At 40.3% G+C, this 144,179-nt stretch overlaps 1 protein-coding gene and 1 pseudogene across 1 annotated transcript; both read right to left on the bottom strand.

Annotated features, from left to right (window-relative positions):
• Nucleotides 1-45,166: 45,166 nt before the first annotated feature.
• Nucleotides 45,167-45,574, bottom strand: LOC132651005 (large ribosomal subunit protein eL27-like; annotated as a pseudogene).
• A 34,044-nt stretch (nucleotides 45,575-79,618) lies between these two features.
• On the bottom strand, nucleotides 79,619-126,378 carry LOC132650952 (zinc finger protein ZFP2-like). The gene is given in 4 exon segments (XM_060376274.1): nucleotides 79,619-79,719; nucleotides 110,304-110,403; nucleotides 110,405-111,304; nucleotides 126,373-126,378. Coding segments are annotated over 4 exon segments (1,107 nt in total).
• Nucleotides 126,379-144,179: the final 17,801 nt, after the last annotated feature.

Raw genomic sequence — 144,179 nt, 5'->3', positions numbered from 1 at the left:
AATCTCATAATTCCACGTACCTCAATGTCAGGTATCTGATTTGTGTTTGCAAGGTACTCCCCTAAGATAGAAGAAAATAAAATAATGTTGTAACAGAAAATACCATTGAAATCATATAGACATTACAGCTACTGAGTTAAACTGCCAATCTGTTTAGTCTCATTCTATCTACTCAGATATTGTAAGAGGTATACACATTGAATAGGTGATCAGTATGTTTCAAAACCTTCTAATGAGCAGATATTTCATAGTACAACCAGTGTTACACATATTCATGTAGTAACACTGTAAAGTTTAGTGAAAGGAGCAGCTTCTGAGAGTCAATAATAAAATTGTGGAGAAACCTTAATCCCTATATGACATGTCTATGATGAACAAAAAAAAAAAAAAAAACGTGTTAATTCAATGTGGAAATCTTTTATTATTCTTGTAATTTAAATTGGTATATCATATGTCACAATGTTTATAAGACACATGAGCATAGAGATATTGAAAGAAGCAGTGTAACTATGTTTCTCCAAGAATAATTAATTTTGTAAAAGTCCCCACTTTGAGTAGATTTTCTGAATGTGATAAAAGGTAACAGTTAATTGGTTTTGCAACTTCACTGAGAATTCATTAGCAAAATCATACTGCTGAAAATACCTATGAATGCTAGAAATTTGGAACTTCTTCTGCTTGTCCTGGCTCACTTTGTAAATGAAGTGTCATTCATACCGTACAAAAATTTGTGAATGGGATTGCTTTGGTAAAACTCTGAATTCTTACAATACTCTTCATATACATGAGAAAACCTCTTATAGAAAAATGATGCTATTAAAGTGAACCACATAATAAATGCTCTTACCATCACAGAGATCTTCAAAAATACCCATAATGAAGGGGAATGCCATGAATGTAAATAAAATGATAAAAGTTTAAGATTTGATTATTCTTTTTATCATTAGACCAAATTATAAAATTGATTCACATAGATAAATATATTTATTAGTGTAATCAAATGACTGTGGTCAATATTTCACATGTGCCAATTATCTTTGCAGGCATGAAAGCAATTGTACTGGAGAGAAACCTTTTAAACGCACTCTATGTGGTAAATCCTTCCACCATACCACTGTTCTCATAAGCCATGAAAGAACACACACTGGAGAGAAGCCTTACAAATGTAATCAATGGGGTAAAGCCTTTACAAAAAACAGTCAGCTCATAAGGCATAAAAGAACACATACTGGAGAGAAACCTTATGAGTGTAACCAGTGTGGTAAAGCTTTTGCAAAAAACAGTCATCTCATAAGCCATGAAAGAACACACACTGGAGAGAAGCCTTACAAATGTAACCAGTGTGGCAAAGCCTTTGCAGAAAACAGTACTCTCTTAAGCCATAAAAGAACACACACTGGAGAGAAATCTTATAAATGTAACCAGTGTTGTAAAGCCTTTGCACAAAACAGTCATCTCATAAGCCATAAAAGAACACACAATGTAGAGAAACCTTATGAATGTAATGAGTGTGGTAAAGCCTTTGCACGCCACAATAATCTCATAAGCCATAAAAGAACACATACTGGAAAGCAACCTTATGAATATACCCAATATGATAAAGCCTTTGCACAGCTGTCTCCGGAAACATGAAAAACGCACAGTGGAGAGAAGCCTGGTGAGGATAATTAGTGTGATAAAACCTTTGCATATTACAGTCATCTCCTAAGACAACAACACATTTTGGAGGGAAACCATATGAATTAACTGTGTGGCAAAGCCTTTGCACATAACATCTCCTAATACATACAAGAAAACATACTGGAAAGAAGCTATCTGACTTTAACCAATGTGAAAAAAACTTTTGCACTTCAGAATCATCCTCACAATCATGAAAGAAATCCTAATGGACAGTGGTTTTAACATGGTGAAACCATTCCATATTTGTATAATCTTCATCATCATGAAAGGATTCATACTGGAGAGAGCTTTTGAATGTGTTAAAATGGTGAAGCCTTGCACAAATCTAGAGTCATCATCATCATAAAAGTATCCTTACTGGAGAGGAATTCTTTGACTATAACCAATATGGAAAGGCCTTTGTGTTCTTTGGTCTACTGAGATCCAACAGAACTGAAAAACTAGCTCAATGGAAATGACTTCCCTTTTGTGAAGGGGAAGGGGAAAGGGAATAGGGGCAATAGGAATGGAGGGTAGTAATGGGGGAGAGAAGGGAGTGGGACTACAATTGGAATTTAAAGCAAATAAAATTATTTTTAAAAAGAATACAATGAATGGTGAATATCAATTACATGCAAAAGTACTATAAAATGTGTTTAGGGAAGACTTATTGATAAATCTGATTCTCAATATTTACTGTTTTCCATTGCCTCACTTTAGACAAGAAAAGTTCAGTCCAGTGGATGAATATGTAGGGAATGGTGAACTAACACCAGCCAGGAAGTTCTCTGAGAGTAATATAATAGTGGTAACCTGTAGAAGTTTCTTTGTGTATACATATATATTGTTCCAGGGGTTCTATTGAAAACCATCACAACCCAGACTGAATTTTGAGATGTGAAGGAGGAGGCTTTCTCTTCCATGTATGACCCTGGTGCTGGCCTAGTTGTGTAACAATGTAAGGGTGAGTTTTCTGTGCCTGACTTCAACTGGGGAGTGTCTTTAGACATAGATGCTACTAGCCAAATTTGATAGATGGCTTTTGACACTGATCCCTGCTAACTCTCTCCTCCTTTTAAATATAGGATGATTAGGATCTATGCTCTTGTTCATATGATAGGAATGTGCTATCTAATGCAAATCAAGCATTCTTGAAGTACCTAGTTTTGAACGATTATATACACCTATCCATGGAGCATCCCAATCATTTCCCAAGGGGTATATAGCCTCTGTTTTCTGGAATTCAATTTGAACTTATTTCCTGAGGTGGTTCCTCTAGACAGAAGGAGAACCAAATTCTTTGAAATGCGTGTGATCAAATGTTTCAGACTTCATAGCATTTCATATTTCACATGTTTCTGGATGTGAGATGGTCAATTAAACATTGTCTTGTGTGTGGGACTCTGTAAAATGAGTTATACTTAGTGTTAATTTCACAGTAAGGTTGCAGGCAAGCTTCAGGGTATGGAGTCTTCTGACGTGAGCAGAGTGGCCTATGGAGAAGTAATAAGAGCACAAATATTATTTCCTTGTTTTAATAGCTGAGTAGTATTGTGATAAGACATGGGTGGATGGCAGAGGAGGGAAACTCACCTTTTGAGTGGGATAGAGGGAAGAGAAAGGATGTGACCAGTAGGAGTTGAGGGAGGGGCCTTCAGTCAGGATATATAATGAATAAACTGTGAAAAATTAAAAATAATTAATAAAAGAAAAACGAATTAGAAAAACAAAACCAGAGAGCAAAAATTTGAGTTCAGTCTGGGTAACTGCCCTTGCTCAAAAAAAAAAAAAAGATATAAAGAAAGAAAAGATTAAGCATCTTACCATGGTCTTCCTTCTTGATTACCTTCCCTAGGTCTACAGATTTTAATATGAGCATCCTATATTATATGTCTAATATCCACTTATATGTGAGTATGTACCATGTGTGTCTTTTTGCTTCTGAGATACCTTACTCAGGATGATTATTTCTAGATCTCACCATTTGCCAGCAAATTTCATGATTTCTTTGTTTTTAATTGCTGAGTAGTATTCCATTGTGTAAATGTACCACAATTTTTTATCCATTCCTCAACTGAGGGATATCTGGCTTGTTTCCAGCTTCTGGCTATTACAAGTAAAGCTGCTGTGAACATGGTTGAGCAAATATCCTAGTTGTATACTTGAGCATTTTTTGGATATATGCCTAGGCGTGGTATAGCTGGATCTTGAGGTATCACTATTCCTAATTGTCTGAGAAATAACAGGAGCCTATCACAGAGGTCCTCTGAAAGACTCTACCCAGCAGGGTATCAAAACATATGCTGAGATTCAGAGCTAAACTGCAGAGTGCAGGGAATGTTATGATAGAAGGGGAAGATAGAAATATCTGGATGGAACAGAAGCTCCACAAGGAGAACAACAGAATCAAAAGGTCTGGGCACAGGATTCTTTTTGAGACTGATATGATAAACAAGGACCATGCATGGAGATAAATTAGAACCCTTACACAGAAATAGTCCAATGCGTCTCTGTATCCAAGAGGGTTCCCAATAATAGTACTAGGGACCATCTCTGACATGAACTCATGGGCTAGTTCTTGGATCAGCTCCACCTGAGTGGGGAACTATCCTTCCAGTCCACAGAGAAAGACAAAGAAGCCAGTCCTGATGAGACCTGATTGACTATAGTCAGATGGAAGGGGAGGAAGTCCTCCCCTATTACTGGACTGGGGGAGAGACATAGGAGAAGAGGGAGGGAGGGTGAGATTGAAAGGGGGTGGTGGAGGGGCTACAGCTGGGATACAGAGTGAATAAACTGTAATTATTAAAATAAAAAAGAAAAGAAAAATTAAAAAAAATGTTTAATAAAAGAAAGGAGAATCAAAGATGGTGGTACCAAGAGGACAGTTTCTGCAGAGCAGTAGAGCAGTGACTACACAGCAAGCAACAGACCAAACTCTGAGCCCTAAAACAACAGCAATTGTGTTTCCAAGTTAAGAACAAACCCCATGGAGTGGGAAGTAATCGCTTCTTTTCTCAGGCTACCCAGATAAACCATGGAAGATTTCCTGGGTCCCTGCAGGCAATAGGTCACCAGCCCAGAGCCACATGACTGTGCTCTGGCTCTGGTCACCATCTCAGACTGTACTGTGGGCCCCACAACACCAGAGATTGGGATTTCCAGGCTATAGAAAACCCCATGGAGTAGGAAGCAATCAGGACTGACCTCAGGTCACCCAGAAAATCCCTGAAAAAGGTCTGGGCTCTAGAAGGTGCTCAGGCCAGAGAGCTGCTTGTATGCCCAAATCACTGTCCCACACAGAACTGTGGGTACCAAAGCACCAGGGACCAGGTTTCCTGTTGGGAGGAAACCCCATGGTGAAAGAAACATCAAGTCCAACCTCAGGGCATCCAGTGGAATTCCACCACACTCCCCCAACAACTTCTAATGAAAAGTTTTTGGGTTCCTTCAGATGCCCAGTCAGCAGCATAGAGCCACTTACCTGCTCCTGTTTGTTCTACTCAACATCCTAGACTGAACTGTGGACCCGAAAACAGGACAGACTGGGTCACCCTGTTGGGAGGTAACCATAGGGTGGGGGAAACATCAGTTCCAAACTCAGGACAGCAGTTCAGGAAAAGTTTCTGGGTTCCCACTGGCTCCAGGATCTAGCATCCTGCTGTATGCATGACTGCTGCACTTACCTGCTGCTGATTACCGCTTGGGTACTGAGGCACAGAGCTCCAACCTCAGATCTACAGAAACCTGGGATCCACAGATCAACACTAGACAAAACAGTCCCAGCATGATTCTTAAATTTCTAGCAGGGTGGCAGTTCTACCCTAGCCTCGCCCTAACAACAGAGGAAACACTCTGTCTGTACACCCTCAGGGACACAGAGCTAAAGTCAGTTTCACTGTTATCTGCAGTCTGTGGCCTGGAACACAAAATGTGGACCTGAAACCATTCAAGAAAAAGACTGGCAGGCATGAAGGTGCAGGCTTGTAATTGGAGGACAAGAAGCTGAGGGAGGATGATGAGTTCCAGACCAACCTGGGCTTCATGTTTCCAACTGCTTGTCCCATCAAAACCCAGAGAACTGGACTGAAGATATAGATCAGTAGTTAAGACACATGCTGCTCTTGCAGAGGACTGCATTAGGCTCCCAGAATCTGTATCAGGTGGATCACAATGATGTCTAGCTCTTGAGCATCTCCTACCCTCTTCTGGCCCTTGCCAGGCATGTATACCCACATGCACACAGATAAATAAAATAAAGCTACTTAAAAACTGAGAATGACAGACAGAGAGATGGACAGGTGGACACAGCATGAGCTTGCCCTGCACTGGAGACTACTACTGTGCCTAAGAACCCTCACTGTGCCTGCCAAGCTGCTGTGCCCATCGACCTGCTGCAGTTCCTGCTAACCCTACTGCCAAGTCCATCAAATCTTCTGCCACTTTCTCTGTTCATCACTGCACAGTAGTTCACTGTTTTTTTTTTGTTTTTTTTTTTTTTCTTTCTTGAGATGGGATCTCATATACCCTGGCTGCCCATAATCCTGGTCTGTAGCTGAGGGGGACCACAAGCCTGAATAGTCTTTTGAGCTTTTGCCATTCTGATGGGTGTAAGGTGAAATCTCAGGGTCATTTTGATTTGCATCTCTCTGATAACTAAGGGCATTGAGCATTTTTAAGTGTTTCTCTGAGATATTCCTCTACCGAAAATTCTATGTGTAGCTCTGTCCCCATTTTTGATTGGATTACTTTTGATTTAAAACATAGTTTTTGAACAATTTTTGAACCATGTTTCTTTGGAAGAAATAACAGATTTTCACAACAATATGTGTGTGTAATAGATATATGACAAAGATGATAGATAGACAGATAATAGATGTGAGATAGATGGTTATATAACTGTAATAATATGTGTGCAACAATAGGAGGGAGACTTGTATAAAACATCATGATAGGCTAGGGTCAAATAGAAGGGGAGTAAGATCTTGCCTATCAGTGGGCTAGGGGAGGGGCTTAGGCACAGAAGAGGGAAGGAGGATGTGAGCAGATGGAGATGAGGGAGGAGGCACAGCCACAGTACAATTTGAATAAATTGTAATAAATGATAATAATAAACAGTAATGTAAAAAAAATCACCTTGAAATTTATATTCATCTCCAAAGATTATGAATACCTAATTCTTTTAAACTGTTAAAGGTCCATAGTGAAAATAAAAGAACAATAAGGCAAGAATTCTAGAAAAACCAGAGTGTGTAATCTTGACTGCTTAGAAGGACAGAAAGGCCCCAGGTGAGGCTTATTATTAACTACTATCAAGCATTATTAACTACTCATACAATGTCTTTGAGTCCTTTAAAAAATAAAGATTTGAAGTTGGGCATCTTGGTGCAAGCCTACAATTCCAGCATCTCAGGGAGGCAGAGGCAGGTGGATCTTTTTGATTTCCAGGCCAGCCTGGTCTACAAAATGAGTCCAGGATAGCCAAGCTATAAAGATCAAAGAAGGAAGAAGGAAGGAAGGGAAGGAAGAAAGGAAAGTAAAAAGTCAGACCACACTAGTACATGGAGCTGGTCTTTTTAAGTTTTAATAAAACGCATTCAAAGTTTTCCAAACATATGTTCATACCTATCACAATGAGATTTCTCACATGGGGGGGAGTGTTTAATCAGCTAACCTCAATTCTTATCATTACTTCTACCAATATTCTGCAATTTGGTTAGTAAAAACAACAATCAAATAAGGAAAGTTAGAGTTAAAAATGATTCTTTATGCCAAGCAGTGATGGCACACACCTTTAATCCCAGCAGTGTTCAGGAGGCAGAGACAGGCAGATCTCTGAGTTTGAGAACATTCTTGATTTACAGAGGAAGTTCCAGGACAGTCAGGGCTACATGGAGAAACCCTATCTTGGGAAAACAAACAAACAAACAACAACAACCAATACCTGAAAAAAAATGTATAAATTCTCAAAAGAGTACATCATTCATTAGAGTAAACTTGCAGTTCATGATTTGCTATTCAATGATGGAGTTAAATACTCACAAGAAAAAATGGGAGGCCACAGGAAGGAGGGAGACTTTACAGTCTTCTCCTTATCTGTACAATGCATATAAGTAGATCATCTGTACATTCAATCACAAAGTTTTCAATAACTGCTTCTCTCAATGGTGCCCTCAATTGGTTACACATAACACTGAAAAACATTCCTTCACTATCTATGTCCCTGGATCCTGATAACCCATCCTGTCACCTTGTACCTGTTTTGCCAGCATGTAACTGAAAACTCAGATTTATATTGCTTTAAACATATAATGTTGTTATTTATCATGTTAAGAACAAAGAAAAACAAACCACAAAGCAGCTATCTAGACTTGCTATGGCAACCCTACTGTCTGTCATTAGTTATCCTACCCAAGATGGCTGCTACATCTCCAGTCCATTTCTTGCTTGCTTGCTTGGATTGGGTTTCTCTGTGTAGGTTTCCCTGCTGTCCTGGAACTAGATCTATAGACCAGGATGGCTGTTAATGCAGAGATCCAAATGCTTCTGCCTTGCCTCCCAAATTCTGGGATTAAAGATGAGCCACCACCTCCCAGCCAATCTCCAGTCTCAGCTAAAGAAAGGCTAGGAGGGAATACACACCATTATCCCCTTAGAACACTTTTGAAACATTATATTCATCATTCTATTTATATTCAACTAATGTAGACATAGTCACATGATTATATCTGTTAAAAATTTTAAAAGCACTGGAGTTGACTCAGTGATTAAGAGTACTGACTGCTTATCAAGTGGTGCAAGCCTTTAATCCAAGTGCTTTTGAGGCAAATGCAGGTGGATCTCTGTGAGTCTGAGGACGAGTTCTAGAACAGCCTGGACTACACACCCAGAGTCCATGTCTTGATGACTCCTTCTCTCCCCCACAAAAAAGTAGAAAAAAAGAAATGTAAAAAATTCGTTTTAATTTGAAAACAATCTCTTCTATACAGCCATGTAACTAGACAAAAATTATGGCTCATATCACCTACAAGAAATATAATATCTATTAGGGAGAGCTGAATATCTCTTCCAAGTTCACAAAATGCATTTGCTGCTCCTCTTCTTTCACCCCTAAGCAATGGTGTACCCCAAAGCCTGGGCCTTCGTCATTTAATCATATCTTTGCTATGCTTGTAGACAGGAGACCAGCATAACTGTCATCTGAGAGGCTTCATCCAGGAAATAATGGAAACAGTTGCACAGACCCACAGTCAAACAAACATTAGGCAGAACTCTGGGAATCTTGTGGAAGAGTTACAGGAAGGATTGGAGAGGTAGGAGACCATAAGAAAACCTACATAGTCAGCTCACCTGGGACTATGGGGCCTCATACAAACTGAACCACCAACAAATGAACATGCCTGGCCTAGCCCTGGGCCTCTTACACATATGAAACTGATGGGTTTCTTGTCCTCAAGTCAGTCCCCTAGCAACTAGAGCAGGAGCTGTCTCTGACTTGGACTCTGTTGCCTCCCTTTGGATCCCATATTCTTATCCAGGGCTGCCTTGTCTTGCTGCAGTGAAAGAGAAGGTACTTAATCCTGATATAACTTGATGTGCCTGGGTGGGTTGGTTGGGGGAAGTACAGGGAAAGTGTTTGGGAGTTTGGGACTAGCAAAAGATGAGGGAGTAGGGTTGTGAGTGGACTGTAAAATGAACAAATAAATAAATTAATGAAGAAAAAATGTTACTGACCTATAGTCATCAAAGTGACAAGATCATGAAAAAGTTGAGGGAACTGTTCCATACTGAAAGAGACTAAAGAGATAAAAAAAAATGAAACACTTAAATATACCAGCTTCTTTTGACATTTTTGTGAGTAATAACATAGTCAATAAAACCCACATTAAATGGAATATTATGTCAACGTGAATTTCCTATTTTGATAACTGCATTGCCATTATGTAGGACAACATTCTTGTTTGCATAAAATTGACACTAAACCATTCAGAGTGACAGGGCATAAGGTCAACAGCTTCCTCTCAAAATGTCCAAAACAGCACTTAACTGTGTACCATACTTGGAACTTTTTTCAAGTTTGTTATTGTTTTAAAATTGTTGTGGAGGAAGCTGGGCATGGTCTTTAACCCCAGCAATTGGAAGGAAGAGGAAGGCGGATCTCTGTAGGTTCAAGACCAGCCTCTACTACATAGGGAATCCCAGAACAGCCAGCCAGGGTTCTGTAGAGAGAATTCTCAAAAAAACCCTAAATAAAATTATTTTAGGGGGAAGAACAATGTAACTGAAAACTGAACAAGATTAAAAACAAAACTGAATCTCCACGCTAGCAGTCTGGGTAAGATTATGTCTGTAAGAAACTGACAAGTGAAATGACATGACATTTTGGAGCAGCAAGAATATTCTCTAAATAAAGCCCAATGTCGTCTTTGTGTGTGTGTGTTCATGATGCTGGTGAAGCATGCATACTAGGGAACACATAGGAAGGTTAGAAGACAACTCTGTGCAATCACTTCTTGCCTTCCACCTTTTCATAAATTCAGGGATTGAACTCAGGTCTCCAGGCTTGCCCAACAAGAGCTTTTATCTGCTGAGCCATCTCATCGACCTGCAAGCGGTTTTTTAAGTGACCTCAATTAGGCAGTAGTGAGAAAAAACTGGGAAGAATCCCTTCTCTGAAACAAATTCTTAGGAATGAATAAATAATAAACATTGGTACTCTAGTGCTACCAACGACTAACAATCGGCAAACACAACCTAAGCACCTCCAGAGACAAGGGGATGCAGGGCTGGTAGCTAAAATTCCTTGCAAGTGTAAAACTGGAATTACCCTATTTAAAGAGCTTTCCCAGCTCTACAGTAAACTTGTTATTATGTCCTGGTTATCTATACATAACAACACAAAGAGATAAAAATAAGAAAATAAGCCTGCGTGAACCGTGTATACTCCTGGTTGTGCAAGTCCATTAAAGTATAAACAGCAGTGTATCTGCCAAACTGTTCCTTATGAAGAATTCTCGGACAAATAAACGGAACAATCAAAACTCATGAAAGCCCAGTGAGAGAGAGCACTGGCTTTCTTTACCCAAGAGTCTGGCTGTCTTTACTTAGGAAGAATCATTTCATTCTGGAATGCTGGCATATACATCCTGAAAAAAATAATGTTCCTAGAAATGTGCACGGATCCTGTAGCCTTTCCAAGTACCCTGCTTTCTTTCAGCCCAGATGTGTAAGCTCCCCACCCCACGAGCTCCAGAGCAGGGGGAGGCAGCACCGGACTCTCTGCTCTTACTTTCCAGGAGGACTGGTCCCAGCATCACTCTTCCTCAGGATGCAGGGCACAAGTGTATCCCTAGGAACTCCACACAGTGTGGTCCTGCCCTCCCAACTCAGGCGGCCCGAGGGCGTGGCTCCGGGTAGCAACAGCCTCCACAGAAGCTCATGGAGGAACTCGGGCAGGCTCTCCCGACCCGGCCAGCCCACCAGCCTCCAACTGCACAACCCTGGCCTCCTCCACAACCGCCGTCCTGCGGGTCCCTCACATATGCCGACAGCCAGCCAGACTCAACCGCTCCGAGATGGCCGACACCCGTGGACCCGCCGCTCCTCCACCGCGGGACACAACCGTCTCTCCTCCTCGCCTCCCAGCCAGGACGCCAGGCCCAGCACCATCTAGCCCAATGGATGGCTGCTAGGGGCGGAGGCTGAGCCCAGAGGCGGAGGAGGGGGAGGAGCCCAGGGCAGGGACAGAGCCCGAGGGGGCGGAGGCGGAGCCCGGGGCGGGGAAGGGGGAGGAGCCCGGAAGATGAGGGAGGCAGAGCCCGCAGTAGCAGAGGCGGAGCCTAGTGGAGGCGGCGGCGGAGCTCGGAGCGGAGACGGGGAGGGGCCTGGAAGCGGAGAAAGGCAGAGCCCTGGGAGGTGAAGGCGGAGCCCGGGGGAGGAGGGACGCGGAGCCCGGGGCGGAGGCGGAGCCTAGGAGGCACCCGCTCCACACCCTTACCTGGCTTCTCCTGGTCTCAGCCTACCATGATGAAGTAGTCCACTAGCTGAGCCATGACCGCCGCCATCGTGCCAGGGAAGCGGGTTCCGGTCCACCAGCCCTCGCCGCCACCGCCCACCAGGCCCAGGAGAGCCCAGCGTTTTCCCTTTAGCGTCTGTAGCCATAGCAACGGCGTTTACGCCAAGCTTGACAATGGAGGCGCGCACTGCGCCTGCGCTGCGCCTCGCGCAAGCCCCTCCCCCGCCCCATTTGAGAGGGCTCGGCCTTCGGGTTTCCCCGAGGCCGCTTGGACCCTGGGCTCAGGAAGTGGGCGGCTGCTCCGAGGGGGAGCTCTTAGAGTCCGCTCTCTGCCTCAACGCCCCCCTCCCCTATTCTTTATTTTCCTCTATCAGGGGTCTTTCCTTCCGCCTTCTCTCTCCCTTTTGCAGTGGGAGGAGAAGGGCTTGGAGGATCGTGAGGTCACTGGAAAGCTTGCTCTTTGCTGCCTGCTTGCCACTGGCCGCGCAGCAAAGATTCTCCCGCCCTCTGCTGGAAGCTTGTAATTTGCACCACCGAGGCTTTCTGGCTGCACGTTTTCTGTTTATGTTGTGCAGATTGGGATTTTAGAAACATGCCACCGAGCTGGCCGGGGGGGAAAAAGACTTGCGCAATCTTCAGAGACACCTATGGTTTCTGGGATTCCTGGGCTGGGAGCGTTCACCTTGGGCTTTCCTCTGAGTGCCCAAGAGAGTTGAGTTCCACCTAAGAACAGGGCATCCCAGGGATCCTCCTGAAATGGTCCTGTCGCTCCCCAGGGAGCCCTGCCCACCTGAATTTCACTGCTTTTTTGTTTCAAAGCTCTGGTAGCTGAAACAGGTATTAACTTCCAAGTTGCTCTATTGCAAAAGTGCAATCAGATAAATTCATGGGGCTCTTTGTCCAGTCTAGAGATTATCCTAGTCGATTGAGTTTATTTTTTATTTCTTTTTTATTTTTTTTAATTTTCATTAGTTACAATTTATTCACTTTGTATCCCCCCTGTAGCTCCCTCCCTCCTCCTCTCCCAATCCCACTCACCCTCTCCCTTCTCCACCCATGCCCCTCTGCCAGTCCACTGATTAGGGGTGGTTTTCCTCCCCTTCATTCTGATCCTAGTCTATCAGGTCTCATAAGGACTGGCTGCACTGTCTTCCTCTGTGGCCTGGTAAGGCTGCTCCCTAAAGGGGAGGTGAACAAAGAACAGGCCAGTCAGTTCATGTCAGAGACATGCAAAATCCATACACATAAAATAAACAATCTTTTTATACTTGGAATAAATTTATATATCATAAAAGTAGATATACACTCCATTGGCATTTAATATATCTCACCATTGGACAATGAATACAGCTGTCTTGTTTCAAACCATTTTCATCACCCACCCAAAATCCATTAAATATACACTACCATTTCTCTCTCTAGGCCCTGGCAATAACCACTCACTTTCTGATTCTATGGGTTTGCCTGTTTCCTATAACTTGAATTAATCTTGTCTGGAATATTGTTTCCTAGGTTTTGGGGTTTTGCTTTTGGGTTGGTTGGTTGGTTGATATTTTGAGCGAGGGTTTCTCTGTGTAGCCTTGGATGTCCTGGAACTCTCTTTGTAGACAAGGCTGGCCTTGAACTCACAAAGATCTGCCTACCTCAACCTCCTGAGTGCTGGGATTAAATGTGTGAGCCATCACACCACCACCTGGCTTTTTTCCTAGTTTTATCCATGCTCTATCATTAGTGCTGCCTGTACTATATCAGAGCATCAGTACTGCATTCTCCCTTACTGTTGAATAACCCTCTTCTCTATGTACAAATCAGGCCTTGCTTATCCACTGGTGATTTAGAGCATAGAGCATTGTTTCTGTCTAGCGCCATGACCATGTATAGAAAATATGTGAGTGGGGCTAAAGAGATATCTCAGTGGTTAAGAGTACTGGTTGCTCATTCAGAGGTCCTGAGTTCAATTCCCAGCACCAACATGGTAGCTCATAACCATCTGTACTGGGATTTGATGCCCTTTTCTGGCATGCAAGTGTACATACAGATAAAGCACTCACATACATAAAATGAATAAATCTTAAAAGAAAAAAAAAAGTGCCTGAGTACCAGTTTGCAATTCTCTTGGTATATCCTTGAGAGTAGCACTAATGGACAGTAGTAAATTACATATGGTAATGATTTTACCTACCAACACTGAACAAGAATTCTAACTTTATTTCTATCTTTATATCTTTGTCAACAGTTGTTTCCTTGGTTGTTTTTTTAAAATATTATAGATATCTTAAGAGGTATAGATTACTTTTTGTTTGTTTGTTTGGGGTTTTGTTGTTTTGCTTTACTTTTTTAGCTTGTTTTAAAAAAAGGGGGGTTTTCTCTGTGTAGCCCTGGCTGTCCTAAAACTCACTCTGTAGACCAGGCTGGCCTCATACTCAGAGATCTATCTGCCTTGTACTCCTGATTGAGTGCTGGGATTAAGAGTGTGCCACCACTGCCTGGCCCAATAAGTGTGAATTATTAATTTATGCTGTTGCTCTTAAGATAGGGTCTCACTAGAGACCCAACTAACCTGTGACCTAGTTTACTCTTGTACTCTGGATCCTCCAGCCTAATTTTCACCCCCAATACTGAGGTTAACAGCATGGAATTAACCACCAGGCCTAGCTGAGTAGATGTCTTACTGTCCTCCTGATTTATATTTCTTTAATGACTCATGGTGTTCAGCATATTTTCCTCTGTATGTCTGCCATTTCTAAATCTTCCTTGGAGAAATATCTATTCTAGTCCTCTGCCTAACTACACCTTTACCACACCCTGCTGAGGTGTCTAACCCTTGGCTTCCCCCATGCTAGGCAAGCTCTGTTGTACTGAGCCATACCCCTAGCCCAGCCCTGTTTGTTTTTGTTGTGTTTGTTATTCTAAAAACTAGACTTCTGTCAAATAAAACTCTGTAGACTTTCTTTCTGTAGACTGTCATGTTATCTTCTTGATATTACCCTTTGGTTCAAAAAAGTACTTTACTTTGATGAAGTGCAAAGTTTTATTGGTTTTCTATGATTTTTGTGTCATATTCAAAAATTAATTATTGAATTTAACATCATGAAAGTTCACTTCTATGTAACCTTTACACACTTATAGCTCTTATATTTTGGCCTTTGATCCATTTTGGGTTGACTTTGTAATGATAGGGTTCTCATTTTATCTTTTTTAAAAGATCTATGTTTATTTTGTGTGTGTATAACTCTTTGTGTGTATGTATGTATGTGTGTGCATGTGATGACCAAAAGAGAGTGTCAGAGACCCCAGATCTAGAGGGAGAGACAACTGTGAGCATCCAGCATGGATGCTAGGAACTGAACTTAGTTCTTTGGATGAGAATCAAGTTCTCTTAACCACTAAGCCATCTCCCCAGCCCCCATTTACTCTTTAAATGCATATTGTTTAAATTCTCTTTGAAAATATTGACATTAACCTGAGGTAATCATTGTTCATCCTACTAATACTAAACTACATTCCCAACATGCAAGTTTATTTTAATTTCTTTCTTTTTCTTTATCGAAGTTGTTTTCCAAATCTAGAATTGAGCACTACCTTCTTGACTATGTTTATTCTATTAAGGTCTTAGATAGACTAGTGGACATTTAAATGGCTGTTTTGTAAATGAAGTTTTCCCATGACATAAGGTAAAGGCCTAAAAGTACTGTGTGTTTCTATCTATGCATGAACACATTAACATCCACTGAAGATATACTTTGGTTTCTCACCTAACAACTGCCAGGCTGCTGAAACTAATAAGCCTGGACAGGACAGCCTGATTGATGAGGCTGGCTAAAGGCCATTCCACCCCCTAAGATAACTACCATCATCTTTCACTAACAAGGGAGAGAAAAATAAAAGTCCAGATTTGTTTTGCTGAGGGCTGGGAGCCTCAAGTGATAAAGCTATGCAAGAGAGAAGACAGCCTTTCTTGCCTTACAAGACAAGATGAAGCTGATTCCTAGTGTGGGGGGGATTTCTCAGCCTGATACTCCCCGTGTAGACTGTGGTGGGGTAAGTGGTTTCACTGTACAGTCATTGCCAGTGCTTGCTGTGGTTAGCCACTACAGTTTAGGCAGGCAGTCTGAGAGTTGGATTTGATCACATTTCCTGCAGCCACAACCAGGGCTCCTTCAGATTTCTTCTCCCAACCCATAACTTAGGAGACTGAGAGATGTGGAAATTTCCCTGATGACTGCCATATCTCAAAACACACAGTTGCCTAAGCAAAAATCTCAATGACTGCTACCCTCGATACTGGCCTTTCACTCAAGCCCACATTCGACTTTCAGTCCTGTTGCTCCTACTTCCCACATGTCGATTTCACACTCACATCATTGTCATTTCCCATCTTGATAGTTTATAATACCTTCCTTACCCTTTTCCCTCTTCATTGGTTCCATTTGTGCAAAAAAAATGGCTTTTTATATGTAAAACTTATTTTTTAAAATCAGGTTTTACTTATCTCAGGCTAGCCTCAAAAATTCCAAGCACATTAAGATGATGTTGAACTTCTGATGCCCCTGACTGCACCTCCTTATTGGGATTACAGGTGTGTACAAAACACGAGGTTTCATGGATGCAAGGCAAGCACTTTACCAACTGATCTATGTTCCAAGTCCTTATATAGAAAACCTAAAGACAAAAAGCAAGATATTGACCCAGTCTTAAAATTAAGTCTGTAAGCCTGGAGCAGTGGCACACACCTGTGAGCCCGCACTCAGAGAAGCAGAGGCAGGTGGGTTGCACTGAGTTCAGGGCCAGCCTGGTCTACACAGAAAAGCCCTATTTTGAGAAAAAAAAAAAGTTACTATACCAAGCACACATTTTCAGTTTGAACTATGTTTGGAGTGCAGGAAAGAGAAATCCAGAGATGGCTGACAGACTGTATCTTAGGCCATTGTGTCTTGACATTTTATTTCGAAGTATCTGGGACTGTAGTGGTCACAGTGGTACTGAGAGGCTTTGCAGGCTGTTCTTATATAGATTGAATATTTGGTACACAGGCCTTGGCTACATAATTTGCAGAGTCCAGTGCAAAACAAAAGTGAAGGATCCCTTGTTCAAAAGTTAAAGATTTCAAAAGCTTTAGCAGAGCATTAGAACAAAGGTGGGCTCCTCTGAGTGCAGATCCCTAGTACCTGAACAAGTTATGTTTCCACAAAGCTGACTCTGTTGGTGCAGTCTGTGTGCATGCTGGAGTAGAGAGGGGGGTGGTTGCTGGGAATTGAGGTCAGGACCTTTAGAAAAGTAGCTAGTGTTTTTAACCTCCGAGCCATCTCTTCGGCCCATTTTTTTTCTTTTTTTGATTTTGATTTTTATGTCTATGAGTTCTCTACATGCATATACACCTGCATGCCAGAAGAGGGCATCAGATCCCTGTATAGGTGGTTGTGAACCACAATGTGGTTGCCAGGAATTGAACTCAGGTCCTCTGGAAGGACATCCAGTTCTATTAGCCTCCAAGTCATCTCTCCAGCCCCAATATTCTGCTTTGGTTGTTTGGTATTTTGGAGATAACAACGAAACCTAGAACTATCTTGTGCATGCTTAGCACATGATTTACCACTGAGCTACATACCCCAGCCTCAAAACAATCTCTAGTTGTTCTAGTCTTGTCATTATTGTTGAGATGATCTCACTACATAGCCCAAGTTCACCATCCTTCTGCCCCAACCTCCTAAGAGCCAGGATTACAGAAGTGTACCATTACACCCAACACTCAAAACTATTATTTCTAAAGAGTGTGTGTGTGTGTGTGTGTGTGTGTGTGTGTGTGTGCATATTTTCAGCTTTTAGGAACTTTATTTTCGTTCCACCTTTTCTGTTTGCACAGGTTTCTGCAGAGGAGCTCAGGACCACTCAGGGGTGGCTCCAACCCAATCAGTGGCCTATGCTGTGGGAGCTGTTCACCAGTCCTCAGTGTCTGGCTGGACACTCCAGTCTTCAGTAGGGAACTTCTGGATGAGTACAGAGGGCACCTGCATACCCTCAGACCAGTCTGCCACCTCGGGATGAGCGACAGTGAACTCAGGAGCTGGCACAGTCCATTCACCCTGGAATTCCTCCTTGTTCATGGCCTTCTCAGCAGCAGCCTGCTATTCTTTCTCAGTCTCCTCTGGGTATATGTAGAAGTAAAGATCAAGCATAACCTCCCATGACTGCTCACAGGAGATAGTGCCATGCATGAGGAGTACTTCCTCGGCCAGCATCCACCACTGAGTGAACTCCCTTGTTACGTGGATGGCAATGTTCACATAGTGCAGAGAATCTGTCCTGCACTGAGCAATGGTAGGCAGGTTGACCTAAGCAGCCTCTGGGAAGGGCTGGTTTCAGCCCTGAGATCAGTTACCACTAGAAGCCATGGATCCCTGAAGCTGCTTGCATCTGGTTAGTGAAGATCCCAGGTGTGAAGGTGGCAGCAATTGGAGTGGCTACAGTGGCAGCGGCAAACTTCAGCACAGCTTGCTCACCAGTGTTCCTGGAGGTGATGACACTGACATCAGCAATGTTCTCAATGGCAACAATAGCCTGAGCTGCAAGCAACAGGTCCTCTTCAGATTTATGATGTAGATACCATCACTTTTCCTTTTGTAGATGCATTGCTCCATCTGAAAGTCAAGGTTCCTGCCACCTAACTGGGTTCCTGTGGCAAGGAATTTGAGGACATCCTCCTACTTCATCTGAAGGACATCAAGGGCTCAGGACATTGTGTAAGTTTCCCCTTTAAGTTATTCTGGGAATCAAGAACATACCATATGGACCCATCCCCAGGCAGTGCATAAAAGTGTGTGTATGTTTAAATTTTTGAAATCTTACTATTAATTTTATAACACAAAAAGATCTTTGAGATAAGTGTACACCAAATCATTTCTATCCTATTTTCAAACCACTTGTCTTAGTTACTTTTCTATCACTATGCTAAGATATCATGACCAAAGCAGCTTGTAGAAGAAACAGTTGTTTGGGTACTTAGAGTTTCAGATTTTAAGTCCATGAATATCATGGAAGAGACCATGGTGGCAGACAGTAATGGCAGGTAGAGCACCAGAGAGAACAGTGGTTAAGAGCTTACATCCTGATCTATAAGTATGAGGCAAAGAGCTAACTGGGAATGGTGTGGCATTTTAAAACCTCAAAGCCGACCCACAGTGACACACCTCTTCAACCAGATAAAACTTACTAATTTTTCCAAAAATGTTCCACCAACGGGGGACCAGATTTTCAAACATATGAGATAGTAGGGGTCATTTTCATTCAAAGAACTATACTCCTCAATAGCTTCCTATATAGCCAGAAATTAAGATAAAAATTTGAATGTCCCAAAGCATCTCAGGCACTCAGATTCTTGTGCTGTTTTGTTGTTGCTGCTACTGTTTTGTTTTTGAGACCGAGTTTCATATTCTCGAGGTTGACCTTCATTCCTGACCTCCCTGATGCTCCATTTACAGGCATGTGTCACAACACTTGATTTATGATCTTTTTGTTTGTTATTGTTTTGTTTTGTTGTTGTTTTGCTTTGCTTTTCAAGACAGGATTTCCCTGTGTAGCTTTGCCTGGACTGAACTAGCTCTGTTGACCAGGATGGCCTCAAACTCACTGAGATCCAGTATGTGCCACCATGCCTGCTGATCTCTCTCTCTCTCTCTCTCTTTTTGAGGGGCTGTATTTTTATCTTTTGTGTAGATGAGTGCTAAGAGTATTTTGCTTGTATGTGTATAAGTGTACTACCTGTGTACCTTATATCTCAGGAGGCCATATGGCATCAAATTTCCTGTAACAGAAGCTACAGAAGATTGTGAACAACCATGGACATAGTAGGAACTCTGCAAAAACAAAAAAGCAGAGAATGTTTTGATTCATTTTAAGATGTATTATGTATATAATATTGTGTTTTCATATACACCTGCATGCCAGAGGAAGGCAACAGATTTCATTATAGATGTTTGTGAGCCATCATGTGGTTGTTGGGAATTGATCTCATGACAAAAAGCAGACAGTCCTCTTAACGTCTGAGCCATCTCTCCAGCCCCACAGAAAGTATTTTCTATCACTAAGCCATCTCTTCGGCCCCTCTGGCTTCCTTTTAATCTTTGATATTTCTTGTTGGGAACCACTGTTTTACCAGCTGCTTTGATATTTAAGTCTCAACAGAAAGACTGCTTTTTCCAGGCCTTCTCTGGAGTTAGTGAAGAATTTCCAAGTCTAGCTTCTTTTATTTGAGACAGCAGGTAGGATACCTTGTCAAAATCACACCTCTTGATTCACCTCCTTGTGAATTTAACTCATTGTACTAAAGGGCTTTTACTCTGGTTTAAAAGGAGTCTGAAATAAAGCAAGGCATCTAGATTCCACTAGAGCCTCTCAGAAAGGTCCCATGTGTTGTCTGCTGGTTTATTAATTTCATTCCTCACTCCCGACTCAAGAACCGTTTAACTCTGCTGGCAGGCTCCAGCAATTACTATTATTATTGTTGTTGTTGTTTTTGTTACTTTCTTCCCATTAATATTAAAAAAAAATCACCTTTCTTCATTTCCCCTATGGAACTAAAATGTTCTCATCTCCGGGTCTTTAGGCAAAGAAGATGTATGTTCTTTATCCCTTCTGGGGTGTTAGGTCCCTCTTGCTTTTCTTTAGGTTTCATAGTGGATTTTATGGTGATGTATACATTTCTATGCATGGTCTATGGGTTTGTTTATGGTGGATTACCCCACAAGATTGTAAGCTTATAGAGAAAGAATGGTATTTGCATGAATCTTTTTCTGTGTGTTCAGGACTAAGCACAATATTGGGTACCTAATTCACAAACAGTAACTATCTGCGGAAGAACAAATAACCTTTTAAATAGTAAATGCCTTGAACAAAGTCTTCATAATCTGATAGTAATACAGAATTCCCACCTAGAGGATGGGAGCATGTAGCATTTTATTTGTTAATGCCAGCCATTGTGCTATCTGTAATAAACTTCTCTTGAAGTCTTTTTACCTTGTTCTGTTACTGTTGTTACTGCTGTTATCTTGTTCTGTTACTGCTGTTACTGCCTCCTCTATGCCTGTTGCCTTCATTGCCTTTTCTGTGTTCTCTTTAATTTATCCCATAACAAGTTACTTCCTTTAAGCTTTAGTGAGGTTTAGCATCTGGCTTTATTATATCCAAACACTATCTGTATCTGCCTGTTTTGTACAAAAGCTAGGACAACAACTCAGAGGTAGAACACACTTGCTTCACATATAGGAGGTAAGGAAGGAGGAGGAAGGGGAGGAGAAAAAAAAGGAACAGGAAAAGCAAAGCATTGCTTTTCTTTATGCAGATGCACTGCCTTAAATACAGGGGTTAACAGTCTCCCTGTCTCTGCCTTCCAAACAAGATAGAAATTCCAGATACAGCAACAGTGATACTTATTTGGTGTTAGTTTTTAACCTGGTCCCTCTCCTGATAGTTACTCTGTACCTGCTTTATATGTAGTTGGTTTTATGTACATGTTCATTTTCTGGGAATAATCTATATTTTCATTAGGTTTTATGAGCACTCATATCCTCAGAAAGTGTCCAGGCTTTGCATCCTACCATACTTATCCCAACGAGACCATATCTGCAAAGGTGATTATATCCTCTCTGTACATCATTTGATGTTATGACTTCAGGATGCATCTTGAACCTTGTTTTCAAGAGAATGTTGTCAGCAAGCCTTAAGCTTAACAGGAATTGGTGCCTCATGAAAAAAAATTCATTATAAAATGTCCTGTCTGAAAAGAGCACCAGAGATCATTGTTCTATGTACTCAGCTACTTTCAGTTTAGTCATTAACATTATTATTATTATTTACTGTTTTGCATTACTTTGTTAGAGACCCAAATATTATGACTCTGGTGTAAGGGACTATGTACACACTGTTAACTAAGAAAATTAAACCACACATTCAAAACAAGTAAAATCTCCAAATATTGATAAGAATTAAGTTTAGATTTAGGGCCCAAAAATAATTCAGTTGAAATGTGAAAAAAAGACATTGAAACACCATTATTTAGCAAGCATTTAGAGTTTATATATATATATATATGTACATATATACATATATTTATATTATACATATATTTACATGTATATATATATGTGTGTGTATAGAGAGAATATATATGTACATATATATTCTCTATATATACTCTCTATATACACACACACACATATATATACATATAAATATAATGAAAGGATGTACTCATAAACACAACTTAAGAATTCTTGGCACATGGTATATACTCATTCATATAGACATATAATATAGGATAAATCTAGTAAAATCTGTACATCTAAAAAACTAATCAAGAGGGAGGACCCTGACTAAAATGCTAATCCCTATCCCGAAAGGCAAAGAGGATGGACTTCAGAAGAAGAAGAAAACAGGAAACAAGTTAGGAACCTGCCACAGAGGGCCTCTAAAGGCTCTGCCCTGCAGACTATCAAAGCAGACGCTAAGACTTAAGGCCAACTGTTGAGCAGAGTGCATGGAATCTTATGAAAGAAGTGGGAAATAGTAAGATCTGGAGAGGACAGGAACTCCACAAGGAGAGCAACAGAACCAGAAAATTTGAACAGTGTTCTTCCCAGAGACTCATACTCCAACCAAGTACCATGTATGTAGATAACCTAGAACCCTTCACAGATGTAGCCCATGGTAGTTTAGTGTCCAAGTGGGTTCCATAGTAATGGGAAGAGTGACTGACTCTGACATAATCTGATTGGCCTGCTCTTTCATCACCTCCCCCTGAGGGGGAACCAGCCTTACCAGGCCACAGAAGATAACAATGCAGCCACTCCAAATGAGATCTGATAGACTAAGATCAGAAGGAAGGAGAGGAGGACCTCCCCTATCAGTGGACTTGGAGAGGGGCATGCTTGAAGAAGGGGGAGGGAGGGTGGTATCAGGAGGGGAGGAGGGAGGGGATTATGGGGGAATACTAAGTGAATAAAGTGTAATTAATATTAAAAAATTAAAAAAATAAAAAAGGGCCAAGTGGACAGCCTGCTTGAGAGAAAAGCTGAGCAGGCCTATGTGCCTCTATCTGGGCAGCTGTAAATACAAAAATTAGAAATGACAGTTCCTGTGTCCAAGACTCTTATTTCAGGAAAAGTGTCACATATTTCTCTCAAGTGGACATTTATAAAGTCACGTGTCCTTGACATGTGAGTTTCACATTATCACGGATTACATTACAAATTGAATAAAGTATAATTAATAAAAGTTAAAAAACATCTAACAAAAAAAAATAATAAAAAAACAGAATTCTTGGGCACACACACAAAAGGTGGAACTTCATTAAGCACAATTTTTTTCCTTTTTGTTTTCTTGCCAGGAAAAGTTTGAACATGTTCCTCCCATCTCCTCCTTTTTGTTTCCCTCCCCTCCCCCCCCCTTTTCTCCCCTCCCCTCCCCTTCCCTGCCTTCCTTGTTCAATGTGAATTTACAAACATTGCAATTGAATGGATGCAATTCTGCGAAAGCATTGCCAAAAGGACCCCTGCAGCCTCACTTCTAAACCTTGAACCCCAAATGCATTCTAGCTATTGTTTCCTTGCACTGGTGATTAAGTAAAGCAACTCATTTTCTGGGTGGGGAGTAGATACCCAGACATGGTTAATTCCTCATCTACCCCTCCTCTTTCCCCATGCTTATATCCTTTAGCACTTTGGGGAGCACATTGACAGAAGTTCCCCATTCATGCAAACCACAATCATACATGTGCTTTCTAAGATTTTCTAACAAAATTTTTCTAGGTGCCAGCCTGAGACCTCACCTAAAAAGAATCAGCTTGGTTCTCAGGTGACAATCTCTTAAGTGCAGCCAAGCTAATAAGGCAAGTGCCAAAGCACTCAGATGGGTATTCTTGGCACATTTGCCAGGACACTGGCACAGACCCAGAAGCTCAGTGGAGCCAAGCCTTCCCCATTTGGGTTCGGTTCACTTCCTTATTGAAGCCACCTAACGTTCAAAAAAAAAATAAGTTTGAGGGATTGGAGGTGTAGCTCAGTTGATAAGAGATGGAGCAGAAGGATCAGAAATTCAAGGTCATCTTATAGCTGTTTAGTTTCAGGCCAGACTAGGATACAGGGTTCCCTAACTAAATAATAATAATATTAATAACTACAATACGTTTCATCTAAGAGCATATTTGGCGATCATTGTTTAAAGCCAGAGCTAACCTCAAGTCACTGACTTTCCTCAGAGAGGCAGCAAGGAGGCAACGAGGTCCAGCCTGGCAGGATTTTCTGCACACAGAACCCTCAAGATTGGTAGAGGATAGAGAGAGGAGTTCAGCTTATGAGACATACCCTGGCTGTGAGCCAACATCCGGCTGTCCTTGATTTGGGTAGACTGGGCCAGGGAAATTAAAGTAAGACCTGATGTGGCTCAAGCCCAGCTGGAAGTTCATGACAGGTAGGTCACATCCTCAGAGAGACTGACAGTGGGTGTATTGACAGTTGATCCAGGGATGAAGTGAAAGGAAGGGCGAAGAAAGGGACAGAAGCCAGAAAAACTATAGTGAAGATGGTGCAGACAAACCACCACCTTATTGGGGCTGCTGCATTGACTGTCATGGAACCCAGAAGGCCCTAATGAGGGCCAGTTCATCAAGCTACAGCCCTTTCTATATCCATATCTCAAGCCTCTACCAGAAGCAGAACCTGGAATCTGTCCTCTGTTCCAGGTGGAACTCAGATCTCCTCTTCTAGGAAGATTCCTTGAATAAGTAACCTCAGTGCAGCCATTTCCCCCCCGAGGTTCAATGTCCATGGTTTATTCTGGAGAGTGATAACTGGGCTGAGCCAGCAGTGCTCAACCCAGGCCTTGATTTGAGCAAGGTCCATGGGACACAGTGCCCTGCTGGCTTTGTGTGTGGTCTCAGATCTGGTAGGAATGCTGGAGATCTGCCAGCCAGGATATGAATCAGACAGAGCTTATCTGTGTCCAGATCACTAGGACTTGAGGCTAGCAACTGGGTAGATCATATCTTTAACTTCAGGGACCTTCTAGGAAACTTGACTAGAGCTATGCCAGACAAGGCTATGCCTTGTTTCCCTATTTGGCCCTAGAAGGGAAGAAAGTGAACTCAAGGATCCATGAGGATCACAAATCAGAGGCAAAAGTGTTTGAGCTGATTCATCATGAATTAGCACATACCTCTGGGTGGGGGCAAGAATTTTCTTCCTCTCCCTTGATGAGAATGATGATCCCAGCCAGAAAAATTTGAGACTTCTCACCCACACCGCTCGCTGTCTTTCAAGTTTGGGCTTCCCAACTTTAGTATGACTGGGCAGTATACTTCCAATCTTCAAACTTCACTTTGATACATGAGAAGCCCAGTTCAGAAGCATGTATAAGATCAAAAGAGACAACAAGTAGCACACCTGCAATACTAGTGTTCTCCCTGTCAGTCAGTCCTTACGTTTGCAATGGGTGAAAAAAGGTAGTCAGGCCAATTCTCAGGTCACAACCTTATAAGGCTAAAAGTATTATGAGGAAACCAGAACTATCTCTCTTCCTAATTTTGGCTATTCCTGTATTTCCAAATAGGAATGTGAGTTCTCAATCTTCAGATAACTACCCTCTCCAAACCCTAATTTTCAATTCAGCTGTTTCCAGCTTTGCCCTTATTATGAAATCTTGCTGGCCAGGACCTAACCCTTCCAGGTGTACTCTGCATGAAGAGGTAGGGAGGAAGGCTCAGCCAGGTGTTAAGCTGGCAGGGGGCAAGGCCCATTTGAGGCCACAGCTCCCCAAGTCTAAGGTCTAGGTTAGCCACGTGTCTTGCCTGTCCCCATGTTCTTGCAGCTCTATCCTGAAAGCTCAGACCAGCACCCTGGGGTGTAGTCTTTCAAGGAAAAGGATTCCTCTAACCCAAGTTGTTCTGGCTTTCTTTTCCTTCTCACTGCCTGAACCCTAAGCCAGGAAATAAGGCAGCGGAAGTCCTGCAGCAGTCTAATCTCTCAAAACCGATCTCCGAGATGCCTGGCCACAAGGGACCTCTACCCTTACCCCTATACCCACAAGCAAGCTTCTGGACAGGTCTGATCTTAGAAGCCAGCACGCTGGAGTAAAGAGAAGGCTCCAGGGCAGAGCAAGCCCCGCCAGCCTCTGAGTGTATAAAATTCTGGAGCTGGCTTTTGCTGTTCAGTGGTTTCTTGGTGACACTAGGCAGGAGAGCTCCAGTGTTAACGCTCCTGGCTTCTCATCGCAGTAAGTCTTGGACTTGGAGGTTTTGCCAGGGTCAGCCAGACATCTCAAGCTTTCTTCTATTGCTTGACAACTCACTCCTTCAGCAGATAGGGACCGCTGGTCTCCAGCATGTTGGGTAGTGGGGTGTGGTTTTGCCAAATCCCCAAAGCTTGGAGACCTGGACAAGTGGATCCCCACAGGGATCCACTGTAGAGCATACCTCATGTCCCAGGTCTAACTCATGTACCCTGCTGTATCTCACCTGAAATCGTTGGGCCAGGGTCCTAGGACTTGAGTTGGAGACCTCTGGAAGCCTGGCACTCCGGCTTCCTTTGCTTTGCTTGTCACCAACCTGACCAGCCCAAAAGCCTCTGGGTGCCTCTCTGCTCCAAGAAGAGAAAATTAGCAGAACCAGGCAGAGTGCCGCCAAGATGCTCCCCCTCCTGTCACTGCCCTTCCTTCTGCTCCAGGGCTGTGCAGCTGGCCCGTTTGAAAACCCTCAGCTTCTTGCTCCTTTCCAGGGTATCTGAGCATCTGCACAGAATGAAGCTGGTTTCCATCATCCTGATGTTTCTGGGTTCACTCGCCTTTCTAGGCGTGGATGCTGCACAGCCATAGGATGTGTCCTTGCAGTGAGTTTGGGGCAGTGCTTTCTTCAGTCCTAATACATGGCGGTCATGGAACAATGAGGGATGGTCTGGAGGGGTTAGAAGGAAGTGGAGATGGGAGCTGGCCGGGACATCCCTTGAACTCAAGCAAACGCATCTGCTTGTGTTTCCTAGGTGGGATAAGCGGGCGCTAAGCAATGGAGAGATGGAACTGCAGGCATCCAGCACCAATTCCTCGGGACTCGCTGGTGAGGAGAAAGTTTCTACCTCAACTCTTGTTCTGGTCCAGGTCAAGGAGAGCACATCTAAATCCCCACAAGCAGGTAACTATGTCCTCTTCAGAGGATGTGCTCCCTCTACTACTCTGGCCCCAAGAGGATTGTCCAGGCAGAACTGCAGCTCTAGTGAGGGAGCAGGTCACAGATCCCTCGGGTTCTGTATGACCTTGGTCCCAGGTGGTTAGGACCAAAGCCCTGGTTGGTTAAGTTTCAAGAGTCTTTTCTCCACAGCACTTCCAGCATAGCCCATATTGCATTCAAACGCTACTGCCCAATAATGAACCCAGCTCCCCTAGCTCTCCATGCTGCTTAGGGACCTGCATACTGCAGAAATTGGCCCAACGGATCTGCCAGTTAACAGACAAAAGTAAGGACGCTGTTGCCACCCAAAACAAGATCAGCCCTCAAGGCTATGGCCGCCGGCGCCGGCGTTCCCTGCCAGAGGTCCTCCAGGCCCAGACTGTGGTGTCCTCCCAAGAGCAGACACAGGCAACAACAGCCTCCGGGGACGGGTGGCAGCAATGAATAGTACAGCGAGTGTCCCACTGGTGTCTGCTTCACACTGGTGCGTATTGAGACAAACCTGCAGAGATCTGCCTGGCTGCCACTAGGGGAGGCAGAGGAACCCAAGATCAAGCCAGGCTCACTTCATAAGCTGAGTACAGACTGTTACTCTTCCGGGCAGGGGTCTGAGCCACTGCCTTGCCTGCTCATAAAGTGGTTTCTCAAAGGGTTTAATAAGCCTCATTACTACTTGAACTTTCCAAAACCCAGTGAGGAAAAGTGCAATGCTTGTTGTACAGCCAGAGGTAACTATCATATTTAAGTTTGTAGCTGCCAAGAGGTGGGCTTTTTTGTAACTTCAAATACATAGAGATATTTTTTGTTTGTTATATATTGTATTAAAGGCATTTTAAAGGAAATTATATTGTTACCATCCCCTATTTTAAGATGTGAATGTCTCAGCCAGGTATAATGTTGTTTGGTTCTGTGTGTGCGTGTGTTTGTATATTTGTAAGGTGGAGAGCGCCTGATTACTGTTAGTGGAAGAAGAAAAGACATTATACTCTTATAATCTATTTACTTAAAATATATGATCTGGGAAAAATCAAACCAATAAACTTTCTCAATGCTGATTCATTCTCTGTTCATGCATCTAGGGAAGAGTGGTCTTGGTTTGGGTTGGCCTGGGAGTGCTGAGGTCTTACTTCTTGTTTTGGGAAGACAGAACTGCAGTGTGGGTGCAAGCCAACATCTCTGTTCATGAGAGGTCAAACCCTCCTTGTGCTGATTTCCAAGGTCCCAGAATGCCACTGTGCACTCAGGTGGTTAGGACCCAAGTGCAGGCCTGGTGAGTCCAATGGAGCTCTGGCTCTTGCGTTTCCCTTTCAGGATATATAGTTGGACGTTACAGGCTCAGTTCCCACAGGAGCTTAGTTGGACGTTACAGGCTCAGTTCGCACAGGAGCTCCAGCCATGCCTGTGTAGTAAGTGCCATGGTGAAAAAGATTATCTAAAAGTTCCCACCCCAAGTCTTCCCTTTTCTCTAACATAATAAGTCAGAAGGAAAGCTGTGGTTTTGGGAAAATCCACAGACATTGCCATCATCAAAGACTTGAAGATGCAGAGGTTATTTTTGTAAAAAAATATTTGTTGTGTATGTGTCCATGTGTGCATGCGTATATGTACACTGGCTCACATGCGGAGGCTGAAGGACAACTTTTGGCCTCCTATCTTTATGTGTGTTCTAGGGCTCAAATTCGGGCCACCACACTTTGCAAGCTCTTTTCCTTGGTGAGCCAACTCCGCAGGCCTAGGTGTCATTTCTGTCGCATGAACTGTACTCCTGTGTTTCTCTGTATGGATGACACAGGTCTTGGAGAATGGCAGAGCACTTTAGTCAATCTATTCTAATGGCGACTTTAGTTAGGCAGTTCTAAATATGGTATTGTCACTTAGTGTGAAACTAGCTGACAATTTCCCTCTCTTTCTCATAAGGAGTTCCCGATGACATTTTCTTCCTCTTGATAGGGACAACAATGCATCTTTCTCATCTTGTCTTGAGACTCATCATGGTTTCTGTTATGATTTAATTGATGGGGATTTTGAGTCCTTCTCCATTCATCTCAGGACATCAGTTATACCACGGACCTAGAAAGTAGCAGGTCTTTTAAGTGTATCAAAGAGACATAGATGTTCCTGAGCACAAAAAACAAGTTCCACGAGAAATAGAGACTTATGCTTGAGTTATGTTTCTGTCATGAGCTCTGTTGTCCATCTGGGTGCACAAAACGAGTGTCCTGGGTGGGAGTTCACCAGCTTGTGTGGCAGCCAGACCAGGTTGGGTAGGGTGAGCCCCAGTAGTTAGGCCAGATTGGGTCTGCTAGGTTGCACAAAATACTCCCAATTTTATGGGGTTCCTCATTGAACCTAAGCTAAGGCATAACCTAAATGTAAGTAGAGTTTATGTTACAGCTGCAGGTATTAAAAAGCTACTTAGGTAAAGCCGACAAAATGTTCACACATCTCTAGAAAACCCTCTGCTTGGATCCCAAGTCCTCACTGGGCCCTAGCATCCATAAGTGGGTCCCTAGAGCCCCCTGCTGTTAGTCACACGTGGTCCCCGAGAGTGGTGGAAGTAGTATCAGCAGTTTAGTAAGTTCTCCTATGTGGGAGTCAATACATAGCCTTAAAGAAAGCGGAAAGAAAGAGAAAAAAAAGCCTTTTGCAGATGCTATCCAGGCTCCCCCCATCTGCACGCCGGCTTGCTGTGCCAGGACAAAGACTCAGCACCCTCACGCTGTGCAGGGAGCAGGTGCTGGCCAGAGGCAGGGGGACAGACAGACGGACGTGCAGCTGGAACCGTGTGCCTCAGAGGGCGTGAGACCTTCATTTTTCATAATCATTATTAGTATTTTAGTCTATACATTTTAGACACTTTAATACATCATAGACATATACATTATAGACACATAGACAAATACATCTAATACACAGGCACATATTTTTAAGAATGGAATCCTTGAGTGGGTGTGAAGAGCTGAATTAAACACATTTGTCAATTTAAGGCAAATTGTCATTACCAATCTGTGTAATACTTCTGTTTTATAATATATATATTATAAATAATATATTATGTATTGTTATATATAATATATTCATTTTTATAATATTTTTGTTTTTCAAGACAGTGTTTGTGTAGCCTTGGCTGTCCTGGACTTGCTTTGTAGAGCAGGCTGGCCTCGAATTCACAACTATCTGCCTGCTTCTGCTTTCTGAATGCTGGGATTACAAGTGTGCACCCTGTCTGGCTCATGCCCTTTCTTGAATCCTTGATAGCTCTCTCTTATTTTTGGACACTAACTTGTTATGTAGTCAATGCTGGCCTTGAACTCCTGATCTTCCTGTCTCTACCTCCTGAGTACTGGATTACAGGTAGGTATTCCTACACATGCTTCTCAACAGCCCTCCTTAAAATGTTCTCTACACATAGAAAGTGGAAGTGGGATTGTAAAATGTATCATTTTGTGCCTACAGGTTTTTTAAAATTAAATTTTATTTATTTATTTTTTTATAATTTTATTTTTTTTCTTATCAGTTACATTTTATTAACTCTGTATCCCAGCTGTGTCCCGCTCCCTCATTCCCTCCCAATCCCACCCACCCTCCCTCATCTCCACCATGCCCCTTTCCAAGTCCACTGACAGGGGGGACCTCCTCCCCATTCATCCGATCCTGTTTTATCAGGTATCTTCAGGACTGGCTGCGAAGCCCTCCTCTGTGTCCTAAAAGGACTGCTCCTCCCTTGGGGGGTGGGGAGGTCAAAGAGCCAGTCATTGAGTTCCTGTTAGAAATAGTCCTTGTTCCCCTCACTATGGGAAACCAATTGGTTACTGAGCTACCACAAGCTACATCTGAGCAGAGGTTCTAGGTTATATCCATACATGGTCCTTGGTTGAATGTCAGTCTCAGAAAAGACCCTGTGCCCAGATATATTTGGTCCTTGTGGAGCTCCTATCCTTTCCCCATCATACTAACTTCCTTCTTTTTTTTTGTTGGGAAAGAAAGAATTTATTTCATCTTAGAGCTTATAGTCATTATCCAGGAAAGTCAGCACATAAATTCAAGGCAAGAATCCAGAGGCAGGAACTAATAAAGAGGCGATGGAAAAATGCTGCTTACAAAATTGCTCATCCTTCTTTCTCATAGCAGCCAGGACAACCTACCCAGAGGCAGCACTGCCTACAATGGGCTGGTCTCTCTCACATCAGTCAACTAATAAGAAAATGGACCAAAGGCTTGCCCACAGTCCAGTCCGATGGGAGCATTTTCTAAATTGAGGGTCCATCCCCTCAAATGACTCTAGCTTCTGTCTAGATGACATAAAACTAGTCAACAAAGTTGGAAACCTTCAAAATTTTCACTACTATTTATAAATGGATAATAATTAATAAACATAAGCAACATTTTGTTTCTTGAGATGAGAGGTGCTTATACTAATATTACGGTCTTAACTATTTCTTTATTATTATTATTAATTACACTTTATTTATTTTGTATCCCTCCATAAGCTCCTCCCTCCTCCCCTCCTGATCCCACCCTTCCTCCCCTTTCTGCATGCATGCTCCTCCCCAAGTCCACTGATAGGGAGGTCCTCCTCTCCTTCCTTCTGATCTTAGTCTATCAGATCACATCAGGAATGGCTACATTGTCTTCTTCCGTGGCCTGGTAAGGCTGCTCCCCCCTCAGGGAGAGCAGGCCAATCAGTTTATGTCAGATGCAGTCCCTCTTCCCATCACTATGTAACCCACTTGGACACTAAACTGCCATGGGCTACATCTGTGCAGGGGTTCTAGGTTATCTTCATAAATAGTCCTTGGTTGGAGTATGAGTCTCTGGGAAGTTCCCTGTGTTCAAATTTTCTTGTTCTGTTGCTCTCCTTGTGGAGTTCCTGTCCTCTCCAGCTCTTACTATTTCCCACTTCTTACATAAAATTCCATTCACTCTGCCCATCAGTTGGCCATCAGGCTCAGAATCTGCTTTGAGAGTCTGCAGGGCAGAGGCTTTCAGAGGCCCTCTGTGGCAGGTTCCAAGGTTTTTTCCTGTTTTCTTCTTCTGGCTTTCAGAGGCCCTCTGTGGCAGGTTCCTAGGTTGTTTCCTGTTTTCTTCTTCTTCTGATGTCCATCCTCTTTGCCTTTAAGGATGGGGATTGAGTGTTTTAGTTAGGGTCCTCTCTTTTGCTTAGTTTGTTTAGATGTTCTGATTTTAGTGGGTTTATCCTATGTTGTGTGCTTATATGAGTGAGTATATACCATGCGTGTCTTTTTGCTTCTGGGACAACTCACTCAGGATGATCCTTTCCAGGTCCCACCATTTATCTGCAAATTTCATGATTTCCTTATTTTTCATTGTTGAGTAATACTCCATTGTATAGATGTACCACCATTTCTGCATCCATTCTTCAGTTGAGGAGTTGAGGGGCATCTGGGCTGTTTCCAGCTTCTGGCTATTACAAATAAAGCTGCTACAAACATGGTTGAGCAAATGTCCTTTTTGTGTACTTGAGCCTCTTTTTGATATATGCCTAGGAGCGGTATGGCTGAATCTTGAGGAAGCGCTATTCCTAGTTGTCTGAGAAAGTGCCAGATTGATTTCCAGAGTGGTTGTACAAGTTTACATTCCCACCAGCAGTGGAGAAGGGTTCCCCTTTCTCCACAACCTCTCCAGCATGTGTTGTCACTTGAGTTTTTGATCTTGGCCATTTTGATGGGTGTAAGGTGAAATCTCAGGGTTGTGTTGATTTGCATTTCCGTAATGGCTAATGATTTTGAGCATTTCTTTAAATGCTTCTCTGCCATTCGATATTCCTCTACAGAGAGTTCTCTGTTTAGCTCTGTTCCCCATTTTTTAAGTGGATTACTTGGTTTGTTGCTTTTCAGCTTCTTTAGTTCTTTATATATACTGGATATGAGTCCTCTGTCAGATAAAGGGTTAGTGAAGATTCTTTCCCAATCTGTAGACAGTCGCTTTGCTTTGATGACAGTGTCCTTTACTTTACAGAAGCAAATATTAGTTACAGTTTATTAACTTTGTATCCCAGCTGTAGCCTGCTCCCTCATTCCCTCCCAATCCCACCCTCCCTCCTTCCTCTCCTCCCTGCCCCTTTCCAAGTCTACCATTAGGGGAGGTCCTCCTCCACTTCCATCTGACCCTAGCTGCAAAGTCATCCTCTGTGGCCTAGCAAGGCTACTCCTCCCTTGGAGGAGGGGAGGGGAGGTCAAAGAGCCAGCCATTGAGCTCATGTCAGAAATAGTCCCTGTTCTCCTTACTATGGTACCCACTTGGATACTGAGCTACCATGAGCTACATCCGAGCAAATGTTTTAGGTTATTAAACACTTGGTTGGAGATACAGTCTCATAAAAGACCTCTGTGTCCAGATATATTTGGTCCTTGTGGAGCTCCTGTCCTCTTCAGATGCCTACATGTTTTAACATATAAACCTACTGTTACATTTTTGTTGTTTCCCAGTTTTCTCATATAAGAAATTCTACTACATTTTATTTTTCATATCTTTAAAAAAATGAATTTTAGTCAGGCATGGTGGTGCATGCCTTTAACCCCAGGACTCAGGGAGGCAGAGGCAGGCAGATATTTGTGAGTTTGAGGCCAGCCTATTCTACAAAGTGACCCAAAATAGCCAAGGCTGCACAGAGAAACCTGTCTCAAAAATTTTTTATGAGAATTTTTTTATGGAGGTCTGGGGAAGTCCAACAATTCATTTCAACTCACACATCAATTAGGGTAAGAACCATATTCTCTTGATTTATTCCCCTTGTATGTTTTTTGAAGAGATGATTTTTTTTATATTAATCACAGGTCATTCACTTTGTGTCCCAGCAGTAGCCCCCTCCATCTTTCCCTCCCAATTCTACCTTCCCTCCCTCATTTCCTCCCTGCCCCCTTCCAAGTCCACTGATAGGGAAGATCCTCTTCCCCTTCAGTCTGATCCTAGCTTATCAGGTATCTTCAGGCCTGGCTGCAATATGCTCCTCTGTATCCTAGAAAGGCTGCTCCTCCCTCAGAGGGGGGAGGTCAAAGAGCCAGTCATTGAGTTCCTGTCAGAAATAATCCTTGTTCCCCTTATTAGGGTACCCACTTGGATACGGAGCTATTTTGAGCTACATCTGAGCAGGTGTTCTAGGTTATATCCATACCCAGCCCTTGATTGGAGAAACAGTCTTATAGAAGATCCCTTTGCCCAGACATATTTGGTCCTTGTGGAGCTCCTGTTCTCTCAGGTCATACTAACTCCTCTTTCTTTCATATGATTCCTTGCACTCTGCCAAAGGTTTGGTTATGAGTCTTAGTATCTGCTTTGATACACTGCTAGGTAGAGTCTTTCAGAGGCTCTCTGAAGTAGCCTCCTGTCCTACTATATATATACTTACACACACACACATATATATATATATATATATACTCACATACATACATATATATATGAGTATATATGCATCTATCGTGTGTGTCTTTCTGTCTTTCTGCTCCTGGGATACCTCACTCAGAATGATCTTTTCTAGATTCCACTATTTGCCTACAAATTTCATGATTTCCTTGTTTTTAATTGCTGAGTACTATTCCATTGTGTAAAAGTACCACGTATCCATTCCTCCATTGAGGGACATCTGGGTTTTTTTCCAGGTTCTGGCTATTACAAATAAAGCTACTACAAGAATGGTCGAGCAAATGTCCTTGCTGTGTACTTGAAAATCTTTTTGATATATGCCTAGGAGTGGTATAGCTGGATCTTGAGGAAGCAGTATTCTTAATTGTCTAAGAAAATGCCAGATTGATTTCCAAAGTGGTTGTACAAATTTACATTCCCACCAGCAATGGAGGAATGTTCCCCTTTCTCTACAACCTCTCCAGCGTGTGTTGTCACTTTAGTTTTTGATCTTAGCCATTCTGATGCTTGTAAGGTGAAACCTCAGGGTCATTTTTATTTCCATCTCTCTGATAGCTAATGATATTGAGCATCTCTTTAAGTGTTTCTCTGCCATTCTGTATTCCTCTACAGAGAATTCTCTGGTTAGCTTCGTACCCCATCTTTTAATAGGATTGCTTGATTTATTACATTTTAAATTATTTAGTTCTTTATATATTCTGAATATAAACCTTCTGTCAGATATAGGGTTGGTGAAGATCCTTTCCCAGTCTGTAGGCAGTCATTTTTTTTTCCTTTTGACAGCAGTGTCCTTTGCTTTACAGAAGCTTTACAGTTTCATTAGATCCCATTTATTGATTGTTCCTCTTAGAACCTGTGCTGTTGGTGTTCTGTTCAGGAAGTTGTTTCCTGTGCCAATGAATTCTAGGGTCTTCCTCACTTTTTCCTTTAACAGGTTTAGTGTATCTGGTTTTATGTTGAGGTCTTTGATCCACTTGGGCTTTAGTTTTGTGCAAGGTGATCAATATGGATCTATTTTCATTTTTCTGCATGTATACACCCTGTTGGACCAGCACCATTTGTTGAAGATACTGTTTTTTCCATTGAATGGTTTTGGCTTCTTTGTAAAAAATCTAGTATTCATAGGTGTGTTGGTTTATTTCTAGGTCTTCTATTTGGTTCCATTGACCCACCTTTCTACTTCTATGCCAATACCATGCAGTTTTTACTATTATTGCTCTGTAATACAGCTTGGGATCAGGGATGGAGATACCTCCAGATGATCTGTTGTCGTACAGGATCATTTTGGAAATTCTGGGTTTTTTTTTCTCCATATAAAGTTGATAATTTTTCTTTCACAATAGCCACTAATAACATAAAGTACCTTGGGGTGACTCTAACCAAGCAGGTGAAAGACCTGTTTGAAAAAAAATACACTTCTTCAAGTCTCTGAAGAAAGAAATTGAAAAAGACATTAGAAGATGGAATGATCTCATGTGCTCATGGATCAGCAGGATTAACATAGTGAAAATGGCCATTCTGCCAAAAGCAATCTACAGATTCAATGCAATTCCTATCAAAATACCAACACAACTATTTACAGACCTTCCCTTGTATTTTTATCACAAGCTAGTCTAAGACATATGCACCAAAGTGCAAAAGTGGCTTTTTTGTAATTTAGTATTTTATTTTTTAATTATCATTTTTTATTAATTACAGTTTATTCACTTTGTAGCTCCCTGTACTTTCCTCTCTCCTCCCTTCCCAATCCTGCCCTCATTTCCCCTTCTCCACCCATCTCCCTCACCAAGTCCACTGATGAGGGAGGTCCTCCTCCCCTTCCTTCTGATCCTAGTCTACCAGGTCTCATCATGAGTGGCTGCATTGTCTTCCTCTGTGACCCAGTAAGGCTGTCTAACAATTTCTTAACATAGAGTCAACCCCCTTCCCTTTTGTTTTTTTGACACCAGACTTCTTGAAGAAAATAATGTACTCATGAGTATGAGTCAGAACTTTTAATACACAGACAGATTTGGAGTCTCTTCTTCAAAGCTGTGAGGCCTGAGCAGAGACAGCCTGGCCTACAGGGTGTGGGTGTGGCAGGTGACATATCAGAGCAGTGTTTCAGTATATCTGACATAGAAAGAATCTTGCAATTTCATTCCTCCTGCTTTTTCATGCTACACTTTTTCCGCTTGACCTTTCCACTAGTAAGCCAGCAGCATTGTCTTGAGGAGAATTAAGATATGTGCAACCAGGATGCAAACAGAAAGAATCAGTCTGAATGAAACCACTAAATGTTCAGTTTTCTGGCTTTTTAAACAGCCTCTTGAAGCTCACATCAAAAGCAATAGTTTGAAAGTCAAAGCTTTTTGCTCGCAGAGAGCCAGCTTTTGTTGAGAGGAAAAAGGGCTCTTAAGAATCAAAAGGGGAATCCAGAAGCTCCAGGGCTCCAGCTTCACCCATGTGGAAAAGTGAACTGAGCCCCTCACCCAGTCCTCTTCATCCTTAGGAGGTGGTGGTGGGTAGAGGGGTGGGAGATGGGACAGTGGGTAGAGAGGGGCATCCAGTTTAGATGTGATAGGTCAGTCTAGCTTCCTACACGGCGTGAAAAGGTGGAGAAGAATCACATGTTTGTAATCACTACTGCCATCTAAATGGGCCTAACTTTTCTTAGCCAGCATCCTGTCACCTGTATTCCTTTGACTGCAGGGAATTGACTGACATCCACAGCATCTTGCAGGTTCTGCTTAGCATAGGTGATCTCAGAGTTACTGCTGAGCGTCACCCTTCACCTCCCACCCAGATTACTCCACTCCACCAAAGACACTCACCAGCTACCCCTGTTATGCTCAGTTCCTGAGACCCCCCCGAAGACTACCAAGAATCAACTCGACTGCAAATACATGAGGATCTTTTATTCAAGCTCGAGCCCAGGAGGCAACAACCTACCTGGTTGAAGAGGAGGATTTTGGCCTTGTGGTCTTGTAATGCCAGTATCATGGGACCGTCAGAGACCACCAGGAGATGACTTGATGCAATAGCAAGAAAGCTTTATTATGAGAGCATCGAACTCAGGACGCAAGCCTCACTGATGCAGCAGTAGAGAAGTGGGACCCTGAGCTCTGAGTGAGCAGGTTTTTAAAGGGAATGTCTGTGAGCATGGGGTTTCCATGACAACAAGCAGGGGGGCATGTCTTGACATTACAGGATTAGGTAAAAGTTAGAGGGGAGAGGTGACCTTCTCTGAGGCACATAATCACATTTGCTATTCTTCTAAACTATATCTGAAACATTGGGGAGAATTTTCCCAGCTGATTTCCAACTGATTCTCATTGATTATTGCCAGGTAGATTGTCTCTACTTTCTATGAAGTATTTATTCTGTGATATTTCCTGTAGGCTGTTGCTAGAAGAGTTAAATTTGTTTTCTGCCAATGTGTACATTCGGTGATATTTCCTGGCACCTGAGGTCAGCTCCCAGTCAAGATGGCTCTTTATTTCAAAATGGAGTCATACTCAGGCTAACTTAAACTCTTCAGTCTAGGAGAACAAGGTTTTGTAAAGGGAAAAATGCAAGCAGGGTATTACATGCCTTGGTGTTACATGATTGGGTAAGGGAATTTGACTTTTGAAATTATTGGTTTACTGTAGGTGTCAAGACCACAAATGATTCTGGCCTGGCCATCTGGGCTGGTTTCCTAGCAACTGTACCTCTATTGGGCAGGAAAACTATGTAGTAAAGCTAGTTCTTTTCCCTAGGTGGCTGCACATGCCTCCATTTGGCTGGACTTCATTCAGGTTTGTGCTTTAAACTTTAAACCAATATCCAGAAGGTTTGGTCTCTCACTCCCCCCTTCCCTTTATCATTTGAAGGCCCAGTGTTGGGTCTTCCAGATATGACACCTACCACTCCTCCTTATCCCACCTCCACCAGGACTTCTGCAGATGTTCAGAGAGGTGATCTAGCTCAGTCATTCACCAAATGTGCTCCTGAGTAGGAGCTGTGATGCAACACACAGGAATGCGATGGCTCATCCCAGGTTTTATCAGGCACCATCTGATAGGAGAAAATATCCAGGGTTAGTTCCTTAATACGCTATGTCATTTTAAAAGCATTAGATTTGACATTAAAAAAAAAAAAAACTGCATATGAAAAAGAAAACATTTAACAGGCTCATTAATCACTGCAAATAAAAAGATTAAGGACAACATGATAACAACAGAAAGAAACTCTTGAATGTGATTACATCTTCCTGAAGATGGCAAAGAGGAAAATGGCACTTTCTAGAACCATCAGATAGTTCATTTCTATCCTCTATGACTTCCATAAGATGACTAAGAACCCCTATCAGGCCAGTCTGGCTCAGCATACTGTGAACTCCTTACCAGTACCTCCACATCTAATCCAAGCTCAGAGTCTTATCTTTTTATCAGAGTGTCATCTTCACTTCCCTGAAAATGTCTCTTCCATAATCTGCCTCAGTTTCCTCAAAGAAGACAAAGATAAAACACCTGAAGATGTCACAAGCAAACTCCACCTGAAGCCCACTGGCTAGTTCTACTAGGAAGAGCATTTTTACTTCAGGGGTGGGGTGGGCTGGAATGCTACCCTTTGACACACCCTTCAGAGAAAAGTTCTGTGTGAGAACCAACCTTCAGTTATGGCTCTTATAATATCACTGGTCCATGAGGAAGAGATACCCAAACTCTTAAGGCTTGGACCTTGTTCAGGGAACTCACTGGGCCAGACCCTGTAGGTGCTTCCTACGTCCTCTTGAGTCACAGTGACATCCTGGGTTGAATTTACCCATGTCATATCAAGGTATTCTTGTTCAGAAGAAAGCTGTAAATTATAAGTCTTCATTTCTGGATAGAGACTGGACAGGAGTAATTCCCAAGCTAGAGATTGTGATGGGGGCCCTGATAATGGATTCAAGTGGAAAAGACCCAAGGGGCACTTTTGCAGTAACTCAAAACATTGAAGCAAATAATTGAATGTGAACTTCATGTTAGCAAAGAAATGAAAATTCATTTTGATGACCACGAGGCAGAAAGAGGCCAGGACTTTGTGGGGAAGAATTTCTGGTAATTTTACTCTCCAGGCTTAGGTGAGTGACTGCTGCTTTCCTACTCAAATGAAAATTTGGAATTTGAAGGGACAGCTGTATTAACCAATTAATACAACCTCAAAAAAGTATCATGGAGTAGGGGCTTGTACAGAGTCTTATAAATGGGACACAAAATGGTGTGGAGTCAGGTTGTGATGAAAGCGCTCCCAGATATTGTATGTCCTACAATGGTAGCTTTATTTTACATTTTCTTTAAGACATAATATCCTTTTTCCTGGCTCACACTGTAGATTTGTTCACTCAGGAATGTTTACAACTTGCCTTCTACAGGGACTGCATCATATACAAGCTCCTAGACTCCATTTCAGTGGAGAAAGCAGTGTAGCACAGCTTGGGAAGCTGGTAGCCCCTGTTCATACAATTTTCCACTTTTGTGTAGAATGGAGAAGATCCATGAGGGCAGAAGCTGCTGTTGCTGCCTTCTTCTAGCATGGAGCTTAAACACAGTGTTAGTAGCAGCATCTGTCTTGTGACCAAGAGCAGGAAAGCTTAAAGCTTAGGGTGGTGAGGAAGAAGGAAAGAAGGGATCCTGACTCCCCAATGAGGCCTGTTAGCAACTATGCTTTTCTGCTTCACTCACTTTTTTGTTAAAAAAAAAAGTATTTGGCTGGGGAGATGGCTCCGTTGACAAAGTACTGGCTATCAAAAGCATGAAGACCTGAGTTTTGATCCTCATCACTCATGAGAAAAGCTAGATGTACAGTGTGTACCTATAGTCCTAGCACTGTTGAGACAGACAGGAGCTTGCTGACCAGCCAGTGTAGCTGAAGCAGAGAACTCTGAGTACAATGAAAGACCCTGCTTAGAAAAACAAAGTGAATAATGAATGAATAATACACCTGATGTTGACCTATGGCCTCCAAATGCATGTGCACACGCATGGATGCATACTCACATATAGGTATGCACACGCTGAGAACTCTGCACACATGTGCATGTGCACACACACGCAGAGACTCACACACAGAGAGACTCACACAGTCTTTACCCTTTTAAACTAGTAAACAGGCTATCACTCTGATTATATTCTCATTATAATCACGAATAGAATTTTCAAGTCAGTACCTGCTGTTTATCTCACTCTGGAATTTCTGATGAAGGGACCTAACTAAGCCTCTGTAAGTTTTAAAACTCCTCTGCCAGTTCTAATGTGCAACCCATACCAGAAACCTATTGTTTAAGCCAGCGATTATCGCTTTGAGTGTTTCCTTGCCTTTCTTAGCTGAGGGCAACCATGACTGATACATCTCACAACCCTATTAAATAGTTGAAGACTACTTTTATTTTCATCTAGATTGGTCTCTACTTCTAGGAGCACTGTAAGGATCGATGGAATAATACACATGTGCATACCTTTAAGCACTCAAGGAGGTAACGGCAGGAGGATCTCTGTGAGTTCAAGAATAGCCTGGTCTACAAAAGAGAGTCCAGGACAGCCAAGACTGTACATAGAAGTCCTGTCTCAAAAGAACAAAATAGAAATATATTCTATTTTTCTATTCTAAAACTCCTTTTAGGAGTTCACATAAGGTCAGAGAATTGTCATTGACACCTGGCTTGGAAAACTGGAACAAGGCTAACCTCTATCTCTGTAAACCTCAAGAACACCTGGGAAATGCCAACATTTAAGCAAACAGACTCCATCACCTGGGTGTATCTTGCATTCTAAAATAGCACAATAACATTAATTCACAGAAAGAGTTTAATCTTCTACTTCAAATGCTTTAAAACTATATACCAGATAGTTGCCTATGATTTTAATTAGTTATTAATTAATTAATAATTAAAGAAAGTTTTCATTATGTAGCCCAAGCTGCAGTGGAATTCACTGTGTATATCAGGCTGTCCTTGAACTTACACTATTCTCTTCTCTCAGCCTCCCACTCACTTGGCATTATATTTGTAAGCCACCATGCCTGGTGACCAATTTTAACCATGGCATACCAAGCCATCCACTTCCCTCCGTGGCCTTTACTACAACCGCTTTAGTCACAGAAGCATCATAAAATGTGACATTGTGACACTGATTTTGTCCTTGAAACTTCAGTGACTTTGCATCCTCAGGACAGTCACCTAACCTCATCCCTGGCCCTTTCTCTTTTTATCTTCTAAGGTCCATACTTTCTGTGCTGACTGTCACATCAGGACCTTGGCACTTACTATTTCTCTAACCACGTTTATTTTCCTTCACCTCCACCTTTTTGCCCTGTTTCACTTCACTCTATCTTCCTGCCTCCTACTGAACCTTCTTAATCTCAATTCAAATATTATTTCCTCTCAGAAAACTTTCCGGTTTTATTTTTTGAAAGGATATCCTTATGTAGATCAGGCTGGCTTTGAACCCATAGAGATCTGTCTGTTTGCCTCCTGAATGCTCAGATTATAGGTGTTCTCCACCACAACTAGAAAGAAGGCTTGTAACTACCATATCATCCATATATTCTTTTTGTTGTTGTTTTCTAAGACAGGATTTCTCTGTGTATCTGTCCTGGCTGTCTTGAAATTCACTTTGTAGACCATGCTACAAACTGGACTCAAACTCACAGACATCAGCCTGCTGTCTCCTGAGTGCAGGGATTAAACATGAGCCCCTAGGCCCTGCCCTATCCATACATTCTTCTAGAACTTGATTTTTTTCTCTTCTTGCCTTTCATCAGACTGTATTATAATTAAATCTATTTATCTGTATCCTGTTCTAGAGGGAAACAGACACAGCTTGATAAGGACTGGGTCTATATAGGCAATACCTATTAATTTATCATAATGCTCCTTTACATTTGGATACAGCATCTTTTTTGATAACTAATTCTCATACAGTTTCTTGAGAGACTGCTGTGTCTATGAAGCAATTATAATATAGAACTATGGTAAGATAATAATAAACTATAGTAGATGCTGGATTCAAATCCTCACTCACAATTTATTATTCAGAGCCACTTTTGGGTAGGGACAAAAATATTATGCAGAACTGTCTTGAGACAAGCCCTAGAGTCTCTTCTCAGCTAACCTGTCAAACAATACTAGTAAGAGACCACAGATGCAAGTGAAGGGAAAAGGCATTAGTACCCTTTTCTTATGCAAATTACTTATCCCTTCAGGATTTCCATGAGTCTGATTCATGTAAAGCATTTTCATTTAATAATGGACCACTGTCGAAAATGACCAACTTTATGCCTCAGAGGGCTGGATGGCACCCAATTCATAATGGGGAACTTAGCTGCCCTGATAACTTGGTGACATGTGGTCAAACATCTACAGTCATTCTGCAAAACACTTCCATCACACACATGAAAAGATAAACCCATAAAGATGTCCATACACTGTACAGTGAACACCTAGGATTTCTGGAAATTTGGTTTCTTGTTTGGAGGGAAGGTTGTTGGCTGGTTGGTTTGGGTTGGGTTGAATTTTGATTTTCTTTTTGAGACAGGTTCTTATGGGGGTATACTAAACTTACTATGTAGCTAAGGCTGGCTTTGAAATCCTGAACTTTCTGCCTCCATCTCCAGGCTCTGGGCTTACAACTCCATGTCAGTCATGTTCCCCTCCTCCTGGGAGCAGTTGTCTGGTACAGTGACAGGCTGACCTGACAGAAATTTGGTTACAGTGAGGGTTGGATGAAGCACCTAGGAGCATCATCCTCTAGAATGTAACATGTGTAAATTAGATTCATATGTGTTGTTGCCTTTCTCATCAACAGTTTTTATGACTCTAAGAATCAAGAAGAGCTGCAGGGTTAGAGTCTCACAACAGAGTAATGCAGCCATGACCATTCAGGCCTTTACAGCCATTGAAGCAGGACAGTCTCCCCAAGCATGGTTGGCTACCATAAAAAGCTAAAATGTTATGCTCAGGATGCGAGGCTAAGCATTGCACTCAGAATCAGCTGCTTTGGACCCAGAGAAGAGCATGTCTGATTGCATGCGGGTTGATGCCCCAGGTCCTGCCTCTGAGAAAAAGGTATCGGACGGGTCTGATGCTCTTTGGGTGGATGACACCTAAATGAACATTAGTACAAAGTCCCAATTTATTTCTAATATCAGAGATAAGACCTCTACTCTTGCCTGATGCGTCTAAAACAAAAAGGGGGAACTGTAGAGAGCTGCAGAATGCTGTGCCTTAAAGATGGAGCTGGTTTCCGCCTTCCACCTTCCCGATGAGGAGTGCTCTCTGTCATGAACAATTCCACATTTGGCTAAGGCTGAGGATCTGGCTTGCTTCCATGTATATGGACCTATCTGCATTGCCCACGTGGCACGCTGGGGTTGGCTACCCAGAGGCTATTTAAGCTGTGGGCTGGCTTTCCCCAGGGTCAGATGATTGTTCAAGGTTCCTGAATAAACTGCATTGAAAAAAGAATCAAGAAGAACAATGTTTATTTTTAACAATTCACTAGGAATTTGTTTTTCTACTTGCTGCTACCCCTTTAGCTTTTGCTGGCCTACAAGTCTTATTGATAAGGCAGGAATTTGGAAATGGCACATTGGCATGTATTTGAAGGCCATTTGGGACTTCTGAGATCAACAGGAATGAAGAGCTCTCTTAAGTTTTTGAAACAGGATGTCCTAGTTAGGGTTACCATTGCTCTGACAAAACAGCAAGACCAAAGCCACTTCAGGAGGAAATGGTTTATTTGGCTTACATACTGGAATAATTTATTTATCCTTGTGTATGTGTATGAGTGCCAGCAGGTAAGAGGAAGTTAGAGAACACCTCTTTAGACTCACTTCTCTCCTTGCTCTTTGGAACTGGGTGTGTGATTCAGGTTATCATGATTATGCCAGTAAAGTGCCTTCATCTGCTGAGGCATCTCACTGGTTCTATTTGCTTATTTTTGAGATAAGGTCTCATAGAGGACATGCTGGCTGAGAATGGCCCCTTGAGGCCTAATTGGGATATTTCAGCTACTTCTCCTGGGCTGGATTTTACTCCCAAGCTCCATGTGTCTTTGTCTATGTGGGATATGCTGAACCTGGACCCAATTTCTCACAAGCAAAAATGAATGAGAACAATGTTATTTTTCTACATTCATCATACCTGGAAATTTGCCAATTATCTGTTACACAATGAATTTAAGCCCAAGGCTCATGAGGGTTATACTTGAGGGATAACTAGATATTCTTTCTGTTTCTTTGTTTGTTAATACTGGCTGGGTGTTTTGCATATTCTTGGTTGTCCTGGACTTACTTTGTAGACCAGACTGGCCTTGCACTCACAGAGATATCCCTGCCCTGCTTCCCTTAGTGCTGGAATTTACAGGTGTGTGCCAACATGCCCTGCTATTGTGGACATTCCTGATATTGGTTGAGTATTAAGAGAAGTACCAATTTATCCCAGTGGGATAGGACAGAACTAAGGCTGGAAGTCCACCAAAAAGACCCTGGCAGGTATTTTTTAGGCCACATGATCTTCCCTCCTTTAGTACTGGTCTTGTTTAGAAACCAAACTGTGTGCCTGTCCACCATTTCTCCTAACAATGTCTTCTGGGAACAAGAAGCCACCATCTCAGTGATCCTCATTCACCCTTTCTTGTTTACCTGTGTTGCTGTGTCTTAGTCAGGGATTCTATTGTGGTGATGAACCATCATGACAAAGAGCAACTTGGAAAGGACAGTGTTTACTTCAACTGACATTTTGTAGTCCACTAGCCAGAAATTCATGAGAATTCAAGGCAGGACCTAAAGCTGAGAGCATGGAGGAATGCTGCTTACTGTCTTGATTCTTGTGACTTGCTGGGATAACTCTCCTCCTCCTTCTTAAATTTTTAATGATGGAAACAAAAATATACCTAAAAGTGAAGCTTCTGGAGAAACCATTTGCTCTTCTCCTGTCTTATATTGTTCTTTGAACTTGATCTTGGCCTCCCACCTGGCCTTGCATTTCAGAGCTGTGTAGCTAAAGACATCCTTTTTGACAACAGTCTTGTCCAAGGGTATGTCCACAGATTACCTTGTGGGCATAAGGTGATTGTAGTTATAAATTTTCACAAAGGACTTGACCTTTCATCTTTTAGCAGTTTTCATCTGGTCCTGGGCAGTTGTCACTTTTTGAGGATAGTGGTCAATTCCAGCCATCAGGGCATGACAGGGTAAGGGCTTTCTGAGGTGCCATCACCAATATTCTTCACAGTGATGGGTTTGCATCTGGAGTGGCATCCAGCTAGGACGAGCAACACTTTCCCAAGTTTCATGAACTTGCCCACTTTAACAGCAAGCAGCCAGCACCCAGCAGAGAGGAAAGAAGGATTTTTTTTTCTGGAGCCAGCCTTGTAACAGTATCCAGGATTACCAGCACAGCCAAAGAGTGACACTCCCCATAGCAACTTGAAGAGACCCCATATGGACTACCAATTAAGAAAACATACCACAGGACTTTCCCACAGGCCAGACTGATGGGAAAATATTCTCAGATGAAGTTCTTCTTTCGAAATGACACAAGTTTATGTCAAGTTGATGTAAATTAGCCAGCACACCTTTCAGTATGGAGAGGATTACAAGGAGGCTGTTTACTAAGCCATCAAGATACCTCAGTCAGTAAAAGCACTTGTTGCTAGGCCTGATATATTGAGTTTAATCCCTGGAACCAACATGGTGCATGGAGGGTATCCATTCCATCAAGCTGTCCTCTGACCTCTGTGAAGGAGAGTCTCTGGAAAGAAGTTGGGTCTGCAAAGACTCATTGCTTAGAGATGCAGTGATGTGCAGAGATGGAAAAGTTGCAGCCCAGTGCCAAATTGTACCTTATCTTGGAAGTCGTTTTTGCCTTCCATTAGCTATTTCCTTGCCCACCTATGTGTTGGACGAAACGTCCTGTAGTTAACAGATAAAAACCATCAGTTATCTGAGCAGACCACTAGCATCCACCAACCCTGAAGCTGATGATGTCATCAGATAGCATCTGAGACCTGGGGAAGTGACTCCAGCATCTTGCTGTCACTGTCTCTTTGATGAACCCGACAGTGTATTTTAAATTGGCTCTGGTTTTAGGGTTTTCTTTATTCTGCAGCTATAAAACATAAACATAAAACTACGTTAGTGTGAGAACATGAAACCTGAGCTGACTTATCTGCATGTTTCTTGGGCAGTCACTCAGTTTGGCTCCAGAATAAACTGAGTTTTATTTTCTTTGAGACCTGAGCTGTGCTTTTTGTGTCCATGTATACACCACTACATCCTTGTATCTTTATATTACCTCTCCTGCCTACACAATAGGAAAATGAAATGTAGTTTCTACAAAAAGATTTATTTAAATTTTTTCTATTATTTATTTTATGTGTATAGGTATTGTTCCTGTGTATCTGGGCACTTTGTGCATGTTTGGTGTCTGTAGAGGCCAGTAAAAAATAATAATAAGATTCCCTGTAACTGGAGTAATCAGCATTTGTGAGGTGCCATATGGGTGTTAGGAATTGAACCCTAGCACCCTGGAGGGACAGCCAGCATTCTTAACACCCAGGCAGTCTGTCTAGCCCAAGACCCACTTAGAAATGTCTATATGTGTATGTATCTGTATATATGAGTTTAAGAAGAGGTCAAAGAGGCTGTGGGATGCCCTGAAGCTGGAGCTACAGGTTATTAGCCCTCTTTGGTGGGTGCTGGGAAGTGATACATGCTTTTAACAGCTTAGTACCTCTTTACTCCAATAAAATGTAATTTTCTTTTTTTAATTTTTATTAAGTTTATTCACTTTGTATCCCAGCTGTAGTCCTCATCCCCACATCCTCCCCACATCAACCCTCCCTCCTTCTTCTTCTCCCATGCCCCTCCCCCCAGTCCAATGATAGGGGAGATCCTACACCCCTTACATCTGATGCTAGTCTATAAGGTCCCCTCAGGACTGGGTTCTTTGTCTTCCTTTGTGGATTGGTGAGGCTGCTCCCTCCCCTCAGGTGGAGGTGATCAAAGAGCCAGCCCATGAGTTCATGTCAGAGATTGTCCCTGTTCCTATTATTGAGAAACCTTCTTGGACACTGAGCTGCCATGGGCTACTTCTATGCAGGGGTTCCATGTTACCTCCATGCATGGTCCTTTTTTGGAGTATCAGTCTCAGAAAAAAAAAACAGTGCCCTGCTCTTTTGCTTTTGTTGCTCTCCTTGTGGAGCTCCTGAAAATGTAATTTTCAAAAGCAGGTGACTCATGGATTTGTAAATTAACATAGTGAAAATGATCAAAAGCCATTTACAAATTTGATGCAACCCCAAACAACCCCCCCTCCATTTCTTTCTTCATGGAAACATTAAAACAAAAGCAAAACCAAACAAATGAATAAACAACAAACAAAACAAAAACTATCTTAAAATTCACGTGGAATCACAAAAGACCCTGGATAGCCAGAAGAACCATGAACCATGCTGGAGGAATTTCCATCCCAGATATCAAGATACCTTAAGAACTATATTACTGAAACAGAATGCTACGGACACAGAAACAGACATGGAGACTAAGGGAATAAGACAGAAACCCAAACATGAGTGAGCTTAGCTGCAGCCATGTAATATTTGACAAAGATACCAAGAAACAAACAAACAGCAAACAATCACTGGAAAAAGGCAGCATCTTCAACAGATAGTTCTGGGAGAATGGGATGTCCACAGGTAAAAGAATGAAATTGGAACCAAATCTATTACCTTGCACAAGAAATGACTACAAATGGGCCAAGGACATAAATTTGAAACCCAGAACACTGAAACGTCTAGAAAAAGAACACAGGCAGTACTCTGCATGGTGTAAGTGCAAAAAAAAATATTTTCTCAATAGGACACCATTTGCTCAAAAATTAAGGCCAACAATTAGTTTTATAAGTGGGACCTAGAAAAACTCAAAGTCCTCTGCACAGCTAAAGAAATGATGGAGTGAGAAGAAGCTCACAGAATGGGGGTCTTGCCAGTTATACATTTGACAGTTTTAATAGTAAGAATATATGAAAAACTCAAAAGAAACAAAAACAAAAAACAGAGAAAAAGAAAAAAAAAAAAAACAAAATCAAAGTATTCATTTAAAAAAAATGGGTCTGGGACCTAAACAGAGAATTCTCAAAAGTAGGAAAAAGTGGCTAAGAAATATTTCAAAAATATATAGTGTGCCTAGTAATTATGGAAATGTGAATCAAAACAACTTGAGGATTCATTTACCTTATTCAGAATGTCTAAAAGCAACAAAACAATAAACAAGAATGCTTGAGAGGATGCAGGGAAAAATAAAGCCTTATTTGTTGCTGGAGAAATTACAAACTGCTCCAGCCACCCTGCAATTCAGTGTGGAGACACTCAACAATCTAAAAATAAACCTACAGTATGTGTCAGTTATACCACTCCTTGACACATGCCCAGAGGACTCACATCCTACTCCACAGCTCCCCACATAGCCATGTTCACTCACAATAGCTAGGAAATGGAAACACCTCCACAGCCCAGGTAGCCTTACCACGAGACCATCCTGCCTCAGCCTCCCAAGTTCTGGGATTACAGATATGTGTTACTATGCCTGGCATTTTCTCCTGAGTATTTTCTATATGCAGCCAGTTGTCTCTTTGAATATGGAGCATGTGGGTATGCAGCCAGACTCTCTTTACCACGTACAGCATGGTGTTTTGAATATACATGTGTAAACACACACTCACACTTCTGGAATTATTCAACTGAACTCATTAAAATAAACATTTCTTCACATATTTGTGTGTCTGTTTAATTATTAATTCCTTCACATTTATTTACTTACTGTGCATGTGCACAGGCAGGTGTAGAATCCCAAGCCAAACCAACTTGAGACAAGCAAGGAGTTCACTGACAGAAGTGTTTCCTCGAATTCAAGAACAAGTTTGCATCAGCCCTTAGGTACTGGCCCAGCTCTGTATCTCCTGTCCCCATGCCCTACTGTTTACCACCATCATTCCCAGATAGTTAGCTGAAAAATTGCTGGGTTGTTTTTCTTGTCAAGGTTGATTTGCTTCTTTTCTTAAAATTTATTTTATTTTATTTGTTGTGTGTGTGTGTGTGTGTGTGTGTGTGTGTTTGTTTGTTTGTGTGTGTGGGGGGGTATGTGCCCATGAGTGACAAATATGTCGTAATAGATGCCTTCTATCTGTATGTGGGTTTCTGAGTCTTGAACTCAGTGTGTCAGGCTTGCACAGGGCATCTGCTGAGGGATTTCCTCATCCTTGGTTCAGGCTTTCCACTTAATAATAATGACAGCAAATGTAAGCTAATTAACAAGAATAGGTTATTCATTTTGTACTGCCACCCTATACTGTAGGGTTTGGCACAGGATATGGGGACTTCATGGCTTGTGTATGCATACATGTTTATGTGTTATATTTGTAGTCTGTAAGGTAAGTTGAACTTTACATTTTTATTTATATGCACTGATTGTACAAAATAATTGGTTTCACTGTGACATTTTCATACTTACATATACTGCACTTTGATCATAGTTTCTTCCTGGAATTTTAATTTAAAAATTGTTTAGAAATTAAATATAATTCTTTCTTTTTCCTCTTTCCTTTCTCTCTCTCTCCAACCCCTCCCTTGTACCCATTCCCTTGCTCTTTCTCAAATTCCTTGCCTCTATTTCTTTCATTGTTGTTACCTATTTGTATATATATTCCTAAATTTATAAATACAGCATGCTTGTTATACATAAGGTGTGTATATGATTTCAGGACTGACCACTTGTCATTGGATTACCAAATTGGAAGCTCTTCCTGAGGAAGACTATTTCCCTGCTCTCAGAATTCCTTAGTTGCCTGTAGTTCTTCTAGCATTGGGGCCCCTGACTTTCTGATAGTCATCTGCCTGCCTCTTAGCACAAGGTGACACACAGAGGACATACTGGAAAAAGCTTACAAGATGGACAAATCCCAAGTCCTCTTTTTCCTGATTCTTTACACTCCTTGGCACAGGCCCTTGCTCACCACAGGTGTCTCCTAAGAGCTTATGTCCCAATGTTTCTTTCTCATCCTGGAAATGGAAGTTTACTTTGAAAATGGCTCTCTTGTTTGCCCGGCTGAACTGGAGCAACCCACTGCATGTTTGGCCAGTCTGTACACTGAGTGTTTTTGAGATCCGTAACCTTTCCTTTCAGATGATGTACTGCCTGGCATAACTGCAAGAGTCAGCACATCCAGAGTAGCAAGTATCCTCGGTTTCAGCTTTTCCTACTCTTCGGTTGGTGTAATTCAAACTATGACATCCACAGAGCCTCACTTTCTCAAAGTTTGATTTCTTAAAGATTGATAAAACTGGCAAGAAAGAGGGGGAGGGGCTTTAGATAGGCAAAAGGAGTCATCACCATAGACCTTTTAGGTATTTTACAAAGAGAATACTGTGATCAGTTTGTGCTTAATGAGTGCAGTGTACTAGATTGTGTACCAGAATGGAATACTACCAACCTGAAAACATATCTACAAAACAGATGAGGGATTTCACTTCATGTGGAGAGCCGAGACTCAGACGCCACTAGGTTGCGCTGACATCTCGCCCTCAAAACTGTAAACCTCCAGGGCGCATGCGTAGTTTGCGTAAACACGCTAAAGATTGCATAAGCACGCTAAGAATTCCGTAGGCACGCCGGTAAGAGTGAGCAGCCAATCAGGGTATTGACACGTCACAAGCCCGCTAAGCATGATGGGCCCAAGTCATCAGGCGGGGTAATAGTGAGCAGCCAGTCAGGGTATTCACACGTCACTCAGGTGCGACCCGGGCTTAAATAAACAGCGCCACTTCGGGGCCCGCCCTCTCCTCCGCTCTCCTCTTCCCTCTCCTCTTCCCTCTCCTCCTTCCCCGTTTCCCCGCCCGGGGCCCCCACCCGGGGCCGTGGCCTGCGGGAAGCCGCCCGCGCCCACGAGGTGGCCGGGCGGCCCCTCTCCTTTCCTTTCATCGCGTGACTAATAAAGGTTTTGTTGCGGAAGAATTCCTGTGGTCGCGTGCATTTCTGCCGGCGAAACGCTCACGCGGCTCCCAACAACTTCATTCATTCTAGGTGGTCAGCTTTATTCTGGTTCCACAGCCAGACAATGATATCACAAGAAAAGTATAGACCAGCATTCCTCATGAGCTCATAAAATACCAGTAGATTTCCAAAGTGGTTGTACAAGTTTACATTCCCATCAGCAGTGCAGGAGGGTTCCCATTTCTCCACATCCTCTCCAGCATGTATTGCCCAGCATGTACTGTTTTTGATCTTAGATATTCTGATTTGTGTAAGGTGAAATATCAGGGTTGTTTTGATTTGCATTTCCCTGATGACTAAGGATGTTGAACATTTCTTTAATTGTTTCACTGCCATTCTACAACCCTCTACAGAGAATTCTCTGTTTAGCACTGTATCCCATTTTTAATTGGATTACTTGATTTGTTGGTTTTTAACTTCTTTACTTCTTTGTATATTCTGGATATTGGCCCTCTATCAGATATAGGGTTGGTGAAGATGCCTTCCCAGTCTGTAGGCTGTCCTTTTCTTCTGGCAACAGTGTCCTTTGCTTTACAGAAGATTTTCAGTTTCATGAGGTCCCATTTATCATTTGTTGCTGTTAGATCCTGTGTTGTTGGTGTTCTCTTCAGGAAGTTGTCTCCTGTGCTAATGAGTTCTAGGTTTTTCTCCAGTTTTTCTTCTACCCTATTTATTGTGTCTGATTTTATGGGCACAAGGGTCTTTTCTGAGTCTGATACTCCAACCGTGGACCATTCATGGATGTAACCTAGTTAACCTAGAACCCCTGATCAGATATAGCTCATGACAGCTCAGTATCCAAGTGGGATGCCTATAAAGGGGGACAGGGACAGTTTCTGAGATGAAGTTAGTGGCTGGTTCTTTGATTACCTACCCCTCAGTGGGGAGCAGCCTTGCCAGGCCACAGAGGAGGACAATACAGCCACTCCTGATGAGACTTGATAAGCTAGGGTCAGATGGAAGGAAAGGAGAGCATCCCCTATCACTGGACTTAGAGAGGGGTATGGTAGGAGATGAGGGACGGGAGGTGGGGGTAGAAGGGAATGAGGGAGGGGGCCACAGCTGTGATACAAAATGAATAAAATGTAATTAACATAAAAATTTAATTAAAAATACTAGTAAATTATGAACAATACTATATGAAAAATAACACCAATTATGACTAAATGGGACTAATTCCAGGAATGAGAGGTTGATTTATAATTCAAAACAGGGACAAAATATATCAGGGCAGCGGGCCCTCTATGAAACTGTTTCTCCAACCAAGGAACATGTAAAGATATAACCTAGAACCCCTGCTCAGATCTAGCCCATGGTAGCTCAGTAACCAAGTGGGTTTCCCTAGTAAGGGAACAGGAACTATTTCTGACATGAATTCAACAACTGGCTCCTTAACCCCACACCAAGGGAGGAACTGTCTTGCTAAGCCACAGGGGATGACATGGCAGCCAGTCCTGAAGATACCTGATAAGCTAGGGTCAGATGGAAGGGGAGGAGGACCTCCCCTATCAGTGGACTTGGAAGGGGGCAGAGAGGAGATGAAGGAGAGAGCATGGGATTGGGAGGGAATGAAGGAGGGGGCTATGACTGGGATACAAAGTAAGTAACATGTGATTAATATAAAAAATAAAAATTAGTTCTCTGTCAGATAAAGGGTTGGTGATGATTCTTTCCCAATCTGCACGCAGTCGTTTTGTTTTGATGACTGTGTCCTTTGCTTTACAGAACTTTTTAATTTCATGAGGTCCCATTTATTGATTGTTGCTCTTAGAGCCTGTGCTGTTGGTGTTCTGTTCAGGAAGTTTTCTCCTGTACCAATGAGTTCTACGGTATTCTCCACTTTTTTTTTTTTTCAATGCAGTTTATTCAGGAACCTTGAACAATCATCTGACCCTGGGGAAAGCCAGCCCACAGCTTAAATAGCCTCTGGGTAGCCAATCCCAGCGTGCCATGTGGGCAATGCAGATAGGTCCACATACATGGAAGCAAGCCAGATCCTTGGCCTTAGCCAAATGTGGAGTTGTTCGTGACAGAGAGCACTCACCATCGGGAAGGTGGAAGGTGGAAACCAGCTCCATCTTTAAGGCTCGGCATTACGCAGCTCTCTGCAGTTCCCCATTTTTGGTTTAGATGCATCAGGCAAGAGTAGAGGTCTGATCTCTGATATTAGAAATAAATTGGGACTTTGTACCGATGTTCGTTTAGGTGTCATCTACCCAAAGAGCATCAGACCCGTCTGATACCTTTTTCTCAGAGGCGGGACCTGGGGCATCAACCTGCATGCAATCAGACATGCTCTTCTCTGGGTCGAAAGTGGCTGACCCTGAGTGCAGTGCTTAGCCTCACATCCTGAGCGTAACATTTTAGCTTTTTATGGTAGCCAACCATGCTTGGGGAGACTGTCTTGCTTCAATGGCTGTAAAGGCCTGAATGATCATGGCTGCATTACAGTGTTGTGAAAATCTAATCTTGCATATATACCACAGGAAAACCAAGGAGACCAACACCAGAAGGCCTGCTAACACTCCCATGCCCGCCCATTCCTTCAGATGATTCATGGCTGCAGCAATCCATGATGAAAATCCTGTGGCTAGTCCTGCGTCCACTCTGGTAGAATTTACCGTGACAATGGCCACTCTCAGCTGCTCCATCGTAGTATCGAATTCTCCAGTCCAATTACCTAAAATATAGCTCGACAATTGTTTAGACAGATTTGCAGCACAAGAAAAATTATCATGTTGTATGCTAGTGACTCAAAGTCCAGCATACTTTCATTGACAGCCAAGTTGAGCGATTTGCCATAGGGTATCAATTTGCTCCTGCACGAGGTCAATCCTCTGAGTGAACACCATCAAGCCTCCTTTTAGCTGAGCATTAATTTCTTTTTGTACATCTAAGGCATGAGCTACATTGGCTAAAAGATTATTCGGGGTCTGAGCAGTCTGCACAGTATGACTCATGGCTGATGCCGCGGTGGTAGCTCCAACAGCCACCAATGAGTTGGCAGTAACAGTGGCGGCTGTAGTTCCAAGATCCCTTTTCTGTCTGAAGAGAGTCATAGCGTGAGGGGCATCAACGGGCACAGGCACCCAGTGAGGCATGCGAGTGACCAGGGCATATCTAAATTCACTAGCATTCCAGCATTGGGCAAAAAAGCAAGTATCATCACCACAATTACTTGGCTCTACCTGGGTAACAATGAATAAAAATGGGGGATATACACAAACAGGTGTGGACTTATAGCAAATATTATGAGAAGCCTTAACCCCTTCGCTGGAACATCCTGCATCAGTTCTAGAACTAGCAGTGGTGGTGTCTGAGGTCTGAGTAGGTTCAGAAGACCATTGCCCCCAGGGGAGAGACGTGCTCCATGTAAATTGACTAACTCCATGTTTTCCTCCACTTTTGAAAGTCATTTAAGGTTCTTAAATTATCTTTTCTTTTTTTTTTCTTTTTCCTTTTTTTTTTAATTTTCATCAATTGCACTTTATTCATTCTGCATCCCCCCCATTAGCTCCTCCCTCCTCCCCTCCCAATCCTACTCTCCCTCCTCCCTCTGCATGCATGGACTCCCCAAGTCCACTGATAGGGAGGTTCTCCTCTCCTTTCTGAACATAGTCTATCAGTTCACATCAAAAGTGACTGCATTGTCCTCTACTATGGCCTGGTCATTTTCATGGAGTCCTTGAACTGTTCTGATTGTATATTTTGAGAGATAGATCAGTTTCTTCAATTGTATCTTCAATGCCTGAGATTCTCTCCTCCATTTCTTATATTTTGTGGGTGATGCTTATCTCTGTGGTACTTGATCTCTTCTCTATGTAGTCCATTTCCAGAGTATTCTCTGTGTTTACTTATTGATTCAAATTCCCGCTTTCAAAATTTGAATAATTTTAATAATTTTCCTCAGCTGTTAAATTGTGGTTTCTTGTATGATGTCCTCTCTTTGTTTTCCTTGTATTTCCCTGTATTTCTTTGAGACATTTGTTCTTTTCCACTTTATATACCTCTAATAACTGCATAAACAGAGATTTAATGTCCTTTTCCTGTGTTTCAGCTCCATTAGAATATCCATTGCTCTCAGGGCTGGGTTCTGGTGGAGCGAGGATGTCTTGGTTTTTGTTCACTGTGTCTCTATGCCATCTGGTTGTCTATAACCTTACCTGTTTTTCCTAGAAACTGCAGCAAAGATTGGATCCTCCTGTCTTTGCACTTTAGAGTAGGATTCATGAAAATGTCAAATGTGCAGTTCAGATGCTAGCATCTTGAAGGGCAGGGCACAGGGCAGTGTATGGTCAAATAAACATGTAGGGGCTGGTGAATTGAAGGACAGTGGTGTGCATGCACCAGAATCCTGAATTTTGGAGTGCAGTTACTGGTGGTCATCATTAGCAACGTGCAGGTGCCTCAGGTGGCATCCATGGGAGTACTCAAAATAAAGCTGGGCTGCCACATACAGACCTGCCCAAAAATGTGCTCCTCATACTCAGGTTCCTCTGCGCTCTGCATTCTTGGATCTGGAATCTCTGTAAGTCTATTGTTCACCTGGTGTCCACAGGGTGACCAGAAGAACAGTGGCTTGGTGGCTGGGATGCTCTCCCAGTAATCCTGAAGCTGTCCCACAGGGAGCAGGAGGGATCTGAAGTCTGGCTGCTAGAGAGGAGAGTCACTGGTACTGGGATCTAAACTCACTGGAGTATGTGAAGGGCCAGGTGGCCCAAAGTTTGCTGCTCCTGGATCCCTGAGATGGCCCCAGGGGACCTGGATCAGGTTGACTTCATTTCCTGGATGACATGTCCAGAACAGGAAGAAGCAAAGTTGATGGACTGATCTAGCCACCTTCAATACACTGGTCTCAGAGTCTCTGAATCTCTGCCCCTTCAGATTTGGGGCACACTGATCTCCACCATCTTGGAATCTCCTTTTCTTGATCTTTCATCCTTCTTTTCTTTTTTGATGGGAGACTTTTGTGATCTTTTGACTTTCCTCATGGGTCTGTTTATGTCTATTTAAGTTGTTGAATTATTGTTGAATTCATCTTTGAACAATGGTTGCTTGGGAAAATATAAAACTTATCCATCTCATGTACATTTTTAAGCTTACTGGAATACAGTATGTTTTAAAAATGTTTCCTTAGAATATTCTGAATTTCGTTGGTTTCTTTAATAATGTTTTTCTGTAAATTCTGATTCTGTTAATTTGAGTATTCTGTTTTTTCCTTCATTTACTTGAGATATGGGTCTCTCAATTTTGTTTCTTCAGAAAGAGCCAGCTCTTCCTTTTGTTAATTCTATGTATTGTTTTATTTGTTTCTGTTTTATTCATTTCTACTACAATGTTATTAGTTCTTTTTAATATATTATTAATTGTGTACTATTCCAGCATCTGCTAACACCTCTCCTCCCAGCCTCTCCCTTTCACCTCACCTCCCAACCCAATGTGCCCCTCCTCTCTTTCTTGTCAAAAATAAAAAAGAAGTCTCCCTTGGATATCAACCAGCCTTGGTATATAAAGTTGCAAGAAGATTATGTACAACTTCTGTTATTGAGGCTACACAAGGCAGTCCAATTAGGAGAAAAGGATCCAATGGCAGACAAAAGAGTCAGAGAAAGCTTTGGTCTTATTGTTTGGTGTCCCCACAAATACCAAGCTGCACAGCTGTTACATGTGTGAAGAGAGCCCAGATCTGTGACATGCATGATCTACTGTTGTCAGTGCATTCTCTGTGAGCTTACACCAGGAGCCTTTCTGTCGGGGAATCCTGAGCATGGAAAGGAAAGGTCTTTGCCTATAGGGTGCTCCAGAGAGGAGATGAGAGGTCAGTGATGAGAGGGAGTTAGTCAGCTGAGGTGGTCAGTGGACTCTAGCAGCTGACTTCTAAAATACAGACCTTTCTTTGGTTCTGACTTGTTGACAAGGCTTTCTTTCTTTATACAAGTTTCAGAGTACAAACAGATTATTGATTATAAAGTGGTACAGAATGGGTGTTTGATATTTTTTTCATTAGATATCCAGGGTTAAAAGCTCAGTTACAATTTTAAAAGTACACACAGAACATACTTGATTATCATTATTAGCCCTATAACTCTACTTTAAGGAATCTAAAGAAGGTCTCCTTCAAAGAAAACACATTTCCTATATGAAATCGTGTTTTAAGGCTGGCATTGTTTGCAGTATGAGTGCAGTCCAGAAAAACAGAAAATACTTTAACTGCTCTTTTTTATGCATAGCAAATACAAATAAATAGCTCCCTTTGCTATATGTATCATCATCTATGCTACAAAGTAGAAAAAGTTTATTTAAGTCAATCTATCTTATTTACTAAATTTTATTTCATTGGGAGTGAACCCTCTGTGACCTTCTAGCTTTAAACTACATTTTCAGAGAGCTCTAAACTGACAATATAAGGATCTTAAATTTATACCTGAATCATCAGGCCTCTCAGGGCTCTCCCTCTCATATTGCCTTTGTTTACCTTGCACCAATATACTGTTTAGGGGCACATGCCCCAAGAAAATTCCTGAAATAATGGCCTCATCTCTCTCATTTGCTTAACTCTGCCTAATCATCTCCAGGGCATAAAGAATATTTGCAAACAGTGGACAGATAAAGATAAGTTTAGTATTTACATAAGACTCAGGACTCATCAGGCCTAGCTGCATTGTCTTCCTCTATGGCCTGGTAAGGTTGATCAGGAGATGTAATCAAGAGCCAACCACTGAGTTTATGTCAGCAACAGTCCCTGTTCCCCTTACAATGCAGCCAGTCCTGATTAGACCTGATAGGCTAGGGTCAGCGGGAAGGGGAGGAGAACCTCCCTATCAGCAGACTTGGAGAGGGGCATGGGAGGAGATGAGGTTGGGAAGGTGTGCAGGGAATGAGCAATGTTGCTACAGCTGTGATGCAAAGTAAATAAACTATGATTAATAAAAATTCCTATTTAAAAAATAAACACAGACATATTTCTGTAGAAGAAAAAATAGAAATTGAATCGTAGTGCAGAAAGTCCCCAATAATGCAACACACAGACAAAACAAACAAACAAACAAACAAACAAAAAACCAAACAGAAGTTAGAGATAGAAAAACAATGATGGCAATAGTCTGCTCAGCTTTGCTGGAATACCACCAAGCAACTGTGCTGGCTCCATGACTCTTAACAATTTTAGTGAATACGGCTGTGTCATTATCTATTTCTGATTTAATAGTTTATGGATATATGGTATCTATGACATATAGTCATTTTAGTCTTCAGAATATTACTGGAAGAACAAGAGTGAGAATTAGAACAATTCCCAGGATTATTCTGGAATTAATAATGAAAGACAAAGAGTCCTGTCCTGAGTCAAAGGATGTAAAAGACTATAGAATTTTATTTGCAATTTCCACAGCTGAGATAGGTAATGATTGATCTGAGCTTATCATTGCAATTTGTTGATACAAGTGTTGCATATAACCTCCAAATCAGAACTGTTCCATGGAGATGGGACCTATCTTACTCCCATGTTACCTTAGAAAAATTATAGGAGTGGGATAACAAATATCCACTGAAACAGTGAGTAACAAGAAAAATGAGGTGAACTCATGATGATGGAAACATGAAAGTGCATTTTATACACTGATATCATCAAAATAAAATATACACATACTTAGAAACTCAAAGTATACAAAAAACAATTGCAGGCTTACTTGACAGTATTACTTTATCTCAATATGAGTAAAATAGATTTTACTGCCCTAGGGAAACTGGTTAAGCTGTTGAGCAGAAAGCTTATTTTTAATTAAACAAAATATACAGTAGAAATGGGAATTATAAAGAGTTCATGTCCTTGGCAATAACAGGAAGCAGAATATACCAGGGCACACACATCATTGGAAAAGCAGTCTAATGAATTAAATGTGCAATGAATAGATACCTATATAAGGTGAAATATTGATCCAATTTCTCCACACAGATCAGCACGAGTGCATCCCTTGCCCAAGTCAAGAGTACCCAAACCCCGAGAGAAACCACTGCCTGCCCAAGGCAGTGACCTTCCTTTCCATTGAGGATCCTCTGGGCATGGCTCTGGCCTGCATAGCTATGTGCTTCTCTATCATCACAATTGCAGTTCTGGGGATCTTTCTCAAACACCGAGAATCAGCCACTGTTAAGGCCAATAACCGGACTCTCAGCTACATCCTGCTCATCTCCATTCTTCTCTGCTTCTTCTGCTCCTTTTTCTTTATTGGTCACCCAAACACAACCTCTTGCATACTGCAACAAATAACATTTGCACTTGTGTTCACCTTGGCTGTTTCCACTGTTTTGGCAAAAACTATAACTGTAATTCTGGCCTTTAGGGTCATGAAGCCAGGAAGAACAATGAGAAGGTTGTTTGTCTCAGGTGTCTATAATGCTGTCATTCCCATCTGTGTTCTGATCCAACTCATTCTCTCTGGAGTCTGGCTAGGAACCTCTCCTCCCTATATTGACAAAGATGTACACTCTGAATATGCTCATGTCATCATTTTATGCAATAAGGGCTCAGTTACTGCTTTCTACTATGTACTGACCTACTTAGGGACCCTGGCCCTAGGGAGCTTCACTGTGGCTTTTCTGGTGAGAAACCTGCCTGACACATTCAATGAGGCCAAGTTCCTGACATTCAGCATGCTGGTGTTCTGCAGTGTCTGGGTCACCTTCATCCCTGTCTACCAGAGCACCAAGGGAAAAGCCATGGTGGCTGTGGAAGTCTTCTCCATCTTGGCCTCCAGTGCAGGACTTCTGGGATGCATCTTTTTCCCTAAGTGCTACATTATTCTCTTAAGACCTGATCAGAACTCTTTGAGATGTATTAAAAACAAAAAAATAGCAAATAAAAATTGATCATTTTGATGTATTAGTTTTCTAATAAAACCCATTAGTATACTAAAATTAAATTATGTATATACTTTTAAGTAACCTTTTTCTGAAATGTATATTTAAACAAAAACAAGAGCTCCTCACTTTGTCTCACAATCACAGACATTCTATTTCAGAATAAAAGCTGCTGCTGAAAACACATTTTAGTAAGTTATGCATGTTACTTATTAATTTATGGACAATATATATTCAAAATGTAATTACATGATAGTAATTGAGATAAATAGTACATGAAGTAAGTACTTGTTTTCTTTGTTATTTTGGGGAGTATGACAGGGCTTTGGGTGGTATTTGAGATTCTTCTATAGAACAGGGATGAAAATCAATGTTGAGTCATTTTACATATGTCTAGGAAAAGAGAGCAGGGCTAGGTAGTAGATATTTTTTCCTTTTATAAAATTCCTTACTCTGATTTTTTGAATGGCTCAACCTGTATAAAATACACCCCCCCATTCCAGAGATTGATTTTCTAGTTTCCGTCTGATACAGATGACCTGGCCAAGTCTCAGACTACAGGGGGACTTGAACCCCCTGGAAACGAACTCACAAAGACAGACCATTTAACACAACGATACACAAGACTCACAGAACAAGAAGCCGGCCATCTTACCTCCCGATGCTGGGTCGGTGGTCCCTGGGCAGGGGTCTCAGATCCCGGATGAGCCCCCAAATGAAAGACCCCCGAAGGTTGTCTTCTGTCAGGGAGACCCTGTACCCAAAGATCAACGAGTCCAGTTGTTCGGATGCAACCAGCAAGAGGCTTTATTGAGTACACGGGTACCCGGGGCAACAAAGTCTCTTGGAAGACTTGCACGCCTCTCGGTTGGGGTGACGGGTTTTTATAGGGCTCGGGAGCAGGAAGCAAACTAGAAGGAGCCGACGGGCTCGGACTTCTTTTCCGTGCCTCCTGGGAGACGTCTCAGGAGTGCCTGGTAGGGGAATCATTTGCTTCCCCGTCTGAAAGGTAACCCTTCTTGGGTTCCCTCCTGTCTGGAAACACGAGCCGAATGGGACTCTTTGGGGCGACGCCCCTGAGAGAAGTCTACTTGCTTCATCTGGGAGATGGAGGAACCGGACCTCCGACACGGTCTCCATCTGAATTTTTGTTTTTGCTTTGGCGCCGATCTCGTACCACGCGGTTTGTGTTGTCTTCTGTCTGCCTGATTTTTGTCATAAGTGTAGTGAGTGTTATTTGTCTGTCTACCTTTTGTTTTCTGTTCTGAAAGGTCTCCCGAAACTTGTTTAAAATGTGTGCCTATGCGCTTTATTAGATCCATAAGCGCATATTGTATAGGTTGCCACGCGGTCTAAAGTGTCTCAGTGTCTCGCCGCCATCTTGACTTCACCATGTGATTTTATAATGTAACCACCATCTTGGTATTGATAAAAGAAAAAAAAAAAGAAAAACCTTGGTCAAATAATTCTCATTTCCTTCTAGGTTAAAAGGATAGCTTATTTTAAATTGGTATTGGTTTTAAAAATTAAACTGCTTGCACTGGTAAATTCTGGTTTTAAAATCTGGTTTTAATCTTAAAGATTATGTTTATGCCTTGTGACTTCTACAAAAGGGGTACTTTGTTTTAATATTGCAAAAACGGGTTTTAAAAAATTGTTTAAAGTTTATCAGACATTTGGGTATGACTATGACTGAGAAAATTGCAGTTTTTGAAATGTATCTTATGGAGAGCTGTTTGTTTGATAAGCTGCTTTGTTTATAAAAAAACATGTTTACACCCTCTTCTTTATCTTGAGACAAAGAAAAGGGGAAGTTTCACCAAGTTCCTTAAAGCTTGTTCTAAGTTCCTTAGAGTTTGGTTGTTACCTTTATGTTATCAGATGCAGGAAAGTTATTTTAAAAGAAAAAAAATTTGGCAGTTTCAGAACTCCTCTTTATAGTAATGTAACTTGCTTTTGCTTTGCCTATAAAAAGCAAATCGTACGTAGACTCTGGGCTTCAGCAGGATCATGTCAGAATGGAAAGGATTTTAGTGAGAGTTTTTATGTCGTCTGAAAAGCAAGAAAGAGAGCAAAAAAGTAAGCATGTCTGGTTAAGCCAGAAAAGAAAAGCTGGAAATCTAAATGTATATAGCATGTTGCAGAAGGTTAGTGGATGTGTTATAAAAAGCCAGAGTTAATATGATTTAAAGAAAAACTGTATTTTAAAATGTTATACTTCATTTAAAAGGCTGGTGATTCCTCATTACAAAATGTTTTTTATGCTCTTTTAAGGAAAAAATTCTAGCTGATAGGTTTGGTATGGCTAAAATAATTACAGTTTAAAATTGTTCTGTTATGCAGTTGGTTCTAAAGCTTGTTCGATTACTGGGAACTTTTGGTTGTGGGGGATTATGGAGGCTCCGAAGTGTTTGCTGTATCATCAGCACCTAATGGCCATTGTGGGGGATTATGGAGGCTCCGAAGTGTTTGCTGTATCATCAGCACCTAATGGCCATGTTTGGTATTGTCAGTCACAGCCTGTGCTAATGCTAGCACATGGCCAGCCGCCTTGATGGTTCAGCAATAGAGAGCTCGTAAAGCTGTAGTTTGGCTGCCATATTTGTTTAAGACTTCCAGCTGAGTTCAGTTACACGTGGTCAGCCACCATGATGGTTCAGCAATAGAGAGCTGGTGAAGCTGTAGTTTGGCTGCCATGTTTGTTTAAGGATTCCAGCTCAGTTCGGTTACACATGGCCAGCCGCCATGCTGGTCCGGAGATATGTTTAGTCATTAGTGCTAAATGCAAAGCTTTTGAATGTTCAATTTTAATGCAAGTGGTAGGAGCAGCAAGATTAGCTAGCCTCTCTATAAACTGTATCCGATTAAAAGGTTTGCTTTGATTTTAGTTCAGAAAGAACAGATTTAAAGTCATGCTAAATACTGCAGTTGAGCCTTACCTAGTCTCTTGTCTATTTGTCTTAAAATATATACTTCTAGGACATGCATCTCGAAAATATGCTAGAATCAGAGATCATAGCATTCTGTTTTATAGGACACAGTTTAGAGCAGATGATAAAAACAGAGTAACTCGGATATGCTGGCCCTCAAGCTTGTCAGAAATCTGAATTAGGCATTTTAACATGTGTAAGCTTATTGTGACAGGAAGTCCCGCAATCCTAGCAGTAGGTCCCCCAAGGTCTCCGAGAAGATTTGGGCACAACGACAGATGAATGCTACTCTGGATTGTGGTATGCTAACCACTGGGCAATACTGCCTCAACTGGCCCACTGCTAAGGCCCAGCCAAAACTGTGGACACCTGGAGTCAATGTTTCACATTGCTAGGGCGAGGTGAGGCCATTCTCTCGTTTCTTTCTCCACAGAAACAGTCTCTCATCTTATGTGCCTGGCAGAACTGCGTCTGTTCAGGATGCTGAAACACAGGAGCCAGGGACACTGCCTAGGTAATGGGCTAACTAGTCATCCCCGTCATTTTGATTGGCACATGGATTGGTATTTATTTAGCTTATAATTTATCCTTCTCAGGTCTCTGAACACCTTGACGGCTATGCTAAGCTTACGGTAGCTTTGCAGCTAGAGAAAAGACAATTAGATCGACTGTTAGCTCATTGATCAGCTCATTAGCTAGAACCACAGAGTACTAGATATCTTATTTAGAAAAAAAGACAGGTTTGCTTTGCTCACAGGACTCATGTCTTAAGATAAATAAGTGGAGCTTATATAGGGTCTGAAAATATAGGAGTTTAGGTTGTAAAAATCTAGAGTGTTATTATTTAGTTTAAAAAAATGTTTCAGGGTTGATAAATTCAAAAGATTGGAGAGTCTAAGTAGTTTTTTTAAGATATAATTATAAATTATAAAGAGATAAAAATATTTTAAAGCAGATTAAAAATGGGAAATATTTTAAATTTCTCCCCCCTTTGCTACTGTTGTGCTTATGTTATAAAATTTTAAAAGTTCAGAGTGTTGGCATTGATCAATAGAGTTCTGATAAGTTGATGGAGCAATAACTGCTTATTATTCAGTCACCATGTTAAGATTTTAATTTCCTTTGTTGGCTTCTGAAGATAGACTAAAGGTGCTTCTCGTTATTTTAAAAACATCTGTTTAATGTGTGTATCTGACCCAAAAGTCATAGCTTTTAGTATGGTATTCTTAATATCTGCCATTTCTGGGGTAGATTTTGACACAGAAATATCCTAAACCTATTCCTTCTAGTTGCTTTGTTAAGGAAAGTTAGCATCCAGGCTTTAGCACTAAAAGCCAGTAATGTATTTCTGCCTAACTTTCCAGTGTAAACATAAAAGTAAAAGTGAAAACTAAAAGTATATGCTGAGTGTATAAAAATAGCCAAGCTTCATTCGTGACTAATTACAAACAGCTATGCCCACAGAAAAAAAGAAATGTGTTACTGTGGACACACTTAGGTGGTGTATAAAGGTTATAAAACAAACAGCTAACTGATACTCATTCAGTGGGATGCAGTTTTACCTGTTCCTCTCAAAATGTTTGATTTGCTGATATGTTACTTTTCTGAGTATTTAAAATTATGTATATTTCCTTTTGTGTACTAAAATTTCATATGAGTTTCAGGGATGTGACCTCGATCTGGCATAGCTCAAAAGGATCGCAGATGAGATTTTCCCTGATCTTTCCCATTTAATAGACAAATTTTAACTCCTGTCTCCAATCTGAATTTGTCTCAGCAGATCTTCACCTGTTTAACTCTGTCCGGGATCAGCTGTGGACTGCAAGCTGAGATCTGGACTTCCTGGAAACTGACATGATTGCTCCCTGCCTCTTCGGGTGGATCAACGAACCAGATGCTTGGGACTTCCCCATTGCCCAGGCTTTGACTGGCATTTCAGCCTTCCTAGCCCCTGATGCCTACGGTCCAACGGTCAGCTCGAAGAAGCTCCAGAAGACGGATCTACGCCCAAATCCCCCCTAGCAGGCTGAAATGCTAAGTCAAAAGGGGCTCCCTGGCAATAATGCTGGGGGGACTAATGGTTGGGGGCATAGCCGCAGGGATTGGGACTGGGGCCACCGCCCTATCAGCGACCCATCAGTTCCTACAACTTCAACAAGCTATGCATGCCGATCTACAGGCGTTAGAAGAATCAGTAAGTGCCTTGGAGAAATCCTTGACCTCACTGTCTGAGGTAGTTCTACAGAACCGTAGAGGGCTAGATATCCTCTTTTTGCAAGAGGGAGGACTATGTGCGGCTCTAAAAGAGGAGTGCTGTTTCTATGCCGATCACACCGGACTAGTCAGAGACAATATGGCCAAACTTAGAGAGAGACTTAATCAGAGAGAAAAGCTCTTCAATGAAAGACAAAGTTGGTATGAAAGCTGGTTCAATAAGGCCCCCTGGTTCACCACTCTTGTTTCCTCTCTTATGGGCCCCTTAATTATAATTCTTTTAATTCTACTTTTCGGGCCTTGCATTCTAAATAGGTTAGTTCAGTTTATGAAGGACCGGCTCTCCGTCATACAGACGTTAGTGCTAACCCAGCAGTATCATCAACTCAAGCAGCTGGAGACGGAGATTGACTCTCCCTAGACCCGCAGAATGAAGGATTCCATTCTAAGCTACAAGAAAAATGGGGGAATGAAAGAATAAAGTCCTAGCATAATGCTGACCCTGCTCACAATCTGCCTTCCCGCCTTCCCGGTTCCGGGTACGTGACCCTGCTCACAATCTGCCTTCCCGCCTTCCCTGTTCTGGGTACGTGACTTAACTACGGCTTTGTTCAAACCACCCAATCAGACCCCTGTAACTATGCTTCTCGCTTCTGTAACCGCGCTTCCTGCTCCCGAGCCCTATAAAAACCCGTCACCCCAACCGAGAGGCGTGCAAGTCCTCCGATAGGCTTGGTCGCCCCGGGTACCCGTGTATCAAAATAAACCTCTTGCAGTTTGCATCCGAAGGCTGGTCTCGCTGTTCCTTGGGAATCGGGGTCTCCCCGTCTAGATAGGCTCTTGGCAGTCTTTCAATATTAGGATCATTGTTAACCATTATATTAAATATATGCCTGGTTGCCAGTACCTAAATAAATGATTTAATGCTGTTTCTTTCTGGCCTATATATTTGGTTTGGCCAAAATAGTCCATTTTTGCTGAGGGCTGCAGGCTAAGTTTAGTTCTCTGTTTAAATGCTAAATAAAACTTTTGTCCTTTAATTTTTTGCTGTTAAGTTTTAATACAATATAATAGGATTAATAAGATTTACTAGCCCCTTTATAAATTATGTTTAATTAAAAGTTTTGCTTTGATTTTAATTTAAAAAGAGCAGATTTAAAGTCACGCTAACAGTATAGTTGAGTACAAGATTGAGTTTTACAGAGTCTCTTTGTTTAGGTTGTGTGTGTGTGTGTGTGTGTGTGTGTGTGTGTGTGTATGTTTAAGGTTAAATCTAAAATGGATAACAATAAATTTGACCTATATAGATCCACCTAAAATTTGGCTCTAAATCATACATTTAGAAAATATGCCAAAATTAAAAATTATAATATCCTGTTTTATACAATACAGTTTAAAACAAATAGTAAAGCTAAACAAAGAGTAACTCAAATATACTAGCCCTAAGACTTGTCAGAGATCTAATAAATATGACATTTTGACATATGTAAGCTTTTTATAATAAAATCCAACCTATTGAGGCACAAAAAAAACCAAATTAATTCAGTTTTTAAAGGTACAACTTATAGTTTTTCCATTTAAAACAAAAGTCAGCCCAATTGTTAATGTTTTAACGGTATTTACTAATGGTCCATTATCTGGTGTTGCTGCCTATACTTATAAAAAATTATTTCTTTTCAAATGTCTAGCACATCTATGCAAATAGCAGAGTTATCTACAGTGTTGGCAATATTTCATAGTTTTAGTAGGCAGTCTTTAAACATTTTTACAGATAATACATACGTAGCTCAATACTTACGTAGGTTAGAGACTGCAGGTCAAATTCAGACATCTTCTCCTGCTAAAATTTTATTTTTACAAATTTAAAATTAAATACTAAAAAAACTTTCTCTTTTTTATAGGACATTTGAGGGCTTATTCTAATTTGCCAGGACCCCTGTCTAAAAAAAATACATTGACAGACAAAGCCACCAAAGTTTATTGCTCACAGTTAAAAAGAGCCCAAAATGCCCATAATATACATCATCTTAATAGTCAAACCTTGAGACTTAAATATGGGTTGACTAAAAAACAGGCCTGTAATATAGTTAAGGCTTACAGTACTTGTCCTCAATTTCATCCTGTTCCCCGTTTGGGAGTCAATCCTAAAGAATTGTTTCCAAATCAAAATTGGCAAATAGATATTACTTATGTTCCTAAATTAAAAAAATTAAAATATGTACATGTTTCCATTTATACCTATTCTGTATTTATTTTTGCTACTTCTCAACCAGGAGAAGCCACAAAAAAAATGTCATTACTCATTGTCTATAGGCTTTTAATGTTCTGGGTGTTCCAAAACAGTTTAAAACTGACAATAAAAGAGCATATACTAGAAAATATTTTAAAAGATTTTGTCAACAGTTTCAAGTTTCTCATATAACTAAAATACCTTATAATCTTCAAGGACAAAAAAAAACGTGCCCACTGTACAATTAAGATTTACTTACAAAAAAATAAAGCAATTATATTTTCTAAAATTAAAAAAAAAACTAAAAAATAAACAAAAAATTTACTTACAAAACAAACAAAAAAGGGGGAGCTACTCCCCTAGACACCTAAGAATCATCTTAATCATGTTCTTTTCATTCTAAATTTTTAAATTTTGAATAAGCATGATAAATCTGCAGCAGATAGATTTTGGCATACAAAAACTAAAAAAACAAAACAAAACAAAACAAAAAAAACAAACAGAAACAAAAACAAAAAACAACCAAAAAATCTTTTGCATGGCATGGACCAGACCCTGTACTCATTTAGGGATGAGGAGCTGTCTGTTTTTTCACAGGAAAATGATGCAGCTCGATGGCTACTGGAATGCCTGGTTCGACAATTGAATGAGGAGTTTTCTCCTGACAATGATAATGATGTCAATAAAGACCCCTCCAGCCAGGATGACTGCTTATTGGACATACATTCCTGATCCACCTTTATCACATCCAGTTTTCTGGGATGATCCAGAAGTCATTGTTTATGTCAACAACACCTGGCTGCTGGGTTTTCCTGCTTTTGAAGAAATGCAAGTAAAACAGACTCTTAACTTTTCAGGAATGGAAAGAGGTCATCCTCTTTGCTTTACCAGAGAGAGTATTCATCAGGACTGCTTACCAGTCTCCCCTGTCCAGGTCATAGGTTGGAATGCCTATCACTCTAAACTTGGGGTGGCAGTTCAAGCCTCCCTTTGCAACCAGGCAAAGTGAAACATTGGAGGAATATTATTGTCCCTTCCTATGGGAGTTAAGAATGACAGTCTTACCTCTCCAATAAGTTACCCACCTGTGAGAAAGGGGATCAACACACTTGTCCTCAACCAATGGTTTGTTGGACAAGATGCATTGGAGAAATGCCCACCATCTACTCCTGGGACAATGACACTGCATTTATAGTTGTGGACTATAGTTGTCATCAATTGTATTAAAAACTTGGCTTCTGGTAAAGGCAGTCAAAGTTCTTTCATTTTATAAAAAGCTGTTAATGCTGGACTTTGGAGGACTTCAAATAAACATTGGCAAACCTATGTATAGAAATTGGGGGCTACCTTGGAATATATAGGCATTCTCTCTGGGAATACAGGTAGCTTTGCTGAATTAATCAAATATGCTTCTGTTTTGACATGTGTTAATTCTCATTATTTACTGCTAATTAAAAACATTGTAGTGAGACTTTTAAAGAACAATGATACCTATTTGATTGAATATGTATATTGCAATATATTACTAATTGTGTTGGTGCTGATAATAATGTTCTTTCAGTATTAGTTGTTAAGCAACCTGTTTTGTTATGATTCCTGTTAGGATTTCTAATTCTTGATATGATGAAACAAAATTTAATTGGACTCAGGTTCAGAATCACCTTGCTGGTATTTGGTCTAGCAAAAACTTCTTATTGGACATGTTAACAATGAGAAATAAGATCCATGACATAGAATCTGCCAAGAAACCTAGGTTGGAATTGGCCAATACAGCCTGGGATATATTTACTAACCCCAGGAGGAACTTTCCATCCTGTGACTCTGTTCTTAAATGGGGACTGACACTTGCAGGCATGGCGGGTATGGGTTTCTTGGCCTGTGCCTGCTTTCCTTCTGTGTTACAGTTCTTTCTTCAACAACTTCAACCCATGCAAGTACAGTTGCATGAATTTAAATTAAATATCTCTAACAACCCTGTTTGACATGGAGTTAAGCCAATGATGAGTAAGTATGAAATTGTGTTTTTCCCAACCTAAGACAGAGGCTCGTGAAAATCACATCCGAGACCTTGATGGTAAGAGAAAAATGCGTGTTTTGCCAACCTAAGGCAGTCTCTCCAAAAAAACAAAGAAGGGGGAACTGAAGGAGTGTAGTAATTGGAATTCTGCCTCCTGGCCTTGGCATATGCGGGTCTTATCCATATTTCCATTTCTCAGAAACTGTCCTTGGCAGTCTCTGCAGGCGGGGTGCTCTGAGCCTGAGAAGTAGATAGCAAGCTCCATGCAACCTTGAGAACCAGACAGCAAATTTTGTGACCTTGAGTGAATTCCTGCATGCCTTGCCAGGCACAGATGTGCTGCTACTGTGAAAAAAAATTGCTTGTACCCTTTGCTTTATAAGTGTTGTTTGCATGTTCAGTAAACTGAGACTTGATCAAGAATCTGTCTCATCTCCATTCTTCACGTCTCTGTCTGCCAATTTCCACTCCCTCTTTCAGGTGGACCCTGTTCGACTAACCAGTGGGACGGGTCACTTATGAATATGTTAAAATGGTGAGGCCTTGCATAAAACTAGAGTCATCATTGTAATAAAAGGATTCATACTGGAAAGGAATTCTATGAATATAAGCAACGTGGTAAGGCCTTTGTGTTCTTTCGTCCACTGAGATCCAACAGAACTGAAAAACTAGCTCAATAGAAATACCTCCCTTTTCTGAAGGGGAAGGGGAATGGGGCAATAAGAATGGATGGTAGTACTGGGGGAGAGAAAGGAAAGGACTATAATTGGAATGTAAAGTAAATAAATAAACAAACTTATTTTTAAAAAGAATACAATGAATTGTAAATCTAAATTACATGCAAATAAACACTTTTTAGGAAAGACATATTGATTCTGATTCTCATCATTTACTATTTTCAATTGCCTCGCTTTACACAAGAAAATTTTCATCCAGTGGATGAATATGTGGGGAATGGTGAACTAACACCAACCAGGAAGTTCTCTGAGAGTAACACAACAGTGGTAGCCCGTAGAGGTTTCTTTGTGTACACATACCTATTGTTCCAGGGATACTATTGAAAAACATCACAACCAAGACTAAATTTTGAGATATGAGGGTGGAGGCTTTCTCTTCCACGTAAGACCCTGATGCTAGCCTAGTTGTGTAACCACGATAAAGGTACATTTTCTCTGCCTGACTTCATCTGGAGAGTATCTTTGGACATAGAAGCCACCAACCACATTTGATAGATGGCCTTTGACACAGATCCCAGCTAACTCTCCCCTCCCTTAAAACATAGCATAACTAGGTACTGTGTTCTTGTTCATATGATAGGAATGTGCTGTTTAATGCAAATCAAGCATGCTTAAAGTGCCTAGTTTTAAACAATTATGTAAACGTATCCTTGGAGCACCCCAGTCACTTCCCAAGTGGTATATAGCCTCTATTTTCTGGAATTAAAGTTGAACTTACTTTCTGAGGTGGTTCCCAGAGTGTCTGACCACTGTTTTGCTTTCGGGCCTTCCAAGCTTTATACCTCATCTTCTCCCCCTCCTGTCTCCCTGGGCTAGTGAGAAACAGCTCTCCAGGCATAAAGAGAACCACATCCTCTGAAATGATTGTGATAAAATGTTTCAAACTTCATCGCATTTCATATTTCACATGTTTCTGCATGTGAGATGGTCAATCAACCGGTGTCATGGGGGTGGGACTCTTTAAAATGAGTTATACCGTGTGTTTGTTAGGATTGGAGGCAAGTTTCATAGTATGAAATCTTCTGAGGTGAGCACAGTGGCCTATAGAGAATAAATAAAAAAAGAACTTTTATTTTGTTGTTTTTAATAGCTGAGTAGTATTCAGATAAGGTACGGGTGGATGGTTGAGGAGGGGAACTCCCCTTTTGAGTGGACTAGGGGAAGAGGAGAGGGGTAAGAGAAAGGGAGGTTGGGTCCAGTAGGAGTTGAGGGAGTGGCCTTCAATCAGGATATATAATGAATAAATTGTGAAAAATAAAAATAATAAAATATAAAATAATTAGGAAAACAAAGCAAGAAAGCAAATATTTTAGTCTAGTCTGGGTAAACACCCTCCCTCAAAGGAAAGAAAGAAGATATAAAGAAAGAAAAAGAAAATCTTTGTCTTTGTCACCTTTCTTCCTGTGGGCTCATTTGATAATCATTACCCAATGGAGACAATGCTGCTCTCTCTGAAGTTTGTATTTCCATAGATGTAGGCTCAAATCTGAAACTAATGTCAGAGGTTTGGATTTAACATATCAAAACAAACCTAGCTGCCAATTTTCTCCCAGCAATCCCTCAGTCCTTCCATGTTATATGGTCCTCCAAGCTTGCATAGGACCTGAGCTAACCTCACTCCCCTCTCCCCCATATATAGGCAAACTATTTTGGCTACCTGGTACTGTCGAGAGCCATGCAAGAGCAACAGCAAAACAGCTGTATCACTCACTGATATTTGGCTCCCCTATCAGCATAGCCATGATGAGTTTGTCTTGGAGAAGCATAGCCACAAGCATTGCTTATACTGAGGACTTTGTGCTGTTATGGCATATAGCTCTCTTGATGCCTTTATGATGCCCATATTACTCATAACATGAGTTGTTTGAAAACTCTAAGGAGGCTTCTAGCCCCTCACTAGGCAATACCGCTGTCATTTAAAATTAACAATGCTTGATCTCTTTTCGCATGGTTGCTAATTAATGAATTAACCACTGCTCTTGAAAGGAACCATAGATGTAGGTTCTTAGCAATGACCATTACCCTTAGAAAGAATTTGGAAAAACAGGTTGTTTAACAAGGTCAGGGAAAGATGTTTTTGCTAATGGCTGTGATGTAAAAAAATCTTAGAGACTAATTTAAAGTTAATAAAAGTACACTCTTAATAGTAAAGTCAGGGATGCTTTAAGGTAAGTATCAAAAATAAGGTCTGCTTATTTTTGATAAGCAGAAACAATAGCCCAAGGTAGCATTGGTTGACTGGACACCCTCAAGCTGGACCTGAAACTGAGACAGCAGTTGCTTCCCCTATACTTGTTTTTGTTCTCAGCTTCTTGATATGATTTAATAAAAAATATTAATGAGTAGATGCACACCCCTTTAAGATATGACCTATATCTTAATAGTATATGAGGGGTCAAGGAAACCTGAGTTATTATTTGGAGGGGCAGGACCAGAATTTCCACCCCCGAGTTGATTTTTGTAGGGAGGTGAAGTCTAAGGGTCAAGATGTGGGGTTGTTTTGGTCCTCTGGCAGGTCAACGGTAGACTCTTCTTCCGTGGCGAGGCGATGGTAATGGACTCCCACTGGCTTGATTGCAGAATCCACCTGACTCTTAACAAAGCTTGTCAATCGATTAAAGGCCCAGGGGCCAAAAGAGAGAAGCAAAAGGATACCTACAAAAGGTCCTAGCAGACTGGGAAGCAGAGTGGTTAGCCATGGGGATGTGGAAAACCAATTTTGATACCAGGACTCTTGTTTTCCTCTGTTCCATTTTTGTTCCTCCAAACTGGAGTAAAACTTATCAATACTGCTTTGCACTAAACCTGTTTTGTCAGTGTAAAAGCAGCATTCTTCCTTGAGCGCAGCACAGAGTCCACCTTCCTGGAGAAAAACCAAATCTAGACCACGACTGTTTTGTAAAACTACCTCAGATAAAGACACCATAGAATCTTTTAGGTCCTGTAAGCCTTTCTGCAAATCTTGTAGGTCTTTGTCCACTGCTAGGGAGAGTTGATTAATTGTTGCTGGGAGGTATTTAGGGAGACTATGCCTGTACCAGCTCCAACGCTAGAATTACAGTTAGAGTAATGGAAGTTAAGGGCTCACGTTTAACTTGAGATGGACGTACCCCTTTTTCCCAAAACCGAAGGAACTCATCCTTAGAATGTATAGTCAGCCTTGGGAAAAGCAGTAATCTCTATGGACTAAAAAGGTGGAGCTTACAAGATTAGGAGTAAGACCAGTGGAGCAGGCAAAATAAGTGCCATTAGGTGCAGCAATATATGTAAAGCTTGAATTTACAAGAGTAATATTGCAAATTTCTTGTAAAGCCACCGGGGGAAGCATAGAAGGTCCCAATAGGCACGTTCCAATTCCAGACACCTGTGTGACTGTAGGGCTGACTCTCCTCTGGGTGCTGCCACCGTAAAGCATTAGAATTATTAGTTGTAATTACTTCTAAGGGTAAGACTATGCCCTCATAGAAGCGTGGCCGTGGTGAGTAACACACCCAGCATTCCTGAAAATCAGTGGCGTTAATGTGTTAATTTGATGTATGGCCTCTTCGTTGAAGGGCAGAAGCAGAAGGAATGTAATTGCCTTTGGCAGGGTTACTAAGTGACTAGAAATCACAGGATGGCCCACCAAGATGTGTTAATAATGGTAATTTGGAAAGTTCCTCAGAAGAGTTACTTAGGAAGCCCTGAGAGAGAGGAGGATTTAGCCTCCGACCTTCTCTCAGGCTTGCTCCTCAGAGAAGACACAGGTTGAAGCTAATTGCTCTTCCATCTTTGGCTGTAGCCACATCCCCACTAGCAGGAGATTCTGAACATGAATTAAAGATCAGATATTCCTCAGGTGTCTGGCCAGGACTGAACAGACCTGAAAGTCAGCTACCTAATCTCTCATCCAATTATGAGTAGCCAGGATGGCACTCCTGAACTTCCCTGTGCTTCATCCCCTAACAACCTGAGGCTTATGTCTCTGGGCGCACACTCTTAAAATTTTGAAAGCATATTTCCAACATAGCCAGGGCCATTATCTGTTTTAAGTTGTGTTGGAAGTTTTAATATCGCAATTGCTGACAGCGTATGAGCAATAACATTTTTTCCAGCTTTACCAGTTTGGAGTGTGGAAAATATAAACCCACTATAAGTGCCAACAAACACATGAACATATTTTAAATTACCAAATTTAGGAATATGTGTAACATCCACGTGCCAAATAACATTAGGTACAAGGCCACAGGGATTGACCCCAAGATGGGAAGTAGGCAAAAGGACAACACAAGAAGGACATTGTTTAAACAAGTCTGCTTTATAATTACCTTAGTTAAAGGTCCTGGAAGGTTAAAATGAACTTGTAAATGTCCAATGTAAAAGGAAAAGTTTTCTTTTTGTATCAAATTTTGAATTTGTAAAAATAATTTTAGCAGAAGAAGATGTCTAAATTTAATTTGCAGTCTCTAACCTAGGCAAAGACTAAGCTACATAGGCACTATCTGTAAAAATGTTTAAAGACTGTTTATTAAAACTTTAAAACACAGCCAATACTGCAGGTAACTCTGTTATTTGCACAGATGTGCTAGGCCCTTGAAAAGATGCATCAACAGGTTGGACTTTGTCAAAATAAGCTTACATATGTTAAAATGCCATATTTATTGGTTTTCTGACAAGCCTGAAGGCCAGCATATTTGAGTTACTCTTTGTTTATCTTTATCATCTGCTCTAAATTGCATCCTATAAAACAGGATGCCATAATTTCCAATTTTGATATATTTTTGATGCATGTTTTATAGCCAAATTTTAAGTAAATCTATATAGTCAGATTTTATGATTACCCATTTTAGATTTAACCTTTTTAAAAACAGAACAACAACTTAAACAATGAGACTAGGTAAAGCTCAATCTTATACTTAACTATAATCTTTAGCATAACTTTAAATCCGCTCTTTTTAAACTAAAATTAAAGCAAAACTTTTAATCAGGCATAGTTTATAAAGGGGCTAGCAAATCTTATTAATCCTACCATATTGTATTAAGACTTAATAGCAAAAAATTAAAGGACAAAAGTTTTATTTAGCATTAAACAGATAATTAAACTCAGCTTGTAGCCCTCAGCAAAAATAGAGTATTTTGGCCATACCAAATCTATAGGCCAGAAAGAAACCACATTAATTTATTTATTTAGGCGCTGGCAGCCAGGCATATATTTTATATAATGGTTAACAATGATCTGAAAATAACCCTGCGTAACCCTGGACTAACATGGAACTGCAGTTCTTTTTTCCTTTTAAAAAACCACAAGCAAACATTTTGCATTGAAGAGTCTCCAACCTTTTTAAATGAATAACAACATATTTTACAGTTCTTTCTCAAATCATATTAACTCTCTGGCTTTTTATAACACATTTACTAACCTTCTGCAACATCCTATATACCTTCAGGTTCCTAGCTTCCTTTTTCTGGCTTAACCAGACATTCTTACTTTCTTGCTCTCTCTCTCTTGCTTTTTAGACAACACAAAACTCTCATCAAAATCCTCTCCATCCTAACATGATCCTGCTGGAGCCCAACATCTACAATTTGTTTTTTAAAGGTAAATCAAAAACAAGTTACATTATTACAAAAAGTTCTGAAACTGCCAAATATTTTTTTTAATTACTTTCCTGTAACAGATAACGTAAAGGTAACATAAATAAACTCCAAGGAACTTAGAACAAGTTTTAAGAAATTAGGTGAAAACATGTTTTTCCATAAACAAAGCAGCTTAACAAACAGCTCTCACCAAGATACATTTTAAAAACTGTAATTTTCTCAATTAATGCAAACCACATGGCTGTTGCCTCAGGAGACAGTGAGTGGCATTCACTGGGACCAGGTGTACGGATTACCCACCAAAATACTGAAAATACTGATGAAGCTAGGGGCGTCCCCCTGAACTTCGGAAGCTGTGACCACCAGTGCGACCACTTTGATCACGTCTTGCTACCCAGATACAGACACCTCGAGCTCTGAGGAATTTTCAGAATAGAGAACAGAAAGTACTACATGCACAAACATTGCACAGAAACATTTAGACACTTATGGCCGGCACACAAAAACAAAACACAGAGATAAAGACAAAAAACAACCGCGGTACCTGCTTTTTAAACATTTAAATATATATACAGAGCATAACCATGATTTTAAGTCAGAACTAGAAAAATTCAGAATTTATCAGTGAACACAATTTAATCTTTAAAACTAGAAGTGGCTCCATCTTTCTGGTTTCTGTTCGAGAGCTGGCTGAAGCTGACACTGGCTGAAGCCGGTAGGAGGGGGCGAAGTAAATTGCAGTCCTGCTAAGCTCTGCAGCTGGCAGAGGCAGGTCTTAGGCCTCTGAGGGTTTGGGCCTTCTCATCCACCCAGTTCTCCGCAAGCCTGGCCCTCAGTAGGGGAGTGGGAAGGAGACAAGTAGAGTCCCCGTTCCTCCTGCTCACCGTGCTATGGCTACGGCTCTGATCCATGCCCTTTGCCCCAGCCCACCTAGGGGCCTTTTTTGTTTTGGGTGGAAGGGAAGCAGCGCAAAGGAAGTAGGCTATGAGACTTAGCAGTTTCTTCCCCTGACACTGTTTCATCCTCAATTTGTAATGAGATGAGGTCTATCTCTTCTTTAGGAGGCTTTTTGGTACCAGCTCTTTTATATGTACTATCTCTTAACATTTGCTTGCACTGCCAAGTGTAGGTGGCCAATCAGAGTTATGCTACCTGGAAGCCTCTTTCAAATCACTCTCCTCTGAGGGGTCTAATTGGTCAGGGCCTTCTTTGGGAAAAACGGGGAAAGCTAGGGAATTAACAGTAATGACGGGGGGATAATTATTATCTTTATCTCGACCTCTTTCTCTAAGGTCCTCGAGAGGGCAGGCTCCAACCTGATCCTACTTTTCGGCCTATCTCTGGCCCATCAATAGCAAACCATTGACAAATGTCCAACACAAAAACAAAGAACTTTACAAAAGCGGCTTCTTTAGACAAAGAATGGCCCATCTTTATGGGACGGAAATGTAACATAGAAATTCACCAGGCGTTGCTGCTCCTCGGGTGCCAAAGTGGGAGCCTCAGAGACTGCCTTGATCAAGGTCTATACTCTGGGGGTCCGTCCGACTTGACCCATACCTCGTGCCCCACGTTGGGCGCCACTTGCCCCGACCCAGAGAAAGGAACGACTCAAGCAAATGTGCACTTGTCAGGAGTCAAATTTTATTGAACCGAAGTAGGCTTTTAAGGCCAACCTTAGATAGGGGCGGGGCGAGGGAGGAGCACAGTGCAGAATCCTTTTTACTCAGGGAGGGGTAGGTTGGAAAGGCCTATTTTAGAGCCTCTCAGCTCAGGAAGGGACAGGTTGGAAAGGCCTACGTTAGAGCCTCTCAGATCAGGAAGGGGCAGGGTGGAAGTTACAGAATCTCTTGGCCTGGGGCCTGGAACACTTTGCAGTTATTTTAGGATGTCAAGGTACACTTAGCACATTTCTGTAACTGTCAAGCAGGATTTTGGTCAACCAGGTGCAGCAGGGTGGAGGGAATGAGAAAAGGTCAGAAGTTTCTCGGGGCTTATCTCCAACAGCCTTTCTGCCTGGCCTTTCTGTTCTGGAAACATATGTGAACGGTGTCCTCAGGCAAACCTGTGCTCAGGGCCAGTTACACCCTCGTGGCATAGTCTGGGGATGGAGAGATCTCAAAAGCTTGCACTAGCATGCTGATCTGCGCTGGACTAAGCCGCGTTCGAGGCCTTCTCCGTTCTGAGGGCGGGCCTCTTGCTTGTTGTACCCTGGCGACAAGCTTTTCAGGAGGCTGTTGGGAGGCTTCATGGCTGGAGCCTGCGGTGGTCAGCTTTGAGGTCTTCCTCGACACGCTAGTTCTATTTCTGCGGTTTTGAAACCACACGCGGATGGAGGACTCTGGAACTCCGAATTCCCTGGCCAGTTCCTGCCTGGTCCTGAAGCTCGGGTAAGGTGTCTTGGCGAAAACTGAGAGCAAGGCCTCCTTCTGCTTTGCCTGCCAAACAGTCTTTTGACGCCGGGATTTCTTGGCCTTGCTACAGCCACCCACATCTGCGTGATCTTCCATCCTGCCGAGGACACTTTGACAGGAGTCCTTCATCTCCAGTGTCTACTCAGAATAACTCCCAGGAGAGTGCAGGCTATGGCAAATGCAAGCAGGGGCCTGCTGCTGCCCCTTAAATACCGACCTGTGTCCCCACCCACTCCGTCGAGGCCTCCAGTTACAGGCTAAACTGTGGAACACCCTTCTGCTTCCAACCTGTGCAACCCCTCCCTCCTCCTACGAATTTCCCTATACCCCACCCTAAACCCTTTCCAGCAACAGGTGGCCTTGTGCTCTGCCCAAATTCCACTGCTTAACTCACAGTACGCACCTGTGTTGGCCCACAAGGAGTTTGAGGGGAGAGTCTAAGGCACGGCTTCTGATGATCAGGCAAGGAGAAGGGGCAGAAGCCAGGAGCAGTCTTTGCCTACTTTCACAAGGCCATTCATTCAGCTCTGGCTGATGCTCAAGGAGGAACGTGGCTAGAACAGATCTTGCATTCTGCGTGTGCTGTCTGCCTTAAGTTCCTTTCAGCATCAGTCTCACGGTGTATGATTTCAACAATCTAAATATGGTAGGACTGTGCAAGTCTAAGCATTTGGGCAGAGAGGAGACTTATCTTGCAGAAAGACTCCTCAATGATTTCTGAATTTCTCCTTCAGTGGCAGGCCACAAAAGGTGTCAACTTCCCTCTTGGACCCTCTGGTTCTACCTATTTAATCCACCATACACTTTGTCCGTATAGAAGGCAATTTCCCACAGCCTTTCTTGAATGGCGGATGGAGGCATACAGCTGGTTTACACCCTATGACCCTACCTCAGATAAGCATAAGCCAATGGTGACTATAATCTTTATAGACCAGTCAGCCAGAAAATAGAGGGTTTATAAGACAAGTCCTTGAAGGATTTAGTGCAGGTGGCAGAAAAGGTTTTAGACAGCTGGGGGATGGAAGAAGAGAAAGAGGAAAGAAAGCAGAAAGAGCAGGAAGTATGAAAAAGGATAAGATGCAAGAGAGAAAGTTGACTAAGATCCTGGCCACTGTAGTGCAGTTGTAATGATAGGGAGAGAGTTCCTGGCAATTGGAGGGGCCCTCTGTCTAAGGATCAGTGTGCCTATTGCAAGGAAAGAGGACACCAGATCAAGGATTGTCCCAAAAGGAAGATGAAGCCCTACACCGGGACCTGGTGCACTTCCTGGCCACCAATCCCCAGGTAACTCTTCTCTGATATGTGGATGATATACTATTAGCTGCAGATTGTAAAGAAATCTGACTTGAAGCCAACGACCAGCTGCTGCAAGAGCTGGGTGACCTCAGCTATAGACAGTTGGCGGAAAAGGCCCAGCTCTGCAGAAAACAGGTCAGTTAAGAGATGGCTTTTGGAGGCTAGAAAAGAGACTGTATTTCATATTCCCCCTCCACGGACTACTGAACAACTGAGGGAAATTTTAAGTACAGCAGGATTTGCCCAGATGGCAGCCCCTCTGTATCCCCTTACAAAGGACAATGACTCTTACATCTGGGGAAAGGATGAACAAGCTGCATTTCATAATATCAAACAAGCCTTAATGTCGCCCCCAGCATTGGGACTCCCTAATGTGACCAAACCCTTCCATCTCTATGTGACCGACAATTGGGGAATTTCCAATGGGGTGCTAACACAGAAAATTGGACCCTGGAAGAGACCGGTAGCCTATCTATCCAAAAAGCTTGATTTAGTAGTGGCAGGATGCCCAACGTGCCTGTAAATAATAGCAGTAGTGGTGGCACTAGTAAAAGATGCAGACAAACTGACTCTATGACAGGACCTCACCATCTATGCAACTCATGCCCTTGAGAGTGTCATAAGGCAGCCACCTGATTGCTGGCTCATGAACGCCCTCATGACACATTACCAGGCTTTGCACTTGAATAACGATAGAGTCACCTTTGCCCAGGCTACTGGGCTAAACCCTGACACCTTATTGCTGGATCCAGAAATCCAGCTCCTGGAGCATGATTGTTTGCATGTTCTAGCAGAGGAACAGGGATTGCAAAAGGACTTGAAAGATCAGCCTCTGACCTACTCTGAAATGACATACTATATAGATGAGAGCAGTTTTGGGAGAACAGGAAGAGAAAGGCAATGGCAGCAGTGGTAGATTGACATAGGTAATATGGGTCCAGGTGTTGCAGGATGGCACTTCTGCTCAGAGAGCTGAATTGATTGCTTTAACATAGGCATTAACTCTGGGAAAGGGTAAAAAGAAGCATCTACTCTGATAGTCAGTACACCTTCGCAACAGCCCATGTGCAAGGGACCATCTATCATCAGAGAGGCCTGCTAACATCAGCCGGTAAAAAGATAAAAAATAAAAATGAGATTCTGACTTTGCTCAATGCCTTGTTGCTGCCGGACAAGGTAAGCATTATTCATTATCCGGGACAGAAGAAGGGGACTTCTGAGGCAACAAAGGGGAATAACACGGCCTATCAGGAGACTAAAGCAGCTGCTAGAGAAAACTCTGTCCCAGTGGTACTAACTGCTGGACAATGGTACCTCTGGGTGGTGCTGTTTGTACTCAATTGGGTAACTATTGACTGGAGCTTTGGTGATCCTCACCAGGCTCATAAGGTCCTGGAAGCAATGTATGGTAAACCCTGTGATTGCAAGAGTGGGGCGATGAATGGCAGAACCTTACTTAATGGTGAGATTTGGAGCCCCAACAAGGCCTATGCTCAAGTTGAGTGTGGCGATACATAGGCATATAGAGACCTACAACCTTCAGGGAGCACCCCAAGTTTAGAATGGCATTGTGTAACCAAGCCTAAAATGATTCCTTATGTAAATTTGTGCCCCAGACCTTGCCCTTGTGATACCTATCAATAGGTTGTGCATAGCAGTTGCTATATGGTTGTGCAACAATGTACTGGAAAAGATAACATCACCTATTTCACTGCCATATTGAACCAAGTCAGGGAGGAGATGAGGATAGACGATTGGTCCCACAGTGTGCCAACAGCAGGCCACGGATCTAAATTACTCCAAACCCCTTGTTCGGGGATGGTAGGGAAGCCTGTATGCTGAAGAAAGGTACCTCCCATTCCCCTCTCAGATGGAGGAGGGCTGCAGGATCAGGTCAGACAAGAACAGGTTAAAAAATGCATTGAAGAGTTAATACAAAAAAGAATACTCATCCCTCAATTACCACCCTCTGGTGCTTCTGATAGTAGAGGAAAAGTTATTTTAGACCCCCAGACTGTAGATGTTATTACTGCCACTCATACCCTCCTAAATGATACCAATCTTTCACTTGCAAGTGACTGCTGGCTCTGCCTTTGACAAGGGCAGCCTGTTCCTCTGGTGCTCCCCACCTCTAACACCACTTATTCCACTGCTGAGGGGTCCTGACACTCAGCACCCCCTATGAGAGAGCAGCCTCTCTTCAACCAAAATGTTACCTGTTTGAAAAAAACCCTACAAAAATGATAGCTCAGATCTACCTGTAGGGGGTGCTACTTTGCCATTTGTGATTCAATAATTGACATCTCCACAGCTCTCTGCGCTATCAATAACACTGTTTTCTTATGCAGGAATAATATAGCCAATACGTTCTTGCCCACAGATTTGACTGGGACCTGTGTACAGGCAACTCCCTGATATTAGCATCATTCCAGGGATGAGCCAGTCCCAGTCCCCAGCTTTGACTTAATGGCTGGAAGAATGAAGAGAGCCATTCAGTTCATTCCTCTGTTAGTGGGAATTGGGCTGACTGCTTCCATAGGCGCTGGGTCAGCTGGTTTGTGTGTTTTATTATATAAATACAACAAACTGTCCCAACAGTTAATTAATGATGTACAATTGCTTTCGAGCACCATCAATGACCTCCAAGACCAGCTCAATTCTTGAGCAGAAGTAGTTCTCCAGACCTGGAGAGGATTAGACCTCCTTATGGCCGAAAAAGGAGGAATCTGCTTAGCCCTACAGGAGAAATGCTGTTTTTACACTAATAAATCAGGCATTGTTAAAGGAAAGATTAAAAAATTACAAAAAGATCTTGAAAAAGGAGATGAGAATTAATAGAATCTCCTTTTTGGAATGGTTTTAATGGTCTCCCCTATGTGCTTTTCTTACTGAGACCTTTTGCTACCCTTTTGCTCCTTGTCACAATAGTACCCTGTATTGTTAACTGATTACTCGCCTTCGTCAGGGAATGTGTAAGTGTGGTTCAGGTCCTGATGCTCCAGAGGCAGTATCAACCTCTGAGGTTGATCCGCAATTTTAGGGTTAAAATTGGAGCAAAAAGAAAAGGGGGGATGAGAGCCCACCTGAGAATGAAAACAACTGTAAAAGAAAAACAGCTGTGACTATTCCCATCCTTGAATTTAAAGCCAGAGGCATATGGCTCTCAAGTGGTAGGATTAACTGCTCTGAGATAGCCTTGAATTGAAGCAGAAACAAGCAGCTCTTGAAGGGCAGGGTGAGTTGTTTTGAGAAAACTCACAACCAGCCAAAAACTGCAAACAACTAGCTGTAAACTATCTTCATGCTATTCTTGCTGACCAATCAATGTATAGAGCAAAAGTGGCCAGATTTTTAAGTATAAAAACACTGTGCTTTGCATGCTCTGGGCCATCTCCTGCCTTTGGAGGGGTGACCCTATCGCAATTGAAATAATAAAAAAAAAAAACCTTGCTTTTGCATCGAGTTGTGGTCTCTGGGAATTCCTGAGAAGGGCGCAATCTTGAACTCCTGAGCTGTGAAACCCCAGTTCTTACAGGATAAATATAAAAGAAGTAAGTGGGTGAAATAACAGTAAATTTTTGAAATAGTTTTAAGCAATCATACTGTGAATTATCTACATAAAATCCTTATAATACATGTAAGTACAGGCATGAATATAAACATGTTGCAACCTAAATACTTTTAATAATGCACATAGATATGTATCGTTCAACACTGACCAAGGAAGCTTTTCTTTGAACCACAATCATGACTGAAAACCACAACCAATCACAAGGCAGAATTCTGGAGAACAGTCACATCTGATACATCTACAAAACAATTCCCAGATCTAAGTCTCAGTGATCATGCATAACAGGAGGTAAAAAAAAAATTATATAAGGCAGAGGATCAGAGTATGTTCTGGTAATGTGTCTCCTAATAATACCAGAAGCTACACACATAAGATGGACCAATATAAAAAAAATAAAGAAAAAAAATGCTCACCAATATGCCTGTATAAAAACGAGCTGAAAATTGGAAATGCTAATAGATATGCAAAAGTGATCTAGGAAGAAACCATTGACATTAATCATATGAAAAAATATGCAAGGAACTAATAAATGCCGAGAGTGTAAGGAAAAAACTATTTCCAGGAAAGTGCATAAAATCAGTTAGTTATCCAATACCAAGCAATCAACCCTGAAAACATGCATGGAAGTAACATTATTAAACTGAGAAACTTATATTAAGAGCATAATACCAATTTGAAAAAAGAAGATGAATTTGAAAGAGAAATAGAAGAGGTCTGTGGGAAGGTTTGGAGGGAAGAAAAGAAAAGGCACAAAATGATGTAATTATTAAATAACCTTAAAAATGAATTAAATTTTAGCTCTTTAGGTCATGATTTTAAAATGCATCACTATTGAGTAGTATAAAAACATAAAACATAAAACTTGCAGGTAGATAGATGGAACTAGAAAAAAATATGAGGTAATCCAAACACAGAAAGACAAACTTCACATATTCTCTCTTCTAAGTTTCCCAGCTGTAAACTGAATATGTGTGTACTCATATGTGAGTCCATATCCGGCAGTAATTAAAAAACCAAGAATGAAATAGTGACCATTTCCAAGGTGAGAATGGAAGTGTGTGGGGGCAGTAGGAAGTAGAAAGGTATAGAGATTTGAAAGAGAAAATGGGAAAAACTTGAAGGGGGTATAATAATTTCGGAGGTAAGACAGAAAGAAATACAAAAGGGAAGATGGTAAAATAACAGTAAGGATGTCTGAAAAAGTATTATGGAATCATACTAGTAACTATGTATAATCCATGTAAGCTGTTGTATAAAACTAAAATTTAGTTTAAATGAAATTTTGCCATCTGTGATGACAATTGTCCCTCCATCTAACAAAAAACTCCAACACCAGGCATGAGAAGTCAACTTTTGAGTTACTGGGAAGGGTTTTCTAAGAGAATCCTCAAAAATTATATGCTACTACCTATCTGAACTTAAAACTACAGTCCATTTCCAGCCTGAAAAGATGCTGTTTGTTCGGTCTGAAATACCTGAAAATAACAGGATGCAGAATGAGGAACTAGGAAAATGAAGAGGTGCCATGCTAACTCTTGAACTTTGAATTTCCACCAACTGCCAGCTTCTTGGAATATAACCTTATAGTTGTCCTCAAGCGCCTGCTTTTTCAGCAGTACATAACACATTGAAGACATGGCATGTATGCTTGTGGGTGCTCGCATTCCACTTAACATTCAGCACAGTCCTGTCCAAAAGCTACAATACCCCATCCACCCTCTTAGGAGCTATCCAGGCTTTAAATCTATCTACCGCATTTCAGCTCCACTTCTAGCCACTCACGTTTTATTATAGGTGTCTCATAGACTAAATAAATAAATAAATAAATAAATAAATAAATAAATAAATAGATAAATAAATAAATAATCTGTTTTATCTTGTACGACTGTGAACATCCTTACGACAGAGCACTACCTGATGAAATGTACCAGACACGGAAATGTCAAGCACTACATAGCCAGGGAACTACAAATAATCCCAGAGTGCATTGTGCCAGCTGGGAGCCTCTGTGAGAACTGCCTCAGAGCAAGGACTTGTGGGATTGTTTGTAGTAACATAGCCAGGTTTCACTGTATCGTCGCTTTGCTGAGTCACAGATGCAAAAATACAATTCCCAGAATGCTGTACGCACTGCTTCTGCCCTCACAAGCCATCCTCCTCCTCCTTACTTAGCCTGAAGCTTTGTCAGGACCCAGAAGTATCCCCCGGAAGCGCTTTCCCCGTCGTCACAAAGCACACAGCGTTTTCCCTGGTCCCTGGTGTTCTGTCAATGTCCCTGCCCTGTGCCCCTCGCAGTCTTCAGGATCAGGAGCCTTTCCGAGCCAATTTGTGGCGTCATCGCCCCGCCCCCTGGTACAGGAAGTAAACACACAGGGCTGCTGGAAGCCACTTGTGTGCAGGAAAAATGTGCGCTTTGAATTCTCCTGATCAGACGCAATCCAGCTGGTCCCTGGAGAAGGGATCCTGGGGTCCCTCCCCGTTTTTAAAATTAATTTCTAGTCTCCCAGTCAAAGCAGGACTAGTCTTGGGAAGGCAGAAACACGTTCACATGGAAAATAAATCTATTTTAAAAATTAAAAAAAAATGGAGGCAGGAGAGATAGCTCAGAGGTTAACAACGCTGGCTGCTCTTCTAGAGGTTCTGAATTCAATTCCCAGCAACCACATGGTGGCTCACAGCCATCTGTAATGGGATCTGGTGCCCTCTTCTGGTGCACAGGCAGAATGCTGTACAATGAATGAATGGACGAATGGATGAATCTTAAAAAAAAAAAAAAAAAAAAGCCGACCTTTGTCATCGCAACAGGCAGGGCTCTGTGACACAGAGAATCCCTCTCTTACCAAGGTGCCAGGGCCATCCAAGGGACCACAGGGTCGCGCTCAAACCATCTGTCAAGGAATCTGGTGCCCTCTGGTGGCGCACACGTGTCACTTAATAACTAGCTTTATATATATATATATATGATGTTTTCACTTAATACTATAACAGACGAAGGTGTGTTTTGAGAGCAGGCTTCCCAGATTCCTGTGGAGTCAGGACGCAGGAGGTCTCTGTGCTAGATCAAAGCAGGACCTGGGGCCACCCTACCTGTGTCCATCCTCCAGTGCTCTCCTCAACATGATAGTAAGATTCTGTTCCTGAGGACAACACCTTCACAAGTCATTGGACACAGGGAATCTCAGCTGGCACCTACCGAGAACCTTCACCCTTATAGACTTCTGTTTTCGATACTGGAACATATGCTGCATGCCACCAGAAGAGAAAAGTACATACCAACACAGCCATACACCCTTCACTCTCCAACAGTGACCTGCCTACAAGATTTGCTGGTGTGCTTGTGGCAGAAAGGTCACGGAAGAGACCAACTAATATCTAGTTGGGTTTCAGGAGGCCCACTCCATGAGAAGGAACCTTGATCAATACTGCTTGAGTGGCCAGGAACCTGAGTCTATAGAGACCAAGGACATAAGAGAAATCTAAATGCTACAGTTGTGTTAAAGGAGCACAGCCATACTCACAGATTGGTGCCTTGCTAGGCCATCATTGGAAATTCCTCCTGCAGCAGATCGGAATAAATACAGAGACCCACGTCCAGTGGACATGCAAACAGTGAGAGGTCTTGGACCATTCCACCCTAAATGAGATGTCTTCAAAAACCCATGCCCCTAAGGGCTCAAGAAACTCTGTGTGCAGAGTGTAAGCACCAGAGTGGATGAAGGACACAAGGATAACAAGGCCTTGTAAACACAGCAGGACCAACACACATATGAATGCACCCTGACCCACAAGCTAGCTCTTCTTTCACTTTTCCCTGTTGGGGTTGCCTCTCCAGGCAAAGAATATGTGCTCAGTCCTGATGCCACTTGATATGTAGGTGGGTGTGCAAAGGAGAGGCAGGGTGATCCCCTTCTCTGAGGAGCCAGGTGAGGGAAGATAGGGGAAACAGGGAGGGTAGGACTGGGAAGAGAAAAGGGAGGGGTCTAAGACAGGGATGTAAAATGAATAAATAAAAATTTAAAAAATAAAAATAAAAAATGAGGGGGCAGGAGAGATGGCACAGAGTTTAAGATCACAGGATGCTCTTCTAGAGGTCCTGAGCTCAATTCCCAGCACCCACATGGTGGCTCATAACAATCTATAGTGAGACCTGGCATCCTCCTCTGGTGTGCAGACAGAATGGTGTACAAATAATAAACAAATCTTCCATAATAAAGAGAGCTACTCCATGAATCATAAATAAAGTTTCCCTCCCTCCATAAAGAACACTCATTCCCTTTTTAATAATAATAACAACAACAACAACAATAATAATGATAATGATAATAAATGACAATCTTAGTTTTCTCCAAGGGACTCTCATTGAGGCAACAAACCAGACTATTGTGTAGGTCCCATGAGAAGCAACAGATGGCAACAGAAAAACTCAAGGGTACACTTGTGGGTTGTCAATGGTGCCTCTTCAGGCACCAGGCATCCACCTGGTACACAGGCACACCTATCCACGAAGGCAAAGCAGTCATACATGCAAAAATAAACAAATAGATGGGATTTACACTTCTTAGAAGAGGGGGAAAAAGCACAAGGGTTCATTAGTAAGTAAAGCTAGTCCATTGCACACACAGCCCCAGCTTAAATTTATGTATTCCCAGTTTAAATGTGTCCAGTTTAAATTCCCTGATCAGCCAAGGTCCAGCCAGTCCCTGCTCACTGCAGAAGGAATCCTGGGGTCCCTGCCCCCTTTCTTTTAGTTAGTGCTGACTCTCCCAGTCAAAACAGGGCTGGTCTCAGGAAGGCAGACAGAGATTATAAATAATTTCTAAAGACTATAACAAGAAGCCAGGTGTGGTATCGCATGCCTGTGGCTGTCAGTGGAACAAGCAGAGGCTGGTGTGAGTTCCAGGCCATCTGGGTTTGCAAAACGAGTTCAGGATATTCAAGGCCATAAGAGAAACCCTGTTTCCAAAAGCAAGGGTTTGCACCCCTGCCAGCTCTTCACACTCACTTGTCTAGACATGTCCTAAGTCATAAAGTATTACTTCAACCAAGTTATAAGAAAGCCCTGCCAAGAGCAGTGCACACACCTTTAATCCCAGCACTAAGGAGGCAGAGGCAGGTAGATGTCTATGAGTATGTCTGTGAGTTTGAGGCCAGCCTGGTATACAAAGAGGCCGGGACAGCCAGGGCTACACAGAGAAACCCTGTCTCAAAAACCCAAATTAATAATAATAATAAGATTGAAATAAAAAAAAATCAGAGCCAGGCCTGCTGGCACATTGCCAGGTTCCTTTAACAAGGAAGTCACACAGTAGAGTTTATGGAAAAAATAGCAGATGGAAGAAAGATTTGAAACTTCATTTTATTTCATTTTTAAAATCTCAATTACATTAATTCTTAGTGGATTTGAGAGACTAAAGACTTAAAATCAGTGGGTATTGTTTTAAAGTTTAAAGCAGAAGCATGAATAAAGGCTAGTTAGTTGGAAACATGTCCAGCCTCCTTCGGGAAGAACTAGCATTAATGCCCTGAGGGGAAGAATTAGCCTTACTGAATTCTTTTCTGCCCACTAATTATACAGTTACTAGGAAACCAGCCCATAGGACCAGGCCAGAACTGTCTTGCTGCCCAAAGTGGACCAATCATTTCAAAAGTCAGTTTCCATTACACAATCATGTAACGCCAAAGCATGTAAGTCCCTGCTTACAGTTTTGCCCCATAAAAACCTTGCTTCCCTAGACTGTGGTGCTGCACTGCTCTCCTGGTTCCACAGGAAGTTTGCGTCCTGTGTTCAAACGTGTATACAATTTTAAAAACCTCATATATTTACAATGGATTGTATTCTTGGTGTTTTGGGGTTTGCTAAGTGGGCATAACAATTTCAATCTGAATTAATAATTTATAAACACCTTATAAAACCATTAATAATTTATAAACACCTCCCAATGTCAATAAACGTTCATAGCCACAGAAAACAACCAAAAACCTACCCAATCCCCCTTAAAGAAAATTGGACTTTGTTCTCATGGATTTCTTTTAGTTGACATTTTGGATACACAAAAGTCCTTTCAGAGACCCCAAAGAAAATTCGAAAAATGGTTTATCTATCAAACAATAACATTTGTGGTCTAGTCTTTGAATGTTGAGAAATTTCAGGCTTAATAAAATCCTGTTTAGAACAGTCTAAAATGCTGGACCAATTAAAATTTGTAGCTTTTTTCAAAGTTCTCTTGGGATCAGGTTTTGGAAGGAGGATTCTGTCAGGTTTGATCCAGCACCTTCAGTGTTCAGTAATTTGTTCTGCAAACATAATATTTCCTCACAAGCATTGTACAGTTCTAAAATGATAATTGTATGAGATGTTCAGAATGAAACCAAACTGTAAGCCAATTTAATCTATGTCAATTAAAAGAATGGCATAATAAACTTTGAGGCTAGCACAGTTAAGGATTGATTGGCCATGATTTGCTGAAGTTCTGGCTAGAGACATTTTTTTATGTCTCAGTCAGTTTTTTACTTGTTCCCATGTGAAGGGATTATCAACTTATGTTAACTGTTCTGTTTGGTCTTCTTTATTTCTCTCTTCTTGTGTGTAGCCAAGGTCTTCAGGTGGTCTTACTCTGTTGTATCTGATTTTTATTAGTTTTGAAGGAGCCCATAATTTCTCTCTTCTGTGTGAACATACACAAAACATCTTCCCCAGTGTAACAAATTCCCTACTCTCCCTTGTGAAGTTAGGTTATCTTTGAAATATATAGGCTGAAATAATTTGGCAGTTTTTTCTAAACCCAGGATCACCATGCAGCTGTTTGTTGTTCATTAACGTTTACGAAATGTAATGTCAATAAAGCATTTTGTAATCTATCTCTGGGGGGTTTTAATACCCCTCTCTGTTAAGCATGTCCCTTAAAGTACAACTGGATCTTTCAATGACTGCTTGACCGGTAGGATTATGAGGTATACCTGTTACATGTTTTATCTTATGTAAAAATCTTTTCATTTTATTAGAGAGATATGCTGTAGTATTATCAGTATACACATAATTACCATCACTTCTAATAAATGCATAATAAGTGAATCAGCCTTTTCAGAACGTAAGGCTGTTGCCCATTGGAACCCTGAATATGTGTCTATAGTATGATATAAATATTCCAGTTTACCAAATTCTGTGAAATAAAACACATGATTTGCAGAATTTTATTTCTTTGGTTACATGTAGGGTTACTTCCTGCAGGTAGTGGAATTTGATTATATAAAGAACAAGTGGGACATTTTCTCACAATTTCTTTGGCTTGTTGCCATGTGATAAAAAACTCTCTTTGTAAACTTTTGCTGTTAACACTGAGTTTTTAATAAAATTCTGAGGCCTCTAACATGCTTCCTGTCAATAGTTGAACAATTTCATCATTGCCTTGTGATAGAGGGCCTGGTGGACCCGTATCAGATCTGATATGTGTTATATAAAATAAATTATTTCTATTTCTGATTATTCATTGTAATTGAAGAAACAGTGAGGTTAAGCCTGAATCATCCTGTGTGAGTCAGTGACTATATTAGATTCTTGAAAATTTCGTAACACCAAAAGAATTGCATATAATTCTGGTTTTTGAACTGAATCTTAAGGACTCTGCACCACTTTACTCAGATTTTCGGACTTATAACTTGTCCTTTTTTATTTATTGGCATCTGTATAAAATGTAGGAGCTCCAGAAACTTGGGTTCCTTTTCTTATATGAAGGAGAATCCAATTGGTTCTATATATAAAATGAAGTTGCTTGCTTTTTGGGTATCTTTGTTGATTTCTCCCAAAATTTCACAGCCAGCTCTTTTCCAATATTTGTTTTCTGCCCATAATGATGCAATCTCAGGATTGGTAAAGGGCAACACAATTTCATCTGGATCTATTCCAGCTAATTGACAAAGTCTCATTTTACTTTTTAGGATCAATTCAGAAACCTTTTCTATATAGGTTTTAAATTTTTATTTTGTTTGTGTGACAAAATATCCATTCAAAGACACAGTCCTTCCTCTGCATAAGAATTCCTGTGGGAGAATGAGGAGAAGTCAAGATAACCAAAATACAGGCCCTCTTTGGATGACTACAATCTATATAAGCATCTTGTAATTTCCTTTCTACGAGAGCCAATTCCTTTTCAACTTCAGTTGATAATTTTCTTGGATTATTTAAGTCCTTATCACCCTGCAACATTTGAAATAAGTTACTTAGCTCTTGAGTAGCTAAACCAATGGTATGCCATAGCATGTTAATATCTCCCATCAATTTTTGAAAATCAGTAAGAGTTCGTAATTGTTTTTTTCTAATTTATACTTTTTTTTGGCCAATTTTTTTGTAGACCTATTTTGTATCCTCGGTAATTAATAGTTTTTTTTTTTTTTCTGGAGCAATCTGTAATCCCCAAAGAGTCAAAGTTCTATTTATTTCATCAAAAATATTTTCTAATGTTTTTCTATCTGAATCAGCTAATAAGATATCATCCATATATAAATTATGGATTGAGGAAACTGCTTATGAATTATCTCCAACAGCTGTTGTACAAAATATTGGCGCAAAGTAGGACTGTTCAACATCCCCTGTGGTAAGACCCTTGAGTGATATATCTTTATTGGACAGCTCCTATTAAAAGTGGGTGCTGAGAAAGCAAACCTTTCCCTATCATGCTCATGTAAAGGAATTGTGAAAAAGCAATCCTTTAAATCAATCACTATAATAGGCCACTCCTTAGGTAACAAGGAAGGCAATGGGATTCTGGATTGTAACGATCTCATTGGCTGAATAATTTTGTTAATGGCTCTGAGATCTGTTAACATTCTCCATTTGACAGATTTCTTTTTGATGACAAATACAGGAGAATTCCAAGGGCTGTTGGACTCCTCTATATGTTGAGCCTCCAGCTGTTCCAGGACTAACTGTTCTAGTGCCAGTAATTTTTCTTTACTCATAGAATATTGTTCAATCCAAATAGGTTGGTCAGCCAACTACCTTGATAAGGTTGTGGGGGTTTAATAACAGTGGCTTCCCAACATGAAGTTGAAAAGAATGCCTTTGTTGTATTTTGTTTATGGACAGACTGGACAGCCTGTAACTGTTTTTGATGGAATTTTTAAATAATTTTAACTTGTTTATCAGGAGTATTACCTGTTTTGCCTTTGAATTTGGAGTTGTTAATCTGGGTCTCCCATTGTTGTAACAGATCTCTTTCCCATAAGTTTATGGCTATCTCAGCCACATATGGCCTTAATTTTCCTAGTTGACCTTCTGGTCCTATTAATTTAAGACATCTGACATGTTTTACTTTAGATAAAGTTCCAACTCCTTGGAATTGGATATCCACCTCTTGAATTGGCTAATTTAGGGGTCAGAATTCATGAGTGATAATTATGACATCAGCCCCAGTATCCACCATGCCTTCAATTTCAATATTATTTAAAATTATCTTTAACTTTGGCCTATGATCATTTATAGAAGTTTCCCAATATATTTGTTTTTTTTGTTCCATTCCTGTTTGTTTGTTTGTTTGTTTTATCTATAAAACCTACCCTGGTCTCACTGTTGAAGTTTTTAATGTTTATTCCCAGAGCAGTGGTGTTTAACTTTCATGTGGAGGAGTATCCCTGTCCTGTACTGGGGCCTGAGAAAGGCCCCTTCAGGCATTTTTTGATAAAGGATTACCCCATTTATCTGTGCTCTATATTCACTAATCCGATGTCAACCCTTGCCACATATTCTGCATATTCTAGAAAGTATAGACTCCCGTTTTGAATTATTTTGTTTTTTTCTGGTAACTCCGTTTGCCCATCAAAATTAAGACATTTCCCAATGTCTTTAGGGGTAGCTTCTCCTATCAAGGCTAAATTGGGTGACTGAGGTTTGTTGTCAATTGTATTTATAACCCATTTGTCTATTTGTGCACACCTTGCTTTTAATGGCTGTATTACCTCTTTGCATTCAACATCTTTGCATTTCAAAAGCTTTTCTAACTAGTGGATCTGATATACTTGTATCCCCAGCTGAAGTCAATCTTTGTAAAACATTAATGAATGTTTCACTTGGAGCTTGTATGACCTGAGAGAATGGCTCAAGCCTTTTTTCCTGATTCCTCAACCTTGTCCCAGATATTTAAGGCTGCTAGGTGACATGATTCTAAGGTTTCTTCATTATATACAGCTTGTATCTCTGTGTCAGCCTATTGGCCATCACCAAGCAGCTGTTCCTTAAAAACACCAAGAGCCCTGGCTCTATTTTTGTATGCTATCTCTCTAGCCTCTTCTCTTCATCATGATAGCCATTGTAAATATGGCTCAGGTTCTTTTATTGCCTTTGACATATCCTCCCAGTCCTTTGGGATTACTCTACTGATTGGCCAGGAAGTCAGCATTTGTTTTACAAATGGTGAATGCATTCCAAAATTGGTGACACTTTCTTTAAATTTTCCCAGGTCTAGCACTTCCACAGGGTGCCATTCAGCTTCTTGGTAATCCTGTGGGGTATCATCATCTGCTGGTCTCTGTTGTACAATGACTGGATAAGCTAATTTTTGTTTTCTAACCATCTTTGTTTGGCTTTCTTTATTATTATCCTTTGCCTCTGCCTGAGTATTTTCTTTACTTAGTATTCTAAACTCTTTTTTTAAAGTCTGTACCCACATTTCACACCTATCTCTCTGTTGTTTGTTTTGTCCAATAATCTCTTCAATCATTTGTTTTATGCCTCCCTTCTAACTTTTAATTTTTCTTTATAGTGTTCTAGTTGTTTGTGTTTTCCAGTATATTTTCTAAAACCTCTGCCCTATTTTCCTGTTGTTTCTTATGTTCTGTAAGTTTTTGTATCTCTTCTTTTATGTCCTGTTTCCAACCTTCGTTATTTCTTTATATTGTTCTACTTGTTTTTTGTGTTGTTCCAGTATCTTTTCTAAAGCCTTTGTCTTTGAGAATACATAAAAGGCTAAATCAATTATTAAAGTTAAATTGAGGAATATGAATGTAACCATAGTCATAATTTCTAAACTTTCCTTTATTTCTGTCTTAAAAACATAGAAGAGATTATCAGCCAAGCTCAAAGAAGTCTGTTTTAACGTTTCTCTCATCCTGTTAGACTGTAGTGGCAACCAGTTTTGTTCAGTCTCAGGTCTGCCCACAGTAGGCTGTCTTTTGCTCTGAGGCATGTTTAAGAGTCTCTTTTAACGAGCCAGTAATTTATCTGGGAGTTTTTAGGTTTAAAGTTTGGGTTGTATCACTGAGAGCTCATTCCTCTCCCCCACCAAATTATATTAAAGTAGGAATTAAAGGGTGTGGATACTTAGATTAGTTGGGTGCCATTTGTTGTATATTATTAATATTTACTATTGATAAATCTTTTATTTAACCAGTGGTTATTCCTAAACAGTGGTATAACCAAATCACCACACAGAGACTAGGATTTATTTAATTAACCTAGAGCACAATGCAAGCCAACAGTTACTCCATCCTAAACCTCTAAGCCCACAGAGTTTCCTACCATTCAGATTCACCCATCATATGGTGTTTAGTGATATCTTAGTTCCAGTTAATTTCTACATGTGGTGCCAAGACCTCTCCTGCAGATTCTCCTCCTCTCCTCTCCTGTCTCCTTCCTCTTCCTCCCACTCTGGACCAGGATGTCTCACCTTATCCTCTCCATTACTCAGTATTGGGGCTGGTTGTTTTAATTGACAATATAGAGAACAAATGGTGGCATGTTTATGCAAACTTGAGACAGGTGATGCTTATAAAAAGCATCACAATGCAGTATCTGGATTGAAACCAGACAATGGAGGAGAAAAATCAGCTTTTGAATGAACAAGGGTAAATTGTATACATTCCAACAAAAGAATATTATACCAATATAATCTCTTGTATCATATTAAAACAACATGGTCTAAAACTAGACCTTAATAATAGGAAAAAATTGTAAACAGCCTGCATATGCATGGAAACTGAACTCTACTCAACAGCTGGATTATGGAAGAAATAAACTAATTAGACTTTCTAGAATTTAACAAAAATGAAGGCACAACTTACCCAAACTAATGAGACATAATGAAAGTAATTCTAAGGAAAGTTCATAGAACTAAGTGCCTTCATAAAGAAATCTGAGGCATCTCAAATCAACATAACAACACACGTGAATGACCTAGTCAAAATGAAGCAGACATATACAAGAGGAGTAGATGGCTAGAAATAATCAAACTTAGGGCAGAAATCAATAAATTAGAAACAAAGAAAACAATTCAAAGAATAAACAAAAGCAAGAGTGGTTCTTGGAGAAAATGACAAAGATAGACAAACCTTTAGCATAACTAACTAAAACACAGGGAGACACTATATAAATCAGCAAAATCAGAAAATAAAAGGGGGTATAATTACAGACACTGAGGAAATTCAAAGAATCATTAGGTTTCACCTTAAAAGTCTATATGCCACAAAACTTGAAAATCTAAATGAAATGGAATATTTTCTTCCTAGATTCCACTAATCAAAGTTGAATCTTGATCAGGTAACTAAAGTAATAGACCTACATGCCCTTTTGAAGCATTCATCAAAAGTCTCCCTGCCAAACCAAGCCCAGGGCCTGAAAGTTTCCATGCAGAATTCTACTAGACCTTCAAAGAAGAGGTAATGCCAATACTCTTCAAACTATTTCACAAAACAGAAAAAGAAGGAACATTACCAAATTCTTTCTACGAAGCCACATTCACCTTGATACCTAAACCTCACAAGAGCTAACTAAAAGGCAGAGATACACTAAGAAAGATTATTTCAGACCAATCTCTCTTATGAATATTGAAACAAAAATACTCAATAAAATACTTGCAAAATGAATCCAAGAAAACATCAAAAATGTCATCTACCATGACCAAGTGGCTTCATCCTAGGCATGCAGGGGAGATACAATGACTACAATGACAGAAAACCATCATTGTAATCCACCACATAAACAAACTGAAAAAGAAAAACCACATGATCATCTCAATAGATGCTGAAAAGCATTTAATAAAATCCAAGCTCCATTAATGTTTAAAGTCTTGGAGATATCAGAGATAAAAGGCAAATGCCTAAACACAGTAAAGATAATATACAACAAGCCTATAGCAAACATCAAACTAAATGAAAAGCAATTTAAACCAGTCCCAGTGAAATCAGAGACAAGTCAAGTTTGCTCACTCTCTCCTTTCTCGTCATCATAGTACTGGAAGTTCTAGCTATAGCAGTAAAACAACTAAAGTAAATCAAGGGGATACAAAGCAGAAAGGAAGAAGTCAAAGTATCACTATTCATAGGTGATATGATAGTATACATGAGTGACCCTAAAAATTCTACCAGAGAACTATTACAGCCTATGAACACCTTCAGCAAAGTGGCTGAAAACAAAGTTGCTAAAAAATATCTGAAGCCCTCTTGTATAGAAAAGACAAGAGGACTGAGAAAGAAATTAGGAAAAAAAAACAACCTTGCAATAGCCACAAATAACATAAAGTGCACTGGTGTGACTCTAACCAAGCAAGTGAGAAATCTGTATGAAAAAAACTTCAAGTATTTAAAGAAAGAAATTGAAAAAGATATCATAAGATAGAATGATCTCCCATACTCATGGATCAGTAGGAATAACAGCAAAATGGTCATCCTACCAAAAGAAATGTACAGATTCAATGCAATTCCCATCAAAATACCAACACAATTCTTTACAGACCTTGAAAGAACAATTCTCAACATCACATAAAAAACACAAAAAAGCCAGAATAGTTAAAAGAATCCAGTACAATAAAAAACTTCTGGAGGTATCTCCATCCTGGATCTCAAACTGTACTATAGAAAAACAGTAAATGTGGTACTGGCATAGAAACATACTGGTGGATCTGTGGAATTGAATCAAAGACCCAGAAATAAACCCACACACCTACAACGCCTGATTTTTTACAAAGAAGCCAAAACCATTCAATGGAAAAAAGAACATCTTCAACCAAAGGTGATTGTCTAACTGGATGTCCACACATAGAAAGATACAAATAGATCCATACTTATCACCCTGCACAAAAGTAAATTCCTTGTGGATCAAATACCTCAATATAAAACTAACATTCTTAATCTGTTATTTAAAAAAAATTGAGGAAGAGGCTTGAACACATTGGCACAGGAGACAACTTCCTGAACAGAACACCAGCAGCACAGGCTCTAAGATCAACAATCAATAAATGGGATCTCATGAAACCTAAAATCTTCTCTAAAGCAAAGGACACTGTCAGCAGAACAAAAGGATGGCTTACAGACTGGGAAAGGATCTTCACCAACTCTACATCTGACAGAAGGCTAATATCCAGAATATATAAATAACCCAACAAATCAAATAATCCAATTTAAAATAGGGTTCAAGGCTAAACAGAAATTCTCAACATAGGAATATTGAATGGTGTAGAAACACTTAAAATGCTCAACGTCCTTAAAAATCTGAGTAATGAAAATCAAAACAACTCTGAGACTCCACCTCACACCCATCAGAATGGCTAAGATCAAAAACTCAAGGGACAACTCATGCTGGAGAAGATGTGCAGAAAGGAGAACCCTCCTCCATTGCTGGTAGAATGTAAACTTGTATAACCACTTTGGAAATCAGTCTGGCACTTTCTCAGAAAACTTGGAATACTGCTACCCCAAGACCCAGCTAAACACCTCCTAGACATATATCAGAAAGACGCTCAACCATACAACAAGGGCATTTGCTCAACTATGACTATAACAGCTTTATTCATAATAGCCAGAAACTGGAATCATAGATGTCCCTCAATGGGGGAATGGATACAGAAATTGTGGTACATTTGCACAAGGAAATACTACTCAGGTATTAAAACCAAGAAAATCATGAAATTTGCAGGCAAATGGATGGAACTAAAAAAGATCACCCTGAGTGATGTATCCCAGAAGCAGAAATACATGTATGGTATATATTCACTTACAAGTGGATATTACCCATACAATATAGATTGGACATACTAAAATCTACAGACTTTAAAAAGCTAAAGTACAAGGAGAAACATAGGGAAGATGCTTAATTCTCATTCAGAAAAGAAAACAGGATAGACGCCAGAAACCATAGAAGAGAAAGAACAGGATAGGAGCCTTCCACAGATGAACACTAAGTGACTCCACTCAAGAGGTGATTGAAACAGATGCAGAGACCCACAGCAAAATTTTGTATAGAGCACAAAAAGTCTTATTGAAGAAGTGGGAGATAGAAGGACCTAAAGGGGACAGGGGTCGCTCAAGGAGACCAACAAAGCCAAAAAAATCTGGGTCCTGGGGTCCTGCAGAGACTGATGCATCAAACAAAGAGCATGAGAGGACTTAGAACCCCTGCTCAGATGTAGCCCATAGACAGCTCTGTCTCCATATGGGATTCCTAGTAAGGGGTGAAGAGACAGTCTCTGAACTCAGTTGCCTGCTTCTTGATCACTTCTGCCTGGTGGGGACAACTAGTAAGCCCACAGATGAATAGGATACAAGGAGTCTTAATAGAAACTAATAGGCTAGGGACTAATAGGACCTTCCCTATCAGAGGAAGGTAGGGGAGAAGGATAGGGGAGGAGGGGGGAGGAATAGTGGGACATAGAGTAGATGAGAGAGGGGGCTACAATTGGGATACAAGGTGAATATATTGTAAAAATTAATGAAAAACATGAGTGACAGAATGAAGCATAAATAAGACACAATTTACTGAGAAATACACAAAAAATACTCACCATCTTTAATCATAGATCTAGCTAGAAAAAAAAAAAACTTCAGCAACCGATACCTCAAATGACAAATAATGTATGTTTAGTGTTCTTCTTGGCACTATAGTAAAAGAGAATGTGACAGGATGCATACAATATCATTGGAAATCTTTCTTCATGGACTGAACATGGAGTGACTTGTAGGAGTTGAGATGTTGATTTACTTTCTCCCCACAGATTAGCAGGAATGTATCCCTTGCTGAATTCAAGAGTACCCAACCCTTGAGAGAAATCACTGCCTGCCCATGGCAGTGACCTTCCTGTCATTTGAGGATCCTCTGGGCTTGGCCCTGGTCTGCATGGCTTTGTACTTATCTTTCAGCACAACTAGTTTTCGGGATCTTTCTCAAGCACCATAACTCACCCATCATTAAGTCAATAAGCAGACTATAATAAAATACCTTAGTGTCTTCAAATGAAATTATTTATCCCTACTTTTTGTAGGTTTATATAAAGTGTATATCTAACCAAAATTAAAAGAGACCCTCATTTAAGCAATGTTATATAGATACACCCTATTTCAGAATAGAAACTACTTCTGAAAACACATTTTAGTAAGTTATACATGTTACTTTTTAAATTTGTGGACATAAAACTATTAATTTTAATTACATAATAGTAATTGTAATAAATAATACAGGTACTATATATTTTTCTTTTAGTATTTTATTTTTCTGGAGGAAACAGGAATTAGGTTGACAGTTGACATCTTCTGATGGACAGCAAAAATCTGGACCTCTGGCAAAGGGAGCTTGAAAAATTGTACATCCACAGCGGAAATTAGTGTGCAGAATTCTCAAAATGATGAAAATGAATCTACCATATGAACCACTTATAACTTTCCTTGACATATGCACAATGGACTCAACATACTCCTTCAAAAATATTTTCTCAACCATAGTCATTGTTATTCTGTTCACAATAGGTACAAAATGGGAACACCTAAATATCCTTCAACTGACATAGATAAGTGAAATGATATGCACATAAGTAGATAGAAATACAAGTGTCGATATTGATTTAGGTAACTCTAATCCAGAAAACAGATATAACATGTCCTATCTATTTGGAAGCATATAGCTCTAGATCTTCAGTTGTGAGTATACACCCTACTGTGAAGAAAAAAAAAAGAGTGTGGTGAAAGACTGGGGACAAGCCCCAGGAGTTGATAGTTTTCAGAGAGAAGGGAAGGATACGGTGGGGCAGAAATAAGTCAGATATGGTTGTCCAAAGAAACTTAGAGTCTTGACTGGCTGACAGTCAGAGTACTTCTTTATTTAAACAGATTTCAATAATAAAAGGTAAATTTACATTGTTCTAAAACATAGATGATATCCTTCTTGTCCCCAGACAGGAGTTTTAACTGTCTCTTGGTCATAAATTTAGCCATCATTGATAAACCTTATCTTTTACTATCATTTTTCTTCATCAATCCCATAACCTGACACTTTTGAGAATCTGGAGGCATATTTGCCACAGCCTGAAAGCCCATTCTCAGGTTGGAAGAATTCTCAGATTAATGGCAAAAGATAGAAAATCTTCAAGCCAGCTTGGGCATATTGTTTTGTCTCAAGAAGTATATTATCAAATTTTAATGGATAGCCTTAAGAAAAACCATTTATGCCAAAGCAGCAACAGTTATTATTAAATTCCTGGCATAATGCATTGTCTATACCTCATATCTTTGTAGAATTTACTTATGTGCTAAATCTAAGTATTCTTTCATTATTTTGGTCATACAACACCACAGTGATACTCTGAAAGCTGATATTTCTAGGAAAAGAAGGTCATAATTGCTCACTTTTAAAATAATTTTTACAAAACTTTCTTTGTCCATCATTATAGACTCTTGTGTAAGGTGAAGATGTCTCTAGCCATTCATTTACAGCTCTGTCTAGTCATTGAGGGGCATACCATATGTATCTCCTAATCTTATATGCCAATTAATCGCCTGAGGATACAGCAATACAAGGTATTTAATCTCAAATGCTATCAACTCTCCTAGCACTACAAACTTTGGTTGCCTTTTTAAGAGTATGTTGTTCTGATTATTTTCTTCTTGAGGAAGCACAGGGGTCGATTTTGCAAGACTATCTTGGAGCTGAAGTCTCATAAAGAATTCCCTGCCATTTTTATGTGAATTACAACTTCCACAAGGAAGACATTCATGTAGGACAAGAAAATTTATATTTCTGAGAGAGGCAGTATGCTCAGAATTTTTCTGGAGAAGCTTAGAAGCAGTACCACAGAGTGAAGGCATAAATGATTCATTGAAGTATTTCCCATTGCTCCAATGTCTCCAGGTCTTACATGTACTGAAAGCCCTCTAAGCATGTAGCAAGTAGAGATAAAGACCAAGCCTGAAAGACAGCATGAAAGCTATTGTAACATGCAACTCAGCTATGCTGGATCTTTGTCAAATAGCTGTGCTGACTTCAATACTTTAACTGTATATAAATTTTGGTGAAGTTTTAATCCATTTGGAGGTGACTTCATGTGAAAATAAGAACCTATTTCTATGTTTCTACATATAGACATCTAGTTTGGTCAGCATCATTGTTGAAGATTTTATCTGTTTTTACAGTGTGTATTTCTAGCTTTCCAGTGTGTATCTCTATTTTTTCTTATACTAGTAGTACATTTACATAATCAAATATTACTTAGACATTTAAAAAGCAAATCATGGAACATGAAGGTAAATGCACATTTGCAGGTAACTGAGAGTGAAAGAACCTAGACCCCAAAAGAGAAATAGGGTATGTATTTGGTTTACATATATATTAGTTGCAAGATGTATGATATGGAAGCAACTGAATACAATACCACAGGGGATACATACAGATTAAGAACTGGAGCTTATGGGAGGCAGAGATTTCTCCATAGGAAAGGGAAATAAAATACTTGGTACAAGTGGAAGGTGGGCTAAAAAGATAGAATTGAAGGGGATTGGGAAAGGAAGAGGGCAATGAAAAGGTAACATGAAAAAAGACAGGTAAAATCAAGGGTCATTTGTTTGGTACAGTGGAAACCTAATGCAATAGAAACTTTCTAAAATATAGACATATAAGAAGCCAATATAAATGAAATCACCACACAAGAAGAAAGTCCCAACTGGAAATCTCTTGTCACTAAAGAAAGCATCCAGTAATGGTAATAGTTTATATTTAACTGAGGTATTGTCCAAAGTAGTGTGATTGTAATGCCAAAACAATACAGGCTTTTGCCAAGACTATAGGCTGCTCTCCATAAATTGACTGCAATGCCCTCTTGCTGGAGATAACACTTACACTTACATGGAACACAAATAACTAGAGCTTGTACCTAAATAGAACCTTCAGACTTATATTCTAGCAACTTTGATATGGGAAGTGCTCGGCAACTACAAGAGGAGAAATATAAACACTAACCCAGCTACCAAACTTTTGAACTATAACAATGTCCTACCTGTAAGACATATTAGTGCAAGAGTTGTAGGAGTGAATAACCAATCTATAGTTTGACTTAAGGCCCACTTCACATAATGGAATCCACACCTGACACTGGTTTATTGATCAAGAAAAAGAGATTACACAGCCCATGGTTCTGGGGGAAAACAAATACTACATTCTACTAAAAGTAATGAAATGACCATTGACATTCTGCTATACTCATAGACCAGTATCTTGTTCATCCATCATCAAAAAAAGTTCATCCTGCATCTGATGGAGACAAATTCAGAGGCCCATAGAGAAAATAGACAGTCAGTGAGAGACCTCAGAATATGCCCTTCAGGCTCTTAAGTAATTCAGCTAGAAGAGTGTAAGAGCCAGAAAGGATAGAGGATATCAAAGAACAAAGCACTATAAATTAAGAGGACTGAAGAATAGATAAACTGTGAGAGACTGAGGCAGTATGCACAAGGCCTTTAGTGTTCTGTCCCTAGCCCTATCTCTAAATGATAAGTGCTTGCAAATGAAAATGTAGTTTTCTCCAAGGGACACTCATTTTATCCCAGGCACTACTCTTAATTGTATTTTTACGAGTACATTCCAAAAGGTAGATGGCAAAAAATTTCCCTCACTGGCAAGTTTGGATTCTCATGTCCTAGAATTCTGGCATGCATTTAAAAGTTTTTTTTTTATCATAGTTCTTATTTTAATTTGCTGAAGATTTTTTTTCTATTTTTAAAGCTACAGGTTCTCTGTGTGTATACTATTGTTTCAAGTTTAATATTTTATGAAAGTCCTGCATGTATGATCAAGTCTTCATCATTTCCCAACTTGGGCTCTTTTTCTTTTTCTTTTCCTACTCAGATGTGTTTGCTTTTGTCTTTTTGCTATTTTATTTTCTTATTATACATTATAGCCCTCCTTTTCTAATATAAGGGTGAATTTAGACAGGATAGAAGGGGAGATATGAAAGATGCCAGGATTAAAGGAAGGGAAAATTTTAATCCGGATGAATATATAAGTAAAGTGACTATTTTTAAAAGAAAAAAGGAGAAGGAGGAGGATGAAGAGAAATAAAAAAGGAGGAGTTAGAGAAAGAAAAGAGAAGCAGGAGGAGGAGAAGGATTAGAAGATGATGATGATGATGAAGAAGAAGAAAAAGAAGACTAACAACAATTGTGTCAAAAGAAACATTAAATAGCCATGCACAAAAGATCCAGAAAATCTGAAAAGTTCAAAAAAGTAATTTATGAATAATAGAAATAAAAAAAGAAGAAAAAAACTCACAACAAAATCCTAGAAAATATTTTCAGCAAAAAAAAAAAAAAAAAAAAAATAGAAGAATGTATCCTTAACCTAATGAAGAAGGGGTAGCCTGTAAAAGTACAAAAAGTATATAGAACAACAATTAAAGTGTACGGAAAAGAAATTGTGCTCAGCACACAAAATCAAAACATTAAATGTAAAGAAAAGTATATTAAACAAAGAAGGGATATTAAAAGTTATAAGTTGAAAATACTAAGTTGCATATAATTTAAGCTCTTTAGAATAACTCCTGATCTCTCAAGAGAGATTCTAAACCTAGAATGGCTGAGACAGATTACATATAATCTTTAAGGGACCCTTATTCCTATATCCAGTAAACTTTCAATAATAAATGATGAATAAAGATATATTGCATAATAAAACCAAATATGAGCAGTATCTCTGTAAAACTTCACTACAGAAGCCAATCAATCGAACACTCCAATATAAAGTGTTAACCACCCCAAGACAACACAAAGAATGAATAATCCCAAGCATCAAATCAGGAGGCAAAACCCCACACCATTACTATAAAATAAAGGGAAATAATAAACATTGCTCATTGAAATCTTTCAACTTGGATGTTCAATTCTCCAATAGAAAGACAGGAACTAACAGAATGGACTAGGCAACAATGTCCATTCTTCTGCTGCACCTACTGAACACTCTTTATCATCCAGGTTGGAGAGCATCTCTGTGTAAAAGGATGAAAGGAGACAGTAGAAGAAAGTGGACCAAAAAAGAAGTTTAGTGGAACTTTATTTTATAATGTTTACACAAACAAATACTAAAATTCTTGAGTCAATTTAAAAGAGAGTATATACTGTACACACTGAATGAGGAGTTCCACCATTATCCATATGAAACAGATGACTTGGACTGATCCCACACACATCTACACTCATGTTTACTGAAGCAAAGCTTACCATGTGCTAAGATAGAATGGACTTGATTGTCCTAAATCACATGAGTGCAAAATATAATATTATTCAATTTTTTTATTCGTGGAAAACATGTACTTTTGTTTTTTGAGATTTTTAATATAATAACATTATTTCTCGTTTCTCTGTCCTCCCTACAAAATCTCTCATATATCCCTCTTTTGTCTCTTTCAATTTCAAGTCTTGGGTTGCCAATAACTGCTATTACATGTATCATGCGTGTGCGTGCGTGTGTGTGTGTGTGTGTGTGTGTATGTGTGTATGAGAGAGGGAGAGAGAACATTTAACATTTCAAGAAAGGCAACAATTTTACTTTGAAATTGTGGATGAACTCAAAATGTATCATCAAAAGTTATGACGTGAGGTAGACACAGAAATCAAACATTGTCTGACTTCAGTCCTAATTTGGCTAAAAGCAGTCAGTGCTCTGAAATAAGAATTGAATAGTCAGTATTAGAGCCTGAACATCACGGTGTAGTGGCATGACTTGTCAAAGAACACATTTCAGTGACAAGAGGAATAATATAAAGAAATACTTTGGGGTGCTTGCATAAGAGCTATTAATAATAGCTTACATTGTTTACTTGAGAAATATTCTGTGTACATTTTTTAAATCTCAATAACCAAAATGTTATAATTACTGTGTAAGAGATATTAATTTATTTATATATTATTTATTCTTCCATCAATTTTCCTTCCATTTTCACTCTCCTGAGTTTTGAGTAATCATTCTTTGCTCTTTTGAAAATTCAAGCCACTTTTTCATAAACTATTTTTACACACTTAACATATCAAAATTTGATTTGTAAAATATTTTATAATATTATAATACTAGGAATATATAACAAACCACTGAATTTTATCAAGGGTATTTATTATCTATAGTATTACAGGAAAAAGGAAATTGTGAAGCGATGCAGTACTATTCTTTCTAGTTGTTTTTAAGAGACAGTTGCCTGAGTCCAACCATTTCAGGAAAAAAAAACACCCTCATTTTCTTCTTTTTTATTGATTATTACAATTTATTCACTTTGTTTTCTGGCTGTAAGCCCCTTCCTCATCCTCAACCAGTTACAACCTACCTCCCTCTTCTACCCCTATGCTGTCTCTCCTACTCCACTAATAGGGGAAGTCCTACTTCCCTACTATCTTATGCTAGCCTATCTTATCAAGTCTGACAAAGAATGACTGCATCTTCTTCCTCCTCGGCCTGGCAAGGCTGCACCTTCCAGGAGTAGGTGATCAAGGAGCCTTCCACTGAATTCATGTCAGAGACAGCCCCTGTTACCCTTAATAGGGAACTCACATGGAAACTGAGATACTTATGAGCTACATCTGAGCAGGGGTTCTAGGTGTTCTTCATGCATGGTCCTTGGTTGGAACAGGACCCCCTGGGCCCATATTTTTTGGCTCAATTGGCCTCCTTGTGGAGGGCCTCTCACATCCAGGTCTTTTTACCTCCTGAATCTTCCATATTAATCCATGCTTTCTGCCCAAAATTTGGCTATGAGTCTAATCATCTGCTTCAATACCCTGCTATGTAGATTCTTTCAGAGGCCCTCTGTGGTAGTTTCCTGCCCTGTTCCCTATCTTCCCCCATTACCAATGTCTATCCCATTTGCCCTTCTGAATGAGGATTAAGCATCTTCCTTAGGGTTCTTCCTGTTGTTTAGATCTTTTATGACTCTAGATTTTAGTATTTTTAAACCCTATATTATATGACTAATATCCACATATAAGTTAGTATATACCATGACTGCCTTTCTGCTTCTGGATACCTCACTCAGAGTGATCATTTCTAGTTGCATCCACTTGCCTTCTGATTTCCTTGTTTTTAATTGCTGAATAGTATTGCATTGTATAAATGTGCCACAATTTCTGTGTCCATTCCTCGGTTTGTGGACATCTAAATTGTTTCCAGATTCTGGATACTGTCAATAAATATGTTATGAGCATAGTTGAACAAATGTCCTTGTTGTATGGTTGACAGTCTTCTGAATATATGCCCAGGGTTGGTATAACTGAATATTCTAGTAGCACTATTCATAATTTTCTGAAAAAACACCAGATTGATTTCCAAAGTGGTTGTAGAAGTTTATATTCCCACCAGCAATGGAGGAGGGTTCACTTTTCTCCACATCCAGTCCAGCTTGTGTTGCAAATGATGTGATAGTATCCATGAATATCAACCAGGAAACTCCTACAGCTGATAAACAACTTCATCAAAATGACTGGATACAAAATTAAATTTAAAAAAAAGTGAAGCCCTCCTGTATACAGAAGACAAATGGGCTCGGAAGGAAGTTAGAGAAACAAAACCCCTTCACAAAAGCCACAAATAACATAAAGTATCTTGGTGTGACTCTAATCAAGCAAGTGAATGACTTGTATGAAAAAAAGAAGAACTTCAAGGAAGATATCAGAAGATCTCCCATACTCCAGAATTGGTATGATTAACATAGTAAAAATGGCCACTCTACCAAAAGAAATCTAAAGAGTCAATGCAATTCCAATCAAAATACAAGCACAACTCATTACAGACCTTGAAAGAACAATTCTCAGTTTCATACAGAAAAACAAAAAACCCAGAATTGATTTAAAAAAATGCCTGTACAATAAAAGCTTTTCTGGAGGTATCTTCATGTGAGATCTCAAGTAGTACTATAGCACAACAGTAATAAAAAATGGCATGGTACTGGCACCTGTACTTTAAATCTTAAAGGGGTGTGCATCTACTCATTAATCATTTTTATTAAATCATATCAAGAAGCCGAGGGGAAAAACAAATATAGGGGAATCAACTGCTGTCTCAGTTTTAGACCCAGTTTGAGGGTGCCCAGACAGCCAATGCTGCCTTGGGCTATTTTTTCTGTTCATCAACCTTAAAGCATCCCTGCTTTTCTATTAAGAGTGTACTTTTCCTAACTTTAAATTGTTCTCCAAGATTTTTTACATTAGCAAAAACATCTTCCCTGAATTTGTTAAACAATCTATTTTTCCAAATTCTTTCTAAGTGTAATGGCTATTGCTAACAATCTACATCTATGGCTCCTTTCAAGGGCAGTGGTTAATTAATTGAACTGCTCCAGTAAACATGTGAAAAGAGATCAAGCATTGTTAATTTTAAATGCCAGTGATATTGCCCAGTGATGAGATAGAAGCTTTCTTAGAGTTTTCATACAACTCATGTTATAAGGAATATGGGCATCATAAGGGCAAAAAGCAGAGATATGCTACATAAGAACACAAAGTCCTCTGGAAAATCAGTTCTTGGGATTATGCTTCTCCAAGACAAACTCATCATGATTATGCTAACAGGGGAGCCACATTCCATGAGTTCTACAGCTGTTCTGCTGTTGCTCCTGCATGGCGCTTGACAGAACGAGGTAGCCAAAATAGTTTGCCTATATGTGGATGAGGGGAGGTAAGGTTATCTCAGGCCCTGGGAAGGAGAATTCAGGGTATTGCATGAGCTGTACTAGCCTGGAGGACCAGATAACATGGAAGGACTGAAGGATTTCTGAGAGAAAATGGCAGGTAGGTTTGATTTGATATGTTAACTAGGAAACTCTGCCATTAGTTTCAGGTTTGAATCCCACTTCTATGGTAACATAAACTTCAGAGAGAGAATCATGGTCTCCATTGCATAATGATCTTCAACTGAGCTCACAGCGAAGAAAGGTGACAAAGACAAAGATTCTGTTTTTCTTTTCTTTCTATATATCTCCTTTCTTTTCTTTGAGGGAGGGCAGTTAACCAAACTAGACTCAAATTTTTGCTGTTTTGCTTTGTTTTTCTTACTATATTTTATTTTATTAATTGTTTTTATTTTTCACAATTTATTCATTATATATGCTGATTGAAGGTCACTCCCTCAACTCCTACTGGTCCCTCCCTCCACCTTCCCCCATCCCCTTCCCATAGACTACTCAAAAGGAGAGTTCCTCTCCCCTGCCATTCACTCTTACATTATCAGAACAGTACTCAGCTATTAAAAATAGAAAAATAAAATTTCTGCTTGTATTTATTTTCCATGGGCCACTGTACTCACCTTAGAAGATTTCATACCATGAAGCTTGCCTGCAACCTTACCTTGAACTAAACACTAAGTATAACTCATTTTAATGAGTCCCATCCCAAGATACTGTTTGATTGACCATCTCAAATCCAGAAACATGTGAAATTTGAAATGCTATGCAGTCTGAAATATTTTATCATAGGCATTTCAGAGAATGTGATTCTCTTGCTGCCTGGAGGTCTGTTTCCCACCAGCCCAGGAAAGCATGAGGGGCAGAAGATGAGTAGTATAAAGCTTGGAAAGCTCACGAGCATAACAGTGGTTAGCCACTCTGGGAGCCACCTCAGAAAGTAAGTTCAACTTTTATTCCTGAAAACAGAACACAGTGGCTTATATCCCTTGGGGAGTACCTGGGATGCTCCAAGCATAGGTATAGATAATTGTTTAATACTAGGAAATTCAAGAATGCTAGATTTGCATTAAACAGCACATTCCTATTATATGAATAAGAAGAACAAGAACACAGAACCAAATTATCCTATATTTGAAGGGAGGGGAGAGTTATCAGGGATCTGTGTCAAAGGCTATCTATCAAATTTGATTGGTGGTTTCCATGTCTAAAGATACTCTCCAGATGAAGTCAGGCAGAGAAAACGCACCATTGACATGGTTACCCATCTAGGCCAGAAGCAGAGTCATACATGGAAAAGAAAGCCTCCTCCCTCATATCTCAAAATTCAGTGTGGGTTGTGATTTTTTTCAGTAGTACCCCTGGAACAATAGGTATGTGTACACAAAGAAACTTCTACAGGCTACCACTGTTGTGATACTCTCAGAGAACTTCCTGGCTGGTGAAAGTTCATTTCCTACATATTCATCCACTGAACTAAAAGTTTCTTGTGTAAAGTGAGGCAATTGAAAACACTGAATGTTGAGAATCAGGATTATCAATAAGTCTTCCATAAACACCTTATTATATAATACTGTTGCATGTAATTGATATTCATCATTCATTTTATTCTTTTTAAAAATAAGTTTATTTACTTTACATTCCAATCAGAGTGTCCCTCCCTTCTCTCCCCCAGCACTTCCCTCCATTCCTATTGCCCCTATTCCCTTTCTCCTTCAGAAAAGAGAGGTCATTTCCATTGAGCTAGTTTTTCAGTTCTGTTGGATCTCAGTTGACCAAAGAACACAAAGGACTTTCCACATTGCTTATAGTCACAGAATTCCTCTCCAGTAAGGATACTTTTATGAGATGATGACTCTAGATTTGTGCAAGGCCTCACCATTTTAACACATTCATAAGTTCTCTTCAGTATGAATCATTTAATGGTGATGAAAATTATAGAAATATGGAATGGTTTCACCGTGTTAAAAGCAGTCATAGGCTTTCTGTCCATTAGGATTTCTTTCATGAGTGTGAAGATGACTCTGAAGTGCAAAAGTTTATTCACATTGGTTGCAGTCATACAGCTTCTTTCCAGTATGTGTTCTTTTATGTATTAAAAGATATTATATGCAAACGCTTTCCCACATAGTTATATTCATATGGTTTCCCTTCAGAATGTGTTGTTGTCTTAGGAGATGACTGTTACATGTAAAGGCTTTATCACACTAATTACCATCACCAGGCTTCTCTCCACTGTGTGTTTTTTCACGTTTTTGGAGACCACTCTGCTGTGCAAAGGCTTTGCCACATTCGGTATCTTCATAAGGTTTCTTTCTTGTATGTTTTCTTTTATGGCCTATGAGATGACTTTTTTTGTGCAAAGGCTTTACTGCCCTGGTTACATTCATAAGGTTTCTCTCCAATGTGTGTTCTTTTATGTCTTATGAGATGACTGTTTTGTGCATAGACTTTACCACACTGGTTACATTCATAAGGTTTCTCTCCAGTGTGTGTTCTTTTATGCCGTATGAGAGTACTGTTTTCTGTAAAGGCTTTACCACATTGGTTACATTTATAAGGTTTCTCTCCAGTGTGTGTTCTTCTATGACTTACGAGATGACTGTTTAATGCAAAGGCTTTACCACACTTATCACATTCATAAGGTTTCTCTCCAGTGTGTGTTCTTTTATGGCTTAAGAGAGTACTGTTTTCTGCAAAGGCTTTGCCACACTGGTTACATTCATAAGGTTTCTCTCCAGTGTGTGTTCTTTTATGGCTTAAGAGAGTACTGTTTTCTGCAAAGGCTTTACCACACTCACTACATTCATAAGGTTTCTCTCCAGTGTGTGTTCTTTTATGGCTTAAGAGAGTACTGTTTTCTGCAAAGGCTTTACCACACTCATTACATTCATAAGGTTTCTCTCCAGTGTGTGTTCTTTTATGCCGTATGAGAGTACTGTTTTCTGCAAAGGGTTTACCACATCGGTTACATTCATAAGGTTTCTGTCCAGTGTGTGTTCTTTTATGTCTTGTGAGATGACTGTTTTGTGCAAAGGCTTTACCACACTGGTTACATTCATAAGGTTTCTCTCCAGTATGTGTTCTTGTATGGCTTTTGAGATGACTGTTTTGTGCAAAGGGTTTACCACATTGATTACATTTGTAAGGCTTCTCAACAGTGTGTGTTCTTTTATGCCGTACAAGATCAGTGGAATAGGGAAAGGCTTTACCACATAGAGTGCATTTAGAAAGTTTCTCTCCAGTATGACTGCTTTCATGCCTGCAAAGATAATTAGTACATGTGAAAGATTTACCGCAGTCATTGCATTACACCAATAAGTATATTTATCTATATGAATTAATTTCATAATTTGATCTCTCGGTAAAGAAGAATCAAATTTTAAAGTTTTATCACTTTATTTATATTCATGTTTTTTTTTCCCTTCATTATGGGTATTTTTGAAGATCCCTGTGATCGTAAGAGCATTTGTTACATGGTTCACTTTTATAACATCATTTTTTATAAGAGTTTTTTGTATATGTGAAGAGTATTTTAAGAATTCAGAGCTTTACCACAGCAATCCCATTCACATTTTTTTGTACTGTATGAATGACACTTCCTTTGCAAAGTGAGCCAGGACAAGCAGAAGAAGTTCCAATTTTCTAGTATTCATAGGTATTTTCAGCTGTATGTGTTTGCTGATCAATTCTCAGTGAAGTTGCAAAACCAATTAACTGTAACCATTTATAGCATTCAGAAAATCTACTCAAAGTGGGGACTACTACAAAATTAATTGTTCTTGGAGAAAGGCAGGTACACTGCTTCTTTCAATACCCCTATGTTCATGTGTCTTAGAAACATTGTGACCTATGATATGACAATTTAAATTACAAGAATAATAAAAGATTCTCACATTGAATTAACACAGTTTGTTTTTTGTTCATCATAGACATGTCATATAGTGATTAAATTTTCTCTACAACAATATTCTTGACTTTCATAAGCTGCTCCTTTCACTAAACTTTACATTACTGCATGAATATGAGTAACACTGGTTATACTATAAAATATTTCTATATTAGAAGGTTTTGTACACATACTAATCGCATATTCAATGTGTATACCTCTTACAATATGTGAGTAGATAGAATGAGACTAAACAGATTGGCAGTACAACTTAGTAGCTGTTATGTCCATATGATTCAAATGGTATTTTCTGTTACAATATTATTTTATTTTCTTCTATCTTAGGGGAGTGCCTTGCAAACACAAATTAGATACCTGAGATTGAAGTACATGGAATTGTGAGATTTTAATGATCATCATTACACTTAAAGCAGTGCTGTTTTTACACTGTTGCTTTTCTTTAAAACTTCCAGGACACAACCAGGTGTGCTGGTCCATGCCTTTAATCTCAGCACTTGTGGAGGCAGAAGCAGGCAGATCTGTGTGATTTTGAGGTCAGGCTGGTCTAACAAGCAAGTCTATGTCAAGCCACAGCTACGCAAAAAAAAAACTATTTAAGAAACAGAAAATAAAAAGCTGCCAACAAACAAACAAAAAACAAACTTCCAGGACAAATTAAAATTTCATAAGATTCATATCTGTATCAGCATGCAAATAAATTTACCTTTTATTACTTGTAGAACTTTGAAAATATTCTTCAATATTGTGGTCTTCCCAATTGTAGCCTAAAATATAGTAACAGGAAATATATGTTGTTGGAAATATCATATTATTATAAAGGCAAAAGTTAAATCACTATCTTCTGTGACCCTTAGAAACATGCCTGATTTATTCACCTCATTCCTCCTCATTCTCAATTGAAATTACAGAAGAGAATCAATAACAAGTAAGAGTTGTCTCCTTATTTTAAAAGAAAATTTGCAGTCTTACCTATAGCAGTAAGGTTTTTACAGGTCTCTAGCATCACATCTTTGTAGAGTTGCTTCTGCGAAGGTTCAAGCAAAGCCCACTCTTCTTGGCTGAATTTCACATGCACATCATCAAAGGTCACTGAATTCTAAAATTTGCCATACATTTGTACAAAAGAAAGAGTGGCAACAATATAAATTTATACTTCATTGGCAATATAATCTTATAATTCTAGTGCTTTTTCCATTTATTTTCTGACACTGAAGAGCTAGTTTTAGACCTTTGGGTGTTGTGTATCAGGTCAAGGAGGGGACAAGAAAAAATCCTAAAGGTTAGATTGTAAGGGAAACAAAAGTCGTGCTTTGAAAACCTGTGTTAAAGGAGTTTCAATAGTTTGTAAGACATGAATATAAAGTAGCCATTAGTTGGGTTCTTGAGTGATCTATGAATCATCTTCAGTTACTTGGGTGAGTAGGTCAGGACCCTGTCATGAGACAGGTGGGAGGAAAAAACACAGTCATGATATTTTATCTAGCAACAAATGAGATGTGGATATCAGGGTGATGTCAGTCAAAAGACAACATGGCACTGAATATCATGTTTTGACCGGAGATCAGAGATGTGGCATATCAGTATATGAAAATTGGGGGTTATATATTTGTGGAAGGGAAAGTGGACTACAGCGAATAGATGGATAAAATAATGTGAGTGGCAAGCAACAATAATCCTAGCTGATAACATCATATTTCTGAGTGACCAGACAAAAGAAAAGGCATAGAACACATGATTATTCTTTGATTATTGTTTTGTATATTCTCCCTTCTAAATCATGTATAGTGTATAGTTTAAAAATAAAGATTAAAACTTTTCTATTAAAAAAGAAGTGTTACTGTTATCACTAAGTCATTTTAGAAGAAAAGTGAATAATGAAGTTTAACTGTGTCATATCTGAACTTTTTGAAGAAGATATACCTTTGGAATAGTCATGGTAATTAATGTGGACAAAGTCAGAGAGAAGAGAGTGAAATAGAAAGAGACAGAGACACACAGAGAGAAATTAAGAGATGAGCAGTATTAAGTACACAACAGAGAAATTTATGAACAGTTACTAACAACAAAAAATGATGGACTAGCTGGGTGTATTCTGTCATGCCTTTAATACCATCACTCAGCAGGCAAAGGCACGTGTATCTTATTGAATTGGATGCCAGCATGATCTATGCAAAGAGTTTCAGTACAGCCAGACCTATATAGTAAGACAGAGCCTCCCCTAAAAGTCAATGAAACAAACACAAAAGATTGAAAGAACTGAGAGGTCTTTACTGAAATTTCTACAAGGAATTATACATTCACTCCAGTTGTGTATTCATTTTTCAGAAATCTGCACTGCCCTAGCTTAAACTGTAACTTTAATAAGATCTTACTAAAAGGGAATGCATGTTTAAACAGCTAAAAATAGAAAGATGAAAATATTAGCAATATAAATGATGATCTTAAATAAGCAGCATAACGCAAGAGAGAGGGTTCAGTAGTGTGGAGCTCTTGCTGCTTTTGCAAATAATTGGGCTCAATTGTCAGTGTTTTACTGGGACCCACTACTATCAGTTGCTATAAGTTCATGAGTTCTGAACACATATTTGGACTACTGTGAGATCAGGCACCCAAGAAGTTCATATTCATGCATACAATCAAAATACTCATATTCAGGAAAAATTAAAAACAGATCCCAGATAACAGAGCTGATCGCACACTGTGTCTGCTCAGCGGGGTAGCAGAGACTACACAGTGACAAATAGTTGGAACTATTGGCCTCCAAACACCATTGACTGTGTTTACCAGGTGATAAGAAACCCAATGATGAGAAAAAAAATTGGGTTCAACTGCAGAGTACCCAGCTAATCCCTGTAAAATTTCCTGGGCTGTTTTGGCAGGAGTAACATTTTCAAGCAAATAGACCCAAGAATCGTGTCTTGATCATTTTCCAAGGCTGAACTGTGCACCTCAGGGCATCAGAGACTGGAAGTCCCACTCTCAAAAAAACCCCACAGGGAAGAAAGCAACTGGGACTGACCAAATGTCACCCAGTCTATCCCTAGAAAAGATCCTGCAGACATGCAGGCACATAGCAGCCAGCCCTGAGTGGGGCTCCAGCCACCAGACCCACACACCCTCACACACCCACACACCTCATCACAGACAGAATTGTGGAAACCCACAGTTCTGAGTTTCCCTGTTGGGAGAAAACTCCACATGGAGGGGAACAGCAGCTCCTAGCTTAGAGCACTCAGCTGACCCTCCACCACTACCACCACCACATATGGGAATGTTCTCGGGAAAAGTTCTCAGGTTCCTGTTCAGTCACCAGCGTGGAACCACCACTCGTAAGCAAGTGCCCACTCACTCCACACACACCCTCCCAACAGTACAGACTGGGTCTTTCTGTTGAGAGAAAACCCAAAGGTGGGGGAAATATCTGGCCCTACTTCAGGACACCTAGCTCTAGAAAAGTTTCTGGTTATCCACAGGCTCCAGACTCTAGCCTCCTGATTCACACATGAGAGTGGTGCACACCTGCCACTGATTACTACTTGGGTACTGGGGAAAGGAGCTCCAAACTTAGACCTAAAGAAGCTTGGGTTCCCTGAGATCAACCCCCAGATACTGCTCCAAGGGAAAACCAGTTATTCCTAACTAAACTGAACAAACCACGGGGCACCCAGTTTACAGCTGCAGCTCACTAAATTTACAGCAAGAAATCGAGCTGCAGGGCAACTGTCTCCCAGACTTCTCTGGGTTAGAGGAGAGCTCCGTTTACTAACAAAGGCAACAATTACCACTCAGGTCTGTACATCTGAGGTGAACTGTGGCAGTTATTGAAAAACACCTGCCATTCAGTGACCATACCCAAAAAGCTGAGGAGGCCTCCTTTGGGAAAAATCTACTTCCTACCAAGGGGATTTGACCCACGACAGGATTCCAGAAAGTAACAGAAACTAACACCTAACACCTAAGATAGCCCAATGGGTAGAGGCCAGCATAAAAGCTCAACCAACAAAAGACAGAGCAATATGGCATCTCCAGAGCCCAGTTATCCAGGAGCAAGCAGCCCTGGATACCCCAGTGCAAATGAAATTCAAGAAGATGACCTTACATCCATGCTTATGAACAGGATAATAGAGGAAACAAATAAACTTTGTAAAGGCCTAGATGAAGATAAAGTCAGACAGAATATTGCCATCTGCAAAGAAATAGAAGAAGATAAAGACAAACAGATTGTGGCCATCCTTAAAGAAATACAGGAAGTTGCAGCCAAACAATTTGTGGCCTTTAGAGAGGAAATACTTAAATCACTGAAAGAAATTAAAGAAACAGAGGATTGTTCAAACAAACAGCTAAAGGGATTGAAGGAAAATAGTCAGAGAGGTGAAGGAAATCAATAAAATAGCTCAAGATCTGATGATAGAATTGGAAAAAATAAAGAAAACACAAATGGAGGAGATTTTAGAGAGAAAGAACTTAGGGAAGAAAACAGGAACTACAGAGCTAAGCATAATGAATAAACTATGAGAGATGCAAGAAAGAATCTCAGGTGTAGAAGACACAATGAAAGAAATCGATGTATCCATCAAAGAAAAGGTTAAATCTAAAAAATTCATAACACAGACTATCCAAGAAATCCAAGACAACATGAAAAGGCAAAACCTAAGAATAATAGGAAGAGAGGAAAAAGAGATTCCCTCCTCCAAGGCCCAGAAAATATTTCCAGCATAATCATAGGAGAAAATTTCACCAACTTAAAAGAATACAAGAGGGCTACAGAACACCCAATAAATTAGATCAGAAAAAAAATTTCTCCCACCATATAAAAAACAGTAAGTATACAGAACAAAGAAAAAATACTAAAAGCTGCAAGGGAAAAAGGCCAAGTAACATATAATGGCAAACCCATCAGAATCACACCTGACTTCTCAACAGAGACTATGAAAGCCAGAAGGGCCTGAGCAGATATCATGCAGGCCCTAAGAGAACACAGATGACCTCCCAGGCTATTATACCCAGCCAAAGTCTCACTCATCATAGATAGAGCAAACAAGATATTTAATGACAAAAACAAATTTAAACAATACCTACCCACAAATCCAGAGGTACAGAAGCTCCTAGATGGGAAACTACAACCCAGGAAAGCTAACTACATTCAGGAAAACACAGGGAATAAATAATGTCACTACAGCAAAACTAAAAGTAACCAAGCACACAAACACACTACCACAAGCAACATCAAAATAAAAGGATCTAACAGCCACTGGTCATTAATTTACCTCAACATCAATGGACTTATCTCTCCAATAAAGACACATACTAACAGAATGGATATGTAAACAAGACCCAACAATCTGTTGCATACAAGAAACATATCTAAGTCACAAAGATAGACATTGCCGGAGAGTAAAGATCTGGAAGGAGGGTCCAAGAAAATGGACCCAAGAAACATGCAGGAGTAGCCATTCTAATATGTAATAAAATAGACTTTAAGTATATGGAATCCATCAATGTAATCTGCCATATAAACAAATTGAAAAAAAAAAACCAACAATAGAGGATCATTTTCTTAGATGGTGAAAAAACATTTGACAATATCCAACAGTTGTCCTTGTTTAAAGTCTTGGAGAGACTGGGGACAAAGGCACATATCTAAAAATAGTAAAGACAGTGTAAAGAAACCCCATAGCTAACATCAAACTAAATGAAAAGAAAGTTAAATCAATTCCACTGAACTCGGGGACAAGGCAAGGCTAAACACTCTCTCCAAATCTCTTCAATATAGTACTCAAAGTCCTATCTAGGGTAATAAGAAAACTATAGAAGATCAAGGGAACACAAATTGATTAGGAAGAAATCAAATATCACTATTTACAGATGATATGACAGTATACAAAAATGACCCCAAAAATTCCACTCTAGGAAACTTCTACAGTTGAAAAACACTTCAGCAAAGTGGCTGGATATAAAGTTAACTCAAAAAAAAAAAAATCAGTAGCACTCCTGTATACAAAAGACAAATGGACTGAGAAAGAATTAGGAAAACAACACCCTTCACAATAGCCAGGAAAAAAAAAAAAAAAAACATAATGTATCTTGATGTTATCCTCAACAAGCCAGTGAAAAACCTATATGAAAAAAACAACTTCACGTCTCTGAAGAAAGAAATTGAAAAAGATACCAGAAGATAGAAATATTTCTCATGCTCATGGATCAGTAGCATCAACATTGGAAAAATTGCCATTGTACCAAAAACAATCTACAGATTGAAAGATATTCCCATCAAAATATCAACACAATTCCTTAAGGAACTTGAAAAAAAAACAATTCTCAGCTTCATATGGAAAAATAAAAAAGCCAGAATAACTAAAACAATCCTGTACAATAGCAGATCTTCAGTAGGTATCACCATTCTTCATCTCAAGCTCTATTATAAATCAATAGTAATAAAAACTGCACGGTACTGGAATAAAAACAATCAGGGGATCAATGGAATTGAAGTGAAGACCCATAAATAAAACCACACACCTATGGCCACTTGATTTTTGACAAAGAAGCCAAAACCATGCAATGGAAAAAGGACAGCATCTTCAATAAATGGTGCTGGTCTAACTGGAAGTTTACATGTGGAAAAATGAAAATAGATCCATATTTATCACCCTGCACTACACTGCAGTCCAAGTTGTTCAAAGACCTCAACATAAAGCCAGATACACTAAATCTGTTAGAAAAAAAATTGGGAAAGATCCTCAATCTCATTGGCATAGAAGGTAACTTCCTCAATAGAACACCAAGAACACTGGCTCTAAGATCAATAATTAATGAATAGGATCTCATGAAACGAAAAGCTTCTATGAAGCAAAGAACTTTGTCAAAAGAACAAAATGACAGCCTACAGCCTGAGAAAAGATCTTCACCAACCCTACAAACAACAGAGAGGGATAATAAACAAAATATATAAAGAGATCAATAAATTAAAATCCAGCAAACCATATAATCCACTTTAAAACTGGGGTACAGAACTAAACAGAGAATTCTCCACAGAGGAATATCAAATGGTAGAAAAACACTTAAATAAATGCTCAATATCCATAGTCATCATGGAAATGCAAATCAAAATGACTCTGATATTCCATCTGAAACCCATTATGCCTAAGATCAAACCCTGAAGTGACAGCACGTGCTAGTGAGAATGTGAAGAAAGGAACACTCCTCCATTGCTGGTGGGATTGCAAACTTATACAACCACTTTAGGTATTAATCTGATGCTTTCTCAGACAATTGGAAATAGTGTTACTTCAAGACCCAGATATACCATTCCTGGGCATATATCAAAAAGATGCTCCACCATTCAACAAAGATATTTGCTCAACTATGTTCATAGCATCTATATTCATAATAGCCATAACAGGGAAACAAACTACATGTCTCTCAATGGAACAACAGTTACAAAAATTGTGGTACATTTATACAATGGAATGCTACTTGGGTATTTTAAAAACAAAAGGCCATGAATCATCTGAAGGAATGGGCGGGCATGGGAGCGTTAGCAGGCCTTCTGGTGTTGGTCTCCTTGGTTTGCCTGTGGTATATATGCAAGATTAGAGTCTCACAACAGTGTGATGCAGCCATGATCATTCAGGCCTTTACAGCCATTGAAGCAGGACATTCGCCCCAAGCATGGTTGGATACCATAAAAAGCTAAAATGTTACGCTCAGGATGCGAGGCTAAGCACTGCACTCAGGGTCAGCCGCTTTGGACCCAGAGAAGAGCATGTCTGATTGCATGCGGGTTGATACCCCAGGTCCCGCCTCTGAGAAAAAGGTATCGGACGGGTCTGATGCTCTTTGGGTGGATGACACTTAAATGAACATCGGTACAAAGTCCCAATTTATTTCTAATATCAGAGGTCAGACCTCTACTCTTGCCTGATGCATCTAAAACAAAAAGGGGGAACTGTAGAGAGCTGTGGAATGCTGTGCCTTAAAGATGGAGCTGGTTTCTGCCTTCCACCTTCCAGATGGTGAGTGCTCTCTGTCACGAACAATTCCACATTTGGCTAAGGCTGAGGATCTGGCTTGCTTCCATGTATGTGGACCTATCTGCATTGCCCACATGGCACGCCTGGGTTGGCTACCCAGAGGCTATTTAAGCTGTGGGCTGGCTTTCCCCAGGGTCAGATGATTGTTCAAGGTTCCTGAATAAACTGCATTGAAAAAAAAGCAAAACAAAACAAAACAAACAAAAAAAAAACAAAACAAAAGGAAACTGTGAAATTTTCAGGCAAGTAGATGGAACTAGAAATGATCATCCTAAGTGAGTTATTCCAAAACCAGAAAGACATGTATGGTATATACTCATTTGTAAATGGATAATGGCCATGATATAGTATAAACATACTACAATCTACAGACCTAAAGGAGCTAAATAAAAAGGAGGACCCTATGGAAGATAGTCAATTCTTATTCAAAAGGGCAAATAGAATCGACACCAGAAGTGACTGAGGAGAGGGAACAGGATGAGAGCTTAACATACATATCCTCTGAAAGACTCTGCCCAGCAGCGGTTCAAAGCAGATGCTAAGATTCACAGCCAAATTTTGGGTAGAGCACAGGGAATCATAGGAAAGAGTAGGGGGATAGAAAGTAGAAAGACCCAGAACTGGCAGGACCTCCATAAGAAAACCAACATGGACAACAAATCAGGGCCCATGGGGACTTGCAGAGATTGATGCACCCACCAAAGACCATTCATGAAGAGGAACCAGACCCCTGCTCAGATGTAGCTGATGTAGACTGAGATGTAGGCATCTCAGTCTCAGGTGGGATCCATATTAAGAAGAGTAGGGGCTGGCTCTGACATAGACTCTGTTGCCTGCTCTTTGATCACTTTTCCCTGGTAGAGGGGGCATTGCCACACCACAAAGGAAGAAAATACAGGTATTCCTAGTGAGCCTTGACAGTCTGGGTTCAGATGGTAGGAGAGGAGGGCTCCCCCTATCTGAGAATTGGAAATGGGATAAGGGTGAAAGAGGAACAGAGGGGTAAAACCAGGAAGAGACAAGGGAGGGGGCTAAAATTGGGATGTTAAATGGATAAATTGTTTTTAAATTTTATTAATTTATTTATCACAATTTATTCACTTTGTATACCCACTGTAGCCCTCTCCATCGTCTCATCCTAGTCCCACCCACTCTCCTTCTCCCCCTATGCCCTTTCCATAGTCTCCTGATAGTTGTCCCTGTCTGTCTGACCCTAGCTTTTCAGGTCTCATCAAGGATGGCTGCACCATATTCCTCTGTGGCCTCACAAGGCTACACCCCCCAGGAGGAGGTGTTCAAAGAGCTGAGTTCATGTCAGAGAATGAATTATAGAAAAACAAATTTATATTAAAGCAAATTAAGTGTGAATAAAATAAATAAATAAAGTCTAAAAAAAACAAATACAGCAGGTAGAAAGAATGTCATATACCTGCAATTCAATAACTCAGAAAGCTTAGACACTGTTAGTGTCATGAATACATGCCATCCTAAAAAATTAAATATACTGTCTTCCAAATTTCAAATGCAGGATATGGATGAAGATCAGCACAACAACCTATGCTTACATGTACAAAACAAAACAAAACAAAACAAAATTAAAAAAAAAACAAAACCCAAAATGCTACATTCCAGACTCAGCAGATAATGTTGATATTCATGTTGACACCAGGCATGTTGAACTGTATTTAAGCACAACACTAGACTGGAGTTAGATCTGTAAGTTCAAAACCTTTTTGGTCTACATAACAACTTTCAGGACTACAAAGAAACTTTTTCTTCAGTGTCAAAGATAGAAATATGATCTTCTCTGGGAGCTTTTTTGATTCAATCAAATAAGTTCTGACCAAATTCACTATAGGATTATTGTCACCCCATGATGAAAATGTAGGCTAACTTCAATGATCCTAAAATTCTGCAATAGCTCATACACTGTTCAAAATTTCACAGTCTCTTCTGACACACAAGAGAATTTTTTGGGTGCCACATCTTGTAACATCAGAAGCAAGTTACATCATTCCAACATAGATGCACAGAATACCCCTTTCCCATTCTTGTAGAGAGGAATGTGTACATATTTAGGGAAGAGTAGACCAAGGAAAGAAGATCAGCAAGGAAAACAACAAAGCCCGAGGCTGTTTGAAAAGGCTTAGATGGTCCTATCCCTGAAACATCTCATACATTCCCAAGATTGCTTACTTCCACTCCCTATAGGTAGCACTTTCTGGTAGGTATCTCATAACTTAGGCACCTCAACATCTTGTACTGTCAAGACACAACTCAGGCTTTACCCTCACTGCTTCATGCAATGAAAAGTTACAGTATCTTCCCTGGGAAACTGACTCTGCCAAACACAGATGGCTGTCACAGTGTTGAACTGAAGAATCTATTCTCTTAAATTTTGCACTTTTCTTGTTTCCAGAATGTGCATAACATGAGTGAGACTGTCAAGTTGGATTTTAAGTTGGGATGGACAAAATGGGATGGATCGTGCCACGCTTGGAACACATTTGGAGCAGTTTTTATATGAAGTTCTTTCCTGGTATTAGGAATCACTTAGCCTACTTCTTTGATTAATGGAACAAATATCAGGAGGGAGTGTTAATTTAAGGACACCATCTTAGGCTTCAAATCCAGACCTAGGACCTTCTCTTTGATGATGATCTCCTTAAAAATTCCTGTCTCTGTTTCAGACTGCCATCTGAAACTACCTAGTGATGCTTTTTTCTACAAACCAAAGACTACATTTATTTCTGCTCCACTTGACTCTTTCTTTCACTGTGGTCTTGACCGTCTCATTAATAATAACCATTCAACAGATTCAATGTTCTTCCTAAGAAATCCAGCCCATGCTGGGGGTGCATGTGTGCTGGTAGGTTGTATGCCACCTGATACCATCAGCCTTCCATCATGTCCTCTGAGATTCATCATTTATCCCCATCTGGGTTTGCTCACTGGCCCATAGGCCTAGGCCTCACTGGGTCTGTGTCTCACTAAGCCTATGTCTTGGTTGCAAGCCAACCAGGCATGGACATTTACTTGAACCTCTGAGGTTAAAGTCCTTAGAGCAAGGCACAGCAGCTTATCCAAGAATGATAACACTTTGGTATTGCCATAGGCTCTGGAATACCAAACTTTCCACTACCACTGGTGATTTCATTCTAAAAGAGCTATCTACCTGTAAGAGTCAATAGAAAATTCTTTCCACACCCCCATCTAGTGAACATGGGTGTTTCCCTAAACTGTTCTAGCTGCCCCTGAGAGAAATGGAGCCACTGTTCTCCATCTGGAAGCTGAGCTCCAGGCCTCTGCTGAATGGAGAATGACAGAATGAAACACATTCTCAAAATATGGAAATATGAACAATAAAGAAAGTAAAAACAAGCTGGCCATGGTGGTGCACACCTGTGAGCCCAGCACTTGGGTAGGTAGAGGCAGAGTGACTTTGAGGTTAGCCTGGTCTACAATGCAAGGCAAGGACAGCATATGCTACACAGAGAATCCCAGGCTCAAAAAACCAAAAGAAAATTATTTTTTAAATGCAGAAATTTAGGGAATCCTGGAAATGAAAAATTTAAAGACTACAGCAAGGAAATACAGAGGCAAGGTTCACAGAAAAAAAACATAAATCAAGGAGATAAATTTATGCACTGAATACAAAATAGGAGAAATGGAAGACAGGTGTGTTTACACACTCCTTTAATACCAGAACTCAGGGAGGCAAAAACAGTTGGACTATTGTGAGTTTGAGGCTAGCCTGGTCTACAAAGTGATTCCAGGACAGCAAAGCCTATAAAAAGCAATCCTGTCTGAAAATAAACAATAAAAAAACAACAGAAAAAAAGCTGAACTAGATACATGTGTCAAAGAAAATGTTAAATCCAAAAGTTCCCTATCATAAAACATCCAGGAACTCTGAGACATTATGAAAAGACAAAACATGTTGATAATCAGATTAGCAGAAGATGAGATCAAGGGTCCAGAAGATATTTTTAACAAAATCATACAAGAAAAATTTCTTCACCTAAAGAAGAAGATGTCTATCAAGGCACAAAAAGCATACAAAAATACCGAAGACATTGGACCAGCAAAGAAAGTCATCTTACCAGAGAATAATAAAAATGCTAAATATACAGTACAACGAAAGAATATTAAAAGTTGTAACAAAAAAAAATCAAACAGACCACACTAACCAATCAGACAAACCAAAACAAACAAAAACCAACCAAGAAATAAATAAAGGCAGATCTATTGGAATTAATCCTGTATTCTCAGTAAAGATGCTAGAGGTTGAAGGACATAGACAGTGCGCTTCTGACTCTAAAAAACTACAGGAGCCAAGAAAAATTACTAACTATGCCCAGAACCTTTCAATCAGCAAATGGAGAAAATAAGATGTTGCATGTTAAGGTCAAATTTAAACAATATGTATCTATAAATACAGCCCCACACAAGGTGCTAAAACCACCACCACTTCCACCACCAAAATACCAAGATTAACAATCACTGTTCATTGATATATCTTAATACCATTGACCCAAATTCACCAATAGAAAGACACAGGCTCACAAAGTGGATGATAAAACAGAATCCACCCTTCTTCTAAACACATCAAACACAGATTCACATCAAGATAGGTATTATCTCAAGGTAAATTGTTGGAAAAGATATTCCAAATAAATGGACTAGAGTATCATGCTTGTATAGCAATTTTAATATCTAACAAAACATATTTCAAAAAAAAACTAATCAAAAGATGGCAAAAAACATGACATATTCAAAAATATCCAGCAATATAACATTTCAATAGTTAACATTTATGCCCCCAACTTAAGAGCACCCAAGTTATAAAAGAAACACTTCTGCAGCTTGCATCACATCCTAGCTCTCATAAACTGATAGGGAAAGACTTCAATATATCTCTCTCACCAATGTACAGATCCCCCTGACCAAACTGAACAGAGAAATGCTCCAGCTAACTAACATCAAAAAACTAAATATACCCAAATGATGTTTAAATAACATCCACCCAAACAAAAAAGATTGTTCCCTCTTCTCAGCAACTCCAAATTGTTCTCCAAAATTAATGATATACTTGAACAGTAGAATTCTCAAAATATATAAGTAACTTTCAATAACCTCATGCACCCTATCAGACCACTAAGGTCTAAAGCAGCACATCACCAGTAACAAAAACAATAGAAAGCTTACAAACTCATAGAAATCGAACAACTCTCTACTGAATAAAATATGGATCAAAACTGAAGTAAAGAAAGAAATTAAAGAATTTCTAGAAGTCAATGAAATGAATACACAGCATATCAAAACTCATAGTACACAATAGACGTGTTGACCAGAAGACAGTTCATAGCACTAACTACATTCAGAAAAATATTCAGAAAGATCTCTTAGTAGCAACTTAACAGCATACCTAAATACTCTAGAACAAAAAGAAGTAAATATAACTAAAAGTAGTAGACAGTTAGAAACTACTGAACTGTGTCTTCACTGGAAAAACCAAATGTTTCCACAGGAAAAGAAAGGTGGATCCTATCAAAATTGATAATGATTAGATTCAAATTGCAGAGATCTCCTGACTAAGCAGAGGTAACTGTTCATCAGACAGTGTGGTCATTCAGTCCAAACTAACTTAATAAAGACTAACGTTTTCTTCTTAAATATAAAAAGTTACTTTTGTTGTTTTATATTAAAAACAGTTAAGAGGTTTAAAATGTTTGAAGTAAATTCAAAGGTATAAACTTGTTTGATTTGGAATAATTTGGAGTGAATATAACATATTTGAGCAGCATGGTGATAGACCATGCATTTAATCCCAGCAGAGACAAGCAGTTCTCTATTAATTAGTAGTTTTCTAAATTCAGGAGTTACAATGACAGGGTGTTGGTGGTTCACAGCCTTAATCCCAGCATTTGGGAGCCACATGCCTTTTACATATGGCCTGGGAGGCAGAGGCAGGCACATAGGAATTACAGTGATTTTATTTAAAAGCTGCTTTTAAAAGGCAGGCTGAAAATCAAATTGAATGCCTTTTATTATCTAGAAATAAATACACATTAAGGTATATTTGTAAACTTTCAAAGATTTTTTTAAACTTACTTGATATATTATTTTTCTATTTCCAAAAACCATTTTGCTCTATAAAAGATATAATATGCCTAAAAGGTACAACCCTCACCCCTGAATTAGGGATGGGGCAGGGTTTTGATTTAATCTTTTCAGGAGAATAAAATCATCCAACTAAAGAATATGCAGACCACTGGACACATGAAATTTCTGAAGAAAATGACAGATCACCAAAAGAAAATGTCAAAAGAGAAGGAATAAACTGGCCAAATGGTATCACTCACCTTCATGTTGTCTCTTCTGCTTTCTACAGACATAAGTGCAAATTGCCTTTATGTGATTGCTAAAGAACAATCCAAAATCTCTATCTCATATCAGAAAAGCCACCTGGTAAGAAACAGAGGAAAACAGAAAAATAAGGGATGATTCTATTGTCATGAATCTCATAATCTTCTAGCATGATGTGACTTCTGTACTTACCACAAATTTCAATAATTAAGAATGTGTACAGTGTTTGTGAAAGAATGAGGGGGTGAGAGAAAAAGCCAAAAACATAAGCCTAAAATATAGCCAAGTTTACATGAAAAGACCTAAGGAAACTTTAACATGAAAAATGTGCACTGGACCAGAGATACCTTTGATTGTTTATTTAATACAAATAAAATAAACACAGATTTCACAAATCACACAAGACAAACTCAAAGTAACACCTAAACTGTTATATTTCTGACTCTCCATCTACTACTAACCTCCTTTCCAGGGACCCCTTTTTCTCTGGAAGTGGAAAATGGAGGTGATCATAAAGATAAGCTATGGCTTGCAGTCCCTCATGTCCCCTTGTGGGTTCAGGCACATCCCAGCCCTTGCCAACACTGACACACAAAACAATGTTGGAGAATAATTTAATATGTTTCCTAATGCATGGATTATGTCACAAGATGTGAAATCTGCCCTATCTACTTACCTAAAACCAGGCACACCTGACAAAATTCTTCATCTCAGAAATTCCTTTTGTACCCTGGAATTAAATTTCCCTAAATCATGCCATTAAGACTGGTGGAAGTTCAAAGGTTTAAAAAACATAATGAAGTATTGCTGAAAGATGACCACTACCACCTCTTTTCTTCTAGTTTCAAAATGATTTGTAAAATTTGTTACACAAAGCAGTATGTGGAATACAACATTCACCATTTCTAGAAATGAGACCTTCAGTTTTTCTATCTGTCCACTGCAAAACCAATACCTGTGTGTGCACACTAGATAGTGATATTATAAGCACCACAACTTTCTACTGCCCAGGCCACAAAATCCTCACTTTTCTGGACAATCAATTCTCAGGAAGGGTCAGAGGCCACAGGTCTCTGACAAGATCGCCACATGGAGACAAACAGAACCACAGCCTGAACCACAGTCTGAACCACAGTCCATCTTGGCCAAAGCAGATCAGGCTGTGATAGCTCAGCAGCCTGCTATTCATGGCCTGGGGACAATGGCCCCACACTCAGCATGACATGGCCTCTGGTCTCACTCACAGCTCTTTAGAGCTACATCAGAGGAAAATCCCAGAACAAACCCATAAACTACCTCCCACTATTGCTCCTGACTGCTAGGCCTGCCTAGAGTACATCATTAGCTTGAAAAACAGAGCTAAGTCTCAGGACAGTAGTAGCTCCTCTACCAGTGAATCAAAGATCAAATGATGCAGATAGCAGAGGCATTCTAGCTTTGCACTAACCCTATGAGCACACAGAACCCTAGTGTTGTTATAAAAGAATGAAAATCCCAATTATTCGATTTTAAAACCTTCGAACAAGAGTGGCAGAGAAAGCACCCATCTGACCCTGCTACTCACCTCTACTCCAATAGGAAACATCCCCAAAACTCACCAGTTCAGATGACAGCTCAGGGGAGATAGGCCAAAAGAACTCAAGGCCAAAGCCTTCTAGCTCAAAGTTCAAAAAGCCCAAAATTTACCAAGCTAAAACTCCTTCCACTTTTACACTCTGTCTTAAATACATTTCAGCTGAAAGTTCCTCTTACTCTTTAATCCATGTCAGCTGGTTTCTTGCTTTGCTTCTTGACCTAGGGTTAACATTATTAAATCCTGTGCACAGGGAGCTTTTGAATAAAAGGTATGTTCTAGGGCTGACGGAACACCACCAGAATCACCTGTTTACAATAAACAGAAAGTTCTTGGAATTAAGGTTTGTGTTAGGGCTCAACCACACTAAACAAAGATCAGGTTTTTACTGTTCACAATCTAAGGGATCTCACTGGGATCAAATATCCTGCAACACCCTCATCTTGGAAATGTTTTAAAATACAGTTTTCCACTTTCCCATGGCACCAGCTCATCTTCCAAGATACAGGTCATTTATGCTGCACATTGCATTACAGAATCAATGTCCAGTGCAGTCATCTCTACCTCATAGTTGTGAAGTCCTTCAGCGAAACTTCAGTCAAAGCCAAACAGTAACAACCATTAAAGAAACAAATGGCCATGACTTTGAAAGCTAGGAATACTTAATAGGGGCTCAATGAAAATGAAAAATAAAACAAAAAGGACGTGGCTGTTCCTTGATATGTTGGAATTGAAAGTTTATTACAGATAGAAGGGAGAACAGAGTCAGATACAGGAACATCTGTGACAGTCTAGATATGACATGACCTTGAGCCATGTGAGAAGAGAGTAGAGAGAAAAGTGGAGGGCCAGAACAAAAGGCCAGGAGGGTAAATGATAAATGAAAAATACCAGGTAACCAAAATGGTTGGAATACATAAAGAAAGACAGCTGGGAGGAGGGCAGCTCAACTCCTGGGCTAGAGATCTGGGTATGACACCCATACCTTGTAACAGGTAAGGACTGAGAGATGCTGGGAGAACCTGACAGTCACATCTTCTTTGATTGTTAAGTAGCCACCTTAACCATTCATCCCAGCATTTGAGACGTAAGAGTAGAGAGGAATAAGTAGGTTGAAATGATTTCATTATAATCTCAAAAAGAATTTTAAAAGTTGAAGATGAGATTCCCTGCATTCTACCCAAAGTTTGGCCATAAGTCTCAACATCTGCTTTGATAGTTTGCAGGGCAGAGCCTTTCAGAGGCCCTCTTTGGGAGGCTCCTAACTTGTTTCCTGTTTTCTTCTTCTTCTGGTGTCCATCCTCTTTGCCTTTCAGAGTGGGGATTGAGCATTTTAACCAGAGTCCTCCCTCTTGATTAGTTTCTTCAGGTGTACAGATTTTAGTAGCTTTATCCTGTATTATACGTCTATTTTTGTGAGTATATACCGTGTGTGTTTTTCTTCTTCTGGGATAGCTCACTCAGGATGATCCTTTCCAGATTCCACCATTTTACCTGCAAATTTCATGATTTCTTTATTTTTAATTGCTGAGTAGTATTCCATTGTGTAGATGTACCACAACTTCTGTATCCATTCTTATGAAAGAAGAGCTGTAGAGGACAGGAGGTGCACAAGGAGACCAACAGAACCAAAAAAAAAATTGAGCACAGGGGTCTTTCCTGAGACTCATACTCCAACCAAGTACCATGCATGGAGATAACCTAGAACCCCTGCACAAATGTAGTACATGGCAGTTTATTGTCCAAGTGGGTTCCATAGTAATGGGAACAGGGACTGCTTCTGACATGAACTGATTGGCCTTCTCTTTGATCACCTCCCCCAGAGGGGGGAGCAGCCTTACCAAGCCACAGAGGAAGACAATGCTTCCACTCCTGATGAGACCTAACAGACTAGGATCAGAAGGAAGAAAAAGAAACACTCCCCTACCAGTAGACTTGGGAGGGAAGTGTGTGGAGAAGGTGGAGAAAAGGAGGGATTGGGAGGGGAGGAGAAAGGGAACTAGAGGGGGGATACAAAGTAAATAAAGTATAATTTTAAAAAGTTGAAAATGGCATTATGGTCCAATATTCTTCAGGGACTTCAGGTATGTATTAGTGCACATTAACTATTACTCACACCTTTTCTCCCAGGTTGTTCATTTTCAAGCAGGGGGTTAAAACATTCCTGTTAGGCACTACCACACCAGTTTCTCCAGATCTTCTGTGTTGTTTTAACTAGTTCAACTACAGACATTTGTTTTCCAGAAACAAGCTGAGCTCCTAATCCATATTCTTTATTTCATTGTGTATGAATTCCCCAAATGTCCAGTTTTCACTTTTACTGACTGTCCAAAATTGATTACCTGACTCATGCTCATCTTCCCTTTTCTACCTCCCTTTTTGTGTTGTAACTACAACAGCTTCAAAGTAGGTCAGTGAACTCAATTCTTACACAGGTCCCTCTTTATTTGTAATCACTCACCTCCAAAAAAACAAACAAACAAAAAACAGGGAGGTCAGTGGAAACTCATTCACAGGTCTCTTTTACTTCACATTCACCAGTCAGGGCACACCTGAAAAGAGTTTCAGGATTATGTTCTAAGCACTGAGCAGTAGAGGTAGCATTCAGTGTTCAAATAAAGTATAAACTGCATAACATGTAAAAGGAGACATTGCTTTAAACAGAAACAAATATCAAAGCACTAGAGAAAAAAGAATGAAATTCTTAATGAATGAAAATTATCAGAGAATATTAACTAATAAGAGACTAGAACAATGATGCATCTACAAAATAAAATTTAATAATACCAACAACAGACTTTTTTAAATATTTATTTATTTAGTATGTATACAGTGTTCTACAAGCATGTACACTTGCATGCCATAAGAGAGCATCAGATCCCATTAAAGATGGTTGTGAGCCACTATGTGGTTGCTGGGAATAGAACTCATGACCTCTGGAAGAGCTGCCAGTGCTCTTAACCTCTTCATTGAAAAAAAAAAAAAACACATAAGCATCCTGACTTTGAAAAACACAGGCCATTCTCTTGTAGAGGGAAAGCCATTAATAAGATACTGTTTGATATTGTCCCTGTGTACAATATTAGCTGCTGAGACCTGTAACCTGACAGACACAGCTTTAGCCAATATCCTGTGACAGAACTGTGTCAATGAGGATTGTACATATGGGCATAGGACAGTCCCTTAATTTGAAATTCAGTATTCACTGAATCAACTTATCTGACCCAAATTGTACACCCACCAATCTGGTCTATTTTCATTGGCATTCATGAATTAATAAACACATGTTAGGAAATTACAAATTAAAAAAAAACCTCACCCTGCCTCATTTCTAGATAATCTTGGTGAGCAAACATGTATATCTGGGGATCCTAATCTCTAACAGGCCTGGTTAGCATACTACTTATCTGTGGAATGTTTTACAGATAGTCTTCCCTCAGCTAAATTCTAACTCGGACCACTAGTTTCTCAGCAATAGTAAATCCTTTACATCATCAGTTCTACTCTTCTATATCACAGCTTAATATTGGAGTGCTCTCTAACACAGGACATACCATTTACAACCCCTGACAAAATCAAATGGATCTTTTAGAACTGGGAGAACCTACCTGACACCCCCCAAATGTCACCAGGAACTATGCCTAAAAAGGTCACCTAAAGGTCACCAGATTAGTGACTCTACCATAAGAAAATCAGGAATTGGGCCATGGGTCACCAATTCCAAAAACAAGGTTGTATGATTCCCTACTCAATGAACAGCCTGAGGATAACCATAAGGATGGGAAAGTATCTTATCTTAAAGTGGGCATTTGTGCTGAGCAGCCTACCAACCTTGTAGTAGAACATTCAGTGACACAGAAAATACCTAACATTCCTGAGACCTAGAGATAGCTTGCTCAATATTGGTTATTTTAGCTAGCCAATCATTTTGTAAAAAGCTTGCCCATGCTGAATGTCACCCAATTCTGTAACTGATAAACTGGAACATCCTGGTCCTTCCTAAAAACCCAATCAAAACCCTGCCATGCAGCTGCTCAGGGCTCTCCTCTCTGATCCACTGTGTTGGTGATGATGGAGAGACCCAGTTAAAGTTCATATAAAACTCTTTGCTCTTGCATTTGTAATCCAGCTCCTTATGATCTTTGGGGACCCTAAGGTCTAGGCATAACATTTGGGGTCTCATATAGGATCCCCAAGTCTCCCAAGCACCCCTGGCACATGGGGCTGAAAAACAGCCAGTAAGTGAGCACTCTGTCTGGGTCTTTCTCTGTGTTTCTCTAGTTTCCTTTTTAGGGATTTGGGGCAAAATTTGTAATTTGTGTGGTTAGAAATGTTAGAGCTGATGCTTTGGACAACTGTGGGCCAGCGGGGGCCTGCAAGATTTTCCAGAACCCCCCTCAAAGGGGTAAATCTGTAAAGGGTTGAGTACTGAGTTTTCTGTGTTCTCTGGATTTCAGAGAGGATGAATGTGCCCCTATCTGTAAAGGGTGGTAGAGTACCCAGTTTTCTGTGATTTCTGGATCTTTGGACAAGGACAATTCAGGTAGCTCCTGCATCAGAGGTTCGCTGGTATCCTACATTCATTTTTTTCCACTGCAGTTGTGGTAGGATCTGCTGTCTGGCTCTCTGTATTTTTCTGCTGCACAAGCAATGGGATCTAGCTCTTTGTGTCTTGTTTAACTGTTTTGTCTGTCCCTGCCAGGTTTTTTTATTTGTTTGTTTGTTTTTTGTCTTTGGGACTGACTGAGGACATCGAACAGAATCCTTCTATCCCTCTAGACTTGATTCTTTCCCATTTCAGGGAAGCTTGATCCATGCTCCACAGGCTCCACAGTGAGAGTGGCAAGGTGGTGCCAAGGGATGGATACAGTATGTGGAGCCCCAGGTTTGGCACCTCTGCCAATGTTCTCTGGTCTCTGGTCTGGCAGAGCTTAGCCACTACTCTGACCTTGGGTCTGGCAGATCTTGGTCACTGCTCTGGACTCTGATCTGGCAGAGATTTGCTGCTGCTGTGGTTTCTGGAGTGGAAGAGTTTGGCTGGTGCTTTGGCCTCTGGTCTGGTAGAGATCAACAGATATGTTACTGCTCCATTCTCTGGTCTGGTTGAATGCAGGTCACCATTCCAAACTCGGGTGTAGTTGGGTGGAGCCTGATTTGGGGATAGGTCACCACTAATGGAACAAGATAGAGGGCCCATAGAGAGACAGGCCACTGTTCTGAGTTTTGGTATTTTTTTCTTCCATTCTCTTTGAGCGCATTATACCCAGTACATTTTTTCCTTTGTTGTTCTCTTGTGATTTTGTTTGCTTGTGATGGTCTCAGTGGGCTGGTGATCAAACAGCTGTGCTCCATTGTGACTTTGCCTTCCCCATACTCCCAACACTACAAGCTGGGGCACCTCTGGTCATCAGTGGGAACATATATTTCCACATATTTGGCTAGGAAGGCTCGGTTGGAGAGGGGTCTGTGTGCAGAAAATCTTGCTGGGCTTGACCTTGTTGCCTCCTTGCTATCTCTATGAGGAAGGTCGGTGACCTGAGGTTAGCTCTGGCTTGGAACAATGACCGCCAAATAATGCTCTTAGCTGAAATATATTGTAGTTATTACTATTATTATTATTTGGTTAGGGTCCACTGTAGCCCAGTCTGGCCTTAAACTAAACAGCTATAAGATGACCTTGAATTTCTGATCTTTCTGCTCCACCTCTTATCAACTTAGCTACACTCCCAATCCCACAAACTTCTTTTATTTTAAGCCATAGGTGGCTTCAACAAGGAAGTGAACTGAACTCAAATAGGGAAGGCTTGGCTCCACTGAGCTCCTGGGTTTGAGCCTGTGTACTGGCACTGTACACAGAATACCCACCTGAGCACCTTGATATGTCACTTATTAGCCTCGCTGTACTTATGAGATTGTCACCTGAGAATGAAGCCAATTCTTTTTTAGTCAAGGTCTCATACTGGTAACTAAAAGAATTTTATTAGAAAATCTTTGAAAGCACATGTATGATTGTGGTTTAAATGGGTGGGGAACCTCTGTCAATGTGCTCCCCAAAGTGCTAAAGGACATAAGCATGGGGAACGGGGAGGGGTAGATGAGGAATTCACCATGTCTGGGTATCTACCCCTACCCCCCAGAAAATGAGTTGCTTTACTTAATCACCAATGCAAGAAAAAAAATAGCTAGAATGCATTTGAGGTTCAAGGTTTAGAAGTGAGGCTGCAGGGGTCCTTTTTGGCAATGCTTTTGAAGAACTGCATCCATTCAAGTGCAATGTTTGTAAATCACACTGAGCAAGGAAGGCAAGGAAGGGAAGGGGAGGGGAGGAGAATAAAAAGGAGGACAGGAAAGGAACATGTTCAAACTTTTCCTGTCAAGAAAACAAAAAGGAAAAAAATCTTAATGAAGTCCCACTTTTTGTATGTGTGCCCAAGAATTTTATTATTATTATTTATTTAATTTTTTGTGTTAAATATTTTTAATTTATTAAACTTTTATTAATTACACTTTAATCACTTTGTATCCCCCCATAAACCCCTCCTTCCTCCCCTCCTAATTCCACCTACCTTTCCCTTTCTTCACACATGCTCCTCCCCAAGTCCACTGATAGGGGAGGTCCCCCTCTCCTTCCTTCTGATCTTTGTTAGGTCTCATCAGGAGTGGCTGCATTGTCTTCCTCTGTGGCCTGAGATCAAACAGCAGGCCAATCAGTTTATTTTAGAGGCAGTCCCTCTTCCCATTACTATGTAACCGACTTGGACACTAACTGTCATGGGCTACATCTGTGCAGGGGTTCTAGGTGATCTCCATGCATGGTACTTGGTTGGAGTATGAGTCTCTGGAAAGACCCTGGTGTTCAAATTTTCTCATTCTGTTGCTCTCCTTGGGGAGTTTCTGTCCTCTCCAGATCATACTATTTCCCACTTCTTTCATAAGATTCCATGTACTCTGCCCAACAGTTGGCCATAAGTCTCAGCATCTGCTTTGATAGTCTGCAGGGCAGAGCCTTTTAGAGGGCCTCTGTGGAAGGTTCCTAACTTGTTTCCTGTTTTCTTCTTCTTCTGGTGTCCATCCTCTTTGCCTTACAGGACAGAGATTGAGCATTTTAGTCACGATCCTCCCTCTTGATTAGTTTCTTTAGATGTACAGATTTTAGTAGGTTTATCCTATATTATATGTCTATATGAGTGAGTATATACCGTGTGCCAAGAATTTTTAAGTTGTGTTTATGTGTACATTTCCTTTCATCGTATTTACATATATACTCTAAACGTTTGCTGAATAATGGTGTTTCAACATCTTTCCCACATTTCAACTGAATTATTTTTGGGCACTACATCTAAACATAATTCTTATCAATATTTGGAGGTTTTACTTGTTTTGAATGCGTGGTTTTATTTTCTTAGTTAACAGTGTGTACACAGTCCCTTACACCAGGGCCATCATATTTGGGTCTCTAACAAAGTAATGAAAAACAGTAAATAGTACTAATAATGTTAATGACTAAAATGAAAATAACTGAGTGCATTGTACAATGATCTCAGATGCTCTTTTCAGACAGGACATTTTATGATGAATTTTTTTTCATGAGGCACAAAATGCCTGCTAAGCTTAAGGCTTGTTTACAACATTCTCTTGAAAACAAGGTTCAAGATGCATCCTGAAGTCATAACATCAAATGATGTACAGAGAGGGCATAATCACCTTTGCAGATATGGCCTCCTAGGGATAACTATGGTAGGATTCAAAGCTCAGGACACTTTCTGAGGATATGACTTCTCATAAAACCTAATGAAAATATAGATTCTTCCCAGAAAATAAACATGTACATAAAACCAACTACATATAAAGCAGGTACAGAGTAAATGTCAGGAGAGGGACCAGGTTAAAAACTAACACCAAATAAGTATCACTTTTGCTGTATCTGGAATTTCTACCTTATTTGGAATGCAGAGACAAGAAGACTGTTAACCCCTGTATTTAAGGCAGTGCATCTGCATACAGAAAGCAATGCTTTGCTTCCCCTGTTTCTTTTTTTTCTCCTCCCCTTCCTCCTCCTTTCTTATCTCTTATATGTGAAGCAAATATTCTACCTCTGAGCTGTATTCCTAGCTTCTGTACAAAACAGGAAAATACAGATACTCTTTGGATATAATAAAGCCAGTTTCTAAACCTCACTAAAGCTTAAAGGAAGTAACTTTTTATGGGATAAATAAAAGAGAACACAGAGAAGGCAATGAAGGCAACAGGCATAGAGGAGGCTCTCCTAGTAATGGCAGTAACAGAACAAGATAAAAAGACTTCAGGAGAAGTTTATTACAGATAGCACAATGGCTGGCATTACCAAATAAAATGCTACATGCTCCCATCCTCTAGGTGAGAATTCTGTATTACTCTCAGATTATGAAGATTTTGTTAAAGGTATTTACTATTTAAAAGGTTATTTGTCCTTCCGCAGATAGTTACTGTTTGTGAATTAGGTACACAATACTATGCTAAGTCCTGAACACACAAAAATGAATCATGCAAACATCATTTTTTTTTCTCTATAAGCTTACAGTCTTGTGGGGTAATCTACCAAAAACAAACCTATAGAAATGCGTAGAAATGCGGACATCACTACAAATTACACTATGAAACCTAAAGAAAAGCAAGAGGTACTTAACACCCCAGAAGGGATAAAAATATACATATTCAAATGCCTAGAGGTGAGAGCATTTTAATTCAGTAGGGGAAATGAAAGAAGGTGAATGTGTTTGCCATATACAAGGCAAGAAGAAAATAATAATAATAATAATAATAATAATAATAATAATAATAATAAAAGAGGAAGCCATATGGGCTGAAAAGATGGCTTAGTGATGAAAAACACTTTCTGTGGGGCTGGAGAGATCGCTCAGAGGTTAAGAACACTGGCTGTTCTTCCAGAGGTCATGAGTTCAATTGCCAACAACCACATGGTGTCCCATAACCATCTATAATGAAATCTGGTGCCCTCTTTTGGTGTGTAGGTATATATGCAAACAAAATATTGTATTCGTAATAAATAAGAAATCTTAAAAAAATAAAATATTATCTCTCTCTCTCTCTCTCTCTCTCTCTCTCTCTCTCTCTCTCTCTCTCTTTCCAGACTTCCTAGCATATCCATGGTGGTTGACAATTTTCTGTAGCTCCTGTTTCAGGGAATTTGATGCTATATGACCTCCTGAAATATAAGGCACTCATGTGGCACATTTATATACATTCAAGTAAAATATTCTTATCATTCATCTACGCAAAAGATAAAAATACCTCAGAAGAAGGAGAAGAAGAAGAAGAAGAAGAAGAAGAAGAAGAAGAAGAAGAAGAAGTCAGAGGGTGTGGTGGACATTCTGGTCTACAGAGCCAAAGCTACACAGGGAAAACTTGTCTTGAAAAGCAAAACAAAACAAACAAACAAATAAGATCATAAATCAAGTGTGGTGAAACATGCCTATAAATGGAGCATCAGGAAGGTCAGGAATGAAGGTCAACCTGGACTATTTGAAACTGTCTCAAAAACCAAACAGCAGCAACAACAACAAAACTGCACAAGAATCTGAGTGCCTGGGATGCTTTGGGACATTGAAAAATTTTTTATCTTAATTCTTGGCTACATAGGAAGCTATTGAGGAGTGTAGCTGTTTGAATGAAAATGACCTTTATAGTCTCATATGTTTGAAAATCTGGTCCTCCGTTGGTGGAACTGTTTTAGAAAAATTAGGAAGTGTGATTTTGTTGAAGAGGTATGTCACTGCTTTGAGGTTTTAAAATCCCACACCATTCTCAGCTCTTTGCCTCATACTTGTAGATCAGGATGTAAGCTCTCAGCCATTGTTCTCTCGGGTGCTCTGCCTGCCATTCCTCTCTGTCACCATGGTCCCTTCCATGATGGTCATGGACTTACCCTCTGAAACTCTAGGTTCCCAACCACATGTTTCTTCTATAAGCAGCCTTGGTCATGATATCTTAGCACAGTGATAGAAAAGTAACTAAGACAAGGGGTTTGAAAACAGGAAAGAAATGCTTGGAGGTACACTTATCTCAATGATCCTTTTGTCCTGTAAAATTAATAGTAAAATTCAGGCCTCACAGCACCCTGATCTCGAAGGCAGAACCTACTCGGTTAGGGCGGGGGAGGGGCGTGCGCGAGGCGCAGCGCAGGCGCACTGCGCGCCTCCATTGTCAAAGATGATGCAAGCGCCATTGCTATGGCTACAGACGCTGAGCTCATCCCGAGCCTGGTGGGCGACAGCGTCGAGGGCAGCGATGGGAACCCGCTTCCCGGGCGCGGTGGTGGCGGTTGTGGCACAGCTTCATTGTGGTAGGCTGAGACCAGGAGAAGCCAGGTAAGGGTGTGGGGCGGGTGCCGCCTGGGCTCCACCTCCGCCCCCGGGCTCCGCCTTCCTCCTCTCCCGGGCTCCGCCTCCGCTCCCCGGCTGGGCTCCTCCCCCGCCTCTGCCTCTGGGCTCCGCCTCCGCCCCCAGCAGCCATCCAGTGGGCTAGGTGGTGCTGGGGCAGGCATAGTGGCTGGGAGTTGGGGAGGGGAGAGCGTTGGCTCCCAAGGTGGAGGAGCGGCAGGTCCACAGGTGTTGGCCATCGCGGAGCGGTTGTCCCTGGCTGGCTGTGGGCGTGTGTGAGGGACCCGCAGGATGGCAGTCGCGGGGTGAGGCTAGGGCTGTGCAGTTGGAAGCTGGCGGGCTGGGCAGGTCGGAGAGCCTGCTCAGGTTCTGCCAAGAGCTTCTGTGGAGGCTGCTGGTACCTGGGACCTCGCCCTCGGGCCACAGGAGTTGGGAGGGCGGGAGCACACTGTGTGGAGTTCCTAGGGCTACACTTGTGCCCTGCATCCTGAGGAAGAGTGATACTGGGGCCAGTCGTCCCAGAAAGGAAGTGTAGGGAGTCCAGTGTTGCCTCCTGCCTGGCCTGGGGCGGTGGGGTTGGGGAGTCTGGATATCCCAGTGGAATGAACACTTGCTGCTTGGAAAGGCCACAGGATCCTTGCACCTTGAAACATTTCTAGGACTATTGTTTCAGGACTTATGTGCCGGCATTACAGAATGAAGTGACTCTTCTTAAGTAAAGACAGCCAGCCTACCACTGTGGGTGCTCTCTCTCACTTAGCTTTCAAGTGATTTGATTTTTCTCTTTATTCCATCAGAGAATTCATCTTAAGGCACAGTTTGGTATATACATTTCTGTTTATACTTTGATGGACTTGCACAACCAGGAGTATACAGGATTCATGCGGGCTTATTTTCCTATTTGTATTTCTTTAGGTTGCTATGTATAGATAATCAGCATGTAAGAACAAGGTTACTGTAGAGCTGGGAAAGCTCTTTTATTTCAAGTGTATTCCAGTTTTACACTTGCAAGGAATTTTCGCTACCAGCCCAGCTGCCCCTTGTCTCAGGAGGTGCTTAGGTTGTGTTTGCATGATTTTTTTTTAATTTCATTTTTATTTTTCTTATCAGTTACATTTTATTAACTCTGTATCCCAGCGGTGTCCCGCTTCCTCTTTCCTCCCAGTCCCTCCCTCCTTCCCTCCCTCCCTCCCTCATCTCCACCATGCCCCTTTCCAAGTCCACTGATAGGGGGGGACCTCCTCCCCATTCATCTGATCCTGTTTTGTCAGGTTTCTTCAGGACTGGCTGCAAAGCCCTCCTCTGTGGCCTAACAGGACTGCTCTTCCCTTCGGGGGTGGGGAGACCAAAGAGCCAGTCATTGAGTTCCTGTTAGAAATAGTCCTTGTTCCCCTCACTTTGGGAAACCAATTGGTTACTGAGCTACCACAGGCTACATCTGCGCCGAAGTTCTAGGTTATATCCATACATGGTCCTTGGTTGAATGTCAGTCTCAGAAAAGACCCTGTGCCCAGATATATTTGATCGTTGTGGAGTTCCTATCCTTTCCCCATCAGACTAACTCTCTTTCTGTCTTATGTTTCCCTGTACTCTGCCAAAGCTTTGGTCATGAGTCTTTGCTTTGAAAACACTGCTAGTTAGAGTCTTTCAGATGCGCTCAGTAGACTCCTGTCATACGTTCAATGCACATCCCATCTGTCTTTCTAAATGAGGATTGATCATCTTACCCCATGTCTGCTTTCTTGATTATCTTTTTTAGGTGTATAGATTTCATTATGTTTATCATATCTTATAGGTCTATATAAGTGAGTATATACCGTGTTTGTCTTTCTCCTCCTGGGATATTTCACTCAGAATGATCTTTTCTAGATCCCACCATTTGCCTGCAAATTTCATGATTTCCTCCTTTTTGATTGCTGAGTAGTATTCCATTGTGTAAAAATACCACAATTTCTGTATCCATTCCTTTGTTTATGGACATCTGGGCTGTTTCCAGGTTCTGGCTATTACAAATAAAGCTGCTATAAACATGGTTGAGCAAGTATCCCTTTTGTGTACTTGAGCAAACTTTGGGTATATACCTAGCAGTGGTATAGCTGGGTCTTGAGGAAGCACTATTTCTAATTGTCTTAGAAAGCACCAGATAGCTTTCCAGAGTGGTTGTACCAGTTTACATTCCCACCAGTAGTGGAGGAGGGTTCCCATTTCTCCACAACCTCTCCAGCATGTGTTGTCGCTTGAGTTTTTCATCTTGGCCATTCTGATGGGTGTAAGGTGATATCTCAGGGTTGTTTTGATTTGCATTTCCCTGATGGCTAATGAGGTTGAGAATTTCTTTAAGTGTTTCTCTGCCATTCGATATTCCTCTGTCGAGAATTCTCTGTTTAGCTCTGTTCCCCATTTTTTAATTGGATTACTTGGTTTGCTGCTTTTCAGCTTCTTTAGTTCTTTGTATATACTGGATATTAGTCCTCTATCAGATAAAGGGTTAGTGAAGATTCTTTCCTAATCTGTAGGCAGTCGTTTTGTTGTAATGACGGTGTCCTTTGCTTTACAGAAGCTTTTCAGTTTCATGAGGTCTCATTTATTGATTGTTGCTCTTAGAGCCTGTGCTGTTGGTGTTCTGTTCAGGAAGTTGTCTCCTGTGCCAATGAGTTCTAGGCTGTTCTCCACTTTTTCTTCTAACAGGTTTAGAGCATCTGGTTTTATGTTGAGGTCTTTGATCCACTTGGACTTTAGTTTTGTGCAGGGTGATAGATATAGATCTATTTTCATTTTTCTGCATGTGGACATCCAGTTGGACCAGCACCATTTGTTGAAGATGCTGTCTTTTTTCCATTGAATGGTTTTGGCTTCTTTGTCAAAAATCGAGTATTCATAGGTGTGTGGGTTTATTTCTGGGTCTTCTATGCAGTTCCATTGATCCTCCTTTCTGTTTTTATGCCAATACCATGCAGTTTTTATTACTATTGCTCTGTAGTACAACTTGAGATCGGGGATGGAGATACCTCCAGATGATCTGTTGTTGTACAGGATTGTTTTGGAGATTCTGGATTTTTTGTTTCTCCATATGAAGCTGAGAATCTTTTTTTCAAGGTCTGTAAAGAATTGAGTTGGTATTTTGATGGGAATTTCATTGAATCTGTAGATTGCTTTTGGCACTATGGCCATTTTCACAATGTTAATCCTACCAATCCATGAGTACAGGAGATCTTTCCATCTTCTGATATCTTCTTCAATTTCTTTCTTCAGAGACTTGAAGTTTTCTCAAACAGGTATTTCATTTGCTTGGTTAGTGTCACCCCAAGGTATTTTATGTTATTAGTGGCTATTGTGAAGGGTGTTGTTTCCCTAATTTCTTTCTCAGTCTTTTTGTCTTTGGTATACAGTAGGGCTTTTGATGTTTTAGAGTTGATTTTGTATCCTGCCACATTGCTGAAGGTGTTTATCAGCTGGAGGAGTTCTCTAGTTGAATTTTTGGGGTTGCTGGCGGAATTCTCTAGTTGAATTTTTGGGGTCGCTCATATATACTATCATATCATCTGCGAATAGTGACACTTTGACCTCTTCTTTTCCTATTTGTATCCCCTTGATCTCCTTTAGTTGTCTTATTGCTCTGTCTAGTTCTTCAAGTACTATGTTGAAGAGGTATGGAGAGAGTGGGCAGCCCTGTCTTGTCCCTGATTTCAGTGGGATTGATTTAACTTTCTCTTGATTGATTTTGATGTTGGCTATAGCTTGCTGTATATTGTCTTTACTATGTTTAGATATGTGCCTTGTATCCCTGATCTCTCCAAGACTTTAAACATGAATGGGTGTTGGACTTTGTCAAATGCTTTTTCAACATCTAAGGAGATGATCATGTGGTTTTTCTCCTTCAGTTTGTTTATGTGGTGTATTACATTGATGGATTTCCATATGTTGAACCACCCTTACATGCCTGGAATGAAGCCTACTTGGTCATGATGGATGACATCTTTGATGTGTTCTTGGATTCTGTTTGTATTTTATTGAGTATTTTTGCATCAATGTTCATAAGAGAGATAGGTCTGAAGTTCTCTTTTTTGTTGTGTCTTTGTGTGGTTTAGGTATCAGGGTGACTGTCGCTTCATAGAATGAGTTTGGTAATGTACCTTTTGTTTCTATTTTGTGAAATAGTTTGAGGAGAATTGGCGTTAGCACTTCTTTGAAGGTCTGGTAGAATTCCGCACTGAAAGCATCTGGCCCAGGGTTTTATTTTCTGGAGGGGAGACTGTGAATGACTGCTTCAATTTCTTTGGGGGATATAGGGCTATTCAGTCTTTCTACCTGATCTTGACTTAATGTTGGAAAATGGAATCTATCAAGAAAATTGTCCATTTCATTTAGGTTTTCAAATTTTGTGGCATATAGGCTTTTGTAGTATGACCTAATGATTGTTTGAATTTTCTCAGTGTCTGTAGTTATGTCACCCTTTTCATCTCTGATTTTGTTGATTTGGATAGATTCTCTCTGCTTTTTAGTTAGTTTGGCTAAGGGTTTGTCTATCTTGTTGATTTTCTCAAAGAACCAGCTTTTTGTTTCATTGATTCTTTGAATAGTTTTATTTGTTTCTAATTGATTGATTTCAGCCCTGAGTTTGATTATTTCCAGCCATCTGCTCCTCTTGGGTGTATCTGCTTCTTTATTTTTTCTAGGGTTTTCAGTTGGGCCATTAAGTTGTTTGTGTGTGATGTTGTGAATTTCTTCTTGCAGGCACTTAGTGCTATAAATTTTCCCCTAAGCACTGCTTTCAATGTGTCCCATAAATTTGGGTATGTTGTGCCTTCCTTTTCATTGAATTCTAGGAAGTCTTTAATTTCTTTCTTTATTTCTTCCTTAACCCAGCTGTCATTGAGTAACAAGTTGTTCAGTTTCCATGTGCGTGTCGGCTTTTTGTTATTTCTGTTGTTGTTGAGGTCCAGCTTTAGTCCATGGTGGTCAGATAGAATACAACGGATTATTTCAATCTTTTTGTATCTGTTGAGGCTTGCTTTATGACCAACTATATGGTCTATTTTGGAGAATGTTCCATGTGGTGCTGAAAAGAAGGTGTACTCTTTTGAGTTTGGGTGAAACGGTCTGTAGACATCTATTAGGTCCATTTGATTTAGGGTCTCTGTAAGTGTTTTTATTTCCCTATTTGTTTTCTGTCTAATTGATCTGTCCCATGGTGAGAGTGGAGTGTTGAAGTCTCCCACTATTAGGGTATTAGAATCAATGTGTAATTTAAGCTTTAATATTGTTTCATTTACGAATGTAGGTGCTCTTGTATTTATGGCATAGATATTCAAAATTGTGATGTCCTTTTGGTGGATTTTTCCTTTGATGAGAATATAGTGGCCCTCCTTATCTTTTTTTATTAACTTGGGCTGAAAGTCTATTTTATTAGATATTAGGATGACTACTCCAGCTTGTTTTCTGGAACCATTTGCTTGAAAGACATTTTTCCAGCCCTTTACTCTAAGGTAGTGTTTATCTTTGATGCATAGGTGTGTTTCTTGGATGCAGCAGAATGTTGGATCTTGTTTCCACAACCATTCTGTTAGCCTGTGTCTTTTTATTGGTGAGTTGAGTCCATTGATATTGATAGATAATAGTGACCAATGCATGTTAATTCCTTTTGTAATGGAGTCGATGATCTAACCCTGTTTCATTGCTTGTTTTCTTTTCATTTTTGTTGGGACATTATCTGTATGCCCTGTTTTCTTGGGTGAATTTGTTTTCATTGGATTGGAGTTTTCCTTCTAGTATCTTCTGTAGGGATGGTTTGCTGTGTAGATATTGTGTAAATTTAGTTTTGTCATGGAATATTTTGTTTTCTCCATCTATG

The sequence above is a fragment of the Meriones unguiculatus genome, assembly GCF_030254825.1.
Source record: "Meriones unguiculatus strain TT.TT164.6M chromosome 13 unlocalized genomic scaffold, Bangor_MerUng_6.1 Chr13_unordered_Scaffold_37, whole genome shotgun sequence".
NCBI lineage: Eukaryota > Metazoa > Chordata > Mammalia > Rodentia > Muridae > Meriones > Meriones unguiculatus.
This window is presented reverse-complemented; position numbering and strand designations above follow the sequence as displayed.